This window comes from Corythoichthys intestinalis, chromosome 6 (assembly GCF_030265065.1).
Source record: "Corythoichthys intestinalis isolate RoL2023-P3 chromosome 6, ASM3026506v1, whole genome shotgun sequence".
In the NCBI taxonomy this organism is placed as follows: domain Eukaryota; kingdom Metazoa; phylum Chordata; class Actinopteri; order Syngnathiformes; family Syngnathidae; genus Corythoichthys; species Corythoichthys intestinalis.
Window position 1 is genome coordinate 35,300,382 of NC_080400.1, and position 119,250 is coordinate 35,419,631.

At 39.3% G+C, this 119,250-nt stretch overlaps 8 protein-coding genes across 11 annotated transcripts in view; 6 read left to right on the forward strand and 2 right to left on the reverse strand.

Moving 5' to 3' along the window:
• The window catches only part of polr2i (RNA polymerase II subunit I), a 5,785-nt gene extending 4,268 nt beyond the window's left edge, over positions 1–1,517 (forward strand). Inside the window, exons 5-6 of the mRNA XM_057838283.1 lie at positions 918–969; positions 1,330–1,517. Of these exons, the coding sequence (XP_057694266.1) occupies positions 918–969; positions 1,330–1,392 (115 nt within the window). The 3' untranslated portion in view covers positions 1,393–1,517. The remainder of the gene's footprint in view (positions 1–917; positions 970–1,329) is intronic.
• Positions 1,518–6,149: 4,632 nt separating this feature from the next.
• On the forward strand, positions 6,150–8,065 carry snrpd2 (small nuclear ribonucleoprotein D2 polypeptide). The gene is made up of 3 exons (XM_057838284.1): positions 6,150–6,300; positions 6,970–7,149; positions 7,264–8,065. Coding segments are annotated over exons 1-3 (357 nt in total). The 5' UTR covers positions 6,150–6,298; the 3' UTR covers positions 7,439–8,065.
• A 12,980-nt stretch (positions 8,066–21,045) lies between these two features.
• Positions 21,046–62,190, forward strand: vaspb (vasodilator stimulated phosphoprotein b). Of its 2 annotated transcripts, none has more exons than XM_057838282.1 (14): positions 21,046–21,516; positions 47,672–47,843; positions 54,743–54,923; positions 55,337–55,403; positions 57,037–57,149; positions 57,475–57,719; positions 58,551–58,660; positions 58,841–58,892; positions 59,009–59,036; positions 59,115–59,160; positions 59,380–59,436; positions 59,995–60,064; positions 60,169–60,226; positions 60,883–62,190. In XM_057838282.1, the coding sequence occupies exons 1-14, from the start codon at positions 21,512–21,514 to the stop codon at positions 60,915–60,917; spliced, it is 1,239 nt and encodes a 412-aa protein (XP_057694265.1). In that variant the 5' UTR covers positions 21,046–21,511; the 3' UTR covers positions 60,918–62,190. The 2 variants fall into 2 exon arrangements, with proteins under 2 accessions (XP_057694265.1, XP_057694263.1); XM_057838280.1 differs by having other exon boundaries at positions 21,047–21,516; positions 58,548–58,660.
• A 219-nt stretch (positions 62,191–62,409) lies between these two features.
• On the forward strand, positions 62,410–92,685 carry LOC130917168 (clathrin heavy chain 1-like). 3 transcript variants are annotated; one of them, XM_057838279.1, is made up of 34 exons: positions 62,410–62,895; positions 65,537–65,744; positions 69,810–70,078; positions 71,040–71,201; positions 71,359–71,472; positions 73,268–73,441; positions 74,250–74,447; positions 74,628–74,828; positions 74,926–75,078; positions 75,260–75,382; positions 75,541–75,678; positions 75,856–76,020; positions 76,109–76,289; positions 76,365–76,528; positions 76,618–76,743; positions 77,516–77,658; positions 77,734–77,968; positions 78,063–78,185; positions 78,400–78,545; positions 78,651–78,834; positions 78,921–79,113; positions 79,249–79,406; positions 79,492–79,656; positions 79,783–79,890; positions 80,010–80,177; positions 80,349–80,498; positions 80,590–80,721; positions 80,863–80,973; positions 81,223–81,393; positions 81,511–81,732; positions 84,655–84,675; positions 90,771–90,808; positions 90,900–90,975; positions 91,155–91,302. In XM_057838279.1, the coding sequence occupies exons 1-33, from the start codon at positions 62,854–62,856 to the stop codon at positions 90,928–90,930; spliced, it is 4,917 nt and encodes a 1,638-aa protein (XP_057694262.1). In that variant the 5' UTR covers positions 62,410–62,853; the 3' UTR covers positions 90,931–90,975; positions 91,155–91,302. The 3 variants fall into 3 exon arrangements, with proteins under 3 accessions (XP_057694262.1, XP_057694260.1, XP_057694261.1); XM_057838277.1 differs by lacking the exon at positions 90,771–90,808 and having other exon boundaries at positions 91,155–92,685; XM_057838278.1 differs by lacking the exons at positions 84,655–84,675; positions 90,771–90,808 and having other exon boundaries at positions 62,412–62,895; positions 91,155–92,685.
• Positions 92,686–95,446: 2,761 nt separating this feature from the next.
• Positions 95,447–100,554, reverse strand: cfap45 (cilia and flagella associated protein 45). Its single transcript, XM_057839600.1, is given in 11 exon segments — positions 95,447–95,687; positions 95,764–95,988; positions 96,065–96,258; positions 96,392–96,505; positions 96,619–96,765; positions 98,367–98,496; positions 98,574–98,752; positions 99,173–99,343; positions 99,422–99,566; positions 99,691–99,959; positions 100,454–100,554. Coding segments are annotated over 11 exon segments (1,638 nt in total). The 5' UTR covers positions 100,457–100,554; the 3' UTR covers positions 95,447–95,626.
• Positions 100,555–101,404: 850 nt separating this feature from the next.
• On the forward strand, positions 101,405–109,487 carry slc37a4a (solute carrier family 37 member 4a). Its single transcript, XM_057837973.1, has 8 exons — positions 101,405–102,434; positions 102,542–102,774; positions 104,001–104,244; positions 105,868–106,026; positions 107,488–107,573; positions 107,912–108,025; positions 108,103–108,241; positions 108,799–109,487. Exons 1-8 carry the CDS (start codon positions 102,287–102,289, stop codon positions 108,963–108,965), a joined length of 1,290 nt encoding a protein of 429 aa, XP_057693956.1. The 5' UTR covers positions 101,405–102,286; the 3' UTR covers positions 108,966–109,487.
• trappc4 (trafficking protein particle complex subunit 4) lies at positions 109,379–111,577 on the reverse strand. Its single transcript, XM_057837974.1, has 5 exons — positions 111,389–111,577; positions 110,165–110,339; positions 109,985–110,088; positions 109,783–109,909; positions 109,379–109,670 (listed from the first exon to the last, which is right to left on the reverse strand). The coding sequence occupies exons 1-5, from the start codon at positions 111,561–111,563 to the stop codon at positions 109,592–109,594; spliced, it is 660 nt and encodes a 219-aa protein (XP_057693957.1). The 5' UTR covers positions 111,564–111,577; the 3' UTR covers positions 109,379–109,591.
• A 219-nt stretch (positions 111,578–111,796) lies between these two features.
• On the forward strand, positions 111,797–116,561 carry rps25 (ribosomal protein S25). The gene is made up of 5 exons (XM_057839235.1): positions 111,797–111,875; positions 112,421–112,510; positions 112,595–112,778; positions 116,319–116,417; positions 116,501–116,561. The coding sequence occupies exons 1-4, from the start codon at positions 111,873–111,875 to the stop codon at positions 116,411–116,413; spliced, it is 372 nt and encodes a 123-aa protein (XP_057695218.1). The 5' UTR covers positions 111,797–111,872; the 3' UTR covers positions 116,414–116,417; positions 116,501–116,561.
• Positions 116,562–119,250: the final 2,689 nt, after the last annotated feature.

The following is a 119,250-nucleotide window of genomic DNA, read 5'->3' on the forward strand; positions in this document are numbered from 1 at the left end:
TCCGGTTTGGTGGTCTCAGCATTGCATCTCTGCTTTTTTGCAGATGATGTGGTGCTGTTGGCTTCATCAAGCCATGACCTCCAACTCTCACTGGGGCCGTTCGCAGCCGAGTGTGAAGCGGTTGGGATGAAGATCAGCACCTCCAAATCCGAGACCATGGTCCTCAGCCGGAAAAGGGTGGCATCCCCTCTCCGGGTCGGGGAGGAGATCCTGCCCCAAGTGGAGGAGTTCAAGTATCTTGGGGTCTTGTTCACGAGTGAGGGTAGGAGGGAGCGGGAGATTGACAGGCGGATCGGTGCAGCGTCTGCAGTGATGCGGACTCTGCACCGGTCCGTTGTGGTGAAGAAGGAGCTGAGCCAAAAGGCGAAGCTCTCGATTTACCAGTCGATCTACGTTCCTACCCTCACCTATGGTCACGAGCTGTGGGTCGTGACCGAAAGAACAAGATCCCGGATATAAGCGGCCGAAATGGGTTTCCTCCGCCGGGTGTCCGGGCTCTCCCTTAGAGATAGGGTGAGGAGCTCGGTCATCCGGGAGGGGCTTGGTGTTGAGCCGCTACTCCTCCGCGTTGAGAGGAGCCAGTTGAGGTGGCTCGGGCATCTGGTTCAGATGCTTCCTGGACGCCTCCCTGGAGAGGTGTTCCGGGCATGTCCCACCGGCAGGAGGCCCCGCGGTCGACCCAGGACACGCTGGAGACTCTGTCACTCGGCTGGCCTGGGAACGCCTTGGAATCCCGCCGGAGGAGCTGGCTGAAGTGGCTGGGGAGAGGGAAGTCTGGGCTTCCCTGCTTAAGCTGCTGCCCCCGCGACCCGACCCTGGACTAAGCGGAAGATAATGGATGGATGGATAAAAAAAAAAAAAAAAAACCAGTACACTGTTGCACAATATAACGCTATGGGTACATCATGTCTCACCAGATGTGGTCACAAGGAGGCAGTGTTCTTCCAGTCGCACAGCATGAAAGCTGAGGTAATCATTTTAACTGGTCATATTCGTCAATGAAAACTTAAAAAATAAACAACTATCACTGCAAATAGATAAAACTCCTTTTTATTATATTACTACTTGACACATCTATTATTTCTTAAGATACCTTTTTTTAAGAAAGGTTTAAAAAAAAAAAAAAAAAAAAAAAACCATTTATTGAATTTTTGCTATTTAAGGTTTTTGAAAAATATTCCGAAAAAATGGTTTAGGCAGTTATTTTAGAAAATGACAGTATGTATTACAGTATCTTTAATGACAGGCTAAACAGTGAGATGCCCTGTGTTCTTTAAGGAGTCTACAGGCTTTTGATTCTAATCATACATTGTGTTCTTCCCAACACAGGATGCTATGAGACTATATTATGTTTGCACTGCCCCTCACTGCGGACATAGATGGACAGAATAGTATGCATGGAAACTTTGTCACACATCTTGTGAATAGAGTTGTTTTTTTTTAAATTCAGTTTTTTCTTAGCAGCTGTCATTTTCACACTGTTTTGTTATTAAAGTAATGAGTTGCTTCAAACTTTAGACTTGTGTCGTTTTATTGACAATATCGGACATTCTATTGAAATGACACTTATGATCAGGGGTGAACATAATTTTTTTGCCCAGGTTCTCAGAGGAGGACCTGGAGATGTGACTTGGTCCTCATTGAGCTTGAGAGCCGACCCGCCTGATGCGATAAATTTATGACAAGCTTTACTTAGAGCCAATTAACTTTAATTAATTATATTAACAATTAATGCTTGATTAACATCAACTGGCACAACAAAATTGCCATTACTTTGAAGTGAAATGTAAAGAAATAAAAAGCACCAATTCAAAATAAAGGGCATTATGCGGCTCTCACATTAACTCCAACCATTTTTAAAAGTGGGATGTCCTCCTCAAAAGACCTTATTGAACGTGCGTGTTTAGCTTTGTAAAATGCGAGCAAAAACACGTTTGTCAGTGCATGTCGCTGTTCATTACCTTTATTCCGCCACTTGTCCATAGGGCGAGCGGGGTCCTGTTTGAAATCGATAGTTTGCTTAATTGCCACATACTCTGTTTTTTTCGTGCTTTTCCAAGTTTGGATGGCTGAAATTCTTTGACCCTACATAAAATGCGCTGCTCTTATCGGCGACATTGGGATTCTCACAGCACATTTTGTACCGCATTTCCGTGCGAGCATCATTTGCTTCTAGCCATGGTACCTCCTACTTTTCAGCAAAAGTCCTTTTTTTCGGTAGCTCCGGTGACGTCTCTGTTGTCTGTCTGTCTTTTGACGGGGGTGGGGGAACACGGAAGTAATTACTCAGTGTGGCCTGCCTCTTTGACATTTTGAGAAGTTATTTTCTCGTGTCCGCCGCAAATACGGTGGTCAGCCATCGGTACGCAAAAGCGTATGGAAGTCGTTGAGGGCCAGCGCGTTTGTCTACGTCCGGTACGCATGCGCGCATGCGGACCACTTATGTGCACCCCTGCTTATGATGTAAAAACGTACAAATCATTATGGAAAATACATGAATTAGTTCTCTGTTGTAGTGATAGAGATCCGTCTGCAGGGGGTGCTGGTGGGTGGTAAAACATGAGAAAATTAATTTTGCAAGCTTTAGTGATTGTTAGTTTGTTTTGAATCCTGTGTTATCATGCTTTTTGAATATTAGGTTTGTTGATCTGTTGCAGCCCGCTGCTTGGTTTTAAATTCTAATTACTCTTAATTAATTAGGCTATATTAGTATTAACCAACAAGGTTAAGCTTTTCAATTGTAAATAATCCAACATGGCAAGCCTGGGTCCGGAGTCACGAAGGAAAGTTCTGGTCTACAGTAAGAAGTCGGGAAACTGAGCGAACATGATGATGACTTGAAGCTGAAAGCATGCAAGCGCACCAGGAGATGTCCTATTTTGGATTCAGCTGCGCACAAAACGCTTGGCGACGAGAGTTTGGAAACGGCCCCTACCCCGCGTCCACCCCGACTTGCACCTGTTCTGTGCAGGATGAATGTTCTTTCAGCATGATCTCAGGGCAAGCCAGCTTTTTCTTCTCCAACAAAATGCCATATTGTGACACCAAGACAACTAACAAGATGTCCCACCGCAAGGAACAATGACTCAGACCTGGGAAGCACCTGGATCTTAAAGCATACAAATATCATAAAAACAGTCTGTGGGCAAAAAACACTTAATCTACCCCTATGTATAACTCCAGAACTTAGTTTTAAAATTAAGCCCTAAAGCATATAATGCAAATTTAAATATAAAATATTTGTTTAATGAATTGTTGAATAAGCTCCAAAAGTCCATCCATGTCTGTATTAGAGAGCGATTTTTTAAAATATACTGAATATAGTGTTTTTTTTGTTTTAGTTCTGTAGTTCGGGTGTATAAAATATTTATTCAAAGCCAGTATTTAATCCATTTTGAAAACAAAAAAGCCTAAAACTGTTTAAAACATTATTTATTCTCTTTATTTTACCCATTTCCATGAATGTTGCACGTGCATCCTTGAGAGTTGTCTGCTGGGGGGGGGGGGGGGGGGGGTCAAATCAAGAGCCGTAGCATTTAATGGAATATAAAGCATCGCTTTCGATGTGGTATACACTTGTACATGCAGTTATAGTTGTAAATTGTAGGTGTCGGTGGCATTTTATCAAACAGAAAAATGTAGTAGCAAAACAAATGTTAATGGTGCAGTTAAAATACGGATGTTGTTTCATATGTCAATCTGTTGTTGACTATTTCATTTTGTGTTGTCAAAATATAATTTTGACATAAACAGTCATGTATAATATCTGTTCATAGAATTGTTTTAGGGAATGAAAAAAATAATAAATCATTATGATTTTACGCAAAACTCCAAAAATGGGCCGGACAAAAGTATTGGCACCCTCAGCCTAATACTTGGTAACACAACCTTTAGACAAAATAACTGCGAACAACTGCTTCCGGTATCAATGAGTTTCTTGCAATGCTCTGCTGGAATTTCTGACCATTCTTCTTTGGCCAACTGCTCCAGGTCTGAGATTTGAAGGGTGCCTTCTCCAAACTGGCATTTTCAGATCTCTCCACAAGTGATCTATGGGATTCAGGTCTGGACTCATTGCTGGCCACTTTAGAAGTCTCCAGTGCTTTCTCTCAAACCATTTTCTAGTGCTTTTTGAAGTGTGTTTTGGGTCATCGTCCTGCTGGAAGACCTATGACCTTTGAGGGAGACCCAGCTTTCTCACACTGGACCCTACATTGTGCTGCAAAATTTGTTGGTAGTCTTCAGACTTCATAATGTCAAGGAGTCCAGTGCCAGAGGCAGAAAAGCAACCCCAAAACATCAGGGAACCTCCGCCATGTTTGACTGTGGAGACTGTTCTTTTCTTTGAAGGCCTCGTTTTTTGTTGTTTGTTTTTTCCTGTAAAGTCTGTTGATGCCTTTTCCCAAAAAGCTCTACTTTTGTCTCGTCTGACCAGAGAACATTCTTTCTCAGGTAAGTTTTGGCAAACTCAAGCCTTGCTTTTTTATGTTTCTGGGGCAGAAGTTGGGTCTTCCTGGGCATCCTAACATAGAGTCCCTTTACATTCAGACGCCGACAGATAGTACGGGTTGACACTGTTGTACCCTCGGACTGCAGGACAGCTTGAACTTGTTTGGATGTTAGTTGTGGTTCTTTATCCACCATCCGCACAATCTTTTGTTGAAATCTCTCGTCAAATTTTCTTTTCCCTCCACATCTAGGGAGGTTAGCCACAGTGCCATTGGATTTACACTTATTGATGACACTGCACACGGTAGACACAGGAACATTCAGGTCTTTGGAGCTGGACTTGTAGTTTTGAGATTGCCCATGCTTCCCAAAATTTTATTTTTCAAGTCCTCAGACTGTTCTTTGGTCTTCTTTCTTTTCTCCATGCTCAATGTGGTACACACAAGGACACAAGACTGAGGTTAAGTCAACTTTAATCCATTTTAACTGGCTGCACATGTGATTTAGTTACTGCCACCACCTGTTATGTGCCACAGGTAAGTAACATGTGCTGTTAATTACACAAATTAGAGAAGCATTACATGATTTTTCAAAGGGTGCCAATACTTTTGTCCGGCCCATTTTTGGAGTTTTGTGTAAAATGATAATAATTTAATTTATTTCCCCATTCTCTTTTGTTTTTTCATTGCAAGCAGAATAAATGAAGATATTACTACGAAGCATTTGTAATTGCAATCATTTTTTGGGGAGAATTTTCTGGGAGAGCATTATCTGACATAATTGCAGGGGTGCCAATACTTTTGGCCAGCACTGTAAGTCCTCTTGAACACAACCAAACGTGGCTTTCGGTAAATAATAATATTATTTATTTATTTTTTTTTTTTTAAAGCGAGTTGTTTATTCCCCCAGATGATTTGTTAGTAGAGGTGAAATCACAAAAACATGAGAAATATTATTTGGTTTCCCAAATACAGAAACACATTTAGGTTTTGCCAGAAGATTTATACGTAAAACTGGTCGTTTTAAAGCAATAGTGTAAGTCTGTGGTGACTCTTTGTTGGACATAATTCCCCCACCGTAATTGTGTGTCTGATTGGCCGAGCGCGTTACCGGCTGCGTCACAGTCACGTGACTAGACACTATAAAGAGCCGCGCGCGTTCCGGTGTTCTGCCAAAATACGCTACATCGGCGAAACGTCTACATTAGTCGAATTTGACACCTAAAGTACTACCGTGCGCTCTAAACTTGTTTTGTTTAGATGCATACAGGAATAAGGTACTAGAAAAATGCCTGCAGAAAATACTTAAATGTAGTTATATCAAATAAGGACGGTTTAAACACGCTACGTGACTAATGTGGTCAACTGCTTCAAAGCTAACACAAAAAAACACAATGGTTAAAAGTATGAGAGGGTAATACATGCAAAAATTATCTTTGAGGCTGTGAAAAGGTTCTAAATAACTAAATAAAAACAAAAATAGTGAGTAATCGCCGCCTCTAACCGATGTGCGCATGCGTGTGAATGCATGCGCAAGCGCCCTGAGCATTGTTTCGCCGCGTACTAATGCAAACCGCTTAAAGTCAATGTTTTTTTTTTTAATATATATATATATATATATGTATTTTTTTTTTTTTTTTTTTTAGGGGATACAGGTACAAACAAATCGAATTTTAGTAGCGTAGTATATTTTGAAACAGTGATGCACTGAAACGACCCGGAAGTTGTGGAAATTTCAGGCGCGGAACACCCGGAAGTAATCTACCCCCATGCGAGCAGGAATCGTTACAGCTACGAAGGGAGTTGAAACGTGAAGCTATATATTAGGCCGAATTCATCTATTGGCAATCATGTGAGTATTTTTAATTATAAAAGATCGATGCGACTGACTATAGGTACCAGGGTACAATCTAACAGAGTTCATGTCGTTCGTAATTGTAATGATGCGCGGAAAATTATGCAATCCTGCCAATGTTAGCTACGGCTACTTCGCCGGGGCTAATGAGTGCTTTGTTTAGCAGTTCGGTCCAAGTTTTACAGTATATGTTTTTTAATTATGGCCACGTCAGCATTGTTTATAAAATAACACCCGATCTCCTCGAAAACCATAACAAGATCCGAAACGACAAGACTTGGTTCTTGCTCATTTACAATAAATGGAGGCTACTGCTATCAAGTACTACTGACTTTCTGTGAGAGCGCATTTGACTCCGTTATTATTTGTGTCAGATATACAAATTGCATAATTTGGGCTTTAAATGATTAATTTGTCTCGAATTTTATAATAATGGATACATAATAACATTCTTAGATTAGCGATGCGACGGGTTAAGATGTATAAATTATTATAAACCTTATGAACTTTGCTCTTTGGAATATAAGAAAATAATTTAAAGAAAACTGACTCCATTAAGCTATACTGCACATTAAATAGAAATGTTAAACTTGGATTAAATAATGATTCGGTGCAATTCTGACACAGAAGAGGTTTTTTCATGTTTGGGTTATCTTGTTTTTGTAGGAGTTTGTTAACTAAGCCCAAGTCGGAAATGACCCCAGAAGAACTCCAGAAACGTGAAGAGGAAGAATTCAACACAGGCCCCCTCTCTGTGCTCACCCAATCTGTCAAGAACAACACGCAAGTTCTCATTAACTGTCGCAACAACAAAAAGTTGCTTGGAAGAGTCAAGGCTTTTGACAGGTACTTATAAAATTATGGGATGCATCTTTCTGAAGTGAATTCTGAAATGTGTGGAGGATTTTTTTTTCCTTTTTTTTTTTTTTAAATAGGCTTTTTTCCTGATTTATGTTTCAGGCACTGCAACATGGTTTTGGAGAATGTAAAGGAGATGTGGACTGAAGTTCCCAAGAGTGGAAAAGGAAAGAAGAAGTCTAAACCAGTGAATAAGGATCGCTATATCTCGAAAATGTTTCTTCGAGGGGACTCTGTCATTGTTGTGCTCAGAAATCCTCTCATCACAGGAAAATGAACTGAATGTTGGCCTGTGAATTCCCCCCCAGTTTGTGTGTCTGCCCATTTTGTGGAAGCAAGTTTTTTTGTACTTTTTTTTTTTTTTTTTTTTTTTTTAATCCTTCCTGATTGCAAGACACAGGGCCCAAATAAAGTTGGGCTTTTGATTTGTCGACAAGGTTTCTGTATTTTTTTCATTTTAGTAATAAAAGTGATCATCATTGTATAGCTTTTTGTTGTCCCTGGTTTGGTATTTCTCTAATATCCATCATAATTTCTGAAACGCAGACGTCGACCTTGTGCATGGTACATTGTTTCTTGTTCTAACTCTTCAATGTCTCTATGATATTTACATCACTAAATGTATCAAAGAGGGCAACGACCCTCCTCCCACAATCACCACTTGTCTCTCCCTTGACAGAATCCTGTGTCAGGCTTGATTTCAGTTGCCACAGCTCAATATGTGACAAACTGCAGTTAAAAATTTGCTGCATTATTTATAAAACCAGAAGTGCGGACTATCCCTTCACACCCTTGATCTGTTGATGACATTGTCTCAACCCCACAGGTTTTATTACTTTAAAACAATTAGTACTAACATTGTTGCGGAACTTCCTACATCTTAAACAGAATTAGCATTTTAACTATACTGAGAGTAAATACTGGTAGGTGAAGTTCTTGGACCTGGAAAAAAATCAATTGATTTGATTGTGCAGAATAAAAATGTAATGAGCACTAGAAGAATTTCGACAGTTTCATATTTTTCATTTTTATTGTATGCGCAATGAAGCGACTATTTAGAAAATGTATTTAGAAGATGTCACCTAAATAAGTTCACGCTTAAGGAATTCCTTTTTGGGGGCACTGAAGTATTGGATAAAGGAACATAATCAAGTGCAGTAACCATAATTTATGATACTTGAATAAGTACCTTTTGCCGTCAAGCATTGTCTGAAGTTTGGAACCTGTGTATGTTACCAAGTTCCAAAAATACTTGCCATGCAGCACTTTCATTTCAAAGTGATTAAAAAATAGTCTGAAATTAAGTAAAAATTGAGTACTACTTGTACAAATATGGAATCACTGGGATAATCGGCTGGCAACAGGTCCTCCATAAGAATATGAGCAACTCAAATAATACATCTTATTTGTATGTTTTTCTGGTTAAATGTATACTGTTTGACCAAAAGAGGCTGGTAATTGTTTGACTGGTACACGATTATACATTGACCATGAATAATTCTTGTACCAAAGTCTAAAAAGGACCTTAAATGAGGCCATGGATGGGGAGTAGTTTAGTGATTCTTTAAAAAATTGAAAATACTGTATTTGTACTTCATTACTTCCCAGTGGTGATTGCCAGGCTTTCACTTCCTGCCTGTTTGGGGATCTTGCTGCCTTCTCTTTATTCTTCAGTATTTTAACAATCATAATCTCTTATATTTTATTTTTTAGCTTTCAAAACTTCAAGTAATCCCAGTACGTTAACATTGATTGGTTGGTGTGAGCATCATGGAAACCTAATTTCGATTTGTGTAGTATTTTATCAGAACTGGACATGTTAACAAACCAAACATAAGCAATTGCTCCCTTCTCATTGGAGCTGCTTCCTTTTTCCTAAAAAAGAAAAATCAAAACCAGTAATTCACATGAAAATGTACTGTATTTTTATTGCTCACAGAATTAAATATATTTGTCATTTTGCAAGGTCTCTTCAAAAGACCCCCCTCTCACACACACAGATTTTGGTTGGTGAGCAACCCTGAGCAGGAAGGCAAATGTTTTATTTAGTATATAAGCGATAAGAAGGCAAGGGAAGTGGGATTGTGATAGCAATGGGCCAGGCATCAATGCTCAATTAGACACCTCTCAGGGGCATTAATGGTTGCAGCAACCTGAGCTGCCCCCACTGTTTGTTTCCAAGCAGAACCATGGACAGAGTGTTGGGGGCACCAGGAAGAAGAGAAGATGTGTACACATATAAACTCACGTTTCTATGAGGGTGAAATGTATTAATAAGCACACAGTCATGTATTTACAAACAGAAAGGAACAGGCTTTAAAGCAGAATTGTGTTTTGAAACTAAGTTTGTATCTTTATGCAGGAACAATTTCAAGACACAGCATTGGAGACATTTCTAAGTAAATAAATAGATTTGTGTTTTTCTTTCTTAAAATAATATTGCAGAGCAGCTGTTAAAGTTATTCATTTCCTTCTCTTAAATAATAAAGTTGCCATAATTGCCTTCATTTTAAATATTGTCCCTCAAAGCTGTATTCTACACCGTTCCCATGCATTGCATTAAGTAGAAAACAATTTACTGTAGGTCGAGGTGACAGTGTAAACTCACTCAGCATGTGTCCAAACTAGAGATGTCCCAACGCCGATCGATCGGCTCCGATCACGTCATTTTCAAAGTATCGGAATCGGCAAAAAAATACAGGACATGCTTTTTTTAACATATATTTTTTTTTTTTGTTAAATCGTTTTCTAACTACAATATTTACCGCAATTAACGCATGCGCTGCACGACCCACTCACGCATTGTCGCGTTCAATCTATAATGGCGCCGTTTTACCCATACAGTATATAGAGGTAAAGGCAGTGTAAAATGAGTAGAGTGAATTTTGGCAGCCTTTGGAGCCTTTTTTTAAATGGCCAAAGCCTTACAATCTCTCTCCAAATGATTAGAATAATCGTGGGACGCATTGTGGGGAAGAAAGGTAGTAGTTGATCTTTTTCTTAACACCCTGTGTTATTTCCCAATGCAGAGAAGATATATCAATTGGTACCACGACGTACAGCCATGGTTGCACTTCCCATCATGCATTTGGGCAGAAGTTAAATGGCTACAGTATCATTTACTGAAAGCTCAACAAATATACTAGATGGCAATATTTAGTCACAATATACAAAGGCACATTTATCCTTTAAGAATTACAAGTCTTTCTATCCGTGGATCCCTCTCACAGAAAGAATGTTAATAATGTAAATGCCATCTTGAGGATTTATTGTCATAATAAACAAATACGTTACTTATGTACTATATGTTGAATGTATATATTTGTCCGAGTTTTATTCATTTTTTTTCTTAATGCATTGCCAAAATGTATATGATCGGGAAAAATTATCGGGAATGATTGGAATTGAATCGGGAGAAAAAGAAAAAGCAATCGGATCGGGAAATATTGAGATCGGCAGATACTCAAACTAAAACGATCGGGATCGGATCGGGAGCAAAAAAACATAATCGGAACAACCCTAGTCCAAACCTGTCCTCAAGGGCCGCTGTGGGTCCTGGTTTTTGTTCCTACCACTCGAGCACAGACTGTTTAACCAATGAAGTTTGTGCTAAAACAAGCTGCACCTGACTCCAATCAACTGATTACACTTGTGAGACTCAAGATTGGTGAAAAGATGTCGTCTTGTTGTGTAGGAATGAAATCCAGCACCCACTGCGGCCCTATGTGGAATAATTTGGACACCAAAGAGTGTGAAGGCAGTGCATTGTATTTTAACGACATCTAGTGGAAATTAGATAAACTACATCAAATACAGCTGGGGACGTAAAAAAGAATTGGCTTTCAGTTTCCCCTACAGGGGTCGCCAAAGCAAGTCTAAAAAATACATTTTTTACTGGCTTGTGAATGGGGACAAAACTAAACTTGCCCCATGCGGGCTAAATTACTGTGATTTTTAATGTAATGGTGGGAACAATTTTTAATTCATATTAAATACACAATCACTTAGGATCAAAACAGCGTGGGTTCAGCTTCAGTAATCATGTAAATGTGAGTGGAAATTGTCTGCTCTCTTATCTCCTGTGATTTACAGTCGCCCAGTCAAGGCTATGTCACACAGGCCATAAAAAATTCTACCTTTTTGCCTGCAGTTTTACCATTTTGGATGCCAAATGAGGCTAAACGTCGTCTCCTGTAAGCAAAATATTTACTTTTTACTTGTACAGTAGATTACGATGTTGAGCTTTTGAACCAACACGGCAATATATTGGGTAGCATGACCAGAGGTTCCAAGGTTCAAATTTTGACTCTGGCCTTACTGTGGGGAGTTAGTCATCACACTTTACAAATTTATGACATTGGGGAAATCAGGCACATTGTAGAATGGGTTTTTGTGAATGTTGAAAGTGTTATTTAATGTTGCTGTATAACACATTGATGACCACCGTTAATTTTGTATAGAATTTGTATTTTGTTATTACTAGAATCATGACTACCCATCTGAGGCAGTCACAGGCCATTGTATTTCTCACCCATTAAATTTAAATTAATATGCATGCAAAGTACCATTTAAAGTTGCTTTGGCCAACACGCACCCTAACAAAAGTAGTGATAAAAATAAGAATCATACGATATAAACTCATTCTTCTTCTGGCCAACATAATCCCTTCTAGAAAATTTGACGACCATGTGAGTCATAAACTGTGTCAAATTCACCCTTCTAGGCCGCATCGTCCTCCGTTGGAGAAAGACCCTGCTGGGTGCAGTTGATAGAGGATCTTTCTCCCCGGTAAGGTAGTGGCACCATGTAAAAAGGAAATGAATTTTCTTTAGTATTATTTTATTATATTTAATGTAAACTTATGATACAACAGCTGAGCCACACATATTTTTAGTGTCAAGCTGAACATTACCAAGCTCGATCAGTCACACATATTTTAACTGAATTTTAGGGATTGCTTTTAACATACAAGATGGCGCTGGATGTTCAAAAAGCAAAAACCAAACATATCACCAGGAGATGCTCCAGAAGTCCCAGAGAATTCTGGAGCATGAGTATTTGTCTTGGGAAAGACAGAATTGGCCTTTGCTGGGCATTCTAGTGTTAAGATGATTTGTTCCAGCCGTGACAGTAGCACGAAAAGCATTCTGGGATAAGACTATTAGCGGAGTGTGCTAACTCCAAAATCAGCTCAAATCTGCTGACGAGGAGGACCCATTATGAGTGCATGAAAGGAGCATCCCCTGAGTTTTAATGGATTGGGACAGGCCTTCATGCAGTCTTGTGATGTAACTGGCCTTCAAATGCAGACTCAGAGTGTGCAGACCCTGAATTGGGACACAGCTGTAGTCTGAATAAAGCAGAAGATACAGAAAAGCCAGCCATACAGAGCGATTTTGTTAATTATTAAATCAATATTCAAACAGTATTTAGAACAATGAACGTAGTTCAGAATTTTCAATAAACAATAAACTCAACGAACTAATTATAACATTTGTTAAAACTCAACTTTGAACTAGTTCATGTGGAAAATTCCCTTTCCCAGCCCTGCATGTCTGCTGGCCTTGAGTTCATTGGAATGTCTTCATTTGTTTTCTACTTGCATACTTGAACAAGTTGTGAGTCGTTAATTTTCCCAACTTTCACAACAATCTGCATGCTTCTTAGTTTGCTCAATGTATTTTTTTTTTTAAATTTCCATTCCATAAGTTCTGTCAGACAGCCAGCTGTTAAGGAGAGTGACCGACTGACGTCAAGCTCTGGAAATAAAGTTGCGGGATTCAGAGAAACCTATAATTACGGCTTGACTTTCTCTCAATATTTTAAGAGCTCCTGTATTAGCTGAAAACTCAACCAACTTGGGCAACATGTTTTAGCACATGTTTAGCACAGGGTTACACTGGATCTGCTTGCTACCATCTGCAAAGCAGCACATTCACTGATGGGAAAGAAATGTGACTTTCCTTGACAGCTTTGGTGGACAGCAGGGTTAACAGGAGGTGAATGGCTCAAGAATACTCAATTGACAGTTGGTCAGAGCAGTGTGGGTGGGGGTGTGCGTGCGTGAGCATGCATATGTGTGTATAGTTGAACTAGAGGCATATTTGGGTTTGTGGATTTTTACGCACGCCAAGTAGTGGTAATGCATTCCTTTGCCGTCCCAGCTTCCACTTCTGTCCCCATTAGAAAGGAGGAATGCTTTTAGAGTTTTCTGTATCTCAGTGTTGAAACTGGATCATGAGAAGAATCTCAGAACTACCTTTTCATCACATTGTTAACATTACTACATAACATTGCTTTCATTTGCAATGGTCTATTAATATACTTTTGTCATGGCCTTAAAAAGAATGCTGCTGGTTACATTTATGATAAACTATTAAATAGTGATAGTTGTTATCTCTTTAAGTAGTTTCATACAAATTCAACATTGTGCAATGGATTCTTATTGGATAACCACAAAGCTGTGGCTTTGAAGGAATGACGCTGAAAGAGAGAACAGTGGCTTTATATTTTCCATGCAGACATGTGATATATTTATGTATCATGTATGCAAGCAATTCATTCTTGGTTCTGATTGTTCGTCAAAATGACATACTGTCATTTTTTTTTTTTTTATGTTCATTTTAGTGATGTGTCCAGAGAGCACAGTGTTCATTGATGTCAAGAACTGGATGTTGCAGCTTTACCAATGTTTAAATTAACTTTGTCACTTACCATTTTGGTTATAAAAACCACTGGAATGAATCAGAAACTAAAGGAGCACTCTGAGAGTGCAGACCTCTGCCTAACCAGCCAAGTTTTTTTTGGCCCTATGACCTTAGACCTCATGACCTCAAAATTTAATCACCTCTTCTTTTTGTATATTACAGGGTGACCCAAAAAAAAGTTTACACTCAGTTGACTGCTTGTTTAAAAGCCATTGAAACATATCTAAATAGGTTGTCATGCCTAAGTGATTCATTACGGTCACTGAATGCAGCTGGTAATCTCTCGTCTCTACAATTCCTGTGCTTCTGCTGAAAATGAAGAAAACTTTAGCTTTACCTGAATTGCTCCGTGCCGGTCTGACACCTACTGAGATTGCAGCAAATCTGAGAATATCCAGATGTGCAGTCTACAAAGTTAAAAAGAAGCTGAAAGATACTGGAACAGCCTCACGAAAACCTGGGTCTGGAAGTGCCGATCTGTGCGGACCAAAAAGTTGATTGACAAGGTGATATGTGGCCACCCCAGAGTCCAGATCTCAATCCCCTGGATTATAGCATATGGGCAACTGTGGAGGACAGTGCCTGTAAGAAGCCACAAACTTCTGTGGCAGCCTTGGAGAGGTCCATTGTTAGATCTTGGGAAAAGATGACAGCATCCTACATAAAGAAGACCTGTCAAGCGTTCCGCAGGCGCCTGGAGGCTGTTGTGACACTTAAGGGAGGACACATTGAAAAATAGAGTGTACTGTACATGTTCTTTACAATAATGTATAATTTGTGATTAAATTCTAATTCTAAGATGAACATGGCATTTAAGTTGTATTATGGCAGTGTAAACTTTTTTTGGGGTCACCCTGTATAAGCATATGACATTCTGCTAGTTTGGTAAAAATCAGTTTCTTTGTTCTTGAGTTACCACGAACGCATGCATACAGACAAATAAGCAGAAAGACATTCATATGGAACCCGATACATAAACTCTGCTTCCGTTGGTTTTACTTACTGGTGGAGGCAATGAAATGAATATGATGTGCTTCAACTGCAGAGTTTGAAAGTATTTACACCCATATCAGGTGGACAGTGTAGGAATTACAACACATTTAAATTTACATTATACTCTTTAGGGGACCAAAAATAATAGAGCTTGAAAAAATATCATCTGGCGATATATCGCGATCCTTTATGTCACGATCCGAGTATCAATACTTTTTGTACAAGTATCGATACGTTAGACACTTCTAATGTGCTGGGCCAACTCAGCGCCGGCCACAAGCCAACAAACTAGAGATGTCCCTGTACGATCACTCTACGTCCTGCTTTTCTTGGTCGGCAGTGCGCACGAGATTGCTTGGTAAAGGTAACGATGAGTGACAGCTGTTGAGGCATTGATGTTGCCAGAGAAGCCTGGGAGAGCTATACTTGAAAAATGCCGCATTGTTGAGCTTGTTTAAACACTTGCGGTGGTGTGAGTGGCAATTCATTGTGTGTGCGTGCGTGTGTGTAAATAAGCAACGTGAGCGGATTTGAGTGGACTGACTCAATGAAGCATTTAATATAGGCAAGTATTTTTCTACGTTATTCTTGTTTAAAAAATAATTCAATGGGAGTCAGGCCCGGATCTAGGTTTACCCACCAGAGTGGGCACTAAGAAATCTTGAGGGGGCACCCCCAATGCAGGCTTTTTTTTTCCCTCTGCATTTTTCCCTCTGCATTTCTCCGGGCTTGGGACCGGTGTTGTGCCGAAAAATAGCTGCCCCGCGTGAAATGTCCCCCCTGACGGGAACGCTTATTTATAACGCTTTATTGAGGTGAACACATCAAATGTTTTCATCGACGCATTACAGTAATGGATTTACGACAGTAAAATCAGTTTTAAATAAATAAATTACACAAAATACTCGTACTGTATTTTAGTGACACATCGTGGACTGGGAAACATAACCATCTTTGAATAGAAATGTATTAGTCTACAGGTTTTCACGACCATATCCCAATGACAATCACACATGTATGACATTTATTAGTTAGGGTAAAATAATACATATTCACGGTACAAGAAAATCGTTTCCATGTCCATCGATTGGTAAGAAAAAGCTGTTTGTACGAGTGACGTGTGAGCGCTCAATAATAAAATAAATAAACAAATAAATAAAATAAGCGCTCAATAAAGCGTTATGAATAAGCGTTCCCGTCAGGGGGGACATTTCATGCAGGGCAGCTATTTTTCGGCATAACACAGGCACAAGTCCCTTGTGTCCCGTTGAGGCTGCATTAATTTTTTGGGGGTTTATTTATTTTTTGTTTTTTTTGTTTTTGTTTTTTCATTCATCTATCTACTGTCTGGAGGAGAGAGAGGAAGTGCACGGATAACAAATGAGGTTGGAAAAACAACTTGTTTTGGTGATTGCTTGTTCAGCGTGGTTGCGGCCAAGTAACCCTTAATCCTGCAATAAAAAAAGTAGGTGAGACCAACTCTCCATGCGTTTGCTATATCCAGTGCGACGCTACAATAGATATTCCCGACATTTTGATTGGGTGTGCATGACTCACGTCTGGGTGGGCCGTGCCCACCCTGGCCCCCCCATACATCCGGCCCCAGTGGGAGTGTAACATGTTTAAAACTTTTTTTTTTTTTTTTTTTAACAATTTTTTTTCTGTATCAGATCGTGACTCGGTATAAAATGTGAAGTGTTTTAAATAGTTTTTGTTCTATTTTGCACAGGAACAGTTGCTACAACAGTTAATGCACTTTTCTATGTAAAAAGAAGAATAAAAGCCAACTGGCATCTAGGGCTGGATTCATACTGCAGGTCTTTAATGCACAATTCTGATTTTTTTGTCATATCTGTTTTTTTTTTGCATGGCCGTTCATACTGCCTTTGTCCATTGAGCCCATTCAAGTATTACGCATGCGTACTAATTCGCAGTCCGACATGTGCTGAGTAAAATGACCCGGATGTGCAGAAGCATCAAAACAAAAAACTAAGCACTCTGCGTGCATGATGAACACACATAGGCTTTATGTGTGTGCGTCAGTTTGCCCCGACTGGGCCATGTTAGCAATACTGAAATATTATTCTTTTGGCGCACAGAGAAACAAAGCATTATCAGGCTTGTGCTTTTCTTCACTGAATTTTTTTTATGACTGTGGTCAAGCCAGCCTCCTGCGTAGTAAAAGCAGAGTTCAAGCTAAGCGCTAAAGCTACTGAACAGCTACATACCTGCCATCTTGCATGCTGCTCTTGCTCTTCGCTGATGTAATTGCTGCATGAATTCCGATTTGGGAGACTTGACAGTTCAGACCGCCACCACTTCTGGAATGTGGCCCAGATCGGATTTAAAGCACATACGAAAGTGACCCAGATCGGATTTGAAATGGTCCACTTCTATGCGACTTGTCACGTTCAGACTGTCAAGTTAATGCCTCATTCGAGTCGGAAAAACACGAAAAAATCGGATTCATGCATGAAGACCTGTGGTCTGAACCTAGCTTAGCTGGTAATACATGCCACTGTGTTTTTATAAATTTTAAAAGGTGATATGTTGCCATTGTTAAAGTATCGCAATACGTATCGGATCGCCACACAGGTATTGGAATACGGATCGGATCATGACAAAAGCGGATCATCCCAGCACTAAAGAATAATAAAATCCACTGTTCAATACTTTGTGTTGCAAATCCTTTGAGTCAATGACAGCATCACACCTATAGCTATGATATACCCCCCACATCACCAAAAATCATGGGGCAATTGGCTGCTCTGCTTGTACAGGCATGTATTGCTGCCAATAGAACTTAATTCTTTGTCTGCCAGGATCAATACTGAAATATTTTGGTAATAATGTTGACTGCTCAAATTCAGCCAAATGCTTCAATACTCATTGGCTGTAGTAGAGAAGGCGGGCAGAAACTGATCGTCTGCTGAAGTTCATGGGTTCAACACTTCAGGTTATCATTGACTGCAAAGGATTTGCAACAAAGGATTTGCAACAAAGTATTAACAACGTATAATCTGATTTATGATTATGTTAGTTTGTCCAATAACATTTGAATGGAACATTTAAATATACTGTAATTCCTACACCGTTCACCTGATGATGTGTATGTAAATAATCTCAAATTTAATTTGGAAACCTGCAGGTAAAGCATACTCTGTTCATTTGATTTGTAGTCCAATGCGTCGGTGTTTCTAAAGCAAAAGAGATGATCAGTGTTCCTTTATTTATAGATCTGGCTGGATTTCTTGTTAGGGGTAGCTAAAAAAAGATTAGTTTTGTTACTATTAATTACCGTAATTTTCAGACTATACCTGACTATAATCCGCCACCCACCAAATTTGACACGAAAACAGCATTTGTTCATAGAGAAGCCGCACTGGACTATAAAACGCAACTGTCTTCACTGTATTATGGGATATTTACCCCAAAAGATATTAATCGGTGACACTTTTTTGACAGCAGAATCATAAGACTTTCATACGACCAAATGAACCACCATGATGCTTTGAACCAATTGGCTGCAAAGCTTCATTGCTTCAAGAAGCTTCATTTGGCCGTCCCTTGGGGGAGACAGTCAACCTCTGCTGTCAATAATGTTGTCATCCAACATGCCTCCTAGTATGCATTGCAGCAGTACAGATGTGAACAACAATAAAAATTCATGTACTGTGCTAATTATTTCTGTTCCAGTTGTTTCATTAATTGCTAGTTATGGTATTATGGTAACACATTTAACAGTGGTGCCATAAGACAGTAATAAGACCATCATAATTATGACATGACACTGCTATGAGCATTAATGAATACTTAGGACAGATGTCATTTTGTGTCATCTGGCAAATTATCTCACTTTTGAATAGATGTAAAAGATCCGTGCTGGACATAAATTGAGTTTATGACATAATCTGCCAGATGACGCTTGATGACATCTGTCCTAAGCATTCATTAATGCTTAGGTAGTGTCATGTCATAATTATGACACTCCTATGACAGCGCTGTCAAATAAAGTGTTACCTATTAACCCAAATAAATCAAGAAATAAGACGCACTGGACTATAAGCCGTAAGATTCAAAATGACGGGGAAAAGTAGCGTCTTATAGTCTGAAAATTACGGTTCTTGATAAACTAAAATGCTCAAATTCCAGACACGTTACCTCACCAACATCAAACTATTATATAATAAGGATGGCCAGGTTGGGGAGTTATGTAATCAGATTACTTTACAGGTAATTAAAAACTACTTGATGATGATTTTAAATACCCCAAAAGTGGGATTGTTTTTACTTTTAACAATGATAATCATGTTTCCCACTCAGCAATTGCTTAATGTATAAAGACACCGTGTGCAACACACAGTAGCGCCCCCAGGGGGTGGCCAGGAGTCCACCCCTATAAATTTGTTGGCCACCCCACTGGCCACCCCGCTTGCCAGAAGGCTATATTGTTAGATTGTTGTAGCATCAATTATGCATTTCATCCCAAATGCAAATCTGCCAGCACCTGCTTTTCCCCAGTAATTACTTTGTTTTGTTAAATGTACACCTTATGCCTAATATATACATAACACAATAAAACAGAATTGTTGTGGAACTCAAAATGTTGACTGGACAGTTATGGACTATGCACATTAAATCATTATTAACATCAAATATTACACAATGGAGGAAGTCGGACATCCAGGCATTAATGATGTCACCAGCCACAACAAAACATTGCCATATTGAAATGGGGGCAAAAGACGAGTCACAAGCAGTTGGTTTGTCGTGCATTGTAATATAAACGCGTTGAACTTTCGTCTTATTTGCGGTCTTTTTTCCGTCGGAATGACTAAAAGTTGCTGTGTTGTGGGTTGTCACACATGGAAGAGTTCGGAGCCGCATTTGAAGTTCTTCATTCTTCCGAAAAACAAATTGCTGAAAGCAATTTATTGAGGAACAGTAATAGAAGATCGTTCCGTGGACTATTCTCACCTGAACCTAAATCCAAGCACATTTACGTTAGCAGCCGACATTTTATTACTGGTAAGTAAAGGTTAATAGATTTTTTTTGCCCCAATTAGCTGCTAGGATTCAATAGACTGGGCAGTGGTTATTATTACTGGAACCGACAACTCGCAAAGCGTTATTTTTCTTTTGCCGTGAACTGCTCTGATCGGTCAATCGGTATATTATTGGCCTGGTGGGAATTGGTTATTTTGCCGTGACGTGGTCACGGCTAAATAACGCTTGGAGGCGAATTACCGGTTTGGCCAGAAATAATCACTCCGTATATACTACCAGTTTTCTTAAGTTTCACAAAGTACATATTCCACGTAATTGATAAAGGTCGACTTACTGGGTGACTTCATGAGATAGTTGTAGATGTTTCCGAACTCCACTACAGGCAATTCCTTTGGATTGTTTATCCAGCTATCAGCTGCGACTTTGTATGGGCAGATTTGCAGGCCAGTACATGCTAATTTTAAGTTGTATCGCCTCCTCGCGTCTGTCGGCAGTGACTCGTTATAATAGTAAGCCATGTTTATGACGTTTTTATAAAAAAAGACGCAAAACACACCTGAAATATATGAATTTCAGACAACGTTTGTCTTTGGATGTTTACCTGTGCGTGCCCCCTTCTCAAAATGGCGACACGTTGCTAAGCGAGATGACGTCATCGTGACATCACGCCGACTTCTTCCATAAACCAAAGTATATCAGTAGCCGTGTCCTTAAGTCTTTCTGATAGTTTCCCCCCTCACCTTTTTACTGCAATTATATAATGAAACCCTGAAATTATGGCTTTTAGTTTTGGTGTGCCACCCCAAGATTTTAAGTGGCCGCATCTGGCCACCCCTATGAAAAATTTCTGGAGGCGCCACTGGCAACACAATCTGTGCCTTCACATATAAAATTATGCTCACTTTTGATGACTTTCGGACATGTTACATTGACATGAAGGAGTGTTATTGTAAAGAATACCTGAGAATGCTTTAGAAAACTGCCCTCTTGCAATAGATGGTGTCATAGTTTTGTTACATTTTACGTTTTCCTTTAAAGTCATCGCGGTTAAATAATAATAATAATAATGACATTGTCGCCCACCGTCAAGAAGAACGTGTGTGGTGTGGGGTTTTCCCCCCCGAGGTGTCCTGAACGCACCACATGACCTCACAGTCCTCTTTGAAGCTAGCGGGCAGGGCCCACAATGAGTTTACAGACTTATCGACCGCGGAAAAAAGTCTGGCTTGGTATTATGAGTCCAGAAAGAGAGTTGGCGCCGCGACGCTTATTAAAAGAGGGGATTTTTGTTGTTGTTGTTTTACAGTTGCTTTGCTACGTTCCGGGTACCCAACTTTGAGCGAGTAGAAACCAAAGTGAGATCGTGATTGGACTTGACAAGCCCGCTGCGCTACTGTATCCACCCCTCCCCTCCCTCCTTTTGCAGCTCCACACAACCAGGAAATCGTCGAGGTGTGCTTCGATTATCCCGCTAGTTGCTACCCCGTCTGCGGGTGTAGATGCGACTCTACTTCTCAGACAAATTTCCAAGTAGTCCATATTGCTGTTGTAAATTCGGGTAGTTTGACTTTAATCCCGCTGGCTTCAGCTTTTAAGTGAGTCAAAGTTGCCCGCGAGGAGAGGAGCTCCACTCCAGCCGAACAATGAGGTGGGTAACAGCGACTCAAATCCCTTCATCGTCTTTGTGTTTCGAGGCTACACTCTTGGTTTGGGCCATTAGTTTCAACAAAAGGGCTGGGACACCATTCGCTTAGTATAAACAACCGTTGCTCTTGCACCATTGGCACTTTCGAACAGGCGCCTGGTTGTTTCGGTCACGTTAACAAGGCAACGAAGTCTACATTTTTGCTTTTAAACTCTGAAACATAAAGTATTGTGTTGCAGGTTCACGTGAACTTGCCGATGAATGTGAATTTTTTGCGAATCAGGAAGTGGGTACGCGTACTGACAGCCCTGTGCTACCTGTTCAAGCTCCCTGAAAGCTACTCTAGTAGTTAAAGAATGAACAGGTTAGATGAAAACTTTGTGTATTTCAAACGATCAGTATTGACCTTTCATTGTGTGTTCGTGATTATGTTCATCACATTGAAATATTTAATAGCGCATGCCCTTTTTGGGGTCACTTAAAGCTTTCAGGGTGTTGCCTAAAGACATAAAACTTTAGGATCACCAGTTGCCCAAAATGCAAAGCAAGCGGTTCAGGCAATAGCGTCCATTTCTTAGCCGCACATTACATTCATGTGTCTTGTACTATTTAGCTCCCTCTGGTTTTTGCAGCAGAGATGAAATTGCTCAGTGGAAAAAAGATGGTGTACTCAAATTCCACATCCTGTCACAGCCTGTGCAGTTAGAAATGACATGCTGTTAAACCACCACTCTTTACTTAAGATCCTCAATGCCAATTTGGTATATTCATTTTACAGTGGTAAGCAACAACCTTTTAGAGTTTGCAGTTTTGAGTGTTAAGATTGGGATTTATAGGCATTAGATTGACAGTGCAGTGTTGGTCTGATAACCTGTGTGACTAGTTCTTTATCTTAAAATTCTTACCCGAGCTGTTGCCGTAACAATTGGCCTCTTCAGAGAGTCACCTTTCCTAACCTTAACAGCAACTTTCCATAATCTTTAAAGAACCATATTAGGTTAAGGCCAGATGATAAGGGCTTGAAAATAGGTAAAATATAAATAGTTTAAGCCCCATGTTTTTTGCTAAAAAAGAATAATCATCAGTAATTGGGACGAGAATGAAACGTGTGTACCGTGAATCAGCATTGCTGTCGCCATTCGTGTGTCTAAGTGCGTGAGCTTATCAGCTGTTTTACTGTAGCGTATTTTAGGATCACTGGAGATGTTGGTCAGCAAAATCAATTAATTGACAACAAAACATTGCTTCTTTAGTGTGTCAACTGACACATCAACAAAATGTACTGTTAAGTGACTATCAAGGTAAGGTAAGTCTTACCTTTAATCTGTAGCTTCTCTGGGGATGTCCTCAAAGGCCTAATCATCTGTCCCATTGTCTGTTTTCATAAATGTGATGTGACATAGCATGGAATTCCACCCACCACCACCACACTCTTTTATGCAAAAGATTGATCTGAATGAATGTGTGACCTGGTCCAAATTTGTAATCTGTGATTTGATTGTAATCGGTGTTGTATGTCAGACTGTTTTTTGAATTTTTCAAACAAATAGATTTTAAATTGCTGACTGTGTAACATCACAATGCCCTTTATCATGTACTGTAAGTACCTTTTTTATTTATTGTGCTTCCAACACATACTCACCAGTGGACATGCCAGGGCTTAATATACACACTTGCCCACAACACACTCGCCAATGGTCAACCAAAGTGAAGAGCTTAATTGTAAACAATAAATACTCAGATTCTATCTAGTCAATCATATCGTATGGAGAATCACATTGTTTGCAGATGCAAGCAAAGAATGACCAGCTAAAATAGTTGAGAAAACAACACAAATTCCTTTGTAAACTTGACAAAATTACTTCAAAATTAATGAAAAATTATCTAAAGCCGCCTTTAAGCCTAAACTTTCATAAAAATATCTATGCCAAATGTCTTTTATTTGCCAGCAAATGAGCAATCTAAGGACCTTGACAATTCGGAAACTTGCTGATTTGCCGGCCAGTGACGTCATGCACGCATGAAGCTTGGTAAACGTTTAAGAAAAACTGGTGATGTAGCCAGATTTTGTGATGTCGCCTTTAGAGCGTATACATCGCGCATAAAGTGTAAAGTTTTTGTGCTTAGTAATGTATTAGTATGCTAGTATCAGGTAGCTGCTTATTGTATTCAAACCATAAGTTGCGCTGACGTTCTTACTCGACTAGTAGGATGTACAAGTCCCTTCAGGCGTCATTGCCATCTATGGGTGATACTTCCAAATAAGTCCTGTTGCCAAAAACGTGTTTTACAGTATTTACAGTATTTTGGACTTCTGAAGGGGAAATCCACTTCCGCATTTGATTTTGTTCTGATAAAATTGTGTATGTATGCATGTGTGTAAAAACAGAACAGTGTAAATGAGTTTGCATATATCATACGTGCACACAAGGCATCTCTTCTGCTTTCACTTCCGTTTTATTTTTATAAAGCACTTTGTGCTGCATTTTTTAATGGCTGAAAAGTGCTGCAAAATTAAAAGTCTAATTGTGATTTACCTTGATTTTCTCTTTTTGGTTTCAGCCAATAGTTTTCATTTCGGTGCATCCCTATTACTTACTGCTCAATGTTTATATAATGCCAACCTTGCTCTCTTGAAATATAATTTTCCCCACAAAATACAACAATATTTTGTCCTGTTTTCTACTATGATATAATCTCACGATGCTAATGTATTACATTGTTCTCTTAAAAATAACTTTCCTTAAAAAATTCCAACGTTACACTTTGAATATTACCGTAATAATTATTTCCATAATAACTTTGCGTATTATTCTTGTATTTTTTTCATAATTAGTGTCGCCTATATCCTCACAAAACCTCAAATTTGTATAACATTTGTCAAGTCATTGATGTAAATACTGATACAAAGCATTCATTAACATTCTTAACTTACGGTATGCCTATTTTTTTACTTTTAGTGATTCAACACAATGATAGTGTTGTGATTTCTTTCACTTGCATTTTGCAGGTCCCACTATCTTTTTTAATTCATAAAAATAGCAAATATTGTCATCTCTGCTTTTGCCGTAAGCTTGATGTACGTACATACAGTAGAAATCATAACAGTATCCCCCAAATGCCTGATTATCCATTTCTTATAAGTATGCACTTTCAACAAGGCGGTTTTGCACAGACCCATTTTGACCTTATGTTGTCACTATTAACAAAAATGTGTTTATTCATAAAATACTCCCCAAACCAACAATTTCTTATTCAGTCCTTTAGAATCCCTGTTGTTTACTCAAATTTTTGACAATGAGATTCTCACTCTTTTCTGCCTGGTTGTTAATAATTAATTATTGTAAATCTCCCGTGCCACAAGACATGCGTACACCATAATGACATGACAATACAACAACACTATTGGTCGTTACTGTAAATAGAGATAAGAGAACAGGTTTCAGTCAAGCAATAATTAAACACTCGAGTATGTAGTACATGACCCACTTTACACACACTCTGATTAAATCTTATTTTCCTTATTACGAACATTAACAAATGGAACCTAATGGAACCTTTCCTGACTTTGACCCTCAAAACATTTATTTGTTATCAACAGACTTTAATGAGTGTTGCAAACAGGGGAGACTCAACTCAATCTAAATCAGGATTACGGTATCTAAGATTTTTATGTTTATTTCCCGGTATTTTCTTTTTTCTAAAAAGCCATTTTCACATAATTCTCCTAGATGAAGGGAAAACTTAATGCAAAAGAACATTTCTAAACACCCTGTATGGTGACAATGATCTTTTGATGCCATCTCAGACTCGCACCAGTCTCTGGATACGACTGAGTGACATGTGGTGTTCTGTGTGACCGGTCTTCTTTTGTTGATATCACCTTGTTGAAGTGTAGACTGGAATGCAATGTTATGTTCTTTGTCATTTGTCCCTGTGGAATGTAAATGTTGACCCACAACTGCAGCCAGTATGTCAAACGTGTAACAGTTTGTCTTCAATAAGCCAAAATGTATATTTGGAGCCGCTGTTTAGTGTACAAATCTTGCCATTTCTACACATTCAGTTGTCTCTTTGCTCATCACATCTTGGGTAAATATAAAGTTGCACAGCTGTGTTATGTCAAAGAGTAAGTCAGGTCAAACTATGTAGAATTCCAGAGATATTTTCCCTTCTTTCTGTAGTTCCCTATTTGTCTGTCTCTAACACCAATGACATTGTTTAGTACCACTGGATTAATGGTCTGCTTTATGTTTCAGCGGTAATGTTAGAAGGGAGATTCCGGCCCACATGATTCATTCACAGGAAAAAAAAAAAACAAGGTTTAGAATGATGGTGGTTCTAAATCGGCACCATAACCACTTAGTCATTGTGAGCCTTAGGCGTCCCCACTTCTTAACTCAGTCTTATTGATCAGCGCTGTAAGCAGCAAAATGGACTCCTCCATCTACTTCGTCTCAGCTTTATTAGTTTGTTTTGCACAACTGCCACAGTATTAATCAGAGATGGAGCTTTTTATGTATTGTTCTTCCCCGTTGATCAAAACCTCCTTGCCCTAATGTCCCAACAAGCCGGAAGCTTGGATTTAGCAACATTGTGCCTGCCTATATACGTAAACTGTGCAAGATGTAACCCGTTGTGTTTGCAATAGTGGTGTTTTCATCTCATGGGGTTATGTAATGTCCTTAACAGTAGCTGGGTTGATTCTTACAAGTCTACACTTGTGGTAACTTACTTGTTAACTCAGAATTTTCTTTTGAAATCTGATCTATGCGGCACCTAACATGGCTTTTCGTAATGGTTTCCTTTTCAAGTCTTAAAAACTTATTTCAAATATTAGCCTTTCTAAATAAAGTTAATTCGAATTGCAAAACATACATTACCTCAAAAATCAATCAGTGACATTTAGGGAAGTGGAATCCTCACTTTTAAGAAAATAGCTACATTGTGCTGTAGTGTGTAGTGTGTACTGGATAATCAACAGTAGTTAATAATAAGGTAAATGTTGGAATTCCTGCCTGAGATGGATTAAAATTAATGGTTTTATTTAAACAAAAGACAACTTGTGAGTCTCGTCTTTGTCGCTCTCTGAATTTGGCTCGCACAACATCCCAACTCTGCAGTCCCTATTCCCTGAAACATGTACCCCTCTTGGTCCTCCCACCTCTTCTACTCATAAATAGGCCATTATTCTGACCTGCCTCATGGATTAGCCACTTTGCTGCAACATACAAAACCTTCTATTGTCCTTTTTCCTTTTTGGTGGCTGATGTTTTCCTACTTTAATTGTGGCATTTGCCTTTTTATGTTATTTATGATACAATAGCTTTTGCTCTCATTAGGTTGTCTCACATTAGACAATTATGAATAGAACGGGCTATTTAAGACTCTGTATGGGTTGCATGAGTGCGCGTGGCATGGCCAGCCTGCACACCTGGAAATGCACCATCAATGCAGAAAGGTACCGTAATTTCCCGAATATAAGGCGCACCCGTGTATAACGCGCACCCCAAATTTACTTGTAAAATCTAGGGGAAATTATTGTACCCGTGTATAACGCGCACCCTCATTTTAGCACCAATAAATAGAAGAATACAAGAAAACAGAGCTCGTGTACAGATACAGAAATGTCATTTTACTGACTGGTGAAACACAGCACAAGCATAGCACATTGGTAGTTCAAAACATTACCGTAAACTGACAATATTGACGGTAATAATATGATCTGATAACTTGAACTTACCAGAATCTAGGAGAAAACAAAACAGATGTGACTTTTCTTTTAAAGGCTGCTGTATAACTTGTTTCTTTATGATGACTAAACGTTTCCTCCATGGATTGATACGGTAAAATGAAAGTGAGAACGTAAGTCGGAAATCCGAGAGCGCTCATCGCTGTCGAGTGTCGACACGACAGTAACAATAGGAACGATTGTTATTTGGGTTTGAGTTTCCCGAGGGACAGATATAGTTGACGGACACAGGAAGTCTGTGTTGTTACATTTGTTATGGTCCCGAGTTGCGGAGCTGCAATAAACGTTGACTCAAATGAGTTCAAGAAACCAAATTCTGTGCTTTATGAAGAGTGGGGGAAAAAAGCAGAATTTAACACAGACAAAATCATTCGGCCGATCAGAGTGAAGTATTACCGAAACAAAATGGTTATGTCACGTACTGTAATGGTCGGCAACGGATCGCCGCATACGTTTCTTCAACACAACATGGCCATGTCAATAGAAAAAAAAAAAAAACAGTTTATATATATATTTCTGTCTCCATCCATGTACCCGTTTATAATGGGCACCATGATTTTACAAGTTGATTTTGGGGAAAGAAAGAGTGTGTTATATTCGGGAAATTACGGTATATTAAGGTTCTAGAACAATATATGCCCCCATCCAGACGTCTCATTCAGAGTAGGGTTGGGCGTTTGAATTTGAACGGTTTTCAATTCCGGTTCCAAACGATTCTTGATTCCGATTCTTTTTATAGGCAGGGTAAAAAAATTGCATAGTTTATATTCATTTCTGAACTTCTCAATTTTTTAAATGATATGAACTTTCAATTAACTATGAATTTCTCACAGGGTACTTGTATATAAATGTCAGTCTTTGAACTTGAATATGATGAAGTTTCTTTCCACTGGAGTGCACTTTCACAAAGCTGTTTATTTTTCAAAAGCTCACGGAGAAAACATTGACACGTATTCTTTTGCCTATGTTTTAGAGTGTGTTAGGCTCCAGGCATATTTATATGTTATTGAGCTCCCACTAGTGGGTTAACCTGGTGCAGAATATCAAACAGACAAAAAAACTACTTGTAAAATCCAGTCCAGATTAGTAGCGGGTACAGTATATAAAATCAAATTTTTTTTGGTTGAAGCATTAGTATAAATTCTTCTATTGATTATAATTTGATGTAGATGAGGAAAAATAATGATTTCCTTATTCGTAAAACCGATTCTAAAACAAAAGATGTTTTTAATACTGTTGATTTTAATGGAGGCTGCAGCGCGCTACATAAAGTACGTAGCTGCTTCTATAGCTACTTTAGCTCGATGTAATACTACGACTTATTCTCGTACTATTCAATCCATCCATCATCTACCGCTTAATCCGGCGTTGGGTCACAGGGGCAGCAGAAGACAGACGTAATTTATTGTTTTACTTACATGGTTCTGCCTGGCTAGAGGACCGGATCCCATCGATGCTCTATGCCCAACCCTACAGAAGACGTTGCATTTTTTAATGTGATAATGTCGGACCACACGCTGCATTAATTTCAACATCGTAGCTGAGTAGGAAAGTGGATCGGGGTATTAAAATGGTCAGCATGCATCATAAACGGGAAGGTGTAACAAAGAAGGTCCCAGACAGTTGAATAGCTCAGAGGCCTGTATTGGACAAGAATGGGCGAGTGTTCCTATTTCTAAACTTGAGAAACTTGTCTCCTCGATGCTCAGATGTTTGCAGACTGTTGTTGGATGAAGGGGGGGTGCCTCACAGCTGTAAAAATGCCCTTGTACCAACTTTCTAGAGATTTGTTGACACCATGAAATTTAAAAACAACATTTTCCTCTTGAAATCATGCAATTACCCAGTTTAAACTTTTGAAACATCACTATCACTAATGTTCTATTCTGATGGAAATATTGAAATTTGGCACTCCCACATTGCATTGATGTTATTCACAATTTTTAAAAAGCGTTGAGGGGGCGGGAGTCATAAATTGTGACCTTTTAGTTACCCTTCGGCTCTAAAGAAAGCACTAAATATTTCCCTTTGTGACAACCAGTGAGACTCTGTTTCTCTTTTGTTTTATTTGAACAGTACAATTCTCATTTGGGGATGCAGACAAGGAGTCAGTTGGGTCACTTTTGTCATCTGCTGGAGTGTCAAAACCCACTCATAAGTGGATAGTTTCTGAATCTTCAACACAACAATAACAGCCTAGGCACATGGCCAGCAATTTTTTTTCTTGAATTTGTTCACATTTTTTAGTATTGGAAAGTTGTTCCACCACCTAAGGAAACTTTTATATGACATGTAAAATACTACCCCAAAATACTTGAACGCTTTATTTGGTAGTCATGCACTGTCTTGAATGTGTCGTGTTAATATTACAGTAATTTTGTTGAATGATACTACTGAAAATGATAAACCCGGTTTTTGAAATGTTCTCTTTCGACTAAATGCTGCGCCAAACTCCCAATAAACTCCACCTTGTGCCACCTCTGGAAATCTATAATAGCTGGTTGCTCTAGGTCGCTTTAATTGCCTTCATTATGACTGATATCATGTTTCATTTCGGATGTCTTCATTGTAATACACTGCTGGCTGAGGAAACAGGCCATCTTTAAAGCTTTAACACAGGGGTTTGAAAAGAAAGTGTAATTGTGTTGAAACTTCTGTGGTGTGGTTTGCAAAGCGGATATTTCTTATCCTGTTGTACAAATATAACTATGTTATTAAGAAGAGTTAGACGAGGGAAATATAAGGTTATGTGATACAACAGAAAAGGTGAATTTTCTTCAGTATGTTAGCCTCCTTCTTTGGCCTATACTAATAGAGGATTATGCTCCGACCTGTAAAAGGAATTGAGCTCTAGGACAGAGGTGAGTTGGTTCCAAATATGGGCATTGAGTTTGCTGGTTGTGCTCACACACACCAGTACCTCAGAAGCCGGAGGGAATTTAAGTGGTCTCTTGAAATGGACAGAAAAAGACTGTTTGCCAAAGCCTATTCAGGTTTACCTCGATGCTCTATAAACAATGCCAGTAAGAGTATGAGTCAGCGAGGAAAAATGCTGAGAGTTTTGCGGAGTGAAGACGTTTCAGCTGACGATACGATTCCATTCACACAAAGATAGCGAGAGGAACTAAGAATAGCTTGGAAAGCCAGAGCCCTCGTTTTTGTGCATTTGGCTCATGAAGACAGAAAGTAATAGCCTGCAATCTACTATGAATTCAGGTGTGGGGTTTTTTGTGTATTTTGTTGTCCGCAAGTGCCTGGCAAAAAGACAGTGGCATGAGGAAAATATTTAAGTTCACAGATGCTGATGTCCCTGCTTTTTGAAGGCATAGGAGGAAAATGTTTCGCATAAATCATTTATATTTTATTGCCCCCCCCCCCCACACACACACACTTTGACTTGAAAATATATTTAGTACCGTATTTTTCGGACTACAAGTCGCAGTTTTTTTCATAGTTTGGCTGGGGGTGCGATTTATACTCTGGAGCGACATGTGTGAAATTATGAACACATGATATCATTTCACATGTTATATTGGTGTTTTGGAGTGACACTGATGGTTTGGTAAACTTGTTGGAATGTTATTTGTGCTATAGTTATCTGAATAACTCTTAATAACTATGTTACGTTAACATACCAGCCACGTTTGCATTTCGTTGTTCATGCATCATGTAACATTATCATACTGTACACTTGTTCAGCATGTTGTTCTCTATTTTATTTTTATTTTAAATTGCCTTTCAAGATGACACATCTGTTCTATGTGTTGGATTTTAGCAAGTAAATTTCCCCCAAAAATGCGACTTATATATGTTTTTTTCCTCTTCGTTGGGCATTTTATGGCTGGTGCGACTTATACTCAGGTGCGACTTATAGTCCGAAAAATACGGTAGTTTAAAACTTTGATCAATCAGTAACAGTGACCAATCCTCAGTCATTTCCACTTCATTTGCTCCTGAAGACTGCTGCCCTGAAACAAGGTCCAACATAGCCTTTTTGAGTGGTGCCCCATGTAAAAGTTTTGTTTAAACCTGAATAGACCCTACCCACGTGACGTCACAACTCCGCTCTCCTGAATCGTACCGCCCACTTGTCCGTCAAAACATAGTGTTAACCTGTTACGGCTACGTACATTTCTCCTATTTACGGCGTGTTTTTCTGCTCCTTAACATTAATAATCAAAATGGTGAAGGCGTGTGTGGCTGTTGGTTGCACTAACAGAGAAGATGGAAGGAGAGACTTGAAGTTTTACCGTATTCCGAGGGATTCCAAGAGAGCGAAATGGACGGCTGCAATTCGACGTGAAAACTGGGCATCAAAAAATCACCACAGACTATGTAGTAGTAGAGCAGGGCGGTAAACCGAAAATTTACCGTCACCGAAATTCTTAACGATGACCGACATAATTTTGACCATGTCGGTAAATTCGGTAAATTAATAAAACAAGAAAATATAGTCTTTTCATCCCGCTTTGATTCTGTGTTGTTCGTCTATGTTCATTCCCCTTTAAGAAAGCAGTGAATGTGCTTACGTAGGGAGTCACGTGATCATCAGGAAGCCAATCAAACAAAAGCCCGGTAAGCTAACGCTAGCAGCTAACGCTACAAGCAAAACGTGATGGAGTGTGGCTTAAGGGAGGTTCACCAAACTTTCAACCGACATTTAGTAGACTCTTGGTGGCATCCAGACGGGCTTTCACCCGCTGTCCTCCTTTGTTCTCACGATTTCCGGAGATGGTGCTTTCAGTGCTTTCTACTGGTAGCCAGGCTAACGCTAGCTAGCGGCTAACGCTACAAATGAACGTTATGGAGTCGGATAGCGGCTCTAACCTTGTCGAAACGGCTGAACTTAATGAGTGGATTGGGCACGGACTGCATCTAGCAATTACTATGTGGCGTTATTTTGTATCTGTCTGTGTGTGATTCCTCTGATAGCTTTTGTGATGGTAAAGCATTCAGCATAAAGTACAATCCAACGGCGAAACTTATAATGACTGAGAAATGGCCCCAGCTATTTTTATTGTGCGTGCATTTATTAAAAAATGCACTGGGGGGAAAAAAACCCTTAAACCATAAAGTAAACACTTGTATTTAATAATTATGTCACAGCAGCCATTAACAATAAGTTGTCTTTTTGAAGTGTACTGTTCAAGCTGCAAGTCATTTGTGTTACAATTACATGTTTGCACAGGCATATTGATTTTGACAATGTACATTGTTCAAGTCATACACGCCGTTATAAATGTTCATACTTGAATTCTTATCGCTTACAATACATTTTTTATAAACTTAATTTTTAGACTGCATGTACAATTGTTAAATACAGTGTATCAAATTGAATGCTGGTAAATAAATCAACAAGAAATAGTTAATCTGTATTTCATGCATTGATTCAGATTTTCAAATTATATAACAGTCCGCTTGGGCGAATTTATCGTCATTTATCGTTATCGAGATAAATCTGCTCAATTTATCGTGATACATGTTGAAGGCCATATCGCCCAGCCCTATGTAGTAGTCATTTTATATCCGGTAAGATGCATTTAAGATATACTTAGAGGGTTTTGGGCTGACAAATAACCACAATTAAGATCATTGCGAGGCTAATCGCCGACAACATACGACGTAGTACGACATAGTTTCAAATTCAAGATGTTTGTGACTTCCCTTTCTTCCACCATCGTTATTTTTTGAATAATATTTAGCTGTTACCAAGTGAAAGAAACTGGCCTCGTCTACGGGGCTGACAAATAACCACAATTAACATCATTGCGAGGCTAATCGCCGACAACATACGACGTAGTACGACATAGTTTCAAATTCAAGATGTTTGTGACTTCCCTTTCTTCCACCATCGTTATTTTTTGAATAATATTTAGCTGGTACCAAGTGAAAGAAACTGGCCTCGTCTACGGGGCTGACAAATAACCACAATTAAGATCATTGCTAGGCTAATCGCCGACAACATACACGTATGTATGTAGTGAGAGTGCTATCGCTAAACCATATAAACATTAAAAGCCTTAACTCCATTGACAAACGACATGAAATACACTAGACTTGACAGTGGATGTTAGCAATAACAAAAGATTTTGAATTGAAAATTTCGTAACTCACCTTTCCAAGCACAAGATAGATTCCTGCCGAATTTTCGTGGAAGAGGACCTGTTTCACCCAACCAGCAACGAAGTATTTATAAGCCTCCAAGCTCTTGAAGTTTTTCAAATTTTCGTGAGAATAGGCTGATTTTGTGTGGACAAGATAATTGTAAATATCAGCGTAGCAGATGTCAGGCAGACAGGGCGAAGACAGTGGGTCGAAAAACATCGATTTGGGCATCAAATATGGATCTGGCGACTGTATAGAACGAAGCTTTTCCACATAACGCCTTTTATGCAACACATCCAGTGAGTTTACGGCATCAGAAAGCACCGGGTCTTCCATGAAATGCATTTTAAATTCCTCGATCAATTGAAAACAATGCTAATAAAGAGACAAAATGACGGACAAGTGGGCGGAACCACACAGCGAGCACGTGGTTTTGTGACGTCGGTGGGTAGGGTATATTGGAACTGCATGGTGATGATCAACATATTTTGCAATTAATTTAGGGGGGGCCCTCTGAAGTTCTGTTGAAATATTGTATGTTTATATTTTCTTCATTTTGATATTTTTAAATTTGTGATATCATGATAAGACATCCAATCTAATTTAAAAAAATAGTATCAGTTTAATCTACAGAATGAAACAAATCAGTTATATAATATCATTATATTTTAAGAAAATTGGTCAAGTAGGTCTAGGTTTCTAAATCAACGAAAACGTGTTTAAATTAGAATGATTGTGATTTCTAGGGATGTACAGATGCAATCTCGTGATCGGGAATTGGGACGATCGCATTATTTTTCAGATCAGAATCGGGTGAAAAGGATAGGGTTTTTAATATAAAGGAAAAAAATTGGTTTTTCTGCTTCATGCATGTACAGCCTCTCATTTTCCCTCTTGCTGCTTTTCTTGGTCAGCAGTGCCCTAGAGTTAGCTACTTAAAGTTAACGATGATTGACAGGATTGTAGCTTTGATCTTGCCAGAGAAGCTTGGTAGCTCTGCGATTAAAGGCGCAAATGTTTCAGTCATCGTTTAGCTTGTTAAATAGTATCGGTAGTGTGCTGTGGCAACTCATTGTGTAAGTGAGAGGCTGTTCTCAGCAGCGTGAGCAGATTTGAGTGGACTCAGTTAAACATTTCATCAAGAAAAGCATTTTTCAGTGTTATTCTTGTTTAAAAATATTTCACATTATGAAGGTGGCACAGTGGGACAGTAACCTGTTTAAAACTTTTGTTTAAAAATGGTAGCAACAGTTGGACATCACTCATAGTGGTGCACATGGTCCACGGTCCAAGGGCATTCTAGAGGTCATCATACAGGCTCAGGACTTTGTAAAAGATCATCAACCATGCTGTTGTGTGTGCTGAGTCCCCAATATCAGCCCCACATCATGACCTCATTTAATATACTGTAGTGTGTGGAATTTAGTCCCCACACATTGATTGGGCAGGAAAAAATACTGCAATTTCTGGAAGACATACAGCACAGGTTTCATTATAGTTAAACAGGGAGGAAGGTACACTGAGGTATGCTTGTTTTCTCATGTTTCCTCTTTGAAACATGCACTTCCTTTTCTCACTTCTTTGTGCATTGAAGCCTGTCTGCAATTAGAGATTTCTTACTAATCTCGAGTGAAATTTAAATTACTGCAGAAAGGGAAAGTCTACATGCAGACAGTCACATGTTTAAAACTTTTGTTAAAAAAAATTTTTTTCGGTATCTAATCGGGACTCTGAATTGACAGGTTCTCAATTGGGTTACTTTGACTCGGGTACAAAAATATGCGACCGGGACATCCCTAGTGATTTCATTTATGTATGAGTTATTTATGCGGTTTGAACATTAAATGTTGTTTTTGTAGTATATTTGGTTAAATGAATGTTGAAAAGGATTTGTACATCATTGTTTTGTTTTTAATTACGTTTTACTGAACTTGGGTATGTATTTCATAGGATTCCTAACTCCACCTGTCACCAGAATAGCTACATTTGTGTTGGAAGCCTATAATTTTATTGTAAATGACTGTCACAAACATAATGCTTTTACAGAAAACTCCACTTGAACTCCATGTGCCTTTTATACAAAAACCAATTAAGGGCATGGAATTGCTCTGAGTACTTTGACTCAGTGATATAAAGTATTTAAAAATCTGATATGTTGTGTGCAAATCCCAAAACTATCTGGGTACTTAGATGTATGAAATTGCCAGTTATAGACCCCACTCACCAACGTCACACAATGACGTGTCGCTGTATTGTTCGTCATTGTTTATCCGTATTCTCAGTTGTTTCAATTTGTCGTGCAATTTATAGTGCAATTCATGGAAGCCCCGGTGCTTTCAGACGCTGTAAACTCATTGGATGCGTTGCATAAAAGGCGTTATGTGGAAAAGCTTCAGTCTATCCATTCGCCAGATCCATATTTGATGCCTAAATCTATATTTTTCGACCCGCTGTCTTCGCCGTCTCTGCCTGACATCTGCTACCCTGATATCTACAACCATCCTGTCCACAGAAACTCAGCCTATTCTCACGAAACTTTGAAAAACTTTAAGAGCAGCACTCTAAGCAACATTACCCCGTGTGACCCTTCCAATTTTCTAAAATGGCGACAATCAATCAAAAAAAAAAAGTTGACTGCGATGGCCGACGCTTCAAGGATAGGTGGATATTGGACTATTTCTTCAATGAAATACGCAACAACTGTGTCTGCCTCATTTGCAAAAAGACAGTCGCTGTTTTCAAAGAGTTCAGTGTGACGCGATATTACCAAACAAGACACGCTGACATGTACGACAACATTACAGGGAAGATACGCAGCGAGAATTTAAAGCAACTTGAAGCTAGTTTAATTTCACAGCAGCAGTATTTCGCAAGAGCCCGAGTGTCGAAAGAGAACGCCACAAAGGCGAGATTGTTGAAATCTCGACAATCAATAAAAAAAAAAAAAAAGTTGACTGTGATGGCCGACGCTTCAAGGATAGGTGGATATTGGACTATTTCTTCAATAAAATACGCAACAACTGTGTCTGCCTCATTTGCAAAGAGACAGTCGCTGTTTTCAAAGAGTTCGATGTGACGCGATATTACCAAACAAGACACGCTGACATGCACAACAACATTACAGGGAAGATACGCAGCGAGAAATTAAAGCAACTTGAAGCTAGTTTAATTTCACAGCAGCAGTATTTCGCAAGAGCCCAAGTGTCGAAAGAGAATGCCACAAAGGCGAGATTGTTGAAATTATGAATTAAAAAAATAATAATAATAAAGCAAATGTGACACAAAGAAGGGCTTGCTAAAATTTGTTTAAATATATTGTTCTACGTAAATCAGCCAAGGTAGCCCCCCACATTTTTACCATACCAAATCTTGCCCCCTTTGCAAAAGGTTTGGACACCCCTGTTTGATGATCCGTAGACGAGGCCAGCTTCTTTCACTTTTTACCAGCTAAATATTATTCAAAAAATAATGATGGCAGAAGAAATAAGCATCTTGAATTTGAAACTGTATGTTGTCGGCGATTAGCCTCGCAATGATCTTAATTGTGGTTGTCAGCCCAAAACCCTCTAAATATATATTAAATGCATCTTACCAGATATAGAATGACTACTACATAATCTGTGGTGATCGTTTGGTGCCCAGTTTTCTCGTCGAATTGCAGCAGTCCATCTCGCTCTCCTCTCCAGGTCTCTCGGAATATGGTAGAACTTCAAGTCTCTACATCTATCTTCTCTGTTACTGCAACCAACCGCCACACACGCCTTCACCATTTTGATTATTAATGTTAACGAGCAGAAAAACACGCCATAATAGGAGGAATTTACGTAGCGGTCATGCGTAAACACGACGAGCTGACGGACAATATGGCGCGGAGTCGTGGTTGTGACGTCATGTGAGTGGGGTCTATATCCGATATTGCTTTCAACACTGAAAGGCAAAAGACAAGTAACTCCCTCACCCCCTTCGTTGACTTTAGATGCAATTTGCAATTTATTCAATCAGCCAAAGTAAGGTCTCAAATCAATTACCAGTACTCATTTTTTATTCTTTTTCGGGAGAATTCTTTCTAAAATTGCTGCTCCTTAATTATTCAAAGAGAGATCTAAATGAAATTTTGTTGATATCTTCAAGGCATCTTTCCAGTTTTTTTTTTTTTTTTTTTTTTTTGGACTGAACAATTACATTAACTGTGGAATTATTAAAATCAACAATCTGTTGTTTGTGGGCGGCTCGCAATGAAATTCAGTAGATACAGTATACTCTAGGGATGTGTTTGTGTAGGGATGTGTTTTAGAGCTCAATTGTTTTTTGTACCAAGGCTAATTAATGTTAGTTCTGTGAAAGCAGTCATGCTCTTTTTCACATTGCGTCTATCCTGCATTCACTTGTCACAATAATAATTTTGTGGTTGTCATTCGATTGTCAATCTAAAGAAGTAATTTGTCATTTTATCTTGCCTTTTTACACAGACCATGACTCATCAAAAAGAGTACAGTAATGCCTCGTTTTTTGCAGTTAATAAGGGCCAGAACCACCCGCATAAAGTGAAAATCCGGAACGAGCGATTTAATTACAGTACCTGCCTGATGCGTGCAGGGAACGTGGGGGCACACCTCCTGGATGTCGTGTAGGTCCACTCACAAGCGAAGAAAATGTGGAGTGGTCATGTGCTTAATTTGCAAGTAAAATAAAAGTAAAAATTTCACAGGAGATGTTCGAGGTTTGTAGCAGGCTTTGGGTGCTCTCAAAGCAGGTAAAAATGGTGAAAAATACCTCTGAAAATGACCCCGGAGGTCCTGGACGTGTTTGGAGGGGGTATAGTGCTTCATTTTTGGGTTATAAAATGGTCAAAATTTCCCTGGAGGTTGTGGAGGTATTTAGCGGACTTTGGGTGCTCTCAAAGTGAGTAAGACTTTGTACTGCTGAAAATGACCCGGGAGGTCCTCTTGTCAAAATTCCCCGGTGAGACTGGTGATAAAACAAGGTAAGAGGCTGGGCGAGGCTGTGATGTGTGCAGCCAATCAGCTCATGAGATAATCGTCTCTTATGTGTTCAATTGTTTGTCAATCAGCACAGGGGAGACTGCAATGGTACATAGCCAATCAGCTCATGGGATAAGGCCACTCTTATTGATGGACTCGCCAGTTAATCATAATAGGAGAGGCTGCAATGCTGCTCATTGATGCTCTCATACAGGTGTCAATATCCCAGCAGGAACCAATCACACGTCTTGTATGAGTGCCCATGGGTATTGAAGGGAAAAAAGTTTTTTTTTTTTTTTTTTTTTTTTTTTTTCTTTTTGCAGTATGTGCAAAGCCCCTGAGTCATGCTGTGAAACAATGTCTCTTGTGTCTCAAATTGAAGCAAAACATATGTTTTCATTTTTATTTTTTGCTGAATACTTTTTAAAAGCTGCGATGCACTGAATCTGTGAAACGTAAACCACGAACTCACAACGGATCACTCTATACGTAATTTTAAGCAATTCATCAAACTCGATTCTCCCCTTTTCATTGAAGGTTAAGAAAATAGAAAACGGCAAAAGCTGTGAAATGCTCATTGTGTTCCTGTTAATATAGCGAGTTTGTCTGTTCAAACAGCACTGATGCTCCCACCAACTAATTTTGATTGGCTCATTCAACGGCGAACCAGACCATTGTCCAAGTAATGATACCCCAGAATTTCACTCAGTTTCCACACCCTGTCATACAAATAATTGTATGTAATTGCTAGACAGTCGCAGAGGACATAGACACACAACCATTCACGCATACACTTACACCAACGGAAAATTTGAAATGATCAATCAGCATACCATGCACGGTTTTGGGGGGATGTGGCAGAAACTCGGAGAAAACCCACGCAGGCATGGGATGAACATGGAAACTCCACAGAATAACAGAAAAAAACTTGTGTTTATTAAATGCTTCATTTAGTGAGTCCACTCAAATTCACTCACGCTGCCGAGAACAGTCTCTCACTTAGACAAAGAATGTGTTGGCACAGCACACTTCAAACTGGGCTGCTGCTCGTGTGAAACAAGTTTAATGATGATTAAAACATTTGTACCCTTGATTGATGAGTTTTATCAGGCCAGATCAAAGCTACAAACCTGTCGATCAACTTTAGGTTTTAGGTACCAAACGCCAGCTGCACTGGTGACCAAGAAAAAGTTTGGTCGCAATGCTTAGCACAGTACTTCTCAAATAGTGGGGCGCGCCCCCCTGGGGGGGCGCAGAGCGATGCCAGGGGGGGCGCATGTGTCCTCGGGGAACATGCTTTTTTCTTTTTTTTTTTTTTTTTGCCGGACTGGAATAAAGTGTACTTGCACATCCACTCAGTGGGTGGCAGTGGCGCTCTCATTTTCAGAGTGCGTGCAGTATTTTTGAACTAAGGAAGAGCACTCAGCACACAGAAAACAGACATGAAGAGCAGTGCGCCGCCGCCGTTTTCGAAAGCCGTTTTCCGACCGGACTCACTCACACAGCGACCCACTGTCTTGTCCGGTTCTCACGTCGCCGCCTGAGAAGTGCCATTTTCGGCTTGGGATCGTCACGACGACCGCCCTCACCTACGGTTCTACCTCGGCCGCCGAGAATGCGCTTTTTTCGGGCCGTTTGCCTTTTAGCTTTGACTTTTAATACAGTGGGGTGATGAGGAAAGACTACTGTTTACTGTGTCTGAAAATAATTACAGTATAGCGGACTGCCAGAAGCCAAATCAATTAAGACGCCACTTAAAGACATTCGACCCCAATCTCATAGATAAGCCGCTTGATTGTTTTTCAGCGAAAACGTGCCGAATATTGCCAACAATAGTCCTGCTTTGTCAGTGTTATATCAGTAAACCAGTGAGCATTGTTAGCATGCTCATTGTATAATGACTCCACACCATTGCAAAGGAGGTAATACTGAGTGTGAGCAGCAAAAATAAAAACTGTCCTTCTGTCCAAGGACACTCTTTTTTTCCTTTATTCATTTTTGTTTTTTCGGTCAAATTTTTTGGCATATTGTCCTCATGAGTAAATGTTTCTAATCAATTTGAATTTGTTATTATTTACGGATTTTATTACATTTTATTTTTCTGTATCAAATGGTCAAAAATACCTTGAGTGTATTTTTACAGCTTGAATGTGACTTTTTTTTTTTAATTCAGGCAAACTGATGCACGTCAAGTCTTCTCTGTTACAAACAAAACAATGTTAATAAAGTTATACTTTATTATAAGTTGATCTGTTACTTTTTTTCTTTATTAGAAAAAAAGGACACAATGTTAGGCAGATGCGTATTTATAATAGTAATTTTATAGACGAATAATACTATTTACAGTGGCGGCGGAGAGTTTGGGGGGGCGCGAAACATTTACGTCTTGCTTGGGGGGGGGCGTAACAGAAAATAATTGAGAAGCACTGGCTTAGCAGGAGGAAGGGTGTTGGCCATGGCGCTGAGCATGAACCAGAAAAATAAGTTTGCGTGTTAAAAAAATATATACTGCACAGTGAGGAGCAGAAGTATTTGCACCCCTTGCGATTTTGCAAGTTCACCCACTTAGAAAACAGGTAGAGGTCTAAAATATCAATCATAAAAGCATTTCCACTCATACACACTATCTGAAAAAAAAAATCCAGAAATCACATTGTATTATTTTGTAAATACTTTATTTATAATTTACTGGAGTTCATAAGTATTTGTACCGTGAGAATAAGAAATAATTATGACACTCAGAGTTGTCAGTCTATCTTAAAAAAAAAAAAGTCCACCGTTACCCCATGAGTAACCAAACCACCCATTTGAGCTCATTATCGTCACTTGTGCACCCCACAGTCAATAGTCCAACTGCCACCATGGGCAAGACCATGATCTATGATTGAAATTTTAGACCTCTACCTATTTTCTAAGTGAGTGAACTTGCAAAATCACAAGGGGTGCAAATACTTCTGCTTTTCACTGTATATACAGTGGGGCAAATAAGTATTTAGTCCACCGCTAGTTGAGCAAGTTCTCCCACTTAAAAATATTAGAGAGGCCTGTCATTGTCAACATTGGTAAACCTCAACCATGAGAGACAGAATGTGGGGGGAAAAAAACAGAAAATCACATTGATTTATAAAGAATTTATTTGCAAATCATGTTTGGAAAATAAGTATTTGGTCAATACCAAAAGTTCATCTCAATACTTTGTTATGTACCCTTTGTTGGCAATAATGGAGGTTTTCTGTAACTCTTCACAAGCTTTTCACACACTGTTGCTGGTATTTTGGCGAATTCCTCCATGCAGATCCCCTCTAGAGCAGTGGTGTTTTGGGTCTGTCATTGGCCAACACGGATTTTCAACTCCCTCCACGGATTTTCTATGGGGTTGAGATCTGGAGACTGGCTAGGCCACTCCAGGACCTTGAAATGCTTCTTACGAAGCCACTCCTTTGTTGGCCTGGCTGTGTAGTTGGGATCATTGTCATACTGAAAGACCCAGTCACGTCTCATCTTCAATGCCCTTGCTGATGGAAGGAGATTTTCACTCAAAATCTTTCGATACATGGCCCCATTCATTCTTTCCTTTACACATATCAGTCGTCCTGGTCCCTTTGCAGAAAAACAGCCCCAAAGCATGATGTTTCCACCCCCATGCTTCATAGTGGGTATGGTGTTCTTTGGATGCAATTCAGTATTCTTTCTCCTCCAAACACGAGAACCTATGTTTCTACCAAAAAGTTCTATTTTGGTTTCATCTGACCATAACACATTCTCCCAGTCCTCTTCTGGATCATCCAAATGCTCTCTAGCGAACCGCAGACGGGCCTGGATGTGTACTGGCTTTAGCAGGGGGACACGTCTGGCAGTGCAGGATTTGAGTCCCTGGCGGCGCATTGTCTTACTGATAGTAGCCTTTGTTACTGTGGTCCCAGCTCTTTGTAGGTCATTCACTAGGTCTCCCCCTGTGGTTGTGGGATTTTTGCTCACCGTTCTTGTTATCATTTTGACGCCACGGGGTGAGATCTTGCATGGAGCCCCAGACTGAGGGAGATTATCAGTGGTCTTATATGTCTTCCATTTTCTAATAATTGCTCCCACAGTTGATTTCTTTACACCAAGCGTTTAACCTATTGCAGATTCAGTCTTCCCAACCTGGTGAAGGTCTACAATTTTGTCTCTGTTGTCCTTCGACAGCTCTTTGTTCTTGGCCATAGTGGAGTTTGGAGTGTGACTGTCTGAGATTGTGGACTGGTGTCTTTTATACCGATAATGAGTTAAAACAGGTGCCATTAATACAGGTAACGAGTGGAGCCTCGTTAGACCTCGTTAGAAGAAGTTAAACCTCTTTGACTGCCAGAAATCTTGCTTGTTTGTAGGTGACCAAATACTTATTTTCCACTCTAATTTGAAAATAAATTCTTTAAAAATCAAACAATGTGATTTTCTGTTTTTTTTCCACATTCTGTCTCTCATGGTTGGGGTTCACCCATGTTGACAATCACAAGGCTCTCTAATCTTTTCAAGTAGGAGAACTTGCACAATTGGTGGTTGACTAAATACTTATTTGGCCCACTGTATACAGTATATCGCACGTCCTTGCGATGCGAGCATTGCGCAGCTGCACATCGCGATGACAATGTTAAAACGATATAACTAATATACTGTACATTATACTTGTATACCAAATTCTCATCTTGCATACCAATACCCCACCACAATTCTCTGCATGGGTATTCCTCAGAGATAGGACTTTGTTCCCCAGTATGAGAATAACTATCTGAGGCCTGAAGATTATTTGAAAAAAGAATAAAGGCAAAATATGATCCGAGAGAGTAGAAAAAGCTATAAAATGTTAGTGAGTCTGAAATGGATAAAATGCAGTTGGTCTTGCGGTGCTACGTGTATTGCCTACTCAGTTAGTCGTGCAGTCTTACACTGCTTTAATGCTCAAAGTTTACACTATTTTAAATGTATTTCATGTACTATATATTATTTTTATTTAAAATATTAATTCTGAGTTAGATTTGCAGTAAGTAACCTCTTTTTCATCCAGTAAGTCAGGTTTATTTAACTGATATAAGTCTGTGCTGCCGTGTTGCATAATATATCTCCTCATGAGTAGCACTAAAGGCACATCTTGTTAAATTGTTGGATTTGGAGAGGGGGGGGGATGGAGTGACTGGGCCTGACCAAGCTTGCAAGCGCTGTGGCAAAGAGCTGTAAGAAACTTACTCCCATATACAGACATTTCCAAGAGAGCATGTTCCCTCACCCTGTGCTGTGATTTCCTGTTAACACCTCACTGCCCAAGGAACAACAGAAAGATAAGAAAAGTGTGTGCTTTATGAGCAGAATTGAGGACCGTTTTACACATTTTTTTATGTAAACATGGATAAAAATTAGTCCACCTATTTAAGGGACAACAGTAGTTTTGTACCTGATTTGGGACAAAGGTTTTTGAATACAATATTATAGCCTTTTCTGTTTAGAAGTGAGCATTTGAAAACCTAAATATGCTTTCCCTGCAGGATTTATGTATGGATGGAAATAAGGGACGCTCCCTCACGCCCAACGCCGCACAGGCGACGAAAAAAAAGGGACATCCCCAAAACTCTTAATAGACTCCTAATGCATAGAAATGTATCTATTTATATATATTCCATATTGGTTCAATACGGAATGCAACTTTTAATTCCCAATTCGGAGTGATTCCTTATTTCAAAGGACGGGTGGCAAGCCTATTGCACTGTGCAATTTGTTTGTGTGTTGTTGATCATTGGGGAGTCAATTTGCATTGTTTTACATTAGCACTGATATGCTGTTAACCCTAACGTCTAAACCCTAACCCGAAATTCAACATTTTTGACATTAGGCTTAATCTTCGAGTTAGTAAATTTTCAGTCAGTAAAATTTAAGTTGGTGAAGTTGATTTCAACCAATTCCTTGCAGTTTGTCAGTTATTTGTTAGTTTCAGAGCTCCGGAGTGGCCTGGCTAGCGCCAGTCAATGCAGGTTGAAATCAACTCCATCGACTAATTAAACCTCCGCTAACTTGAAGATTAAGCCTTATGTGAAAAATTCCCCTTTACATTCAATTATCGAAAAGTCAATTATATACGATCACATATTTCTGTTATTCTTATGTTGAGGCGGCAAGAGGGGAAAAAATTGGTAAAAAGTAACCAATCAATTACTTTTAAAGTAACTTTGTTACTTTTGGTAATAATCAGTAAAGTAACTAGATTACTTTTTCAAGTAATCTGTGACAACACTGCTGGCAGACTAGCACTAGTATGGAGTATTGCTGCCTTTCGCTGGTGATGCTCCGTACTAACTCCCCTTAAATGGTAAATGGTGTTACACTTATATAGCGCTTTTCCACCTTTCAAGGCGCTCAAAGCGCTTAACTATGAAGCAATGCTTGCAACATGTTGAAAAACCAAAAAGACCCCCATCCCCCACATAGATGAACACAAAAGTATACTGATATATGCAATTGAGCGAAAGTAAGGCTCTTTGATTATATATGTGTTTTGTTTGATTTGTCCAACTTTTTGTCAAAACTGTGTGCTTGTGTCTGGGACAACTAGGACTGTGGCCTACCAACTCCATCAGCTGAAAGCGAGGGTACAAAGCTTATTTTGGCAGTTGACAACCGGTCTATAATGCACATTAATATCACTGTGTCACCTGACAATTTTTTCAGTTAAACATGATAGACTGACATTATTGTGTTCTTGAGTTCATGTAAGCATATTTGTTTTAGAGTATTCTAACACTCAGTCAGATTAAGTCACTTGGACGCTGTCCACTGTGTGCCTTATTATAATACATACAAAAACGCTGACAGGTGTGAGGTTGTGTGCACGGTCTCATCCGTATGCACATGCGCAACACAAGCTTTTAGAGTCTCTGTCTATAGTTGTATCAATAATGCAGTCCCTTACTCTTGTTCTCACCTCTGAGCCATCACTTTCGCGGCCATTAAAAATGCATCAATTTCCCAGTCCTAAGTGTCCCAGTCCTTCCCCTCCCAGTTCTCATAAGCCCTTTCCCTTGACCGCACATCAACAGTGTACTTGAAGCTCATCCGATCAGGAATTCCAGCACTATTTTTTGTTTAATCCTCCATACACAATTAATTTTTAATCATGTGACCACTGAATGTTAAAAGGCCAATGGTATGAATTATCATGTTTTACATTGTCTAAGAACGTTATGATTTTGTTATTGTAATTTGTTTCCTCCTGATGTTGTTTTAAGGTGTTTTATCCAAATCGCCTAAATTAATTTGTAATTATTCACTTTGCTTCTGCAATATTCCTAGAGTAACAGTAGAGTGATTGAAAGAAAAAACTACAGTGAGGGTAATTAGACCTATTCTTGTTTTTTCTGTTTTCTCAGACTGCCAACAGATGGGACAATGAACCTAACATTTCCAACAGTCACAACAAATGTGTGTGGGAGTGTCTATTGATTGATTGGGCCAAAGCAGTCCTTATAAGGAGGACTTTTCAGCAGGAAGTGGGTTGTGGTCTAGATGCTGTGTCACTGGAACGGAAAAGGCAGATTGTTTCATGGATGAGACAGATGGAGGAAGAGATGGATTAAGGCAATGTGGGGGTGAATGGGATGTAGGGTGGGTAAAAAAAGACAGAATGGTGGTAGTTATCTTTTTTTGTTTCCCAGTCTTCTTCGTGTCTTTAAGTACTACTTGTTTGGTATCATTGCTGGTGTGGGATGTGAGTCTTGGATATAGCATACCCAATTGAGGACTTCTGGAGCTCTGCAGGCAGCTTTAAAAACAATGCATTTTATTGGTATCAGAGATTATTCAGAGGGTGTTTTCTCCAGAGGCTGCTGTAGAAATAGGTGGCAGATTCCAGAGCTATGTACAACATCCTGTCTTTGTCAACCTCCATTGTGGCTGTGCCTACCGTTTGGGTTAAAAAAACACATACACATAAGAGTATATATCATATTTTGTATCGGCTTTTCACTGATGTTACAATACGTGTCTGCCACTGTTGTTTCCTATCAATTCTGCAACTGTTATAGTTGCATGAAATGACCTATCACTTGGTCAGATTAGATCAAAGTTTTCAGGATGTGGGTTGGGCAATGTCTGAGAAATGAGACACCAGACACTACGATGAGTTGTCAGACACTATTATGATGTCTGTTAGTCATTAACCTGGAGAAGAAAAAGTGTTTACATAAAAGTAACATGAAATGAGGTGAGTCAGGGTCTGAGAAAGGGGGATTGGCTTATTTTGTACACTGATTGGCCTCATGCAGTTTGAAAAATATACAACCCTCACTGCAGTATAGAGATGTAGCTATGTAGAGTATGAACCATATGTAAGATTGGTGGCCAAAATTGGTACTGAAGCCAGGATCAAAATATTGGAAGTGCACAATCTTACCTTCCGCTTTGTGCTGCCAGATAAGACTTTGCAATGGAGAATCAAGATTCGGTAACATACCAATGTTTTACTTCAATCAGAAAACAGAGAGGCTGACAAACTACACATTAACGTGAGCAATGATCATGTGAACATACAGTACAGCATGTGTAGTCTACAACCTATGTCTATTACATATCAAATGAGTACACGGCTCTAAAATCAGTTTGTTATAAGTTGTTGTTTTTTTGTGCTCAACTTTTAATTCATGTCGGTAATGCTGACATTTTGTAAAGTTGTCGCAGCCTTTGTTTATGTAGCCTGCAGAGCTCTGGCAACCTGAACGAAAACAGTAATTGGCTCTCTTGTACTTGGCTGATTGGTGAATGGTGAGACATCCGTTGTGAACACAGAATTTAAAAAAAATACTAAAATGGGCTGCCCACCGACTATTAAAATAGGGAAGACCTAGACTTAACCATTGAGAACTAAGAAGTATTTCCCAAAAACAACTATTGAAATATTACGGCCATTTAATTAATAATTGAAGCAATTCTTAGGTAGGGTTCCTTTAATCTAATTCATATTCCGATTAAATGAGGAGTGTAATGTAGACAACGCAATTCTTGATTTTACAAGTCTATATGTCATGCTACTACACTACATTGTAGCGGAGGTTGAATAATTTCAAACACAGCTGTATATTAGACTTTAGGTAGGTACACTTGTATTACTAATGAATCCCAATACCAAATACAGATGGCAAGTATAAAATTACTTTTCAAAGACTAGCGGACCAAATTAACAGATATTTACATGGTCTTACTGTAACTTGGCTGGTGTAGATATTGGTGCACTGATAGTTATGTTAAGTGTACTTACTGTATATTCAGTTGTATAACATTCTCAATTTTTTCTTTGTAGTGAGTCGAGTATCTGCCAGGCGCGGGCCACTGTGATGGTATATGATGATGGAAATAAGAAGTGGCTGCCAGCAGGGGCTGGACCACAGACCTTCAGCAGAGTCCAGATCTATCACAACCCCTCCACCAATGCCTTCCGAATAGTGGGACGCAAGATGCAGACAGACCAGCAGGTGAAGTTACTAGCTTTGGGCTATGTGTTTGAACTAATTAGAAATTTTTGTGCATGCATGTATAATTTATTCATTTCCTCATCTTTCATATGGCTTGTGGACATGTTACCATCAGTTTTTATTTTTAATCTATAATATTTTGTCTTATCTGGTCTGGATGTATTTGTTACGTACGGCAGGCGAACACTGCGCAATGTATTTGAACCCAACTTGGATTAAACCCTCACATGTTCACATTGCACGACTCGCTCAATAGGCACCCTGTGACGTGAACAGCCGAACTGCAAACTCCAAACAGTTGCACGAGTCCCTCTGATCCGGGTATAAAATGCCATTCCTTGCATTTGTAGCAAGGTCTTCTCTAAAAGAGACGATGTCTGTATGGGAGCATACAGTGCTGCTCAAAAGTTTGTGAACCCCCTCAACATTTTGGAATTTTCTATTATTTCAACCTGATTTCCTAATCAATCAATTCAGTAGTTTTTTTTTTTTGTTTTTTTAACAGTTGTGTTGTCGAGACTAAATTAAAAAGAGTTTTCATCAACTGATGTAGGTGCAAAATTGAACTGTTTGGTCACAACCAAAACCGCCATGTCTGGCGAAAAGTCAACACTGCATACCACCAAAAGAACCTTCTCCCAACAGTGAAGCATGGAGGTGGGAATGTCAAGATCTGGGCTTGCTTTTCATCCTCAGGACCTGGACAACTCCACATAGTCCAGGGAATCATGAATTCTGAGGAATATTGTCAAATCCTAGAACATAACCTGACGCCATCTGTTTTGAAGTTAAAGCTTGGCAGAAGGTGGATCATGCAACATGATAATGATCCAAAGCATTCCAGCAATACAACCAAGGAATGGCTGAAAAAGAAGAAGATTCGTGTTCTGGACTGGCCCAGTCAAAGTCCTGACCTAAATCCCATTGAAATGCTGTGGCGGGACCTGAAGCGAGCAGTTCATGCCAGACGCCCATCAAACCTCTCTCAACTGACTGCGTTCTGCAAGGAAGAATGGGCAAAAATCCCCCAAAGTAGATGTGAGAGGCTGATTAGTCACTACAGAAACCGTTTGGTTGAGGTAATCTCTGCAAAAGGAGGCGCAATATCCTATTAACTAAAGGGGTTCACATACTTTTGCACACATGATATCTGAGTTTTTCTGAAATCAACCACTTTTGTTAAATAAAGAATGACAATATAACTATTTCTTTTGTTTCAGTCCATTATTTGGAATGTCAGTATTGTGGATTTGGGTTTAACTTAACATTTAATAAGGTTATTTTAGTTTTTTTTACAAAAAATCTGACCATCGCTGTGGGGTTCACAAACTTTCGAGCAGCACTGTATGTTATAGAACCTGAATATATCTGAATGCATTGATGGTTCCTTTCTTGATTTGCAAGCTGCCCATGCCACACACATTTATGCAACTCCATACCATCATAGATGCAGACTTAAGAAATTAGCGCTGATCGCAATTTGGGTTGTCCTTGTCCTATTTATTCTAGGTGACGTGGTGTACCAGTTTTCCATAATGACCTCCGAATCGTGATTCGTCTCGCAACAGAACTTTTTTCCACTTTGCCACACTTCATTTTAAATTAACCCTATGCAATGAAGAGCTTCAGCTGGCAACTACAGATGGCATAATGGATTATGTTCCCTGACAATGGTTTCTGGAAGTATTGCTTATCCCATTTTATGAGAATTCCTATTTGTGTTGTAGTGCCAAGGGTCCAAGATCATGGCCATCCAGTACAGTTTTTAGGCCTTGACACTAGGGCTGAGCGATACGGCCTTCAGTACTTATCATGGTAAAATGAGCAGATTTACCTCGATAACGATAAATGTTGATAAATTCGCCCGAGCAGACTGCTATATAATTTGAAGATCTGAATGTGCATGAAATACAAATGAACTGTTTCTCCTTGATTTGTTTACCAGCTTTCAATTTAACATATTTAACAACTGTTGATGCAATGTAAACATTAAGTATATAAAAGTATCATGTATACAATAAGCATTCAAGTATGAACATTTATAACGGCTTGTATGACTTGAACAATTATAAATATTGCTATGGTCACTGTGCAAAAATGTAATTGTAACACAAATGACTTACAGCAAGAGGGCTTGAAAAGTGCACTTCAAACAGTGGACAGAGTATCAGACAACTTATTGTTAATGGCTGCTGTGACACGATTACCCAACACAAGTGTTTACTTCAAGGTTTCAGGGGATTTTTCCGGAGCATTTTCTGAAATACACTCATGCACACACGCATCACACACACATTGTGCTATACTGCTCTAACTCTTATGCCAATGAAACATTTAAGATTTTTATGATGGCAGCAATGATACAGAATAAAGCAAGCACTTTCAGAGAAATAGCTGTGGTCATTAAAAAGTCATATTATAGGCTCCACTGTTGGATTAAACTTTATGCTGAATGCAGAGCTGATTGTAAATGGTAAAATTGCACCATCATAAAAGCTATCAGGGTTAGGAAGTCACACACACACACACAGATACAAAATAATGCGACATACTGATTGCTCGATGCAGTCCGTGCCCAATCCACTCATTAAGTTCAGCCGCTTCGACAAGGTTAGAGCCGCTGTCACAGGTGGTGATGGCAACTTCACGTTCCACGAAGAGAAAATTTGTTTCAGGGCCTGAGCAATCATTTCACCCGTGTGGTCGTCCGAGAAATGGGCTGTATCCAGCAGCTCAGCAGCTCCCGCATATTGTCTATGAAATGTACCGCTCCATGGTTCATCGTCCTTCTCGAATCCCAAATTTTTCCAGACAACCGACATAGTTCTTTCTTGGCACCAACACCACACTATGAGCGTCGTCTAATGTTATATTAGAAATGCCTGTGGCCTGGCTACCGATAGCTGTTTCAATATTATCCGACTCCATCAAGTTCACTTGTAGTGTTAGTGTTATCATAACGGTTTCAAGAAACAGGCTTCTTCTGTTTGTTTGATTTCCTGATACTGACGTGACTTCACACATATGCACACTGGCTGTACTTTCTTAAAGTGGAATGAGCATAGCCGAACACATCTTCAAAGCGGGCTGAAAATACTTTTTTTCGTTTCATTAAAAAAACCGACATGGTCAAAATTACGTCGGTCATCGTTAATCATCTCTGCTACTTGACATTTAGGCATACAGATTGTTGCATATTTGCTGGATTTTCGGATGATGTTATTCACTGTAGATGGTGACTTCAAACTGCAATGTTTCGTTGGGAAACACTTTTGTGATATTACTTCACTCTATCTGCGCAACATTGGAGGAATTGACCTTTCGCAAATGCTCTGCCCCCCCCAAGCTGACAAGCTTTGTCACTCCAACGGCACAAGCCATTGCAATGCAGCCAGATGTATACCGGAATGTTTGAAGTGATATATTTTGGAGCAATACCAGTGTAACAACCTCCAGATTGAGGCAAAAGTGTTTACAATTTGCAGCTGATATATGTCGAAAATATTTTTTTTTAAATTGTAGCAGGCTGTCGTGACAAAAGCAAAAAGGTTCAACACTTAGAGGAGGCTGTGTTAAGATAATATGGGTTATATGGGATTACTGGGTTCTAGATCACAGGGCTGATTTGTGTACACTCCACCCCTCCCAATCACTTATCTTCTACACTCCCCCCCCCCCTTTCCCTCGTTAACAGGCCCCCCACATGGTGACAATCGGAAATACATCTAGCTGACGATAACACCAACATATTCATAGTTAGTGTAGGCGTTCAATATACAGTATTTCTTGTTGTTAATATGGGGGTTAATATGGTGTCAGTTTACAAAACGTTTCATGAAAAATTAAAACACATTAAGTTCTAGGTGCTTACAAAGACAGTATTTGCTTAAAAAGAGGAAGCATCGCTTTAATGTTAGCCCACTCATAGAAAGATTGCGAATGAAGACATCAAGTTAACTTTAGCTAATGAAACAGCTATACTTAGAGCATCATAGATGTTGTAGTGATTACGTCCTAGTAAGGAATAATATACAATAAGTCACTACAACGTTGATAACCAGTTTTATAAATGTTCTTGCCTCTACGTGCAAGTTAGGCAAGACAGCTCGCTACTTAGCCTCTGGTGTTAGCTTAATCTGACCTTAAGACAAAACGCATGTATGCTGATTTATTTTGTGGAGCGTTAGCTGGTGATCGGAATCCAGTTGTTTTCGGCTTCGGGAAGGGAATCACATTCTTACTAAGGGTGTAACAGTACATGTATTTGTATTGAACCGTTTCGGTACGTGGTGCTCGGTTCGGAACGGTGGCGTACCGAACGAGTTTCTGACGTAATGTAATGTAACCCTTACTTTTCGAGGCTGTGAGTCGATCGGGTTACAGTTTCTTTGTGTAGATTATATTTTTTCCATCTTCTCTACTATAATGAAGACCAACACTGTAGGACAGTATAACCCAGAAACGTCAACGGCGCGACAGCGTGGCCGCCGCGAGAACGCAGTGAAACGCGGGCGTTAAAGTCAATTAGCCAATGCACACCAGTTGCAGTGCGACCGCGTGTTAGACGTGTCCCAGAAGCGGCTCAACACGACGCACGCGAAAAGAACGGCAGAGTTTATTATTTGACGCGAGACGCGACCCTCCTGCGTCAATACTACTACCGGTAGCTAGAATCGGGCAGACCGGAAGTCACTCGTGTAAAAATACGGTGGATCTGGTCGATTTTCAAACTAATATCCAATCGTAACCCACTTTTTGAGTCCATCAGATCTCTTGAGTGGTAGATCGGGGCACAGTTGACTTGTCTTTGTTGATTTACTGCTGTCTTCTCTGCTATAATAATAACCAACACGGCCCCGTGTTCAATACAAAACCCTCCTACCACAACAAAACAGGAACTAATATTCCTATAGAAACTAAAGTTATACAACATAAAATTTACAATATAAATGAATACTACGTCACATTTGTAAAATATAAACACATAATAAAATAAATAATACCCCATTTAAATAAAATAAATTGAAATGAGCTAAAACACCTGTAATTAAATAATAAGAATAATATATAGATCCTGCTTACACAATTAAATTTATTAATTTCTGTATGGCGCTTTAACTCTAGAAAATCCACCAATGAAGCTTTTGAAAACTGTTCATAAGAAAAAAAATGATTCATTGAGGCATTTCATTTGTAAAATACATGGTAAAATCTTTGTCATTGGGGTTGCTTTTCTCTTTAGCACAGGACTTCTTTTTTCTTCTTTCTTTCAGAAAGAAAGCTGACCAATACGCGGGGTCTGAAAGGCAAATCGTTGTTGGATTATCTTTAAATACCCGCGACTTTTTGAGTAGAATTCTTGCTTTGTATAGGCTAATGTTCCTATTGTTGAAAGCACAAAGGTGTGTAATAAACAACTAGCACAATTATATTTTGCATTTTGTTTTCTTACTGTACTGAAAATGAACCGAACCGTGACCTCAAAACCAAGTTATGTACCGAACCGAGATTGTTGTGTACCATTACACCTCTAATTCTTACTGATATACTCCTGTGGTACATCATGTCCAATTAAGATATTCCATAGGTGCATCGCTTCACCATTTTGGACGTATGCAACGTGTTGAGCCTTTTCGTCCTGCTCTGTAAAGTTTTATGGCAGTTAGGCGATCTCAAAACCACCAAATCAATCAATTACGCAATAGGGCATCTGAGAGTTTGTCACATCCTGCTCCCTTAACAATGGTTTCCAGGACGTAATGATTGGTAGATGGCTCTTCAGGAGACAGAGTATGCGAAACGTCAATTGATGATCCTTGATCCATCTTGGCTTCTGGTCAGTCATGTTACCAGTAGACCCAATTAGTAGTAATTTTTTCTTCAGGTATTTGTTGTATGTGCAATACACTTTATCCCTTTTATTTCTACATGTCCCGACTCCCAACTTTTTTTAAGATTTGGTGACGCCATTAAATTTGAAGCAACATTTTTTTCCTTTAAAATTATCAATTTCCACAGATTAAATATTTAATTTGTTGTTGTAATTTGTAATAATATTGAAATTTTGCACATCAACATTGCATTGTTTTTATTCATGATTTGGTATTGCGTACTTACTTTTTGGGAATGCGGTTTTTGTGTTAAGGGTTTTTCATTTCCTTCACTTTCGATGACAAGATGTCAGGTTGTATCAATGTGATTCAATTCCAGTGCAATCAAGTTTAGTTATTACAAGACCATGACTCATAAGATAACATTAGATAAATGTGGTGACATCAAGTTTCAGTAACAAGGGTTAAGTGAGTTTGTAGGGATCTATTCTTGACTACCCTCCTGCCTGCTGCCTCAGCGTCTCTCACCAAACTAAAGTGCTCCCCAGAGACGGAGCCTTAATGTGGACGATGTTTCCTGTGAGATAGTTGTCCTGTTCAAGTATTTCCTGTGACAGTTTGGGAAATGTGCTTGTTTCTCAGTTTGAACCCTTTACTCTTTGTATCTCTAAATAGTGGCGACTGAGATCACCAAGTGGCAACTATGTAATAATGCATCTTTCCAGTTTTTCCCTCCCAATGCATTTTGCTCTCTGATACTCACCCTCTTCTCTTTGTTTGTGCTCTGTGGAGTCCAGAGGATGTTAAGCAAATAGTGAAATTGCTTGTCAGTGGTAGCACACTTGGACAACTCAAATCCTCAACATTGTTTTCCTCTTCATTCATCATTCAGGTTGACGCCACCTGCTGGATTCAATGAAGAATCATAACGTGTTAAGCATGATTTTGTCGTTTTCAAACCAGTGATTCGCTAATCATATAGAAACTACTCAAATTCTCAATTTTCTTGCCTATTTGATTAGAGGAGAGAGTCAAGGTTTTGACCAGAACCTTTGCTGTCTTTTACAGGTGGTTATAAACTGCCCTATCGTGAGAGGGCTAAAGTACAACCAAGCCACACCAAATTTTCATCAGTGGCGGGATGCACGACAGGTGTGGGGGCTCAACTTTGGCAGCAAGGAGGATGCTGCTCTTTTTGCCAATGGCATGTCACATGCTCTGGAGGTGCTCAACTCTGTGGCAGATGCAGGTGCTGGTTCATACCTAATGTCTTTCACCCTCATAAGCAGCATATCCTATCATCCTACTTGCTTCCCTCATATTGGAATCTATTTATTGTAGTCTTGTCAAATTGATGTCTACTGTTGGTTGATGGTTTGATTTTAGTATAAAATTTAAAAATTAGAACAAACTACCTTACTATGTTACTAGGAAGATAGGAGATGCAGATTTCTGCATCTCCTATTAAAGTGAGAAACATTACAGAACTATTATTTTTAATCTGAGCAAAACCATATAAGAAGTAGATATTTGTTTTGAGTCTTCTACCTCTGTTAAAAGCAAAATAAGGAGTGTAATAAAAGGTACTTTTCGTCAGGGATGATTGAATCTTTAGTAACCTATTGCATTTAATGTATGATGTTTTGTGTATTGTTTTGGCAGGTTACGCGACACTTCCACGGCCAATATCAAATGGTCCATCTCCTGAAGAGATCGAGCAGCAGAGGAGGTAACAGATCTTGATTTAGTCTTTAAATGCCCACACGCGTGAATAATCCATTATAGTCTTTAAATGCTCACAAATACAAGTATTATCAATGATATATGTTTACATTCCTGGATCCTGGACCTAATTCCGTGTTTGTTTTAATCCCAAAAGTTATTAGTTGGACATATTATAAACCAAATTTGCATTTTTTTTTTTTCTGTAGGTAAAGAGCTGCTCCATAGCTTTTCTTTTGTTCTTTCAAGTGATACCATACCTAAAGATTTTATTCACCATTGAGTTCATTTAACAATCTGTAGTCATGTCAGGCAACCTAAGTCCTCTTGGCACTTTTGCACACAAACATATGCACAGGATTTCATGGTATTAGCCTGACACTGCTAAACTCTGTCAGCTCCTGTAGGTCAAAGGTTAAACAGACAGCAAGCCTGACACATTTCACATGAGCTCCACCTTCTCTTCATCCATTTATCTGTTCCTCCATTAGCTGGCCCGCATGGACTTGGCATTAACCTTTAATCTCATTTAGACTAAAAGGTCTGTGATTGGCTTACGAGACTGTCTGTCAAACCGGTGTTTGTCCTGCTGGTTGCTGCCATGCTGTGGCTTAAAGAATAAAGCACTCCCATTAAAACCTTCAAAATCCATCACAGATTTACATGCAGGTCAATGTTATTCACACTCCTGTTTTTAGACAGGATGAGTGCAAAAATTGTGAGAATTATGATCAACTACTAGAATCAAACTTGTCAAATTGATTTGGTCATGATCAACCCAACGCTACTGTCTTCGTTTGATGGAGCAAATGATTTAAATGGCTACGACTGTGATTGTATATTTTTATGTTTTTTTCTGTTGTATGTTAGCTGTGCTGCATACATGCTGCAGAATGCCAGATGTGGTGAGGACTTAGTCGAAGAGAAGTGAAGCAGCTCGAATTAGGCCACAGTGCCCATCTGTGTACTTCTTGGTGACAACACAAGTTGTGCAGTGTACATTATGTTATATATTTTATAATGAAACTTAAGTTGATGGAATTCGTGATTTTACTACTATAACTGATTGACTTAAGTGGATGTTGGATACATCCTCCAATATGTTGGACAATAGCTTGTTTATTGTATCCCATTGGGGGTTTCAGGGATTAATAGTGGTCCGTCTGTTTGGATTTATTTGGATCACATTCAAATTTAAGCCTCTGCCACAGAAACTACAGAATTGTGTTTTTTGAGCCGTAATAGATCTGGCACATATCCGACATTTTATCTTGCAACAAAATTCTTTAATTACTGTGGGTGCTTGACACTGGTCTATAGGGCGCGTCATAAATGAACGAGTTTATTTTCATACTTAAGGCGCACCTGATTATAAGACGCATTAGTGCATCAACGTACTGCATTTGTCAATTTTTCTTTATCTTTCAACATTGCAATTATTTTATTTATTAATGTATTTGTTTCATTCATGGATTTAGTGAATGTTTAATATATGTCTTGAGTGCTTTACTGAAGCAGTATAATACAGTTGTGCACCAACCAAAATTTATATGGAAGGCACACTGTACTTCAAAATCTTTTGTTGTAGCATGCTAAGAAATGACACATACAAAAAGTTGACATTTCTTATGCATTTGCAGGTTGGAGCAGCAGAGGTTGGAACAGCAAGAACGGGAGCGACAGGAGCGAGAGCGACAGGAGCGAGAGCGCCAGGAAAGGGAGAGATTAGAGAGAGAAAGACAAGCTGCAGCAGGTCAGAAAAAATATCCAGATGAGTAGAACCAAATACATAGGGTTTTTCCCTTCCACCTTTTGTTGGAATGGATTTTATTAGATTGGGCACATTTACCTCATGGTAATCGTGACAGAGTATAAAATGCATTGGCGCTACAAAATTTGCATTAGTCAGAGTTCTGCTAAGGCTATGTATTGTGGGACACGTGACTGTCAGCATTTCCTTGAATCTTGACAGGTCACCCATATTACACAAGAGCTATTCAAGGTCAATAAGATGCACTAAGAGCAACTTCATTTCTTTTTTTTCTTTTTATTTATTTATCCCCCCCCCCCCCCTTTAGCACACATCCCACCCGCTCCACCTATGCCCACCGGAGGCCCTGCTCCTCCACCTGCCCCTCCTCCTCCACCAGGGCCTCCACCTGCCTCAGGTATTCCGCCCCCCCCAGGACCTCCACCACCTGGCTCTGGAGGACCCCCGCCTCCGCCACCTCTGCCATCAAACGAAGGGGGGGGTTTAGATGGTGGAGCAGCTGGGGGCTTGGCTGCTGCACTGGCTGGAGCAAAACTCCGCAAAGTATCTAAAGTGAGTATAAAGTAAGGACTTTAACATTGGAGTGCCCTTGTCTACACTTTTGAGCTCGAGAACCTCGGCTCCAGGGGGCAGGCTGAGGGGTGTACAGGAACCACACAGCGATTGTCTGGCTTTGTAGCCAGGAAGTCATGTATTGACATGATGAGAGAAAAAATTTCCCAAGAATAAAAAAGTGTGTTCACTTAGGAAAAAAAAAAAAAAATGTTTTGACAAATAAAAAGTATTTTTGTGAGGGATCAGATTTCTGTGCAGGTGCACAGGGTTTAGCTGTTAAACATCTTCCCGAGAATGTTTTGATCTTAGATTGATTACATGATTTAATTTTAAACCTTATAAATTGGTTCCATGATTTACTTTTTTACTTTGATGGCTTAATTGTTATTTGTTTACATTTTAAAGTATAACTAGACATTAATCTGCAGGAGTTTAAACTTTATCAAAAAAAAAAAAAAGGAGGGGGGTGTTTTCACAATTGTTTGATGTAATTTCTTATTTTGAATAGCACTTAAAAATGTTCAACGGTTGGTGTTCAAATGTTACTGCTTAAAGATTTTCGATTATTCTAAAATTATCTTAATTGTTATTCTAATATTTTTTTGATTACTACAAATATAAAAAATGTAAAGTTGTTTTGTCAACTATTGTTCCACAATTCTTGCGGTGGTATCATTTCAGTGCTGGTATTGAGCTACAAGCTGTGACAACACCAGCCTCATTTGGGTCGTTAGACCAAACTGTCACAGTTCTACTTTGTTGGCCAACTGATGTTCCTGTAACGTAGTAGCTATTTAACATATTGTGAACATTTTCTTCGCTCAGCAGGAGGAAGCGTCAGCTCCAGTTGGCAGAGCGGACGCTAGTCGTAGCAGCAACTCTTCCATTGGAGGAGGTGGGGACCTGATGGGTGAGATGAGCGCCATCTTAGCTCGAAGGTAGATTTTCCAGAGCTCTACATGTCCAAAAATAATGGATGTCTGTTACTTGTTACAATTCAAACATTTGTGGTCATGATTAATATTCCCTTAAGTCTTAATCATTTGAAGAACAATTAGAATGGTTTGAAGCAAAGAATGGAGCTTTTGAGTTAAAAACTAAATTCCTTGTTACTTCAGGAGAAAAGCAGCTGACACTGGAGAGAAAGTACCTATGAAGGCACAGGATAATGTACGTACCTGCTTGTTTGCTAATTAAACAGTCAACAAAGCGCCCCTTCAAAAAAAAAAAAAAAAAAATTACACTTTGCTCACAATTATTTAATATTGGCCTTTTTTTCAACACAGGAGGATTTGGAGCCTCAGGGTCAAAGTGGTGAGAAGCCTTAATTTTAACTGTTTGCCTATTCTTAAACAAATGCAACGTTTATATTTTTCATGCTTTCTTTGTCAGAGACCACGAGAAGACCTTGGGAGAAATCCTCATCCACCATGACCAGGTAAATAATTTTCAACGTTTTACCAAGCTGTCATTATCAATCTATTTCACCATCGTGTGTGTATAAACTCACGATTTGTGTTGTCCTTCATCAGAGCGCATGCAACTTCACAACCATGTGCATGTTTTTTTTTTTTCCATTTCTAGTGTTGTTCAAGTATGCTGTGCTAAGTAACCCTTTCTATTCTAAGAGGAGAGTGTGTGTATGTCTCACTAACAGGAATAACTCCATTCCCAAGAGCATGGACTCCACCTCCTCATTATCTCAAAGTTCCAGGTATACATAGTATCTCATTCACTGTGACTTTCACTACCTTTGCTTTTTCTCTACCTGCCCACTGAACATCACTGCTTACAGTTGATAGAGCAAAAGAAAGAGAGCACTTGGTGTTTGCTGTGATGTTCCATTAATCAGAAGTTCCATAGCATGATTTATTTATTGAACTTCAATAGGATACGTGAAGACCCTTTGTTTGTGCTGCCCCCTGTTGGTCAAATTATTGCCACTTTGACAGTTTCTTAGCTGGTGTTGAAGAATGTTACTACGGTTGTACTGCGGTTACTGTAGTTGTTTTAAGAAAATGAATATATATTGATAACTTTGTGGTATAAACAATTTTAAATATCTGACAGTTTAATGAATTAAAAAAGAAAAGAATATACATATATAAATTAGGTGAGCCTTGACTGACATTTCACTGAGTGTACAATTGAAAATTAACTTGTAATTGCAATGTATCGTTTTTTTCTTGTTTTTTGCACAACACAATGATAACCCAATCCCCATTTCTTTAGTTCTAATGCTTATGTGTATTTATTTACTTTCATTGCACAGGGTGAAGCCTGCAAACAACAGTAATGACACAAGTGGATTCGATGACTCAGATTTAGAAAAAATGAAACAGGTAACTTGATTAGGGAAGATTCTGCTCTCTGTCTCCTTCTAGTCCAAAATTAAGGCTCTCTTCTTTCTGTGTTCTGTCTGTGACTCTTGGCAATTTTTCTACAGGAAATCCTTGAGGAAGTGCGAAAAGAACTTCAAAAAGTAAAGGAGGAAATAATCAGAGGTGAGAATATTTATCACTTTCTCGTCAAACTGCTATAAATCGCAGCTTTACAGGTGCCATTTCTGCTAAGGTTAGCAGTTACAACTACCAAGTTAGAGGGTGTTTGTAGTTGATGTTTAAGTGGGAAACATAGTAGGGATGTCCCCGATCCGATCACGTGGTCGGAAGTCATGCCGATCGTGCCATTTTTCAGAGGATCGGAATCAGGTGAAAAGGATTTGGTTTTTAATTTAAATATATATATATATATATTTTTTTTTTTTTTTCCTTAAAAGCTAAAAAGTAACACAATTATCCGGAAATACAATGGGATTTCCAAAAGAAACAAATATATATAAGTTTTATACTCCGCAAAACTCCCGGCAAAAGCGGAAGAGGAAGTACTGTAAAAAAATACAGTACTGCAACATTTTTGGAATTTTTGTTCAAACTTTTTCCCGTATCGGATCAGGACTCAATGGGTAGAGTCTCAAAATCAGGTGACTCGGACTCTGACACTGGTGCAAAAATATGCGATCGGGACATCCCTACAACATAAGCAATTATTTGTGCCACAGCATGCATTAGTAAATAAGGCCACCATTTTCAATTGTTTTACGTATATACGTGTTACCAAAATGTTGGCCCTTATGGTTTGTGCATCTCCTCTTTCACAGCATTTATTCAGGAGCTGCAAAAGAGAAGCACATAGTTTTGATGCTCATCTGGTGTAGCAGAGGGATATGATTGATGGAGGCCTGCTGGGACCTTTGCTTCAGTGCGACCTCTAATGTAGCCCAGGGATCTCTCATTTTGTTTTTTTTGTTTCCTAAAAGCATTGCTTCGTGTCACCATGCATTCATACTCTTGATGTAAATGGTAACCCAGGGAACTTTCTCAGGGCGCCATCCAACATGTTCAAAGATCATTCACTTGTCCGGTGATCCTGTTTTTTCCCGTTTATTTGTCCGTACTCCATTGTGTCCTGTATGAGAATCAGCCGAGTTCACAGCTGCAGCCACATCACCAAATTGTTGTCACCCTTGAATCTTCATATCTGGGGTCTTTCTGCTATTTGTGTTTTGATAAAGCAGTATTCAGGGATAAGGTATTTGCCACATTTTTACTGTAACAGCAAGATGCTGGAGTGTTGGGATTTTACTATTCTGCCTTCGCATGCAAAGCCTCAAAGACGACTATAAATACTTTGGTCAGACATCCACTGGTAGTTTATTTCATATAATGCTTATTGAAAGACAAAAAAATCAGTAATTGGGGTGAAAGCAGAGAATCCCATCGCCCTGACTTGTGCAGTGTAGTTCACCACGTGGATTTACATCTCCTGGCACAGCACAAAGCCTTCACTGCTGCAAGAAGGAGAAAATGGATGCTGATGGACAACCAGAATGCTGTGAATGGGGAGTGTGTTATCGTTTTATGACGTGTGAGAAATGTATTCTTTGCATTGCACTTGTTCCAGAGTCAAGTGTGAGCATGTGCCACACTGCCTTGATAAGACTTTTTTCCCCCCCTCACGGTCTAAAAGAAATATTTGTTATTGGCCAGTGCAGTGGTTCTAAACTGTGCTTCTGCTGTTTTTTTTTTTTTTTTTTTTTCCAATTCTTAACTATATTTTCTACTTTTTTGATGAAAAACATGGCCATGAATAGGTCAATTAATTTGGCCGTGACCAACTGCCTTGAGAATGAATATATAAATATATATATATATATATGGATAAATATATATTTGTTTTGAGGGAACGTGTTAAGCGCAAATGAATTGTTTTTTCTATTTTTAATTAAAATGACTGGTGAATGGGGATTTTGTTTTTCTTTTGATTTTTTTCAAATTAAATCGAGGTATTTTGGGTTTTCGGTTTTTTTCTAATAGTCTAGGCTTTTTACACTGAAATATAAAAACGCCTTAGAGACACTGGATTAGAAATGGCTTTATAGTTGAATACAGCTGCTTCTTGAAATTCATTTCTTTGTCTTGTCTTTTTGCAACCTAAAATTTTGTGATAAAGTGCATTTTCAATTACTTTAGAACACGTCTTTATGCAACTATTGTAGTTGTACAGAGCACCCTATGTGGAGTTGATGCTCACCAAAAGATGTAGTTTTGCTAGAGTTGGTGACGTCACGCAGAGTGATGGTTTGAAATGATTTGCTTTTTGATACATATCCCCTCAACGTGGTCCATTGTAGGATTTACAAGTTGATCTAAAATGCACATAAGATTTTAAACGGAGGAGGGAATGACATTAGTGAAGAAAATGTAACTGGAATTGTTACCGAAATGAGCTCAGCCCTTCTAGAGCTGCTCTGATGCTTCCGGATGGGAAGCCACTCAAAACCGTTTCCGCCGCCATTGCGGAATTTGGACAGATCAGCCGTAGCCACAGCCGCTATCCATCTTGCAGTACAGAGAGCAGAAACGATAAGTTGACACATTGCGCATCTTTACGGCCCCGACGTTTGGGTGGCTCTATTACAAGCAGAGCATTTTTATCGTTTTTATTTCTACGGACTCGCTCCGACCTACACGGAACGCAAGGAGGTCGTAAGCTGACGCGGTGCTGCTACTGTGCTAGCTAGCACAGCGGCTAACATTTCAGCACTCTGGAGAACACCGAGGAAAACAGCATGACGCAAATCCTGCCTATCCGCTTCCAGGAGCACCTACAGGTACGCAGGCAAAACTGGTTGGTCATTGAAACGCGCGACTTTTTTTTTTTTTTTTTTTTTTAACATGGAGTGCCTCACGACGGGGTCGTTTGACAGCTTGCTGCCCGAGCTATCGTCAATACCTGCAGCAAATGAATGACCTCCCCTCCCCCGTTTAGCATCGGCTAACAAATAGCCTTCTTGGCTGGCATCTCATCCGCTGTCACCGTGCTGTCCAATTTAGCAACACTTGCGTATTAGACACATGCAATTTCACTAAACAATTACATGTTCCAGCAGCACGATTTGGACCTGCATGAATCTTGATGTTTTAAATGTGGGCTAGGATCGTCACAATTGTGTCGTGATGGATGCCAGCAGTCACGTCATCTAATCGCAGCTTCACTGGATTCAGAAGATGAATATAAACGTGTAATGTCGCGTATATTACTCGCTATAGTTTATGCTGCATTTTTGGCGTTATAGCGGGGTTGGGACGGCAACATATTACATTCCCAATAATGATAGTTGTGATGAGTCGAGAAACATACCGACTCAATTGGCACAAAAGTCTTACAAAACTATTAGTTGTACAAGACACCATGAGTACTATGTCAAATAAATTCATTAGCGTGCGGCCCTTAATATTTGTTACGTAGTTCTCAATAAAAAACTCCATATTATATTATACAATTATTTATATATATATATATGTATATATACATACATACATACATTTTCAGCAAAAAAATACCTCTTAAGTCGAATCCCTAATATAAAACATACATGCACATATATTGATTATATTATTATTATTATATATCGTTTTGAGGCCACTAACTATATGTAAAATAAATAAATAAATTGTACAGGCATTTAAAAGGATGCTCACCACGCTAAAGTTTTGTTACCATGTGTTTCCAAACAAGCAAGATGGAGCACAGCCTAGCTTGAAACGTATGCTTAACTCCGGTGAGGGAGAGGCGCAGCACATCTCACATGTGTGACATGACCCAAACACTGCTACGATGCAAGCTGATGTACTCCACATAGTTATATTATGAAAATGTTGCAGTTGTGAACTGTGGCACATTTTCGTCTCATCAGACTAAAACTAGCATTCGCCTAGTTATGTTCTAGTCTCCCAACCACGTTTTTAGCTCGTCATCACATCATTGTAATGAAAAAAATTGTTCATCGCCGAAATATTTTCGTTACTGTTGACAAAAACGATAATGCTTGATTGATTTTTATTCTTTTGTGTCTGTGTAAAAATAAAAACAAAATAGGACATTAGGAATGACCAGCATATTGTCAAGTGTCACAGTGGATGAAAACTATAATTGCCACTTCTGGGGGCTTGTTTCCATTGTGATGTTCACATTTTTTAAACAAAATGCTCACCTAATGAAAGGTTCTAAAGACTACATCTGTGACATAATAAGGCTCTGAACTGAATCCAATGTATCCTGGCAGGATACATTATCCTGGCAGGATGCATTGGTGCTACTTTAACGTTTTATTTCTGTCTTTGCAAAAATACTATAATGCATCATCCTGAGCAAAACATGGGCGGCACTATCTTTGAGATTTCTGCGACGTTGGAATGTATGGTTGGAAGCGGAATGTTTTGATCAGCAATCAGCTGCTAAAAAAGCGCTAGTGTGGATATTACTCGCCATACGCCTAAAATCGAAACCAGCAGCAGACAATAACGTAAGGATGGTGACTCTCTTAGGACTTAAAGGATCAAACTAAATGATATGTTCTTTAACATTTTGGTGATCGTTCGTGGACAAAGTTCTAACAGTCCTTGCAGCCTGTGTTAACATGAGGTGGAGATTGATACGCCTGCCACCTGAGTGACCAAAATGAGGCGAAATTACAAATAATATGACAGTTGCCAAATGCAGAAGTGCTACAACAGATATTGTTGGTACAAGGAATTAATTACTACATGGTATTTTTCACTTAGATTATACTTATGGTATTATGAGCTTATCACCCATGTGCATCCATACAAACACAAGCAGTATGCTTTTTTTTATTGCAGATATTGATCACAGTAAAACTTAGACAACATGATTACAGTTCTTATTTTATTTAAAACAATTTGTGCATGTGCAAAACAGGTCAATATATCACAATTTACCACAGTGGTAGTTGTGGTAAATAATATTAAACATCATCATAATTACAATCATCATCATGTCTTGGTTCCACATCTGCCTTCATGAACACAAAATTCCTGTGTTCATGTATTAGGACACATTCAACTTTGTTGCTGTGCCTCGGCGATTTTGTGGTTCTTGATTGTGTTTCCTTCCACTGCCATTAAATCAATAAAATATAAAAAATATTTTGACTGTGGTGACTCTTAGTCATTTATTTCTGTTGTTCTCCCATGTCGTGATGATGGCAAATGGATGCCATATTTCCAAATAGTCTTTTTTGAGGGATTTTGATAAGTGATGCCGCTCCAGTTTCATTGTAATTTTGGTTAGAGAACATGTAGAACGGAAGTCACGAGCAGAAATGCAGGAGTAAAGCGGAAGTACCTCGGAAACTTGTCTATACTGACAGAAAAATGTATCTTCCAACATTGATGGGGCTTTGTCATTTCTAATTTTGCTAAGAAAGACCCTTTCTCTTCACATTCCAGCTCCAAAATCTGGGAATCAACCCGGCCAATATTGGTTTCAGCACTCTGACAATGGAGTCAGATAAATTCATCTGCATAAGAGAGAAAGTTGGTGAACAGGCCCAGGTTGTCATTATTGACATGGCGGATCCCAACAACCCCATCCGAAGGCCCATCTCGGCAGACAGCGCCATTATGAACCCTGCCAGCAAAGTTATTGCCCTTAAAGGTAAGTAAATGGCACTCCTAATGGTGCATAATTTATTGATGATTGTGATGAACTTGATTTCAAAGTTCCAAATTAGTTTCTGATTTAAATGTAGCTTTTTTCAGTACACAACGATCATCTGTGAAATTTATTCTGTTGTCAGCTGTTTTGTTGTTCACATATAGGCCACCTCATTTGTTTGTCACGACATGTAATGTAGATTATATGTAGTTTTATCGATGTAAATTAAGAATAAGGAGTGAAAAATGTCAAGCTGTCATGAATGCTTTGTCTATTTTTGTTTTTGCTCTTTTTTCATTTCCTTAATGCTTTCTTATGTTTGCAGACGGTGAGTTGAATTTTACAAATCATGAGTTGCTAAAGTGTATTCCTGTATGCACTTGTCTTGACTCGAATGCACAATCTTGGTCATGATTTCAATTAATGCTTGAATTGAACACTCAAGCGCAGCAAAGTATAAAAAAGTGTTGGATGGATTCAAAAATAATAAAATAAATTAATACATGTTAGAATAAGTAAATACAGAAATACTCAACGTATGGCAATGGTCGAATACTTCATGACACAATTATTTCTACTGTTATTACAGTGGGGCAAATAAGTATTTAGTCATCCACTAATTGTGCAAGTTCTCCCACTTGAAAATATTAGAGAGGCCTGTAATTGTCAACATGTGTAAACCTCAACCATGAGAGAGAATTTGAGGAAAAAACCCAGAAAATCACATTGTTTGATTTTTAAAGAATTTATTTGCAAATCATGGTGGAAAATAAGTATTTGGTCTATACCAAAAGTTCATCTCAATACTTTGTTATGTACCCTTTGTTGACAATAACGGAGCCAAACGTTTTCTGTAACTCTTCGCAAGCTTTTCACACACTGTTGCTGGTATTTTGGCCCATTCCTCCATGCAGATCTCCTCTAGAGCAGTGATGTTTTGGGTCTGTTGTTGGGCAACACGGACTTTCAACTCCCTCCTCACCCCGCCGCGTCAAAATGATAACAAGAACGGGGAGCAAAAATCCCAGAACCACACGAGGGGACCTAGTGAATGACCTACAGGGAGCTGGGACCACAGTAACAAAGGCTACTATCAGTAACACAATGTGCAGCCAGGGACTCAAATCCTGCACTGCCAGACGTGTCCCCCTGCTGAAGAAAGTACACGTCCAGGCCCGTCTGCGGTTCGCTAGAGAGCATTTGGATGATCCAGACGAGGACTGGGAGAATGTGTTATGGTCAGATGAAACCAAAATAGAACTTTTTGGTGGAAACACAGGTTTTCTTGTTTGGAGGAAAAAGAATATTGAATTGCACCATACCCACTGTCAAGCATGGGGGTGAAAACATCATGCTTTGGGGCTGTTTTTCTGCAAAGGGACCAGGACGACTGATCTGTGTAAAGGAAAGAATGAATGGGGCCATGTATCAAGAGATTTTGAGTGAAAATCTCCTTCCATCAACAAGGGCATTGACGATGAGACTTGGCTGGGTCTTTCAGCATGACAGTGATCCCAAAAACACAGCTAGGGCAACAAAGGAGTGGCTTCGTAAGAAGCATTTCAAGGTCCTGGAGTGGCCTAGCCAGTCTCCAGGTCTCAACCCCATAGAAAATCTGCGGAGGGAGTTGAAAGTCCATGTTGCCTAACGACAGCCCCAAAACATCACTGCTCTAGAGGAGATCTGCATGGAGGAATGGGCCAAAATACCAGCAACATTGTGTGAAAAGCTTGTGAAGAGTTACAGAAAATGTTTGGCCTCCGTTATTGCCAACAAAGGGTACATAACAAAGTACTGAGATGAACTTTTGGTATTGACCAAATACTTATTTTCCACAATGATTTGCAAATAAATTCTTTAAAAATCAAACAATGTGATTTTCAGTTTTTTTTTTCCACATTATGTCTCTCATGGTTGAGGTTTAACCATGTTGACAATTACAGGCCTCTCTAATATTTTCAAGTGGGAGAACTTGCACAATTAGTGGTTGACTAAATACTTATTTACCCCACTGTATGTATTGATGTTTTTTTTTTTTTTTTTTTTTTTTTTTTAATTATTATAATTTTTCCTCATTTTGGTACTGTGGGTCCTCCGTGAATTTTTTAGTCAAAATTAGGGCTGTCAAACGATTAAAATTTTTAATCGAGTTAATTACAGCTTAAAAATTAATGAATCGTAATTTATCGCAATTCAAACCATCTATAAAATATGCCATATTTTTCTGTAAATTATTGTTAGAATGGAAAGATAAGACACAAGACGGATATATTCATTCAACATACGGTACATAAGTACTGTATTTGTTTATTACAACAATGAATCAACCCTATCTGTAATGTATAAGGGGGAGTCTATAGCAAGACAAAAAAAGGACTTAAACATTTTCATCTGGGCTTGACATAATTAAAACATGAATTAAACTAATATTATTACCTGTTTTATTAAACATGCTTTCATCCGTTTCTGGATATTCCCTCTTAAGCATTATCACATTATCTTCTGAACTATGTCAACTTTTTTATTATTATTTTCAAGAAAATGTCAATACAGAGTCCAATTGTAACTATTCATTCAGATGCTGTGTACATTAAAAATCACTGCTTACCGTAATTGAGTCTGGCTAAATACTACACTGTATACTTCATGGCTTTAAATTACACTTGAAATAATATTAATAATAATATTAAATGAACAAAACAAAACAAAAATAGTGTGAATGCATCTGTCCAGCAACCTTCCCATCATTACATCCATCTGTGTGCTTTATAGTATCCTTTTGCAAATCTGCATTCAGACCTAAACCAAAGTTTAACATCCGTCATTTTAGAAATACACATTTGTGTTACTTTTCTAAGATCTACAGCCATGGAGCCTCTTGTTTTCTGTAGCTGCAGCTTCTTGATTGATCTTTAAGGATATGACCTCTAACCATTGGAATTGAAAAAAAAGAAAGAAAAAAAAAAAAAAAAGCGAAGCTCAGTAGGCATATTTATTATTGTTTTTAGGACACATTCAGACAGAAATAAAGCACTGGTTAAAAATGAAGTTTGCATGGAAAATGCAGTAGAGCTTTTGAGCAAGGCATCCTATAGTGCGTGAATGCTAAAAGAACTATTATATAGATAATATTTAGATCTAAACTATATTTTGTGTTTTAAACCATGAAATTAATTGCACTGAACTTGCTTCAACCTCACTGCTTGCTTACCTCTTACACACCCTATCTCGTTCCACTCGTGAAGCTGCTCAATTTGAATGGCAGAGTCATATCTTGTGACAGTGCACACAATTAGTCTATGTCTAGTGTGTATAAAAAATCTGGATGCTATGCGCGGTAAAACAGGCTTGCCATTGATTACTCAAAAATGCTTATCAAAATCAAAAAATGGTTTGGATCCTTATGAAAAGGCACCTGGGTCTAGATCCAGTCCTTTTAGGACCCCTGTTTAATATGTCAAAGTTGACTATAAATGTTGACGATTTCACTAAGAATGATGTCCCTATACTATTCTTCATTGGTTTGACAGCAGAGAAAGCACAAACATACTAGTAATTTCCTGTCCCTGGAATGTGCCCAGCAAGGTCAATGCAGCAACATCAATGAAGATGAACTGTATCAAGACCTCAAAATGTGCAGTGCTTTGTCAGTCTGAACACAGCTTGTCTCCTAGACCATACATTTATGGTTTTGTCCACTTTATATACCATTATATCCGGGGTTTGCATATTCATCCTTGAATGTGCACACGTCAATGCACTGAATGCAGATCTACCACAATGTGGTTGCCCTTTTGTTGGTCTTGCCTCTTGATTTGACACTGCCTTGTTGTATGGTGCTTTAATGTCACTGAAAGCAAACCCTGACTACCTTCTCTAACAACTGGAATTTGGTATTTCCAAATGGTATTTGTCCCCTCCTCCCCCAATGTCGGCTGTGGGTGATGTGTGGTAGCTTAGATGACTCCATTTTTTGTTGTTTTAAATACAGCTAATAGCAAATATCTTGCAAACCTGTGATAGGAAAAGTTAACTAACTTTAACATTGACTTGACGTACTTTCAGCGGCCAAGACCCTGCAGATCTTCAATATTGAAATGAAGAGCAAGATGAAGGCTCATACAATGACTGATGATGTGACCTTCTGGAAATGGATCTCCCTCAACACGGTCGCCCTGGTCACAGATAACGCCGTCTTCCATTGGAGCATGGAGGGCGACTCCCAGCCAATTAAAGTCTTTGACCGCCATTCAAGCCTGGCAGGCTGCCAGATCATAAACTATCGCACTGACGCCAAACAGAAATGGTTACTCCTGATCGGCATTTCTGCACAGGTACAAACCTTTGTGCTCGTCATCTTTTCAACAAACCTGTTTGTAAATGACAACATTAATTCCAATACCAAGTATACTTGTCCGGATCAGTGACCAATATGGCTATTTTTGAAATACTTGACAGTATCGGATTGGATCACAAGATCAGATCCGATCTACCTGTCATGAGGAAACGATTGAAAACGCACCAGAGGAAGCAAGAAAAAAAAAGAATACTGCACGTAACATATTTTAATGTTATGTCTTTTTTTATTTATTTTGTTAAATGACAGTGTACCTCCAAATCAGATAATACATGCAATTCACAGCTCATGTTTTTGAGGCGCTAAAATAACAGTTGAGTATTTTCAATACTTTATAATTGGAGCAAAGATGCAGCTGTGAGCATTTAACGTAGCTGAACCTCCAGGAGCACACATACAATTTTAAGTGTTAACACAAAAAAAAAAAAATGTTTCTTTAAAAAACGTGGAATTTAGTCAAAAGTAGCCCAATGCATTTCTCTCCCGCTAAGTTTTTTAAAATTTTGCCCAATTAACCGGTATCCCACCCGATCTGGCAACATTGATCCTGGCAGGGCATTATCATAACCACACAACAAACCCATCCGTGTGTATGTACATCATCTTTACGGCAAAACCTCCTTTGGCCCAGTGCGCCTACTTTCTATTTTTTTCTTCACAAAAACGATACTATTGTTCTGTTATTTTACCAACACTTACTGAAGTGCTGAAAGTTGCTTGCTCTTTTTTGATTGTATTCATTCTCAATTGTTTTTTCAAAAATGACTGTTTCTTTCACTCCCTGAAAATTGTTTAGGAGATGTCACTCTCAATATGCAGCTCATTTGTTTTGTATTATTGTTTTGTATATTGTGTATATTATTGTGTGGTTCTCTGTGGGTTTTAATTGAGAATTGTTATTTAAACATGTTGATTTGTGTTGGATATTTGTTTTTTAGCAAAATCGCGTTGTTGGAGCAATGCAATTGTACTCAGTGGACAGAAAGGTTTCTCAGCCCATTGAAGGTCATGCTGCTGGCTTTGCACAATTCAAGATGGAGGATAACACAGAGGAGTCTACTTTGTTCTGCTTTGCTGTGCGGGGACAAGCAGGCGGAAAAGTAGGATACAGTAATACTTGATATACTTTTTTATTTAATTACAGATTAACTTGCTCTATATTTAAAATGTATTTGATGTACAATGGATCATTTTTGTGCCAACGTTTTTTTTGTTTCGATTTTGTGTCTTTTTTTTGTTTTGTTTGTTTTTTTAAAGCTCCATATAATAGAAGTTGGTACTCCACCCACCGGCAACCAGCCATTTCCAAAAAAGGCCGTAGATGTATTCTTTCCTCCAGAAGCCCAGAATGACTTCCCTGTTGCTATGCAGGTACAAAATAGTTTTTGATCAAACCTGCTCATGTTAACTACTGTGTTCATAAATGTGATAGGTACTGTGTTTATATTTCTTTGTTAAGTTTGATCTGTAATGTCTTACCGAGATTCCAGTTCGGCTGTCAGTATACAGTTAGGCCTGTCGCGATAACAAATTTTAGTGCGCGATAAGTATTCTCACATATTATTGCGATATGCGATATTATTGAGCCCCCCCTAATTTTTTTTAACCAATTTACAATAACACAGTGAGAATACAGTATATACAGTATTAATAGATCAATTGATAACGCACAGAAACACAGAATAAATAAAATGTGTTTAAAAAAAAAATTGCACTTAATAACTTAAGCATTTAGGCAAATGAAAACTTTTCCCATCATAGCTTCTGCAATGGTGTTCCATAGGGATGCAAAGATACAGTTAAATCATGGTTTGGTCCGATTTTTGATACGGGGGACACGATTTTCGATCCAATTCAATACTTTTAATGCTCTGTAAAAAAATAACAATTATATTTTTTGTTTCCTTTTTTTTGTTGTTGTTGTTGTTGTTTTTGCTAACGAGCAAAAATTAAATTGCCATCATATAAACATGCATTTAGTGTATAATATTTATGTGCTTACTTCTTACTCATGTGAAAAAAAAATGTATAAAAGTGCTGAGAACAATCTTTACTGTTTGTAAATTGAGGCAGGGCACACTGTTGATTGCTACAGCTCTCTTAGCAGCTAGGTTTACTACATGAGCAAGACATCCTATTTGTGGTCCGAATCCATCTGTGTCACGTACTGAATTGACAATATTTGCAACATTATCTATAGTCACTGGTATGGATTGATTTGGCCTTCTTAACTTCCATTCAGTCATGACAGTTTAGAATTCATCGATGTAGTATATGGACTACGTGTCCCATAATCACTCGGGGCTCACGTAGCCAATGGCATGGGACGTAGCACATCTAGTTTGCCATTTCATGATATCTAGTGTGTGCGCGCATTAAAAAAGTTAGCAAGCGCCGCTGAAGTCACGTCTGCTCATTACTACTCAACACCAGCATATGGCAATCGACTTTCATAAACAGGACGAGTTTGAAGCACAGCGCTCTTAATTTCATTAAGCTGTTCGTTGTCAAAGCGAGGTTGTTCGTAGCAGCCAAGTCGGTAACAATGTTTTGGCAGACTTCGTTGTAAATATCCGGCGTTGTGCCGAAAAATAGCCGCCCCGCGTGAAATGTCACTCCTGACGGGAGCGCCCACACGTCAACAACACCGGCGCGTCATAGATGGTCCACAGTCACTCCGGAGCACTGACGCGGCTGGTATACTTTGAACAATAGGATATAATGGGAACGATTGGCTCCGGCGCTAGTTTTTGCGGACCTGGAACGAAGATGCATTTTGCGCAGTTGGTAACGAGGAATCCAAACTTTTAACAGCACGTCTGCCACACGTGTGCACGCACGTGCACGCAAGGCGATAAATCGCAGCGGAAAAATTACCGCCTTCATTTTTATTTATCGCGCGATAAATGGAATTATTGCATATTGCGACAGGCTTATATACAGTATATGTCACACTACCCGAGGCGTCGTGACAAGCCCCCCCCCACCCCACCCTCAAAACACACACACACACACCTCAAAAGGTCGGCCACGACGGTCAACAAATCTCCACAAAGTGTCCGTCAGGCTGAAATTGTGTAGTTTGAGTCAGGCATTAGTCCTACATCATTTTAATATTTATTTATAAAATAGGCATTTAAAACAAATTTTCTTCCTGTTTTTTTAGATCAGCTCCAAGCAAGATGTAGTCTTTCTCATCACCAAATATGGCTATATCCACCTGTACGACTTGGAAACCGGCACCTGCATCTACATGAACAGAATCAGTGGGGAGACCATTTTTGTCACTGCCCCTCATGAACCAACTGCCGGGATCATTGGGGTCAACAGGAAAGGACAGGTATTAAAAACACTTTTGTGAATATTCATTCAATGCGTTTGAATGCTATGATCCATATTTCTCTTAACTTTAGGAAAAATAATATACCACACATAGAAATTTGCACTTTCACCGATAGTGTAGTGCATGGTTCACTAAATCCGGACCTCGGTGCCACTTTTCCTGTTGTGTTTTCCATGTCTCCCTCCTCCAACACACCTGAATCAAAATAATCAGGATCATTATCAGGCTTCTGGAGAGGTTGCTGATGACATAATCATTTGATTCAGGTGTGTTAGGGGAGGGAGACGTGGAAAACACGACAGGAAAAGTGGCACCGAGGTCCGGATTTAGTGAACCCTGGTGCAGTGAGTGGTTCACTTGTCTGATTTCAGTGTTGCTGACGTCAGTTCAGTTTCCACCCACTAATATGAGTGAAAATGGTTGTTTTATGAACACCTGGTGACCATTCCAAGCTCTAGATTACCTTTCTCCCACAGATTGCTGGAATAGGCAGACCCCACTCACTTAATGAGGACAGAAATGATTAATGAAGGGAAAGAGTTGCAAATTCACCAGGCAGCAGCAGCAGCACTTATGTTATGATGGGAACCACAAAAGAGCTGAGCTTCTCCAAGCAGAATTGAGTCTAATCCTGTTATTGACATTTACCTCTGTAATGCAAAGTTTAATGTATTGCACACACAAAATATTAAACAATACACAAGAATTTGAGGTAATCAGAGTAAATTAAGAATTTATTACCTTGAGTTTGCAAATTATGAGAAATAAAAATGTTTTCAAAAGTGCAAAATTTGTGTTTTTCCAGGTGTTATCAGTGTGTGTGGAGGAGGAGAATATTATTCCCTACATAACCAATGTGCTCCAGAACCCTGACCTGGCTCTCCGCATGGCTGTCCGCAATAACCTTGCCGGTGCTGAGGAGTTATTTGCCCGCAAGTTTAACACCCTCTTTGCTGCTGGGAATTACTCGGATGCTGCTAAAGTGGCAGCCAATGCACCCAAGGTACACTCAAGTGGTACATTTTTTTTGTTCACCTCAGGCAAAGTCATGGTTATAATCGTACTTCTGACTCTGGCACGCCATCACAACATTCATCTTTGCGATCATTTCCCCTCACTTTCAATTAGGACGCTCAGTTGTGATTTAATTATTGTAAACATCCATCTGTCTGTCTTTCTCCAGGGTATACTGCGAACACCAGACACCATCCGGAGGTTCCAGAGTGTTCCAGCTCAACCAGGCCAGCGGTCACCATTGCTTCAGTACTTTGGTATCTTGTTGGATCAAGGCCAGCTCAATAAGTTTGAATCTTTAGAGCTGTGTAGGCCGGTCCTTCAGCAGGGCCGTAAGCAGCTGCTAGAGAAATGGCTTAAAGAAGACAAGGTCTGTGCTCAAAGGCGGGCTTTATAGCAGGCGATCCTTTTGTCTACTGGCAGTTCGCGCCTTCTTGATAGATTTATTGTTCCTACTTTGCTTACAGCTGGAGTGCTCAGAGGAGCTTGGCGACCTGGTGAAATCAGTGGATCCCACGCTTGCTCTCAGTGTCTACCTGAGAGCAAATGTCCCGAACAAAGTCATTCAATGCTTTGCTGAGACTGGCCAGTTCCAGAAGATTGTACTGTATGCAAAGAAGGTTTGTTTCCATGTCTGTTTTTTGTATCATTCTTTATTATACGTAAACATTTAGCAATAATTAATCTCTAAACCATAATTAATCTCTAAACCAATTAAATCATAATTTAATGCATATAGTCAGTTCCATTCGTGTTTTAAAATAGAAGTAAAAGTCGGGTACCGAAATTGTTCCCGTGTAGGTGGGGTATACTCCAGACTGGATCTTCCTGTTGAGAAATGTAATGCGGATCAGCCCAGAACAGGGGCTTCAGTTCTCCCAGATGCTGGTACAGGATGAAGAGCCTCTTGCTGACATTACACAGGTACAAACAAATGAAGCCACAGCATAGCCATTGTTGATGTACTGCCTTTTTGGCTTATAGAAACTCAGCATGTAGGTAATAAATCGACTAAACTAAATTCATGAATTTCTGGGAAATTGTTTTATTTTCAAACATATTATGTTTCATTTTGTGTCTAGATTGTAGATGTTTTCATGGAGTACAACCTGATCCAGCAATGTACATCCTTTCTACTGGATGCCCTGAAGAACAACAGGCCCATGGAAGGAGCACTGCAGACCCGTTTGCTCGAAATGAATTTGGTCCATGCACCACAGGTACATAGATGGACAAATATGAAAACTAAATATTCACAGAAGTGTAAATAATTTGACAAGAAAAGACTTACCTCTTAGAATTCATTCAAATTATCATTGCACTCATTGTTATTATTAGAAATGTAAATTTTGTTGTTGTTTTTTTAACTTTCAAAAGTCTAATGGTGATCTTTGCAGGTAGCGGATGCTATTTTGGGCAACCAGATGTTCACTCATTATGACCGTGCCCATGTGGCACAGCTGTGTGAGAAGGCTGGCCTCCTGCAGAGGGCGCTGGAGCATTATACTGATCTGTATGACATTAAACGGGCTGTGGTGCACACCCACCTCCTCAACCCAGAGGTACATTGACAATTTAAAAAATGTTTATAAATTGTAATGACTGAATATGTGACAAAATACTTATTGTTACTAATCTGTGTCCTTTTAGTGGTTAGTCAATTTCTTTGGCTCCCTATCAGTGGAGGACTCTTTGGAGTGTCTTCGAGCCATGCTATCTGCTAATATCCGTCAGAACCTGCAGATTTGCGTTCAGGTTGCCTCCAAGTACCATGAGCAACTGAGCACTCAGAGCCTCACAGAACTTTTTGAGTCATTTAAGAGCTTTGAAGGTACACCTTAAGAGTTGCTTTTGAAGAGAAAAGACAAGTTGTTGTGACATTGTGATAAATAATTTTGTCTTTCAGGGCTCTTCTACTTCTTGGGTTCAATTGTGAACTTCAGCCAGGATCCAGAGGTTCACTTCAAATACATTCAAGCTGCCTGCAAGACAGGCCAAATCAAGGAAGTGGAAAGAATCTGCAGAGAGAGTAACTGCTATGATCCTGAGCGTGTGAAGAACTTCCTCAAGGTCGAAAAGAGTTTCAAGCTGCACACACAAACATAAAAAAAAACTTTCACGTTATATGCATTAATAAGGTAAAACATTTGTTTTTGCAGGAAGCCAAGTTAACTGATCAACTACCATTGATCATTGTGTGTGACCGCTTTGATTTTGTCCACGATCTGGTCCTATACTTGTATCGCAACAGTCTGCAGAAATATATTGAGATCTATGTGCAGAAGGTATAATGTCTAACACACATCCAAACAATACACAGCCTGGACAAAAGTCTTTGCAGTTTTTTCCTTGAACAAAGTGATGTAATTTTTTTTCTTTAGAAAGAATAGTCACGCACAATACATGCAAGTACCAAAATTCATTAAATGAAAACGTAAACACAAATTACCGCATTTTTCGGACTATAAGTCGCACCTGAGTATTAGTCGCACTAGCCATAAAATGCCCACCGAAGAGGGAAAAAAACATATATAAGTCGCACCGGAGTATAAGTCGCATTTTTGGGGGAGGTTTACTTGATAAAATCCAACACATAAAACAGATATGTCATCTTGAAAGGCAATTTAAAATAAAAATACAGTCGAGAACTATATGATAAATAAGTGGACAGTATGATAATGTTACATGATGCATGAACAACGAAATGTGGACGTGGCCGGTATGTTAACGTAACATAGCTATTAAGAGTGATTCAGATAACTATAGCATAAAGAACATGCTAAAAAGTTTACCAAACAGTGTCACTCCAAAACACCAAAATAAATGGTAAATGGTGTTACACGTATATAACATGCGAAATGATATAATAATGTGTTAATAATTTCACACATAAGTCGCTCCAGAGTATAAGTCGCACCCTCAGCCAAACTATGAAATAAACTGCTAATTATAGTCCGAAAAATTGGTAAGTAAACAATGTGTAACAAAACACGTAAATAAAACTGATATAAAAATGATCCAATGAAATTGATAAAATAACACACTTATTTTTTGCAGGTAAACCCTAGTCGTCTCCCCGTGGTCATTGGTGGTTTGCTAGATGTTGACTGTGCCGAAGATGTGATAAAGAACCTGATCATGGTTGTAAGAGGACAGTTTTCCACAGATGAACTAGTTGCTGAAGTGGAGAAGAGAAATAGGTGAGTGAGAGAGAGCACACGGACATGCACAGGAAGAAAAATTTGTGTCAAGATAACTCTTCTATTTTCCAATAGATTGAAGCTTCTGCTCCCTTGGTTGGAGGCTCGTATCCATGAAGGTTGTGAGGAGCCTGCAACCCACAATGCCCTGGCCAAGATTTACATAGACAGCAACAACAACCCTGAGCGGTTCCTTAGGGAGAACCCCTTTTATGACAGCCGTGTAGTAGGCAAATACTGTGAGAAAAGAGACCCCCACTTAGCCTGTGTGGCCTATGAAAGAGGGCAGTGTGACCAGGAACTCATTCATGTGAGTTGTTGCATATGTCAGTGAAGGCCTTGTGTATAACTACGACCAATATGGTTGTTCATTTCTTTGCTATTTTTGTGATTTTATTTTCAAGGTGTGTAATGAGAACTCACTGTTCAAGAGTCTATCACGCTATCTTGTGCGCCGTAAGAACCCCGAGCTCTGGGCAAGTGTGCTGCTGGAGACCAACAACTACAGAAGACCGCTCATCGATCAGGTCTCACATCTGCTCGTTTTTTGTGATAAATCTTGCACAATCATACTTGAGCTAGTAAACACACAATTACATCTTGCGTGATTGTAGAATTCACAACATATTGTTCAATACCTTTTCTCTTTCCTCAAATTTATTGTTATCTTGTTTACTTGTAAAAGCATTTTATGACATTTGTGACACTGTGATTTAAGCCTGATGTCCTACTGTGATGCAGGTGGTCCAGACTGCCCTTACAGAGACCCAGGATCCAGAGGAAGTATCTGTCTCAGTGAAGGCTTTTATGACTGCTGATCTTCCCAATGAGCTCATTGAGCTTCTGGAGAAGATTGTTTTAGATAATTCTGTCTTCAGCGAGCACAGGTATAAGGAGATATGTTTGGGTTATTTCTTTCTTTGTTTTTGTCCCCCTAACCAACTAAAACAAAATTTTCTTGCTAAGGTTTTCTTGTGTTTTATTTATTTTAGAAACCTCCAGAATCTGCTCATCCTGACAGCAATTAAAGCCGATCGGACCCGGGTGATGGAGTACATTAATCGTCTGGACAACTATGATGCCCCAGATATTGCAAACATTGCCATAAGCAACGAGCTGTTTGAAGAGGCCTTTGCTATTTTTAGGAAATTTGATGTCAACACATCTGCTGTGCAGGTGAGCACCTTCTATGCTGTAACTACTTGAGCTTCAAGATTTTTCTGACTGAAAATTTTATTCAAACATACTACATTTATTCTTAGGTCCTGATTGAGCACATTGGTAACTTGGACCGAGCCTATGAGTTTGCTGAGCGCTGCAATGAGCCTCCAGTGTGGAGTCAGTTAGCAAAGGCCCAGCTCCAGAAGGGCCTGGTCAAAGAAGCAATTGACTCTTACATCAAGGCTGATGACCCCTCTGCTTATATGGAGGTTGGACAAGCTGCAGCTCAGAGTGGTATGATCAACTCTAAAACCATGGATGCTTTTTTAGACTTAAGACAGAAAGAGTTAGTTTTAAATAAAATTCTGAGATAACATTGTTTTGATATAACCTTGCCTAAATAAATTTGATGAGCTGTGCTGTGTGTAGGAAACTGGGAGGATCTTGTAAAGTTTCTGCAGATGGCCCGAAAGAAGGCCCGCGAGTCCTACGTTGAAACAGAGTTAATCTTTGCTCTGGCAAAGACCAACCGCCTTGCTGAGTTGGAGGAGTTCATCAATGGACCCAATAATGCCCACATCCAGCAAGTAGGTTCATGGACACATCAAGATCTACCATTTGTTGTCGATTTATTCCTTTAGAAGTTCTCTTTTTTTACTGCCGTTCCTCTAGGTGGGTGACCGTTGCTATGACGACAAGATGTACGAGGCAGCCAAACTACTTTACAACAACGTGTCTAATTTCGGTCGCCTGGCTTCTACTCTGGTGCACCTGGGAGAGTATCAGGCAGCTGTGGACGGAGCACGCAAAGCCAACAGCACACGCACCTGGAAGGAGGTGAGAAATGACTACATTACTTTTCAAAGAAATTCACTCGTGGTCTGAGCCTAGCCATTATCGAGTGTAATGTGAAAGCAAACGGTGCCCTACGTTTTTTTTTAGTCCAATTTATCTTTCTTGTAGGTGTGTTTCGCATGTGTTGATGGGAAAGAGTTCAGGCTTGCCCAAATGTGTGGACTGCATATTGTTGTACATGCCGACGAGCTGGAGGAACTCATCAATTACTACCAGGTACAAAGCATGACAGTGACATCCTTTTTACAAATTATAAATATAATGTGAAAAGAAATCAGTCCTTGACAAAAAATCCAACAGTTTGAATTAAGTTGTTGTTGTTTGTATTTCTTCAGGACCGCGGCTACTTTGAGGAGCTCATTACCATGCTGGAGGCTGCTTTGGGATTAGAGCGAGCTCACATGGGAATGTTCACAGAGCTGGCCATTCTTTACTCCAAATTCAAACCCCAGAAGATGAGGGAGCACTTGGAGCTCTTCTGGTCCCGTGTGAACATTCCAAAGGTAGATATGGGATCTGCCACACCACCTTTTAACGACATATTTGAATGCTGTTTCAACAACATTATATAGTTTTTGAAGGGATGCATTTGTCTTTCTGTATGTGGTGCCCCTATGTTTTGTCATGAAGGCCTCCGTTTTAAGGTCCAGTAACATTTATCGATGATTTTTAAGGTTCTCAGAGCAGCTGAGCAGGCCCACCTCTGGGCAGAGCTAGTGTTTCTCTATGATAAGTATGAGGAATATGATAATGCCATCATCACAATGATGAATCATCCTTCTGATGCCTGGAAAGAGGGTCAATTCAAAGACATTGTCACCAAGGTGGGTCTCCTGCACGAAACTAACGTACCGTATTAATTTTATAAGAAGTGTGTGTAAACTTGTATAATATCTTTGCTTTTTTTGCCTTTAGGTGGCCAATGTGGAACTGTACTACAAAGCCATCCAGTTTTATCTGGAGTTCAAACCTTTATTATTAAATGACCTGCTCATTGTTCTCTCCCCGAGACTGGATCACACGCGCGCTGTCAATTTTTTCACCAAGGTGAGTGGCTTTCTCTTTTTATGACACTTTTATTTTCTTAGCCATCACTAGCAGATGCTTACAATAATTATGCACATATTCTTATGCGAGACATGCTCTATGTTAACTCAGTAATGATTTCATGTCTGATTTATTGTTTAGGTGAAGCAGGTACCTCTGGTTAAACCATATTTGAGGTCTGTCCAGAATCACAATAACAAGTCTGTCAACGAATCTCTTAACACCCTTTTCATCGTTGAAGAAGATTATGCGGTATGATATGGCGTTGGCTGAATTAATTGATTTGTACTTTGAGTTAGCATTGTTAGTTAGGTTTAATACATGTTATTTGATTCTTTTAGTTTCCCTTTAATGCATTTTGTGACTGAGTGACTTGCTTGGGACCCCTAACGGGACAAGCTGAGTCAATAAACAAAACTTCCTTTTGTCATCTTTCAATAAAACACAATCCTTCCCTCGTAAATACAATACTTTTAATCCATCTTGTTTGCTTGTATACAGTCACTACGCACTTCCATTGATGCCTACGACAACTTTGACAACATCTCGTTGGCCCAGGGCCTAGAGAAGCATGATTTGATCGAGTTTAGGAGGATTGCAGCGTATCTTTTCAAGGGCAACAACCGCTGGAAACAGAGTGTTGAACTTTGCAAGAAAGACAAGCTCTACAAGGTGCTTGTAGCAACACTCACATGGACTGTATTCTTTTACTCAATATGTTGGATTTTATAACAGGCACTAGTTGAACCAATAATTAGCAAAGTGTTATTCTTATCTTCCCTTGTGCAGGACGCCATGCAGTATGCGTCTGAGTCCAAAGACATTGAACTGGCTGAGGAACTTCTTGCTTGGTTCTTGGAGGAGGACAAGAAGGAGTGTTTTGCTGCCTGTTTGTTCACCTGCTACGACTTGTTGCGGCCCGACGTGGTGCTTGAGACTGCTTGGAGGCACAACATCATGGATTTCTCTATGCCATACTTCATCCAGGTCATGAGGGAGTACCTCAGTAAGGTGGGTCATTCACACGTGAACAAAATAAAACACCATTTTCATTTTTTGTTGGACAACATAAATGCGTTTATGAGGGTGTAAGACAAGGAAACATCCTCACCTAACTACATTTAAAGAAAAAATAGTTGTCCATGAGGACAGTTGGTTAGCTATGGGCTCCTTCGTAGTGACTTTTTCTTCTAGCAAGCAAATTTTGTAAAGTAATGTTTGCAAATGGGAACAAAGACAATTAGTGTTTCCCTTGAAGGCAGCTAATGCTGGAGTGGTTTGTACCAACAAGAATTTGACATCAGCCACCCATTCTATTTTATTCGCAAGACACCAGGCAGTGGAATACAGTTACCCAAGCCTACACCCTGTTGTTTTTTGAAAAATTTCTTGCTGCTTTTGGTGCTCATCTTCCTTTTGTCCTTCATGTGCAAGTCATTGGTGTTATCCTTTTTCTTTTGGATTTTTTTATACACTCTAGCTACTTTCCCATACAAATGTGCTTTGGGGGAGTTTCATTGCAGCTTTAAGCACTTTTCATGTTTACATGGCCACCAGCTGTTAGAGTGCTGTAGTTGTCATTAAGTGAACACTCAAGTGAGTCAATATTTTATTTTTGCATAACTGTGAAACAACGAAGCTTGGTGTAATTGAAGAACAATTCTAATTATCTATCATTTGAACATCGCCACCACGATGGGCGCATGCAGATAGTCCCATCGCAGGACTTGTGATTTTATTTACTTTTTGTAACACGCAAACTTTTGTTTGTTTGCTCCATAAAAGCAGCAAGCTGCTTTTATTGCCGTTGTTATGCTATGCTTTTACATGGCCTCCTGGACCCTTTTTATATACAGCAATCTTGATCATTCACAGATGAATCCATTTAGCCTGGATTAAACGGTATAGACCCCAATCACCAGTGTCACACAATGACGTGTCGCTGTATTGTGCCGCCATATTGTCCGTCATTGTGTGTCCGTATTCTCAATGGTCTCAATTTATCGTGCAATTCATCGAAGCCCCGGTGCTTTCAGACGCTGTAAACTCATTGGATGTGTTGCATAAAAGGCGTTATGTGGAAAAGCTTTGGTCGATCCATTTGCCAGATCCATATTTGATGCCTAAATCGATGTTTTTCGACCCGCTGTCCTCGCCTGACATCTGCTACCCTGATATCTACAACTATCTTGTCTACAAAAACTCAGCCTATTCTCACGAAACTTTGAAAAACTTTAAGAGCAGCACTCTAAGCAACATTACCCCGTGTGACCCTTTACTTCCAACTTTCTAAAATGGCGACAATGAATAAAAAAAAAAAGTTGACTGCGATGGCCGACGCTTCAAGGATAGGTGGATATTGGACTAGTTCTTCAATAAAATACGCAACAACTGTGCCTCATTTGCAAAGAGACAGTCGCTGTTTTTAAAGAGTTCAATGTGATGCGATATTACCAAACAAGACACGCTGACATGTACGACAACATTACAGGGAAGATACGCAGCGAAAAATTAAAGCAACTTGAAGCTAGTTTAATTCCACAGCAGCAGTATTTCGCAAGAGCCAGAGTGTCGAAAGAGAATGCCACAAAGGAGAGATTGTTGAAATTATGAATTTAAAAAATAATAATAATAAAGCAAATGTGACACACAGAAGGGCTTGCTAAAATTTATTTAAATATATTGTTCTACGTAAATCATCCAAGGTAGCCCCTCACATTTTTACCACACCAAATCTGGCCCCCTTTGCAAAAAGTTTGGACACCCCTGTTTAACTGATGATCCGTAGACGAGGCCAGCTTCTTTCACTTGGTACCAGCTAAATATTATTCAGAAAATAATGATGGCGGAAGAAATAAACATCTTGAATTTGAAACTGTATGTTGTCAGCGATTAGCCTCGCAATGATCTTAATTATGGTTGTCAGCCCAAAAGCCTCTAAATATGTATTAAATGCATCTTACCAGGTATAAAATGACTACTACATAGTCTTTGGTGATCATTTGGTGCCCAGTTTTCTCGTCGAATTGCAGCAGTCCATCTCGCTTTCCTCTTCAGGTCTCTCAGAATACGGTAGAACTTCAAGTCTCTCCGTCTATCTTCTCTGTTACTGCAACCAACCACCTCACACGCCTTCACCATTTTGATTATTAATGTTAACGAGCAGAAAAACACGCTGCAATAGGAGGCATGTACGTAGCGGTAATGTGTAAACACGACGAGCTGACGGACAATATGGCGGCTCCAGTCAGGGGGGCAGAGTTGTGACGTCATGTGACTGGGGTCTATAATATGAATACAATGTGGTCATGGTGAGTCAACCAATGTCTTCCTAAACAGAGCTATTCAAGTCATCTGGTGAAAATTCTTCTGGTTTTAATATTGCAATATATATTGCAAAACCCCAACAAGTCGCAATGTCAGTTTTTTTTTCCAATATAGTAATCTGCGTCTCCCTATGTCTATGTGTCACCACACTTATTGCCAAAGCACACGTGTTTATCACCGACATACCCACTCTATGGCCAATCAGAGCAAAAAGTTAGAATTTAAATATTGAATATTCAAATTGGAGCCAGTCAGCTGCAAATTAATGAGTAGAGCCTAAAAAGGAACAAGTAAAACAGCTTGAAATATGACTTGTTGGGGACTATGTATTAACACTTTATAGTGCTACTTTAAGGTGCCTCAGTACTTAGGGGTAAATCTGCCACTAATTACTACCGTTAAGAAAATGAAACTAAGAATACCAAAGTAACCTCAAGTATGCATTTGTATCAGAAATGGCATTATTACCTGCACATCCTATGCATTTTTGTGTTATCTCTCAATGTTAAGTCCCCTGTTTGCTTATATCTCACTGTCAGTTTCTATTGTGGGAGACTTCCACTTGCTTTTTTTCCCTTAAGTTGCCTCTCTGAATTTCCTTTCCAGGTTGATGCGATAAAGGAAAAGGTGAACGTTGAATCCATTTCCTAATCGTCCTTATTGACTTGCTCTCCCATAACATGTAGTAGATTGGAGGGGTAAAATTAGCAGAAAGTGCATGATTTCCCTTCCCACTTTGTCACTGCTGCTTTCATGTGTACAACTATCTGCATCTCCACTAGATCACTTACAGTAACAATTTCCCCACAATCCAGAGAGGGGCTTTTTACCTCCCATCTTTAGAGGTCTGCTGCGGGGCTTTTGGCTTCGGAGTGAGTTGACTACAGTAATCCCTCGCTACTTCGCGCTTCTTTGTCCATCGCGGATTTTTTTTCAATTAAAAAAAAAATAAAATACAGATGAGGTTTCCCGAGCCAATAGCGTAGTATCACTCTACGTCCCTCCCTCCCTCTCCCTGCTGTTTGTTTGTCAGGCAGTGCACTGGAGTTCCTTATTAAAGTTAACGATGATTGACAGACGTTTGGGTTTAATGTTGCCAGAGACACAAACTTCAAAGCGCTTCAATCATCATCTAACTTGTTAAACAGTTGCTGTGGCAACTCCTGTTTAAAACTTATAATTATTTTTTCACTTATGGCAGCAGGTTCTGGTCAATGGCATACCGCAAGCAACACGTCACTTCCGCTCATTAATATTCATGACATTAGCTACTGTTGCTAAGTAGGGACAAGCCACCGTTTGTCCCTAATAGGAAATGAATGGAAATCGTGTACGAAGGAGATGTTTACAGAGCTAAACCTACCAATTCTCTCCGAAAATGATGTGCCTGGTGCCAAATTTACTGGCAAAGAGGTGGAAGAACATAAAAATGTTCAGTTAAAGAGATGGCTTGAGTGTCGAAGGCTTAAAAAGACGAAAAAAACTAGCCGACCTAAGCATAGCTTTAGCTTTTATATCGACGCGACTGACAATGACATTCTCCTGTTTCAACAAGCTATCCTTTACCATCAGCCCTGTCTTTCTTATATATCATCTGGTTGTCCTACGTCTCTTACCGTTCTTGGGGGTAATTTAGTTAGCTTTGTGTAGCGATCGCAAATGCTACTCAATGACAGCCAACAAACACTTTTAATTTTTTTCATTGATAACACATCTTAATTCTTTAATTTATTTACACTTCCCCCTTACTAATATATATACAGTGCCTTGCAAAAGTATTCGGCCCCCTTGAACCTTGCAACCTTTCGCCACATTTCAGGCTTCAAACATAAAGATATAAAATTTTAATTTTTTGTCAAGAATCAACAACAAGTGGGACACAATCGTGAAGTGGAACAAAATGTATTGGATAATTGAAACTTTTTTAACAAATAAAAAACTGAAAAGTGGGGCGTGCAATATTATTCGGCCCCCTTGCGTTAATACTTTGTAGCGCCACCTTTTGCTCCAATTACAGCTGCAAGTCGCTTGGGGTATGTTTCTATCAGTTTTGCACATCAAGAGACTGACATTCTTGCCCATTCTTCCTTGCAAAACAGCTGGAGCTCAGTGAGGTTGGATGGAGAGTGTTTGTGAACAGCAGTCTTCAGCTCTTTCCACAGATTCTCCATTGGATTCAGGTCTGGACTTTGACTTGGCCATTCTAACACCTGGATACGTTTATTTTTCAACCATTCCATTGTAGATTTGGCTTTATGTTTTGGATCATTGTCCTGTTGGAAGATAAATCTCCGTCCCAGTCTCAGGTCTTGTGCAGATACCAACAGGTTTTCTTCCAGAATGTTCCTGTCTTTGGCTGCATCCATCTTCCCATCAATTTTAACCATCTTCCCTGTCCCTGCTGAAGAAAAGCAGGCCCAAACCATGATGCTGCCACCACCATGTTTGACAGTGGGGATGGTGTGTTCAGGGTGATGAGCTGTGTTGCTTTTATGCCAAACATATTGTTTTGCATTGTGGCCAAAAAGTTCAATTTTGGTTTCATCTGACCAGAGCACCTTCTTCCACATGTTTGGTGTGTCTCCCAGGTGGCTTGTGGCAAACTTTAAACGAGACTTTTTATGGATATCTTTGAGAAATGGCTTTCTGCTTGCCACTCTTCCATAAAGGCCAGATTTGTGCAGTGTACGACTGATTGTTGTCCTATGGACAGACTCTCCCACCTCAGCTGTAGATCTCTGCAGTTCATACTGAGTGATCATGGGCCTCTTGGCTGCATCTCTGATCAGTTTTTTCCTTGTTTGAGAAGAAAGTTTGGAAGGACGGCCGGGTCTTGGTAGATTTGCAGTGGTCTGATGCTCCTTCCATTTCAATATGATGGCTTGCACAGTGCTCCTTGAGATGTTTAAAGCTTGGGAAATCTTTTTGTATCCAAATCCGGCTTTAAACTTCTCCACAACAGTATCTCGGACCTGCCTGGTGTGTTCCTTGGTTTTCATAATGCTCTCTGCACTTTAAACAGAACCCTGAGACTATCACAGAGCAGGTGCATTTATACGGAGACTTGATTACACACAGGTGGATTCTATTTATCATCATTGGTCATTTAAGACAACATTGGATCATTCAGAGATCCTCACTGAACCTCTGGAGTGAGTTTGCTGCACTGAAAGTAAAGGGGCCGAATAATATTGCACGCCCCACTTTTCAGTTTTTTATTTGTTAAAAAAGTTTGAATTATCCAAAAAATGTTGTTCCACGTCACGATTGTGTCCCACTTGTTGTTGATTCTTGACAAAAACATTAAATTTCATATCTTTATGTTTGAAGCCTGAAATGTGGCGAAACGTTGCAAGATTCAAGGGGGCCGAATACTTTTGAAAGGCACTGTGTGTATATATATATATATATATATATATATATATATATATATATATATATATATATATATATATATATATATATATATATATATATATATATATATATATATATAAAACAGAAACGGTAACAGTGGCAGTCAGATACCATTGTAATTCTTTTCAGGTCATTCATTGTCAGACAGAAGCAGTACAGCACAACGTTACGCTAAAAGAATAAGTTAAAAATATAGAAATGGCTTACCTCTTTGTCCTCTGAAAGACCATGCCAACCCAACATAATGTTTACTGCATATGAAATGTGAATGGATTCACCGAGCTGGTGTTAAAGTCCGCACAAGTTGATTCGGTCTTCACATTTTTTCCTCCCGAGTTTTTGGTTTCCGGAAACGTAAGAAGAAACATCCTTCATGTGTCATAATGTCTAGAGTCGTTTCTAATAGTTCCAAAAAAGCAATGCGTGATCGGCATGTTCGTTTTTGAAAGATTACCGGCGAAAAGTAGCACAAATTACGTTAAGTCTATGCGAGGGCGTGTCTATAATGTCCCATTTCGGCTTTACTTCCGCTTTACGATGCGACGTCACGGTCTAAAAATAGCCTGCGTGCGGTTCGCCATTAACCGCAAAAAAACGAGGGATCACTGTGTTTGAATAAAAAAACAGACACGCCCAAATAAACTTTATTGTGGCATTCAACGAGAAAGTGCTGTTGTATAGAGCATTCCTAAGCAAAATGTACTAAACATGTTAACACTGACATAAAAAGATTTACATTAACAAGAAGATCGCATGGCTTGCTACAGTCCTCCCACACACACACACACACACATACTGTATATATATATATGAGTAACTACATGTGTTAGGCAAAACAAACTTAAATAGTGTTAATGTTTAAAAAAACAAATCCAATGCAGTATCATGTTCAAAAGATTTCACATAGCTTGACCAATGCTTGTCCATATCTGACTTTCAGTTGAATTTGGGTCTGAGGAAATGTTTGTTTTGAATATTTTCTTAAAATATGTTCTCAATTTGTGAATTATCACCAATAATTACTGTGTACATTAAGAGTACACGGCCATCATGAAAATATGTTGACAGAAACTTCACACAAACAAATCCACAGCAGTGAAATGCCCCTCCTTTGTGTCATTGGGTGAAAAGTGCCTCTCTGGATTATAACTTGCAGTGTCAGGTCTGTTTCTTACATACTCTATGATGAATTCTAACATTAAACTGGCTGTTACTTAGCCTTTTCAACACCATCCTGTCGATTTTTAGCTGAGAGAATTTACTTATTGTAGACACTGAGTTTGAATTCTTTCTTCCTGAGATGTCAGTTTATATCTCTGTCTATGTGCTTTAGTGAGACATTAAAAAAATGACCGGTACAAAAAGAGGATTTGTGTTCAGTTATTTCATTTTAACATTATTCCCAACACAATTGTCTTAACTGTTAGTAAAGCAAATACTATGCAGCTGAGGTAGTGTATTCTGTAATGATATTTAATGTTTAAAGCAAAACGCATGCATTGGCCCTCACTCGGTAGCATCAGCAGCACCGGGCAAGGAGGCATCGTTGTTGGCTTTGCCTGCTTCTGGAAACTTCAAGTGGCTGTACAAGAGCATCCTATCTTCTCTCTCCCTCCACTATGGTGCTGTGCTTCTCTTCTCTCTTTCTCACGCACTCTTCATGATAAACGTGACAAAAAAACTACTGCTTCCGCATGTCTTTCAACCCTTCTCTTTTCAAAATGCAAGAGCCTGCACAACTGGATTGACTGACATTAGTGAACCACAGTATGTAGAGAACTGAACCAAGTACCTGGACAGGGATCTTTCATATATCCTGTAGTTAATCAGTGCTAAAATAAATTTAATGTTTAAGCTGCAGATATTTCTGAACTTTTTTCACTGGCTGCTTATTCCTTTTGGACTCTGCTCGTATTTTTCTGCTTCTTAGCTGCTCTCTGGCGAAGATTTAATACAGTCAAGAAAGGCCGTGACAAAAAGAGGCAGTCTGGAGGCACTGACATCTTATGAAATCAAGTTGAGCTTGACTGCCAAAGAGCCACATGACTAAACCCGAATTTTTTTTTTACTGAAGAGGTTTCACTGTATACTCGAAATTCATGTTTTACTAATCAGTAAACCATGTGTCACTAGGCATCTCTTCAATTTCCTCCTCCATTTTAATACACAAGTGGATGAAAGTTTCTTTCTCATCATTAAATTAAGTTGCAGCATGTCTAGATGTCTATAAATATTTTGTCTAGCACCAAAAATATCCATGGAATGATATTAAAGTTGGATACAATATTAAGAGACATAGTAGTAGTAAAAGTAATCAATGTATACTGTAGCAATTTTTAGGAGGCCTTTCGTGTTGGCCATTAATAAGCAGGTACCTCATAAATCAATACTGTACATTTGAAATTCTAATTTGAGGTGCACATTTGGTCTTTTCCTTTTCTATCTGAAGTAAAATGAACTTGTAACATATTAAACACTTGTCACAATAAAGGAATTCGGAGCAAGTCTGAAAAGGACTACGATAAACTTCTCAGCCGATTTGAACACAATTGCTGACCTAAACGGCAGCTCCAAAAAAGTCTTCGTGTGATTAAGTTGTACGTGTGACAGACGAGTTCCCTGCACACAGTATTTAAATGATCTTATGCTATGCAGACACTATGTCTGCAGTTAGTTCCAGCGGTCTTGACTCTTGATTGTGCCACAATGTTGTGCTTGTGCACATGCATTTCTGTTCCATTGAACCACAATATGTTACTCCATAGTTGTCCCACATGCCTCAATTGTTAGTTTTTGTCCACCTTTGTCCTCAATAGTTCATTCATTCATTTACCTTTGAATTGTAATACACTGGAAATGTTGTTTCAATCCGATTCCCCAAATGCAGTTGTGCAATTGGATGAGTGAATATTCACTCTATTTTTTGCCAAAATACACCAATTACAGTAAAGTACAACATATTCTAAAATACAGCTAATTAGGTTTACTCGCATTGTTCAAAGCAGCAAAACATACAATAGGAAGAGGTTGCTTGTACTGGTGACGGTTTGGTTCTCTCCATACTCTAAAGTCATAGAGTAGATGATTGGGGTGGCTGGATGGGTGGGACCATTGTCATAATTTGTGTTTGTATCCCCCGTAACCCAATAATACACAGTTGTCCCTAAAACGAAGGCAAATTACACCCTCAGTAGTCGCCTCTAGCATTCTAGCAGTACAGTAGTGGCTTTAGTTGTTTAACGGAGGTCCTCCAGCTGCACATTTTCACTTAAATGTGGACGGTGCTCATCTCCTCCGCCTGTCAGGAATGGTCCCATCCTTCAGCCAGTGAAATAACCCAGAGGTCAGTTTTTACCAACCTGGCATCTTCGAGAGCCTCCACCCTAGCTGCTTCACAGCCAAGCTGATTCTCACGCTACCACTCTTCTTCGTAGGTGGACAAGCTTGAAGCTTCAGAGTCACTGAGGAAACAGGAGGAGCAGGCCACAGAATCTCAACCAATTGTTTATGGTAAACAAGCGCACTGACGTGGCTGTTCACCCTCTCTTTGTCATTTTGGACATACTGTATTTGTGCAAATGTATGAAACTTCCTAACTGTGTGGTTGGATCTCTTTTTTTTCTGTCCAACTTCAGCAGGTCACTAGGTTAAATATGTTTTAACACAAGATTGTTTTTGTTGTTTGTTAGGCACACCACAGCTTATGCTCACTTCAGGCACGAACGTTGCCGTACCCCCTCAGCAGGCTTATGGCTACGGGTACACAGCAGCTCCAGGCTACGGGCAACAACCACAGGCCAATTTTGGATACGGCATGTGAACACCCATTCCCATCCACTCCCTTGCCCGTTCCTCCACCTTTCCCTCTCTTTGCGTTCTCCTCCAGCCTCCAATGGTCTTCTACCCTCAACAGAGGCCACGAGCAAGCCACATCCCACTCTTAATTTTTTATTTATATTATTGCTATTGTTACAACAAAGTTGTCCTGTTTGAAGTAAAACAACATGCACATGCTACGAAGGACTTTAGTTTGTTTAGTTCGAACTGAAATTGGACCACATTTGCGTTCCCCACATTCCATATTTATGACTCCTTGTTTAGAAATGTGTGTTTATTTTTTTAATGTTTCTGTCTTGTGGTTTTCAACTGATTTGCTGGAAGTGGACTTGCTATAGCTGAGCAAACTTTGAAGTAGGTGGAGGAGCATTGGATTTTGCACTCGTGAAGAAATTCCTATGGAGAGAAGCTCTACATTTTGATGTGTGGATTATGTGACCATCTTAACCCTGTCTCGTTTTGTCTGTACAATGCATTACATCATTGTATATTTTAAGGAGCGTGAGAAGAAAAGTTACATAGAGTATTTGAGCATACTGTATATCGCCATTCAGATGGCTACCCCTAGCAACACTAAGTACAGTCATGATAGTATATTCTGCACAGGTGTGTAGCTTTATGAGTTTGAAATGCATTCAGACGTTTGTCACTTTATGATTGAGACTGCGTGTGTGCGCGTGTGACCTGATGATAGTCTAAATAACTGTTTCAACCCCCTCTCTCCCTCTACGGGGGTTCCCTGCTAGATGTTAGCTCTCCTCTGTGTGTTAGGTGACCTCTTGTGCCGTGTACAGTGCTTGTGTGAGACTGTATCTGTGTATGTGCAAGGGCGGGACCACGCAGACATGTACCAAGCGTGCGTGTGGGTGTATTTACACTCAGCTATCTCTGCTGAGGCCGTTTATGCCAGGTGTTGTGACGTTTCCCTTAGGTCACCTTGACATTTTATTTTGTAAAGGGTGGTGTATACAGATGTGAACACGATTTGAAAAATTGTAGATGGTGAGACAACCGTCCCGACACACACACTAATCAGTCCACCACCCTTCTCATCCTCCAAAAACAAAGACGACCTTATAGTGTCCAAAAGACAGCTCGATGAAACCCACAACATGTAGGTTGCATGTGTAGATGGTTAAGAAAATAGGTGTCGGTACATCCAGAATGATGTCAAATAAGAGCCTGTATTTACCTTGATGTACTTCCTTACATCCCTCAAGCAGTGTGTGCGTGTGTGTATATAAAGTGTCACCTTGCATAAATTCAAATCCTTTTTGTTGTCATACATATGAATAAACAAAGGGGCCCTGTCATTGAAAAAGTACAAGAATATGACCTAAATTGAAAGGGAAGTACTAGCCTAAATAAAATTTAAAAATTGTATACTGTTTTCTGTCAGTCTTTATGGAAATGGTGTAATCTTATAGGTACTTGTTGAAGAAAAATGTCAGATTGTTAGATTATCTTTATGAATAGGAGCTGACGATACAATTCAGGAACAAAAAGAAAGCAATACAGTGATCTCTTGTTTTTCGCTGTTAATGGGGACCGCCCCTCCTCCCCCGCAAAAATCAAAAATCTGCTACGTAGAGAGACTGAGCTCATTTACATGAAAAGTTTTTTGTTTTTTGGGTGAGCTGTTCATTGTATTCGGATTTAACACCATTGGAAACAGATACATACAAGATATGTTTTTGCCTTCTTTTCCCAAACTATAATTAAAAAAGCAAAAACAAAAAACTTCAAAATCTGCGATGGACTGGGAGCGCAAAGTTTGAAGCGTGATATAGCAAGGGATCACTGTAGTCACTTACGCTATATACGTTGTCGTTAATGAACAATTAAAAGCAGGCATGCCTGGACCCAAGCTCCTATAGTGCCCCTATAGGTGCCCTCCATAAGATTATTATTACATTACAAACTATTGTTTTTTTATTATTACAAACTTTCCACATCTATAAATGGCTGAAATCTTACAAATTCAAACAATGATTGGTCATTTTTGTATTCTTGATCTCGACCCCTCAAAGTGTTGGACTTGTCTCAGACTTAGTTGGTGGGCCAGTCAAGACCAGCTTTGATCTGCTATTCTTCAACTTCAATAATTTGACAAGGAGACGAACTACGTAAAACGATATATAGATACATTCAATTACACTATTACAAAAATTTCACTGTGAATAACTGCAATTTTACAAATTGAAACAATAATTTGTCAATTGATTGTCTTAATCTTGACCACTGAGAGTTTTTTTTTTTTATTAAATTTTTTCATTAGAGCATATTCTCAGCGGCTGCTCTAAGGCCCTGGGAGACGGGCGTTTTCGTTGGCACCATGACCAGGTCCTGAAGGCAGTAGGAGATACCATCTGCTCTGGCATTAACATCAGCAAGCAGCAACACCCATCCAAGACCTCGATTGCCTTTGTTCGAGCAGGTGAGAAGTGTCAACCACTCAAGAAGATCCGAGGGAGCCTGCTCGCAACAGCAAGAGACTGGCAGCTCCTGGTCGACCTAGAGAAAAAGCTGAGATTTCTGAAGGCCATAGCGGTTTCATCACTTCGACCAGACATGGTCTTGATGTCCGCGCCAACCAAACAGGTGGTACTGTCCTCTGGGAAGACCATGTTGAGGAAGCTGAAAGAGGAAGAGGGCCAAATATGCAGACCTGGTAGTGAAATGCCAGCGAAATGGATGGAAGGCCCGCTGTGAGTGTATTGAAGTGGGCTGCAGGGGCTTCGCAGATCAGTCTCTGCACCGGGTCTTGGGACTCTTGGGGATTTGCGGAGTGCACAGGAGACGAGCCATCAACATCTTGGAGGCCGCCAAGAGGGCTTCACGGTGGCTCTGCCTAAGGAGGGTGGACACATGGCAAAGTGCGCTACCGGAACACAAGTCTGGGCCTGATCAACCCCGGCTGGGTCTCCCGGGTGATGTTGTCTGATGTAAGACCCGAAACACACTGAAGATGTGTCCAAGTTGCACCACAAATGGTATATTCACGTTTGTATAATAATAATAATTTTCATGCCTCCCAAAAGTCTCAGTCAGTTCTGGTTTCTAGTAAGTCTTGGTCTTGCAATATGTGGTTTTGTGGCTAATGTAACATAAATTATTGAGATTTTGTTTATTTGTTTTTTGTTTTGTTTTTGGAAGGGTGGAATTTAAATACAGTATAATCGTTGGCTTACTATTTTGTCAACACCGTTGTAATGACCCAAAAATATCATGTGATCCTTTTTTTTTTTTTTTTTTATCGTGTTACACTTACAAAGCCATTTTTCTGTGACATGAGTTGAAAAATCCGATATTTGTTGCAGTTGATTGTATCTTAAACTACTGTGTGTTTGTTTCATAAACTAATTGCTTGTTATCAATACGAAATAATTCGGAAAGATATCACTCATTTTCAGGAATTTCACGTCTCCTGGTTCGTGCATACCTCAAAAACGAAACAAACACAAAAAAAAAAAACACAGACTATTTCTGAACGCAAACCCTGTTAAATGCAGTGGATGCTTCCAGCACTATTGGATTGATGGGATACGGTAATAAGCAAATGAAATGATTGTCAGTCAACTCTCAATTTATGTACCGTAATTTTTGGTCTATAAACCGCTACTTTTTCCCTCATTTTGAATCCTGCAGTTTATAGTCTGGTGCGGCTTATTTGATTTGTTTGGGTTAATAGGTAACACTTTATTTGACTGCGGCGTCATAAAACTGTCATAATTATGACATGACACTGTCATGGGCATTAATGAATGCTAATGACAGATGTCATTAAGTGTCATCCGGCAAATTTGATCACTAACTCCATTTATGTCCAGCTCAGATCTTATACATTCATTCAAAAGTGAGATCATTTGCAGAATGAAACTAAATTACATCTGTAATAAGCATTCATTAATGCCCATAACAGTGTCATGTCATAATTATGACGGTCTTATGAACAAATGCCATTTTATCTCAAATTTGTTGGGTGGCGGCTTATAGTCAAGTGTGCCTTACAGTCCGAAAATTACGGTAAACACAGTATAGCACTTTCAGAACAGTTGCAGTTTTAACAAAGCAAGCGAGGCTGTTTATTTTTCCATCACACATTAATAATTAGACCTCAATTGTTTTGCTGAACAATTGTTATAGTTCAAATCTAAAACAACTGGAGTCTTCAACAACCAGACTTTTGTAGTTCATTTGCACACAAAATATAATGAAGTAATCACTATACATTTGGACTGAACCAATTACCATTAACCTAAAAATAGTGTCATGCTTATTTATGGCTAATTTTTAGATTTTCCTTGACACTGTGTAGAGTGAATCAAAGCAGCCGGGCCTTCCTTTCCACATCACTGCAGTATTTTTCACTGAGCCCTGTTGCCCTGCACATGAACAAGAACACTTCTATTTACACGAACATCATGAGAAAAATGCACAGTCAATACCAGCAGTACTTACCTGAGCTCCTTCAACTTCTTCTGTTTGAGTTCACTGATGCGTTTGCGTCGCTTCTGGGCCTCCTCGTTCAGTTTCTCCACTTCTTTCAAGTTCTCTCTGCGCTTGGTAACAATAGACTGCTCCAGCTCCTTCACCTGCTGCTTTATGGCCTCTGCATGACGCAGCGCTTTCTGATGCTGCTTTTTGTCTTCTTCTTTCTGTCTGACGCTGGCCTCTTGTTGAACCCTGAATGTGTCACAAAACAAAGGTAGTGAGGGAGGAACAAAAACTATTTGAACAATCTCCGAGTGTAGCGTCTCACTTTAAAACTCTCTCAAATTCGGCTTTCTCTCGACCGGCTTCCATGGACAGTAGCTTCTCTTTACGCTGAACCTGCTCTAGACGAGCAGCTCGAAGCGTGGCCTCCTCCAGAGCCTTTTTGGCAGCCAAATCCTTCTCCTTCCTTCTCCATTCTCTGTCTGCAATCTCTTGGTTCCTCTTGGCACGGAGTTCATCCTTCCAAATGCATCCACAGAAAAGATGAATTTACATAAGTGAGACTGGTTGACTCACCAGCTGAAGTTTTGTGTTTTTGAAAAAAAAAAAAAAATGCTCGATAAAATTCCACAGAAGTTTAGTAATTCCTTACCTGATCAGCCTTGTGGTCTCTCGCTCTTTCCTGCTGAGCTCTCAGCCTGGCTATCTCCAACTCCTTCTCCCTCTTCAACCTCTTTTGCTCCGCTTCGTACTCGGCCTCACGTTGCTGCAGGAGAGATGCAAGTTAGAGGTGTAACTGAAATCCAGAACTGTAAGGCAGATCTGCTAACCAAGCCCAACGTAAGAACTGTATCATTGGTCCGGTGTTGAGGATCTCACCTGTTTGTTTTTTATGTATTCCATTTCTCTCATGTCTGCCAGCTTCTCTTCTTCTTTCCTCAACTCCCGCGCCCTCAGCGTCTCAGCGTTGATGTGCATGACCTTCTTGTGTAGCCGCTCTTGTTCTTCCCTCTTCTTCTCCATAGCCTGGAGCAAAATAGGTAGTAAAACAATACATACACTATAACGTATCTGGAACATAGGACCTTATCGGTACTGATTGAAGAATTTTGCTGCTAACAGTCTTCTCTCTCTTGTGGGATGCCACAAGATACGATTTTAGGGCCTGTTCTGTTTTCACTTGTTACCTTCAGGATAGAGTATTGCAAAAAAAAAAATTAAAAAGCACAATATCCTTTTTCATTCCCGGGCTCCGGCCTTCTTGTGTGGAGTTTGCATGTTCTCCCCGTGCCTGCGTGGGTTTCCTCCGGGAGCTCCGGTTTCCTCCCACATCCCAAAAACATGCATGGTAGGCTGATTGAACACTCTAAGTTGTCCGTAGGTATGAGTCTGTGCATGAATGGTTGTATGTCTCATTGTGCCCTGAGACTGGCTAGCAACCAGTTCAGGGTGTACCCTGCCTTCTGTCCATAGTTAGCTGGGATAGGCTCCAGCACCTCCACGACCCTCATGAGGAAAAGCGGCATGGAAAATGAATGAATAAATGAATATCCTTTTTCATTTTTATGCCGATGACTTGCAGCTGTATTTGCCCTTGCCTTGAGACCCAATTAACAAACTGCTCACACTAAATTAATGGACTGCATTTCTGATGTGAAGCAGTGGCTGTCACAAAACACTTAGCTCCTTAACGATGGCAAAACAATAACTTTTGGCACGCCATTCATGATGAATTATCTTGCACCCAACTCTGGTGGTCTGGCTCCCTTTTTTAAGACACACGTATAAAATCTTGGAGTAATATTTGATAACAGGCTCAACTTGGAAAAACAGATTAGTTCTGTTGTAAGTGCAATTTTTTTCAGCTCCACCTCTTGGCCAAAGTTAAGCCTTTTCTTGGCCACCGTGATCTTGCACAAGCAATCCATGCCTTTATTAGCTCAAGGCTGGACTACAGCAATGCACCTAATGCTTGTCTTTCCAAGTCCTCTATTTCGCGTTTGCAACTTGTTTAGAATGTTGCTGCTCCATTTTTAACATATTACCCCCGTGCTATCGTCACTCCACTGGCTTCCAGTTAATTTTACCATTGATTTGAAATTTGTTTTTAATTTTGTTAACACCCGGGCTCCTTCCTACTTGTCTGAGATTTTAACCTTCCATAACCCTGGCAGGGCTCTTCATTCTTCCGGCCAGCTTCTTTGGAAGTTCCTTGATCGAGACTTAAACAGGAGGGTGATCGGTCTATTGCGGTTGCTGCCCCCAGGTTGTGGAATAGTCTGCCCCCTGATATCCACACCATCACTAATCTAAGCCTTTTTAAGTCTAGGTTAAAGAACCGCTTTTTTTAGATTAGCTTTTCCTTTGCACCAGGGTAGCCTGGTTTTTAGGGTTTTATTGTCTTGGGATTTTATCTGTTTTATTTGTTGGAATGACTTTTACCGCAATGCATGTGGTTTTCCCCCCAATATTATTGTATAGTACCTTTCTGCCTTTTATTTATTATGTACAATATTTTGCTTTGTTGTAAAGCACTTTGAGAACCTGTCAGGTTTTTGTAAGGGGCTATATAAATAAATTGGAATTTGCACTTTGTATATTTCACTGGCCCACTGAGCTTGCAGTACCATAAGGTCCTCCAGGTTCATCATTGCTTGCTTCTCTCTGGCCTGATGTTTCTCCTGCTCTTTCAGCTCTTCTTGTACTAGCTTCTCCTCCAAACGCTGCTGGATCTGTTCAAAGATTTGTTGTTTCCCACTAGAGAGGACAAATGACACATATTTCCTATACCAGCAGGACAAGAACAGTCATGGTTTTTGGAAAGGAATTTTTACTCAATTCGTTGTTGCTTGCGCAGCTCATCAATCTGCTCCACCTTGTCCAGTAGTCTGCGGCGCTCTGTTTCCATCATGGCATCCAGACGCTTCTCTTCCTCCAGCATTTCCGTCTGGATCTGGATCTTCTCCTGGATTTGTGCGTCACGTGTGGCTTGGCACTGAGCACCTAAGATTGCCTGAGGAGCTCCAAGACATGAAGTCCAAGATCATCACTGTAAAGCAGTGGTTCTCGAGTGTTTTTACACCAAAATCCCATGTCAAAAATACTCTCAAAGTCCCAAGTGTTCAGTTGAACAAATAATTGCACCCCTCAAACATCCACCTAAACTACATCATGTACTAGTATATCAGGGGTGGGCAAACCGGTCCTCGAGGGCCGCAGTGGGTCCTGGTCTTTGTTCTAACCGATCCACCGTGTACAGTTTAACCAATTAGGTTTCAGCAGAAACAAGAAGCACCTGACTGCAATCAACTGATTGCACTTGTAAAACAACAGATTGGCGAAAAGGTGTCCTTTTAATAGGTTTGAACTAAAACCCGCACCCACCGCGGCCCTTTGTGGAATACTTTGCACACCCCTGGTGTATATTCCCTACCTTGTTTAGTTCTCTGATCTCTTCTTCCTGTTCCATTCTCTGGGCATTGGCTCGCTCCAGCAGATGCTGCGCTCGCTCGTGAGCCTCCAGCTCCACCTCACTCGGAGGCTGCTTCTCCTGACGACACTTGTCAGCCTCTAACATCTGCCGCTTCTTTTCCTCAGCTGCCTGCTACATGTGATCAATTATAGAAACTGCTAAAGCAATGTACTACTACTGTGAAGTTAATGTTTGGGAAAATTTTAGTACCATTTCATTTTCTTTCCTATTCTGATGCATCTTTTTCAAGACTTCCTTCTCCTCCTTAGAGATAACCTTGGCTCTTGATGTGATCTGTTTAAAGTCTGCTGGCTGCAGAATGATGGACTGTCCAGAGGGATCACTGCGTGGAACCCTAAAAATATAAGGAATGCCAGAGCCAATATTTTAACCCATTATCTCAAAATTATGAGGAAGTTGTGCTACCCACATGACTACTTTACTGGATAATAAGTAATTTATGGGAAAAAGTTGCCTACCTGAGGTTTCGAATGAGGTCTTTGGTGACAATTTGAATAGTCTTTCCTGTCTGCTTCTGCACTGGCACATCTTTTACCTTCAAATGCGAATGCGATGATTTCTATATGGCAAAGACATGCTCCACTGATAGTTTAGGAGATGCCGTAGGTATAGGACACACACTTACCTGAATGTTCTTTCCAAACAGACTTTCATCCACCTGAGAGGAGGGGGCTCGTGTGCGGTATCGTTGTTGTCTTCTCAAAGTTGACGTGGAGGAGGTCACACTCTACGAAGTTTACATTTATCCAATATAATCTGTGTCTGCTTCTCTTAAAGTCATAACAACACCTGAAATAGCTAACCCTATGTGCAGTTCCACACCCCTATTTTCACGTATTTATATTTTTCTTCATTTGTTATCATAATACTGTACTTTAATCTGTAAATTACCTTTAACTCATTTGTCAGCATGATTGGTTTTGTTGTAATTTTATTTTTATTACTTGCTTTTTATGGTTATTGTTACTCTTTTAACATTATTTGAAGTATCTATATGTCATGATTCTGCAATGCTTATGTTCCAAAACATGATCAACATGATCACCTAATAAATTATACATTTTCCATTTACGAACCATCTAGGCTGTTTTAGAAGAAACTAAATAAATTATCTAAACTTTAAAATGATCAATCTAATGTAGTCCAACCAACCTTTTTTTGCGCATTTGCATAGTGCATAAAAGAGAAAAACTAAGCAAAACAACAAAAAACAAACCCTACCATTATTTCTTTGTCTGAATGCAGCAGAGTCCGAAAAATGTCATGTAGAGTAAAAGTAACTTAAAGGGGGGAAAAAAGTTCCTGAGAACGCTGCCTTTGCCTATGGAGTGTGTTGAAGAACATCTGTGAGCATGTTGTCTTGTTGCCATGGAAACACACATTGCAAGGAGGTACCTGGTGGAGTTTTTTTTTTTTTTTTTTTTCCCCTTCTTTTTTAAATTGATGTTTTGAGAGTGGAAATTGGCTAAAACATCGAAGGGTATCTGGCTCAATGGTTTTCCCATGTATTCTCCTGTATTAGTGATACAGTACTACTGTAGTATTTCTACCTTGTGTCGTTCCTCAACATAAAACCCATAGGGGACGCTCAAGTGCCAGAACACTCGGTGGACCTCCGGTTCAGTAGGTGTGATAATAGATATCACATTTATAGTGAGCTAGATTCGAAAAGTGGGAGTCGGTGGCCTCATCAACTAACGGCCATCTTAAAGCAGAAAGCTAGTCAAGTGGGCTCATTTGCAATGATCTTGAAGTGGGTGATTTTCTCCATTCCAAATACAATACTCTTAAATCGGCGAAATCTTGACGGATTTTCAAACGGCTTGGTTTACACCAAACCGTAGTTACGTGGCTATGATTCAGGCTGGGTGTTGGAAATTATTTCATGATTTTAAGTATGCGGTTAATGGACTGCATCTCTGACTTTTATTAAAAACATAGGTATTTGAAAATCGGTTGAAAATGGATTAACATAACTATTTCAAAGTACACGCTCCATTAAGAGTAATGTTATGGTTCGCCAATGCCACTGACACAAAATGGCCGACATAAGATGATGGCTGGCCAGATTGACTCGCAGCGCGAATTACACATCTGAATATCAATGTGCTGTATATAATATCTATTAGTATGATAGCGAAAAGGGAGTTAACGAAGGCGGGGCCCAGCAGCAAAAGTGAAAACGAATGGATGAGTAATATTAATGATAGAATTTAAAACTTTATGTTGTGGCGTTATTCATACCTATAATACCGTAGTTTAAAAACGACAAGAACGCACGCATTGTCCGGTTATTTTGATATTGGCACCTGTTTCAAGCTCGCAAATGTTACCGGGTTCTGTTTGTAACTATAAACGTGTTGTTCGGTGTAAAAGTTACGGTGAAAAAATATTAGTTTTGTCATGTTATCAAAACGAGCTAAAGCTGTAGAAAATTGTCCACTTTCAATCACGCCTCGGTGAGTGAGTCTACAAAATAAGCGGCGCTATTTGGTTCACATGATGTGGAAACGTCATCGCAACTATAGTTCATTCATAACGATGTAGTTCAAATCGATCGGTGTACATAATATGAAAAGACCAGGAGGAATACACCTTTGCAATTTAGGAGTTTGCGTTTTATTTTTATTTTTTCTATGAAGTTCCAAAACATTTTCAGTCGAAGGTTAATAATTAACCTAATTAGTCGAGCGGCTCCATAACATCCGCAGTTAAACAAACAGAACACCCATCATGGTCATTGTAACATTAAGATATTTTTGCAGACTTAGTGCCAATTGTCATTCAGGATTACTAGTGGCCTATGTTTTTACCACAAACCGTATGCTTAACCTGTGATAACCACCAGAAGAGCAGATGAAATCATTTCTGGTGTTTGGGAGTTGACCATTAACTTGTAAAGATTACAAACAGTCCAGCTTTGTTAGCAACAGCAGCTGCTACACTGTGGATCCTGAAGCAAAGTTCACCAACAGCACAGTCTGCTGAGGTCCTCTCTGAATTGTACTCTAAAATACACAGATTTATTATTTTTTTTCCCCTACATTTTCCGACATGGGTAGAGCAAGTTATGGATACTACCGAGGGACTATATTTTTGGCCATGTTTGTTGGCTACACACTCTACTACTTTAACAGAAAGACATTTTCTTTTGTGATGCCTTCACTGATGCAGGAAATTGAGTTGGACAAGGATGACTTGGGTATGCTTGACCATTTCACATCTGATTTATTCCTTAAATGTATCTCTGCTGCCATGTTAAGTTCACATGTCACAACCAATTGTTGTTTGTGTGTTCTCCTCACTCAGGCATGATAACAAGCAGTCAGTCTTTGGCCTACGCTATCAGTAAGTTCATCAGTGGAGTGCTGTCAGATCAGATCAGTGCCCGCTGGCTCTTCTCTATTGGCTTGTTCGCGGTGGGAGGCATTAATGTGATCTTCTCATGGTCGTCCACTGTGGCCGTCTTCTCTGCCCTGTGGTTCCTCAACGGCTTGGGTCAGGGCCTTGGCTGGCCTCCCTGTGGCAGGATTCTGCGCAAGGTAGTTCAGTCACACACGTGAACTGCATAAAGATTACTGTGGCAATCATAGTATTTGTAGTTATTCATTTTTTCTACCTTTTATACCACCGATTGCATCATTAGTCAACACATTTAACTGAGATCCAATAGTGAAAGAGCTCTTAAAAATAATACAAGGAGCTTAATTTTTATGGTCCAAGTGCTGTTGACTACTTTAGTTGTTGTAGTTCAGTGCATCATATTTAGTGGGTGTTTCTAAAATTTTTGTTGCTTCTTCCTCACATTCATATCTCGGGACAGTTTAGAGTGTAAACTGAAGTAAACAGAGAAAATACATGTTTTCAAAGGGCGAAAATGCAAACTTCCACACAGGAAAGCCACAACCAAGATTTTAAAGGGAGTTTTGCTTTTGCTGCTTGTTTTGTGAAATATCGACAGTGCTGTCATGCTCATTAATGTTCCTCTCGGGTTAAAGTTGAAAGGGTAGAATAGATGACATGTTTATGTTGCTAAAGTCATATTCTGGAAGCCCGGCAGCGTAACCGCGTGACGTCACCGCCCTGCGACATCAATAATAATGGCGACCTACTAGTTAAACTAATTTTACAAATTGTATAAAAACTAAAACATGAAGCGGGGTTTAAATATGAAATTATTTTAACTTATAATAACATTTATCTTTGAAGAACTACAAGCCTTTCTATCCGTGGACCCCTTTAATCCATGGCCTCAAAAGTGTGTCGCTTCCCACAAGTTTTTTTTTTTTGTTCATTTGTTTTGATCACATAAAAGTCAATTACTGCAGGTAAATTAATGATTAAAAAATGTCAATTCAATTAATTTGTTTTTGAAAACTATCTTTTTCAACGCCATTTTTGGAACGCTCTTTTATTGGTTTTCATTATATTGGGTAGGTAATTGCCTTATTGCAGCTTTTTTTTAACGTGGTGTGAATTTGGTGTGTGCAAGTTATTTAAAGTCATATAGAAAGGAAATCCAAAACATGAAAACTAGAAGTTTGTTTAGTTTTTCAAACTACTGCAAGTGAAAGAAATCATACAAAGCTATTCTCAAAACTGAACCAACAGCAACTTTAAGGACAGCAGTTATCATTATTTTGTATACAGCCAACAGAGACAAACATTCAGAAAAATGTCAACTTCGACCGTTAATGTGATCGTGCTCAATCTATATTTTTTTAGACTGTCCATCACAAGAATGACAGCATTTCATGTTTTCTTTTAGTGGTTTGAGCCCTCCCAGTTTGGAACATGGTGGGCAATCCTCTCATGCAGCATGAATCTGGCTGGCAGCTTGGGCCCTATTATCGCCACAGTGCTGGCCCAGAGTTACAGCTGGAGGACCATCCTATCTATGTCTGGATTGATCTGTGTAGTGGTCTCTTTTGTTTGCCTGTTGGTTATCAAGAATGAACCCAAGGATGTTGGGCTACCTAATATTGAAGTGGCAGCTAAAAAGAGCAAAGGAGGTGTGTATCACGAGTGTTTCGAAATATTGCACATATTTTGAACCTTTAATGTTTTGTTTCAATTTGTAAACAATTGTTTCAGTTGAACTTATGTAATTACATAGACTTCACTGTGAGTTGATGAGACAGCTCCTACAGACATTGCACCACGACTTCCCGTAGGGGCAGGCCGAGCGTCATGGCAGCTTTCTCTGCGATAAACTCAAACAAACGCTGCGTTCTAACGGCGGATTTAGGTGGAAACAGGACGAAAGTTTTAGTGCATACAAGCAGGCAGGTCTCAAGAGTGATTCGGTAGAGGAGTCAAGGTAGTTATTATATAAAACAGCACCATGCATGCGCTTTGAAACGTGAAGAAAATTAAATAAATGGAAAAAATGAGCCTAACTTTAGCTTGAAATGTTTACATAATGTGAACGATAACTGCCAGGTTTTTTTTTTTTTTTGCTTTTACCCAAGAATCTATCTGACTGCTTTACGTTCATATCTATAGAAATTTTGAGATTTGCACATTTATTTATAAGAATTTCCGACTTAAAAAGCTCTGTTTTGTGATGGCCACCATGTTGTATTTTGTAACCATACACAATAGCGTAACTTTACATTCAAATTATCAGGTAATTTTTGACCAACTGCCCGTTTTTTGGGTGAAAAAAAATAGTCATTCAGACGTTTCTGCGTCCATACAAAGAACGTTTGGCTTTTACATGTTTTATTTTATGTAACATTTCAATCTATAAACGACAAGGGCCAGATTGCTGGCAAGACGTCCTCAGACAACAGTGACATCAGAAATTTGGAATTCAACCTAAATAAGTAAGTGAAATTAGAGATGATTCTGCATGCTTGCCTCAAGTAATAAGTTTCTGTTGTGAAAATTGAGTAATTTATAAGCTGTTGAAAACGTATGTCAAAATTGCACTAAATAAAAAAAATTTAAGTCGCTTTTTTGGGCAAAAACTTATATGATATGTTAAATATTGCGATTGATCCAGAAAATATAGGTGATCATCTCTGTATTTGGTGATTTTTGTGCATCTAGCATAAAATCTGAGAATTTATAGCCATTTTAAGTTTTGTTATACTTGTATAAAAAATAATTAATCAGGGTTTTACTAGAGGATGCCTCTACTTGAAAATGCTGGTGGCCTCACTTTGTTGGGATTGCACCTTAAGCAAAACAGAGAATATTGTATACCGAAACGACTTTATTGTACACCCTGTACTTAAAAGTGCGGTCTGCTTTGGCCGTTTTGCTACCGCTACAACACAAGCCATTCAATTTTCAGTTCGAAGTCCACCGTCACAATTTCTTGTTTGCCTTCACTAAATCCTTTTGTGATTGTGAAATGAACAGTTTAAATGTACGCAGAGCTAAATTTTCGCGAAACTCCCTGGTGATTGAAGTTCGAACAGTTTGGGCACTGCACTATAGAGTATAGACTGTTTTTGTACCGCATGTGCCTCTTGTGACTAAAGGTCAACCACTATGTAGACTTTGTACCCAGCATGGCCCTCACATGACGTGTGTGGAGCCACAGTATAAGATGGAAATTACACATTGCTTCTGTCATTTTCCATGCATTACATGTTATTTTCTCTTCCATTTGTCGTCGTCTTCAGTGTCTTCAAGTGATAAGAGCACCCTATCCGAATTTCTGCTCTCTCCTTACCTGTGGCTCCTCTCTGTGTCGTACCTTGTGGTGTTTGGAGTGAAGACAGCATGTACTGACTGGGGTCAGCTTTTTCTCATTCAGGACAAGGGACAGTCTACACTGATGGGTATACAATATATTCTCATCATATATGGTCATTATATGCAAGAGCAAATTAATGGTGGCCGAACAGTTCAAGGGTGTAGGTTTGATCTCAGCATTGGTAGGGACGATATAACAGCATAACCTGCATGTACACTTTTTGCTGGGGACGGGACATTAATAAGACCGAACAGATTGGGTGAATGAGTTCAGGGCTATATTTCTCACGAATATGAACCTAATTAATTGGCAGGCTAAATGATCAATGCAAAATAAGTATTGACTTATACTAACTTTCATGTGTATTGGCTCTGGTGATGCACGGTTCGATTCAAACCTTTGTTTTCAAAAACTACAAAAAAGAAAGAAAGAAAAAAAAACATTTTAAAAACTTCCAGAATAAATGTCTGGATTTTGTTAGCAAATTTAAATTGCAATATTTTAACATAAATTATATTAACATATACAATAAATACAAACTTATTAATAAGCTCTTAATTATCCATGTATGCAAAAAATAAACATTTGTCTTAAAATCTAAATAAATCATGTAGAAACTTCTTAAATCAATTTTAATAAATAAATAAATGCACTGATAGGTACTGTATATGGTTTCAAAAGTGTAAAGTCTCAACGTGCCTTCTTTCCTTCTAAGCCAGGCCGTTTACAAGAAGAAAAGCAGCAGCATATGTTGTTTTTTTTGACTGTCAACACTTTCCTGTGAAACACAAACTGGGACCTCCCTCTCTAAGCAGCTTCTTGTTCACGGTTTTCTGGTTTCCCGCAGAGTTCACTACATTTCTCACTGTTTAATTAACGTTAAAAGTAGAAAACATATACAGGTGGACACTTCTCTCTAAGCAGCTTCTTCCTCGAGTTTTGCAGGTTAGCAAGTTCACACAGTTTAATGGTGTTATACTTATATAGCGCTTTTCCACCTTTCAAGGCGCTCAAAGCGCTTTACACTATCTCGCCATCCATGTTATGCTAACTTTGATGCAGGTCGGACTTTCACTAGCAAAATTAGTGTTCCCCACCTCCACAACATTGACATCTTCATACATTACTTACAGTGGCTGCTGCTGCTGGCTGAAAAAAAACTTCGAATACCCCTCGTCTTCAAAGGGGTGGAGGAGGGGGCATGTTGTCGACGTGTATTTCTGTCAGGGCTGTGCGTGTACCAATCAAAGATGTGTTTGAGGGGGGAAAAAATGGACCGGCACATTCAGCAAGTAGAAAGGGTTAAATGTAAGTCTGTACATAATAAATAATTCATTTAATAATGGTAGGGTCAATTTTATACTTACAACATATGGGAAGACAATCTAAATTACCTATATAACTGAACTCATTATATAATGCAATTAATGTTGCTTAGAAGTTTGTGGGGACTATTTCAGCAGAAACACTCGATGGGCCCAAACTCCTGGATGTTCACTGTTGATGTCTTCTCGTCTATGACAATTCACTGCTATTTTCTTTTTAGGTAGCTCATACATGAGTGCCCTGGAGTTTGGAGGTCTTCTAGGCAGCCTGGCAGCAGGCTATCTCTCTGACAAAGCTGTGGCCAAAGTGAGTTGGCTGTCTGAAGTCCTCTTTCACCAAATATACAACCCCAATTCCAATGAAGTTGGGATGTTGTGTTAACATAAATTGAAAAAAAGAATACAATGGTTTTCAATCACGTTTAACCTATATTTAACTGACTACACTGCAAAGAAATGTAATGTTCAAACAGGAAAAAGTTTTGTCTTAGCAAATAATCATTAAGTCTGAATGTTATGGCTGCAACACATTCCAAAAAAGATGGTAATCGGTAGCCTTATTAATTTTCCAGACACCACCTCGCTTCTAACTGCTACCAACACAGTTAACCCACTTCCTTGACCACATCGCTCTTCTCTGTGCAGCAAGGCATGAAAATCTATGGCAATCCTCGCCACTTTGTCCTGATCCTCATGATGGCAGGAATGTCCCTGTCCATGTATTTGTTTAGAGTCGCAGTCTCGCCAGACAGCCCAAAGGTAATTGACGACATAACTTAAAGGTATTTTCTTGTGTATACTTCATTGGAATTAATGCCTGCTGTGCACACTTGAAGGTGTGGATACTCTGTCTAGGTGCAGCATTCGGATTCTCTTCCTATGGACCAATAGCCTTGTTTGGCGTTATAGCCAATGAGAGCGCTCCGTCCAACTACTGTGGGACGTCACATGCAATTGTGGCCCTAATGGCTAACAGTAAGTGCAAAACTATTTTATTTACATTGAGTACTTTGCAAAAATATCAAGTGAACATTAGTCCTGATTTTATAATGGCCCTAAGCAGCCAATATTATTTATAAGATATTTACTAATTGGAGACAATTTTATACAAATGCAAACTTAGTAGAATGATGCATGAAGGAACAAAAAACGAAACATTCCTAACAGGTCATCACTGTGAAATTGTCTAGATAAGGGTGTTATTGTTTTAACTATGCAAGTTCTTTATGGTGCATTGAAAGTGTCCAATCCGATAAAATAAGATTTACAACTTGTCTATCTTCCATTGACCTTGAAGTAGCCTGCTAACTAACAGCCAAACACAAAGTGGTCCCACTTTGATTAGTAGTTCAGGCTTGGGACTGTGCTCTAGTGGCCTTAGTTATGCTTATGTTATCTATATTTGGCATGTCATTGTTTGACCAAAACTGTAAAGATGGGCTGAGTCTCATCCGTTCCTGCACTGCCTATTCCCCATAGCTGAATATTTCAGCTGAAAAGCAAATGATAAAAAAAGATTATTTCTTCCTCAGTTGGTGGCTTCCTCTCCGGGCTTCCATTTAGCACCATCGCCAAACATCATGGCTGGGAAATGGCCTTCTGGGTTGCAGAGATTGTCTGTGGCATCACTACTGTCAGCTTCTTCCTGCTGCGTAACATCCGGACTAAGATGGGCCATGTGTCCAAGAAGTCAAACTGACGCATCTTAATTTCCCATGAGAAGATAAATGTGAATGTTTTTTTTCTCTTGAAACATTTTGTACTCATAACATTATTTTATGCATGTCACGTGAATCTCTTAGTAGTTGGGACAGCTATTTACCAAAAGCTGCAGCATTCAAATACTAGTAATACTAATAGTATTTTCAACAAGAGAGTGAAAAAAATTGCAGTGAAAACCCAAGTCAAGCACAATTCTTTGATCCTGGTCTGTTTGCTAGTTGTTGTCATTTTTAATTTTGCCTTAAACTTAATACAACCATTAACAGACCATTTTAAAGAATATTTTGCCCACATTTAGTTACTTTTGGGATGTTATACTGTACATGTTCTACCAGAGAAACATTTCTAAGAAGCTAAGTATTATGCCTTTACCTTTAGGGGTTGGATTGTTTTTGTTTTGTTATGTTATTAAAAAGACAAATATTTCAGTGTTCTTATGAGCTACCTTGTACACAAACACTTGAAATATTTCAGTTTAATAGTATTTACACAATATGTATGTACAGTGCAGTCATTGCATTCTCAATGGGACATCATTTTATAAATCAACAAAAAAAAACTAATCAACAAAAAAACTAACAATGTTGTTTGTTGTTTTCTTCATCACGACCCAGCTCCAAAGTTACCAGCCTTCTCTGCAATCTCCAGTGCACTTTTTAAGTTCTGGTCAAAAAGTTCACACCTGGAAATACAGAATACAAACCTCATAAAGCTGACGACAGAGGACAAGCGGTAGTATAGATTACAATTTCCAGTTTTTTTAAGAGCAAAATCTTAAAGGTGACTATGTGTACCTGATAGGCATTTCCAGGGAGTAAAATGGATTCTTTAGAGCAAAATCTGCATAGATCTCATAAATTTTCCTGAGAAGAGCATCAATGCCAGCTTGTCGCGGGTCTGCCAGTACAATGAATTTTATTCCTAAAAGGACATGAATTTTGTTTTAAATAGGTGTCTTGTTTTGTCTAATCTGGTACAACAAGATCCAAGCCCTACCAGTAAGAGTCTGGAAACAGTGAAGTTTGAACACATCCGTTTCCAGCATCTCAATCCCTGAACTTCCAACCTCTGGAGACAGCTGTGATCCAATAGCGAACAACCTAGGTTTAAAACAAATTGAGATTTAAAAGTGTTAGAAATTTGTGAAACTGTCTTAAAATAATGAGCTTTACTTACGAATGGAACATAGAAGCTAACATCAGTTTTTCATTGGAACTGAGTCGTGCCCGTCCAAATCGAATCGATACTGGATAATTGGAGGAATCTTTCAAGTATTCAAGAATGTCTTTCCCATCGGCTGTACTCTTTCCAACCACGTCAATCCCATTGATGGAAAGCACTGCATGGCCCACTGGGTAAAACAAAAAAGAATGACACCTTCGATCTAGACAGCTACTATGACTAGGGGTGTGACAAAATATCGAAATGGTGATATATCGTGATACTTTGTATCTCAAAAGGTTATCAATATGCTCCTACCAAGAATCAAGATATCGTTTAAAAAAGGTGTCAATGTCTAAAAAAAAAATGAAATAAAAATGAAACAAGTTGCTACCAAAATCTTCCACCATAATAGTGTCTCAGTTAACTCTAAGGCTGCATTGACGGTGCTCGATGCCCAATCCATTTAGACTTGGAACGTTCGTTCATTCGAAACCAGATCATTCACAGTCATTGTCCGAATTTCAGGGCATTTACAGGTCATTTGCTGTTCATTTTAGGGCATTTACAGGTCATTTTCTGTTGAGTTTGTATCGCTGCCTATTCATTTGGGTGATTCCCAGGTCATTTCCTGTTCTGTAACTCAAAATGAACAGGAAGAGACCCCAAAATCAATAGGAAGTAACTGAAAATCAACAGGTAAATGACCTTAAATGGCCCAAAATTACCTCACTGCCTGGCATTGGCTGCCACCGACCACCACAGACGTTCAATCCGTTTAAAGTGGGAGGGGTGGCAGCGAGAATGTTAATTCCCTGCCACCCTCCCAGTTCAAATGGATTGGACGTCTACTAGTGATGAACTCATTCCAATTCACAGCAAACTCGTTTTTCTGTATTAGTTGTTTGTAGAATATCCTAGAATGATTTCCTGACCAATGTATCGATAATCGTTGTGTCGCCATACCGTCAGGTCATCGTTATCGTGAGCTTTGTTTCGCAAATCGTATCGTATCGTGAGGTACCAAGAGGTTCCCACTCCTAACTATAACAAAGCCAGACTTTTGCTCAACCGTCTGTGCTTTTACACAACTGAGTGAAACACGATAGTAACGCATTGCTAAATCCGGAGTTCAGTGTACTCTTGAGTGATTTTACCTAAGCATACTGGAGATTATTTTAATTTACTAATATTCGAGCTAGCATGAATGCTAGTTCGTGCTAATGTCTGGGGCTGTACCTTTGATTCCGTCCCTCTGGCCGAACGAGACGACCACCTTCTCGTCGTGATGTTTGAGGACCAGATCTAAAGGGTAACTAAACGTTTTTTCAGCCTCTGCTCTCGGCACGTAGTTGTCATACTGGTAAATTAAACCTCCAGCCTTGTTGACAACATACACGCTGAAAATCACCATCTTTGCGACTTCGGCGTCTGACAGCAGTTCAGATCACGTGACGATAACACCCCAAAAAAACGACAGGTTTTTTTCCCCCCCTATTTTATTTTATTTATTTATTTTACGTTTTTTATTAAAAACGGAAACGGTGTGGTTTGTGAGCTGAGGAAAAAATGTTTGTTTGTTTTTTTGTAAAAGGGGGAAATTGAATTACATTGCGAAAATTTAATTTCCCATAATCCTTCATCCATTTCCGCACATACGGGTTGCCAGAGTGAGTTTCGCACGGACTAACTTCCTTTCGCTCCGACATCTTGAAGAGGAAACATGGTGAGGGTTGCTTGCTATGATTTAAACGAGTTAAAAGTGACTACTCTCACATGTTTCTATAAATTCCACTGACGTATGAACAGTCGGAATGCTTCGCCAAGCAAGTGTACCTAATTTCAGTCTGTTTGAATGGTAGCGAACATCCAAACAAAAACTAATAGACGGTTGTTAGCTTGTGTGCTAATTTCGCCACGCTTTCACAGTCATCGCTTGCGGCGGAGCCCAATATTACGCCCCTCAAACAACGGCCGTCGTATTTGCATTAGTACTGGCGATAACATTGCACACTTTTATTAAGCATATCTCCAGATTTTGATAACTTTGTGTTGAACGCATGAAATATGTTAGGGATATCAAGAAGGCCTTGCCATGCCGGTCCAAGTGGGTTTGCATGAGCATCGGCTAGTGGTTTGGTACCTCAAATTCACAATTTCAAACTGTACTTTATAAACGATTTCTTTAAAGCATATGTATATTTTGAACAAGCGCCTCGTGAGGTTACCACGGAATTCTGTGCAAATGTGTAATTGACCTGCATTTCCCAGCCTCCCAAGACTGATAAGAAAAAGGACACTGGGAAGTCCAAAAAAGACAAGGACCCAGTCAACAAGTCTGGAGGCAAAGCCAAGAAGAAGGTTTGACTTGAAAAGTTACTCTAGTGGCTTTTATTAGTATTTTGGCCAAGCCTGACTATGTGGTATTTCAATGTGTTTGAGCAGAAGTGGTCTAAGGGAAAGGTGAGGGACAAGCTCAACAACCTGATCCTCTTTGACAAAGCCACCTATGACAAGCTGTACAAAGAAGTTCCCAACTACAAGCTCATCACACCCGCTGTTGTGTCGGAGAGGCTGAAGATCCGTGGCTCCCTGGCGAGGAACGCTCTGCAGGAATTGCTCGCTAAAGGTGAATTTCTAGTTTTAAAAATATGTATATAAAATGGTCAGGATGCATGAGATTTTAGAGTGGAGTCTCAAAGTGACACTAGCAAACCTCTAATTTAAAAAAAAAAAATCTTCTGTGCCATTGATAATGACAACTGTCCAATCAGAGGCTTGCTTGTGGCTCTTTAATTCTTGTGTGGATTTAAATCCATTTATCACTAGGACATCAATGGTGATTAATTGAGGAAACGTCTTTGAGTGTGTAGGCAATTGCCTTATATTATCATACAAGTTACATCAGACGGTAAACTGAATTTAGGCAATCATAACAGTAAAGGTTGAACGGTATAGAATTTTCAAATGCTGAATACACACATTTTTAAAAATTCAGCCAATTGCCAATATCCAAAGCCGACATTTGAGGTGGATATACTATACACACAGATTATGAAAGTTTTTTTTTTTTTAATGCTTCAACAGCTTCATATTACAATGACCTAAGACCTAAAGGATTAGTCTAGTGCTACCAAACCAACAAATGCAGCACTTCTTTTTAAGGTTATTCACACTCAGAAAGAACAGAACATAATTTTCAAATACTTAAACCCACCAGGACATCACAACTAGGGCTGTCCCAAATGACTAATTTTCTCCCGATTAGTCAGCCGACTATTTTTACGATTAGTCGACTAATCTTATAAATTTTTTTTTTTTTTTTTTAACGCTTGTCAATTCACAAAAACATTTTGGAACACTTAAATTCTTGATTAAAGTACAAATAAACAGATAAATAACAATTATAAATCACAAATAAACAATGAGTTCAAATGCTGAAAGAATTAACTTGTGCAAAAGAATGGAATGTAAACAGATTCAGAACACTGACTTCACTTTTCCAAAATGATTCAAAACAATTCTTTAAAAAATACCTAGCATTAATGTTATAGTATACTGTAGTACTATATATAATAGTATTAATTATTCATTGCCAATCAGAATTTTCATAAAGGGTGTCATTTTAAAGGTATTCTTAGTGTAGAATCTGAAGTATGTGGGATTAACGCCAGAAATCGTTATTTACGTATATGACGAACATTACATGCGTTTATTTTGAAATGTTCACCGGAAGTACGTTCGCTAAACCGCTCATTTAAGCTTTACACTCCGCAAAAAAGCACTTTTTGTCATTGCATTTGTTGTCAGTAATAGATTTTTTTCCTTTTGCAAATGCTGTTAACCAGCGATTTTTCATGTTTGAAGTGTCACGTTTTAACCGCAAGTTTGCGTTTACGATAAGACTGCCAATGTTTTATAGCATGCTAAAGTAGGTTGCCTTTTTTCCCCATTCACCTCAAAGTAGCAATGCTAACGTACAGTGGGGAGAACAAGTATTTGATACACTGCCAATGGGAATACCCATTGGCAGTGTATCAAATACTTGTTCTCCCCACTGTATATAGTGTTTAGTATAGATGTGTTTTCTTATTTTGTATGTCTGAACTTTAATACTACAGCGTGTTGATGAAAGAAAACCATCAGCACGCATGCACAAATGTACGCACGCGCGCGTAGCGATAAAACACAACCGTGAAAATGACCGCCCTCATTTTCATTTACCATGCGATAAATGGACTTATTGCATATCGCGACAGGCTTAGCGACTTCAATAAAACATGTCATTAGTTAGTTAGACGGACTTACAATGTCCTGTCATTATCATTCACGGCCGACGTGCAGCCAAGCTTGGCATTGAAGAGACAGGACACAACAGTGTACCTACCCTCTTTTGTTTCTTTAAAAATAAGTCAATGTTTTGGACTCTGGTGCGCTTTTTTGGCTTTGTGCCGCTTTCCCCTCTTACATACCAAGCGTGCGACATTCTGAACTTTCCACGCATATATTTTTTTAACCCTTCATTAGCCGTCGACGGGATGTGCTCGTCGACGGATTTACGTCATCGATGACGTCGACCATGTCGACTAGTCGGGACAGCTCTAATCACAACGAGATGTAAACAAGTGAGTTTAAGAGGACATTCGCCACGCTAATGCTAAAGCGAATGCTATGCTAACGCTACGAGTTACATTTACATCTTAAGGCTAAACCAACTTTGCATATTCTATCATGCAAGATTAAAAAAAATCTTACAATATTTACAAAACAGGCAAGCCTGAAGCTTCCTGTAGCAGCCTGCCTTGAAGCTGCAGCAGTGTCCTTCTGGAGTCCTACTGTCAGTCAGCGGTTGGCACAGTTGGCTACACAGATGCCTGATCAAAATCCTTTTTTATCAGCTTTTATTTTGTTTGTTTGTTTTGTTAATTGGCCGATGGCCGGTATTGGGGGAAAAAAGTCCATATATCGGCCAGCCGATATATTGGTCGACCTCCAATCATTAGGGTAACTCGTTGGCTGCCCCTCATGTTGATCAGAGTACCAGATTTGCTTTACAAATGTACTGTTTTTACATAGTCCTTACAGTCAGTTGCATATTAACACATCACTCAAACTACGGAAACACATCAACTTTTCTACTGACTGATCGGCTTTATTTGGCTGCATTGACGGCACTAGACGTCTAGTCCAAGTGAATTGGATCTTGAGTGCCGTCAATGGCACAAAAACATGATTATTCGATGTCACTCATCCCAAATTAAAATGAATATGATGTTTATCAACGGTAGTGAATGATTTAACGTCAAAACCTTAAACGTGCTGTGCTTTTGCCAGCCTCGGGTTTGAATCTCTGCCTCGGTCGTGTCAAATGGCACTAACTGTCTTTTGTTTTGGGAAAAACGTTCCTTACCGACTGCTGTGAACTGCCATAAAACCTACCTAATGGTGATAAGCCCTCGCCAGTTTAAATGTATCACAGTTCATGGCACTGAGACGAGTTGTTTCACTGCCAGCCCTCCCGTTTAAATGAATTTGACAGCTATTGCAGTCAATGGCAGACAGTGAGTTAATTATGTGGTTAATGTTATGCTGACAGAAATGAAATGGTGAGCTGCTGATGTTCCACAGGACGTTTGTTCAAAATGTGTGTCATGTTCAATATATTTTAACCCCCAAATTGTGGAGGAACTCTGAAATTTATGAGCTTTCAAGATGAGTTGTTCCGCAGTAGGAAGTCCATGGAGACGAAATGTCTTTTAGTGTTAAACTGTAGGGGATCCGAGTTATATCGTTTTTTCCCCCCATTCACAAATGAAGTTGCGCCCCCCTCAGTGCTGAGAACTATGCTGGTGAAATTAGATTGTTACCTTGCCTTCTTTTATGGAGACGCAGAAGAACAAAAAAATTAGATACGAGGTAATGACCACGGTCTCATTTTCTACATTATCGTAATGAAACCTCAAAGTTGCGCCACAGCACGTCATTGGCTGCTTAAAGATGCATGTGTGCTACTTTGCCCGAGGCCTTTTGCTCTTCCATCTGCTAGCAACACATTTTCTGGGTGACAGTTGACATCACCCAATGGACATTGCTGTCTACATGTTCTACATAGAGTACACAATTGAGATGGAAGTCATTAACCTGAAATGTCTGTGCCATATTGTTGCAGGTATGATCAAGCTGGTGTCCAAGCACAGAGCTCAGCTCATCTACACACGCAACACCAAGGGTGGGGATGAGGAGGTACCAGCAGAGAAAGCATAAGCAGGTAATACCAATTTTAAAATGGATGCCTGCACTTGTTCCTACTTAAGCCTTCTCTGAACACATATTTCATTTTTGTTTTTACAGGTTCTCCTGTTTGTTTCCTTTGTGCTCTTTGTTGGAAAATTGAATAAAATGTAAAGACAAATCCTGGATTCACTTTTTTGTGCAACACTAATTCTTCCTCTCCAAATACCCAGTCTATTTCATGCAATTCAACTTTCTACATTTTTGAGTGTCTCTTCGGAAATGTATTTGTGCTGCATTCATTTATATTAAGCCACTGGCAGTGAAGTTGCTATAAGATATTGATAAGCATATCACCAAATGAACACAATCTTGTCAGATGTTTGCTGGAAGGGGGAGAGACTCACGGATAGATCGAGTGTGTCAGTCACCTTCAGCTGCTATTACTCAGCCAACCATCTGACAGGATGTGTGGCAGCAATAACCGCTATACAATACATTCTCATTTGAACAAAGCTAGTGCCATACATAAAGTACATTCTCTGCATTCACGAAGGATCCATTAAATAGGATACCTCAGAGGTATATATTTAAAAAAAAAAAAAAAAAAAAAAAGTTACTTAACCAAAACATGGCAAATGTTAGGTTAACACTATAAATGACCATTGAAGGAGTAAAGTGTACTACAGTACATTCAAAAGTCTTAAGATTTTTATTTTGTATTTGTTTTATTAGTAACTTACCTGCTTTGGACTTATATAGTCCAAGGTCTCACCAGGATAATTCAGCTTATCTGAGACCTTAAGGAACAGCATTATACGAAAAGGGGAAAAAATTGTGCCTGGAGCTGTACCTTGTCCGGTCTGCCAATAATGTATGGCACGAAGTCGCTATAGCAACAGTTATCTCCCTTATTAAAAATACCAATGTAGAATCATGATTTTTAAGGTCAAATAATTATTTCTTTAAAGGACACCACTAATGTAATCTAAACCAACTAGAATATATAAATTTCTTAGTTTTTAGTTGGAACAGAAGGATGTGTGTAATTTAAAGCATTTGTAGAATTTATAGTGTAAAAAAATGCCCTTTGGAAAAAAAAGGTCCATCTATAAACCTAACTTTGTTAAAAAAAAAAAAAAAAAATTTAAGTCATTTTAGGGGATATTCCGGCCTTTAAAAAAATATTTTCAAGATTTTTTTTTTTTTTTTTTAATTGGTCTAGGGAGAAGTTAATATACTTAAAAACTGTTTGTTTGGTATTTTGTATGTAGTTTATTTTAAATTTGCTGGGTAAAAAGTACAATGCCTGGAAAGACCCATGTTATGTTACAGGCCCTAAAGTGAAGATATTTCAAGGTTCAGACCAATGCCTGTCATTTTTCTCCAAGCTAGATATTCATGTAGAGGTGAACCACAAAAAAGAACACATGAAAATGTGAAATAAGTTTCAATGAATAATACCTATATTAGATATCGACCGATATGAGTTTTTCAGGACCTATACCGATTATTATTAGTTAGAGGGGCCGATAACATATTTGGAGCCGATATTCATTTGCAGTAAAAGTCTAAAAATTGGCGTTAAAAAACAGAATAATGCAAACACTGAACTTCAATGAAATGCTTGAAGCATGTTTATTGAATCATACAAATAGAAAATAATAGCTCGAGAAGTGCCCGAGGCAAGTGTAATTCCATTTACCATTACCAATTTAATTTAACCAATCAGGATGGGGTGAATACTAGTGCAGGAGACAGCAGGCAGGAGAGACGGAGGCACTGCTGCATCTGAGCCGAAATAACCAGGTTTAAAATAGATTTTTTCATATCAGCCGGTCGGATTAAAAAAAAAAAAAAAGTCCGATACACGTCAAATTTCGGTAATCTGTCTATCTCTAACCTATATTATTGGTAAATGGTGTTATACTTGTATAGCGCTTTTCCACCTTTCAAGGCGCTCAAAGTGCTTTACACTACATCACCATCTGGTGACACAGCACCAGGAGCAATGTGGGGTTCAGTACCTTGCTCAAGGATACATAGGTGAGTTATCAGGGCAGAGAATCGAACCCACAACCTCTGGGTTGGGGGACAACTACTCTACCACTGAGCCACGCCATCCCCATTGCCATCCTGCAACACCCCCTGGTGGGGAGAAAAAAGTTTTGGTAGATTATTTTCGTTAAAAATAAACAAACATTGAAACAATAGTGTATTTAACTTTGGGAATTAAATACATTTTTGTTCGTTAATAACATGGTCACCACCTGACCCCTTGCTTGCTACTGGGTCACGTGCTACTGGGACGGAAAAGTTAATTGTTGACAGAGGAGGCGTTAACATGGCACAAAAATGATTTTTTGCTTCATATAAACAATGAAATTTTCTGGAGTTCAATTCATGGTTGAAAATGAAGCTGATTAGAATGATAGTTCTATAATTGTGGTCAGCGAGGAAAAGTTAGCTCCAGATTTAGATAGGGGAGTCCAGAAAGGAAATCTATCCTTGGTGTCTTCAAATAGGTAAGACCACCCTGGGTAAGACATGCTTGCATTGTAACCATATTATTTGTTGTTGCTGTTGAGCGTCCACCGTGCAGAGCGCTGTTGGTTATTCGTGTGCAGTTGACATGTGACATTTTAGTTTTCAAATGTGTAAGTGTGTCATTGCGCCATCTGGCTGCAGGAATTTGCATTATAATACAATGGCGTTTTTATTTCCAATACAGAAAGTCCAACACATGTGAAAAAGCTGTCTTTGTAGTAGCCTAGTAGAATTACGCAAACTATCAAGCATGCGTGTGTACTGCCATTGTGCACACCTTGTATGGAGAAAACGCGTGAGCATGACAAATTTGGACTAAAATG

What these genes read in the sequence shown, in the direction of transcription:
- rps25 (XM_057839235.1), top strand. An exon ending in GAGGCAAAGCCAAGAAGAAG is followed by an intron (nt 112,511 to 112,594) that starts GTTTGACTTGAA and finishes GTGTTTGAGCAG; the next exon opens with AAGTGGTCTAAGGGAAAGGT. An exon ending in GCAGGAATTGCTCGCTAAAG is followed by an intron (nt 112,779 to 116,318) that starts GTGAATTTCTAG and finishes ATATTGTTGCAG; the next exon opens with GTATGATCAAGCTGGTGTCC.
- LOC130917168 (XM_057838277.1), top strand. Translation starts at nt 62,854, where the DNA reads ATGACGCAAATCCTGCCTATCCGCTTCCAGGAGCACCTACAG. An exon ending in CTCTTGCTGACATTACACAG is followed by an intron (nt 75,383 to 75,540) that starts GTACAAACAAAT and finishes TTTTGTGTCTAG; the next exon opens with ATTGTAGATGTTTTCATGGA. An exon ending in ATTTGGTCCATGCACCACAG is followed by an intron (nt 75,679 to 75,855) that starts GTACATAGATGG and finishes TGATCTTTGCAG; the next exon opens with GTAGCGGATGCTATTTTGGG.
- vaspb (XM_057838280.1), top strand. An exon ending in CTATGAAGGCACAGGATAAT is followed by an intron (nt 58,893 to 59,008) that starts GTACGTACCTGC and finishes TTTTCAACACAG; the next exon opens with GAGGATTTGGAGCCTCAGGG. An exon ending in TCATTATCTCAAAGTTCCAG is followed by an intron (nt 59,437 to 59,994) that starts GTATACATAGTA and finishes TTCATTGCACAG; the next exon opens with GGTGAAGCCTGCAAACAACA.
- snrpd2 (XM_057838284.1), top strand. An exon ending in AGAGTCAAGGCTTTTGACAG is followed by an intron (nt 7,150 to 7,263) that starts GTACTTATAAAA and finishes TTTATGTTTCAG; the next exon opens with GCACTGCAACATGGTTTTGG.
- slc37a4a (XM_057837973.1), top strand. Translation starts at nt 102,287, where the DNA reads ATGGGTAGAGCAAGTTATGGATACTACCGAGGGACTATATTTTTGGCC. An exon ending in GTGGCAGGATTCTGCGCAAG is followed by an intron (nt 102,775 to 104,000) that starts GTAGTTCAGTCA and finishes GTTTTCTTTTAG; the next exon opens with TGGTTTGAGCCCTCCCAGTT. An exon ending in AGCTAAAAAGAGCAAAGGAG is followed by an intron (nt 104,245 to 105,867) that starts GTGTGTATCACG and finishes CGTCGTCTTCAG; the next exon opens with TGTCTTCAAGTGATAAGAGC.
- trappc4 (XM_057837974.1), bottom strand. Translation starts at nt 111,563, where the DNA reads ATGGTGATTTTCAGCGTGTATGTTGTCAACAAGGCTGGAGGTTTAATT. An exon ending in CCAGAGGGACGGAATCAAAG is followed by an intron (nt 110,340 to 111,388) that starts GTACAGCCCCAG and finishes TGTTTTACCCAG; the next exon opens with TGGGCCATGCAGTGCTTTCC. An exon ending in TCCCTGGAAATGCCTATCAG is followed by an intron (nt 109,671 to 109,782) that starts GTACACATAGTC and finishes CTGTATTTCCAG; the next exon opens with GTGTGAACTTTTTGACCAGA.